The sequence below is a fragment of the Lingula anatina genome, chromosome 5, assembly GCF_051362555.1.
Source record: "Lingula anatina isolate TDL-2025a chromosome 5, LinAna3.0, whole genome shotgun sequence".
NCBI classification, from domain to species: domain Eukaryota; kingdom Metazoa; phylum Brachiopoda; class Lingulata; order Lingulida; family Lingulidae; genus Lingula; species Lingula anatina.
Window position 1 is genome coordinate 23682633 of NC_141771.1, and position 143582 is coordinate 23826214.

The window sequence follows — 143582 nt, forward strand, 5'->3', positions numbered from 1 at the left end:
CCCTGTGAATATGTTAGTCACACCGCTGTCATCTCTATCTCTATCTCGGATTTTCTACAAGGGCAATTCCAAGTGATTATCCTTTAATCTCTGAAAGGTACAGAGAAATCTTAAGCTATCTTGAAAGTCGGTGTTGGACGGTGCTACCTTAACTGAAGATGCAAAATAATGTGACCATCGAGCCTTATAAAATTATACATTCGAAGGGCCGCACATATATTATATTATATTAAGTGCCCAGTATTATGTTTATTTATCATCAATTACGGGTGAAAGTATTGCTTTAACAACATGCAAAATATAGAATAGAAGTTTAAGGCCAAGTTACAAGTATAACAAGTAACCGTTTATATAACGAGAATTATCCTGTCACTATCAGGCACGGTAAACAGTGACCTCACCCTCAAAATTCAGTATAAAAGGGCGTCCTGATTTCTACACCAAAAAGCTAACGCTAGACCGATCCCAGGGTCGTCAGAGTGACCAGCAACGCCGAGAGCACGAGAGCACGAGAGGGAGACTGAGGACTGAGGACGGCCGGGTCAATCAGAGCCTAGATCGAGGGAACGATTGGGTCACTGTCTTACCGTAGCGCTGTGCCTACCTGACCTAGATGTCCCTGTATATGTAACGGGTTAAAGTAATAAACTGTATTGATAGGGAAACCTATCCTAGACTGTTGTGTCATTCTTACTATCTGTTGTTCGAATTTCCAGGAACACACAAATGATTGTCTTTCCGACGGCGTTCTTGCTCATTTCGCCTCTAGTTTGACGGGGGTATAAAGAAAATCCATAAACAATAGTTATCATACATACCTTTTTTCTTTGACCAGCTTACAGACTCCTGTAGATGTACTAACTAATACGTATAGTGTAAACCGGTTTTATATGAACACCTTGTTTATTTAACCCGTAGAAAAGTCCAGCACAATAGCACGCTACCTATTTTGTTCGAGGACAGACACTGTGACTGCAATAATACAATATAAACTGCATTGTCTGCACTCGCTGTATAACAATGAGCAAAATCAATATGTGGATAAAGGATTAATACAGGATCAATATGTGAATGCCCCAAAACGTCCATATAAAAAGGTGGTAACCCTTATGGTGACTATAGAATAACCTTTACTGTCATTACGTCTACAGTTATGGTACTGTGGAATAAAAAGAACTGTGTTTTAAAATTCTGGGCTGACGTAAAGAGGTGATTAACTGCAGGTACTGTTTTGTTATTTTTAACATTGTTGTGGGATGGGGGGGGGGGGGGGGGGGGTGAAAGGGGTTTAGACCGGTGTGGCATGAATCGTTCGGTGTGTTAACCATCTGTTCTGCTCATGCGCACGAAGCGCAGGCAAATCAGAGAGACTTGCGGCGTGTAGTCTGTCTCGATCGAGTCATCAATACATTCTTAGACTTTAATAAACATTCACTGTTGAGAACATGCTGCTAATTCAAACAAAATCTTAAGAAGTATTCATATCTTATAGATGTTCACCTCTACCGCGATTTCCCTCTGGTGGTCATATCATGACGCCTAGCAAAATCAATACAAAATACTTGTAGTAGGCCAACAGCTGAATAACGACGGCCCGTCCACGGTAGGTTCATCCATGCGTCGAACTGTAACTTGATGCTGACTCTCTATCAAAATCATCAATTAACACATTAATTATCCTCATAATAGTAAATATATAATGAGGTAGAAAATGAACTAGCCGAATATAACACTGCAGGTGAATAACAACGGATCATTCACGGAACGGCTCATACACGCGTCTGCTGCGTGAACCATCACCATCGGTCAGGACGGATGGTTCACGCAGAACGAACCGTACACGTGACACCGGGATAGGTGCCCTGTGCATGTTAAGCCTCGGTCACAACCGTACGTACTGGCTTTTACGACCTGTTTACGACCAAATTTTGCGTAGAATCTCACGTGCCGCGCAAGTTCTTCTTGCGAAATTTGGAATTCGCAGACAGCAAGTAAGCACGTACGGAGGATGTTGGACACGTTCAAAAGATTTTACGAATAATATGCGAACAGCGAGGCCGCAAACGTAACTTGTTCCACTTGCAAGGAGTTTGCGAGAAATATGCAAGTGAGCCGTGCGTGGTCCAAGACGCACGTCGAAAACAATGAAGGAGAAAGTGTCCTTTGCGTGTTGAGTACGCCCTCACAGCTAAAAAGCAAAGTCGAAAGCACGGCGGAAGTGCGTTGTCCCCACGCCAGGAGTATAAAAGACGTGCTCACGATCACGCTCGTGTCTCGACAAATAACGTCGCTTGTGCCTCGTGTACAACATTTCAAAAAATTCGAAATTTGCTCAATCTGCTTCTAATATGCCTCCAAAAAGCAAGGGAAAGAAGCTAAGAGAACAGAAAAGAAGGAAGGGGGAAAGAAAGAAGGGGGAACAGGAGGCAAAAATGACTTACGTGGTCAGTACGTCAATACAAGCGTGTGAGGCAAGTGTGAAACAAAAGGAAATTACTTTCGTCGTGCGTAGTATTATCTTCATAAATGGTGAGTGCGTGCCACGTACGCAGGTAGCAAGACAAACTCAAGAAATGAGTACATCGTACCTTGCAAGTAGCGTCCCTGCTTCTCACGTGGACCCTGCGACTCATAAGGCAGGCTTGCGCCTTCCATTGCAAACTTTCCTCTACCTGTACGAACTCCACGACCTCCGCTGCACCCAAAATTCGCAGAGGCCATACGATCCTAAAATTCGTGCGTCCGGTTGTGACCGAGACTTTAGCATATTCTATTCGATCAGCTTCAAGAAACTACTGTACGTACTGCATAGGATTTTTATTTCATGATTAATCTAAATAAATTTATAAAGCAACATATAAATTTCCCAAGTGACTGCTGTCAGTTAAATTTTATTAGCTTAAAATGCAGTTAATGGGACTGAAAGTACAAATGACTGCAATTATCACAGCTTTGTGATGACAACCTTCGTAACATGTGTAGATCTACATCTTAAACAGTGGGTAGGGAGTATGGTCGGGGGTTTATTTTTAGGATTCCCCATAGAGGAATACTATTGTTTTTGGTATTATTATTATTATTATTATTATTATTATTATTATTATTATTATTATTATTATTTCCGCGCGTTTTTTTTCGCAAAAAATCTGAAATAATTTACATAGGTAGCCCATGGTAAGAATATGCCATAGACCAAGTTTCAGTGACCTTGACCTACTTTTCAAGGTCACAGGGGCTTTTAAAGGCAACATTTGTAAAATTTGAAATTGCCATTAGGCCTAAAGTATAAGCCATATGGCTAAGGGCCTTATGGTCAATGATACTGAGCCAAATCCACAGATAATGACCTACTTTTATGTAAGTAGGTCAAGGTCAAATTCGCTAATGGCCAAACGGGCTCAAAAAAGGTTTGTTTCCGTTATCTCAAAAAGGAAGGAAGGCCCAGAGACCCGATCATAGTGGCAAATTATGCCCTTTATATTTATCTAAGGTTAGCTGTACTTTGGTAGCGGCTGCCTAATTACTTTTTTTAATATAGATTTTTAAATATTTATGACATTGCAGAAATCTTGAGCTTGGCAATTTCTCCATGAAACACTGGTTTTTGGTCATAGCATGCTATAGTGAACTACCCCAAACATATACCCAAAACCCCCACATCAAATGTCAAATTTATATATGTCGGCGTTTATTATTCTCGTTGCAATGTATAAGCATAGGCAACTCAAATCTTTATTCGTCTATTTAACACTTTTCTATTTTGAGGTGGGATAGCAATCGGTATGGGGCGTAACTTCATCCCTGACTGACAAGATTTTATCACGAAAATTGGCAGAGTTGGCCACAAGTGAATAGGCTACAATCCCGTGCCGTCATTTTGGTTTAAATGTTTTTGTGGTGGAGTTATGAGCTCTTAGTTACAGATTTTCACTGCACAGAGGCACTGTTTTGCTCTATCAACGATATAATCTGAACTATTATTTTAAGATAAATCGCTGGCAGGATTTTGGAGTACTAATTGGTGTCATTAAATCAGCGTTGAAACGATTATCGTCGGAGCTCAGGTAAATGCAAAATTTGAGAAACGGGTTTTTCAGTTTTTACCCAAAAATCGCAATTATGACGTCACCCGTAAGATGATGTATGTCTAAATGTTAATTAACTGAGTCACTGAACACTGACGATCTATCTATTACCCAAAAGAATGTACGTAAGGCAGTAAATGAGGAGTTTTGGGCGAAGGGTGACAACATATCTTTAATATAGTTTAATGTTGAGAGCAAAAGAGAAAGAGAGAGATGACCCAACAGTGTGAACAGAAACTATGCATTACAAGAAACACTTTATTGTAATAAAACGCAATGTGTCTTCTGTTCTTCGTAAATATATACGTAAATTGTAATATCTCATTGAGTTATACTTTAACAAACATGGACGGCTTAGCATCTTTTTCCATTGTTGGCTTTACATTCTCGAGGAGAACGCATTGGGTATTTAATAACCTGTCATACGTAAGATAATATTTTAAAAAATTATAACAAAATGGATGGTATTCATACATAATATCACATCTAAAAATAAAGCTTGCTACTCAATAGCACACAAAATATACATTATTGTAAAATATAAATAAATTTAAAAAAAAAAAAAAACTTAACTGTCGCCTGTTTAGCATATGCTATACAGTATAATGCAGCGTAGTATACAGCTTGAAAAAGCAACAGAACTGCTATGACAATATTCTAACTGAGCAATGATCATTTCTGTTAAAAATATAAGGCTTCAATACAAAGATAAACCCTGTGTCAGATTACGCCTATTTACATCAGTTTTTTGGGAAAGCAGTCGAAGTCTTCTTCAAACAAAATATAAAAACAATGCAATAAAATAAAAATAGAAAATATACATAATTTAAAATTAAATAACTTACAAATAATTCACCAAGCTGCGCTCTTTGAATAAGTTGACACCATTATAACGTTAATGATAAGATACATAATGCTTACTACGCTACAGTAGAAGCCTGCAAATAAACAGCATCTTGTTCTCGAGTCGTTTCTCATAGCCTAGGTGTACAGTCTTCTCTATTTACCCCGGGGTACAGTAAAGAGTGCCAGGAATATATATACACACACATGTAGGAAAACTGGAGCCTACTTTCTCTGAGGAAATTGGATTGTATTTAAAGTCATAAAATGGTTCATTGTCAATGCTCCTTACACATATAATATAATACATGTATATGATGATGATAATCATATAAATATAATTTAGATGAAAGGAAAACTTTTTTGCCACAACTGACCATGGCCATCACAGCTGTTTTATTCCCTATAAAATCAAACTTCTTATGTTCTATTTTTGTACTTTATCGAAAAAAGCAAGCACAGCAATTATATCTTAATTCCCCCCCCCAAAAAAAAAAATCTCCCCACTGCCCCAGCATCTAAAAGACTAAGTCTGAGCATTTTCATCTGATCAGGGAATGTTCAAGTCCACTCTCCCCCCCCCCCCCCCCCCCAATTCCTTCACAACCCAGCCCAACTTCAGCTCTCACGCAGCAAACCAACAATAATATAAATAGCCTGTACAATGTTCTTTCTTAATCCGTCTCTTTCCCTGGCCTTCGTTAAAATATTTACACTGTCAAATATTTTAACAGTCGTCATTTTTTCCAGGCACCAATCGATGTCTTCATGGCGCCCACTGCTTTGGATGATCTCTCTGGAGAGACTGGAGAGCCACTACGCTTACTTAAAAATGATTTTCCTGAAAAGATTTAAAATTCAGAGTTAAAAAGAATACTTAAGCAACTGTAAATCAGTTGCAGTATCTTTATATCAACTGTTGTTTCTCTTGTTGGTTAACAACTACTGTTGCTGTTTCTCTAAATTACAAATCACAAATACAATTTAATCCCATAACCAAAAAGTGAAAATATGATAAATAAATAGTGACAAAAATAACTAAAATCAATGGTCATAAGCATTAAATTCATAACTCTACTCTGTACCCAAAATTCTAACAGACCAAACTCATTTTTACGACTTCATCAACTTTTAAACAAAATCAACAATTCTTACACACAATTTTTTTCATCACATATATTAACTAAAATCAATTATTTACTAAACATGCTAAAATACTTATGCACAAAACTAATTATCGAACTGCTCACCATCTTGCGCTGCCGAAAGGGCTGAGGTCCTGTTGCGAAGTGCGGGTGCGGATTTGGCGCGTCCTACTGATGATGGCGGGGAACTTGGGGGAGGACGACGGAAGCTGTGCGTGGTGTAAGGTCTGTTTCCTGAAATATCAAGTTACATAACATTTATCTATTTGTATAGGTGACAGCATGCAGCTGGTTCTTACCTGACCATTTTAATTGAGTTCTAACATGATGTCATTATAAATAAAGTTATGGCTTGAGTCTACCTCTTCCTTAACAATAATTACTTTTTTTTTCAATTAACTCTGATATGTACGTAATTGATCACATAACCTCGACCTGTATTAACACGTTTAAATGATCCTACAACTGGCTATGTGGGAAACTTTCACATCTTTAACTGGGAGAATGTAAACATTGTGAAGTGCATAGTGCTAAAAAGTTGTGATGGGTCAAAATGGGAGTATATATGTATGTTGACAGCAATCAACGTTTCCATCAGTGACAGCAGCAACAGTGCATAAAAAGAGTACAACATTGGAAAAATGCCCAAATTAACCAGTGGCAGATTTTCTAGCATCATACTGCAGTATTTATAGGTCAGAATTGATTTGGTTTTAACAGTGTAATATGGTAACAAGTGAAAAAAAATTCTGACATAAAGGAAAGAATGTCACTATAAGGTGATGTGACTCCGTGAGGTGTAGCAATAACAGTAACAGTGCTGCCGCATTGGTGACAACATCAACAATGTTACCCAGCATCAGCAGTAGCCATGTTAGTATGCAGCAAAGGAAAGCTGCGGCAAGTTTCGAGCTCAGCTTTTATCTCCTTTTTATTGGGCGGCCGATAGAAGTTAGTGGGCCGAAAGTTTTTCTTTAGCTTAGATCCTGTACATGTGGTAGTTTAGAGAGCGAGCGAGATAATTTAAAAGATGATGATGAAAAAATATTTTAAATAGATTCAATGCACTTCTATCAAACTTTTCACAGAGATTATTTAAGTTAAAACTTGCTCATCATTCATATAAAATAACTGTTTTTTCCTTTTCACACTATCCATATAACTGTTTCAATAGCTGAAATAAATAAATGAGTTCAAATACTTGCAAGTATGTAATTTACTTCAATAACTTACAAATGTATTGTTCAAACTGTTAAAAAAACTTCAATAATTTATAAATCTAAAATTGTAAAAAAAAAAAAAAAAAAAAATTACTCACCATCTCTCACAATGTTGTGAGGAATAATGGGAGGCCCTCCATTAATTTCCAGGCTGAAAAATTAAAAAAAAATAAATAAATGAATAAAATTAACATTAAAAAAATAAAATAAATATGTCCAATGTCAGTGTATGAAATGGCCGCCTGCCCGCCAGCCCGAGGCTGGTAACTTTCAGGCCGGGCGGGTAAGATTTGCAGATTACCCGCCCGACGGGCTGGCTGTTTTTACAGCCTATTTTCACCTTTTATTTTGTCTATGTTCACAAGCGATTTCAGCAAAATATCAAATAAACTCACTGTTTTCACCCACTTTCATAGAAGCAAAGAACTAACCATAGCTTGCAATCGAACGCTCGTATCGAAATGTAACTAACAGTCTCCCTCTCAGTGGCCTCGTTTTCGAAGTTCTGTCTGTGTGATATGAAGTTGAAAGACAATTTGAAACGAGGCACAATGTTCTTAACCAGCTTCAGTGCACAGCAGATAACGTTACGTCATTGTTTTGTGTAGAGGAGATACCGCGAGTAGCAATTTGTAGGTTGAGAGTAATAAAAATGTGAAAGTATAAAAAGTTATGATATTGATTAAATCGACTTATAGGTACATGAAGTGCTTATAATCGACAGTAATAAAGGCAATGGAGGCAAATAAAAGGAGAATTTTACAAAAAATTTGAATCCCAAAATTATGAGTGAACGTACGAGTTTACGCCGTGCGTCAGATGTAGTTCTTTTCCCACGTGCTTTCATCTTGGGCTGTCAAAAATGAAAAAATTCTATCAAGTCCGATAGAGAAGTTCACAAAAGAAAAACAATTGAGGAAAGAAATAAAACTAACAAAGATTACGACAGAACCAAACGAAAGAGAACAAATTGGGACCAATGGAAAGGTGACTTCGATTTGCAATTAGTCGAGCGGCAACATTTTTTTTTCGTAAAACCGTAACTCGAAAGTATCACGCATTGCGACCGAGCGCAAGCATCTCGATCCAATAACTCGTCCATACTCGCCCCATATAAAAATGATATTGTAGCCTCTATGTGATATATATAGCTATTCTCAATAAGCAATGCTTTCGAGATACAGGACTGTCTATGGGCCATTAGCGTGCAGGACCGTTCCCGACCGCTTTTTAAAGCTTAAAAGCGATATTCAAAGGGACCCTACGTGCTAAATTTTTTCTTCTTTATTGTTAGCACAGAGATCGATTTATTTGACAACAATATATATATATATTTTTGGTCATACTTGTTGCTATACAAAAAAGCAAAAATTATGATCAAATTATATCACGAAATCGGAATAAAAGTTATGAATAAATTATTGACGAAGAAATGAGACAGCCTGCAAGGTGAACATAAACTGAATTGACTACCCCCGCCCTCCCCCGACTGCTAAAGGGCCCTGAAAATTTTTGGTATTTTAGATGGTGAATAGTGCCATTTGGTATGGTTTAGTACTATGATTCAACTAGTGAAAATCTTATTTCAAGAGGTGAGTTATTTTTTTACAGAAATTAAAAGGGGGGCGTCAGGAGCCCCTCTATCCCTCTAAATCCAACACTGACAAGGTATCATTCAGTAGAAATTCCAAACAATTTCTAAATTTCCATGCATAAGGCATGATATTGCCCTTTCATTTCCAAATTACTCTCCCAAGAATGCATTCTAGACCCCCTCAGCATACCTCTCTTAACTCTAGGGGTTATCGTAAATAGGGCAGGTAACTACATGGCCGGGCTGGTAACTTTTCAGAGTTACCTGCCCGGCGGTCTGGCAAGTAATTTCCTTGAATTTCATACACTGCCAATGTGATAAGTTTCCGACTTTCTAGCTATCAATATATCATTTTTTTTTCAACAAAAAACATGTGAATAACTTTGTAAAGTAATAGAAGGTAAAAGCATCATTAAAATAGACATCTCGTGAACAAACTACAGTACCTCTGCGATGGCAGCCCAACCAGCTTAGCTCGCTTAAAATCATCCACAAAGTCAGCGCTGATCTTTGGATTCAGCCCAATATTGTCCATGAGCAGGTCGTAATACTTGGGGCGGTTCCTGCAGGCCACAAGTAGCGCCCTCGCTGCCGTCTTGTTGAAGGAGAGGTACCCCAGAGCACAGGCAACGGCCGAACGGACCTCCTCGCTGTCAGAGAACAGGTGCTCCAGGAGATGGTTGATGGCGCCAGAGGTGATCATGGCATCTGGGATCCCTGCGCGAGTGTGGGCAAGACTGGCCATGAAGCTGCCTGGAAGACATGGGGAAGAGAAGGTGTGAGTAAAGATGCAGGCAAGTGACAGTACTGGAACAGGATACAATGGAATTTGTCGACAAATCTGAATTATTCATTGCAATTGTCAAGTCTGGTGAAGGTTGTGAATGGGTTAGGAAGTGGACACTTGGAAAATGGTAACAAAGCTAAGACAGGAGGCTCAGTGGTCAAGTAACAGGGTCAAGGCTAAGGTCATCTAATTGAGCAGGACCAAAGTGTAGATCAACCATTTAATGAATGGGGTCAAGGCTGACATTAACCACCTGATGAAGTAACGAAAACAAAGTTGTGTGTGGCTGTGTAGTAAAGTAACTGAATCAGAATAGCATTATAGGGGGAATAAGTAACAGAGTCCAGATGTCAGAGATAGGATCAAGGTTAAGACATCAAAATAAGTAGGTCAAGGTCAAGCCATACCTGCCAGAATGACTGTATTATGTTCATGTGACCCCAGCAGTCTGACCAGTGTGGTCACTCCTCTAGCGGTCAGCGTCACCTGGTCTATGTCCACTATCACTCTGGCCAGAACCACAATCTGTGGAAGGAAAATATTCAAAATTTTATTAATGTGACATATGTACTGAATTCACTGGCTTAAATATTATTGCTTTTCCTTGGTACTCATTTCATATATGAGTTGCCATACAAAAAATGATTCATTCTGACCAATATTCCATCCCTTCAATTTCTTTGCCCTGGTCCAATTCATTAACCTTGTGCTCCCTCACCGCCACCAACTTTTCCAGGTAAAACCCATCTCTGCCAGTGTTGTCATACCTAAAAAACAGCACACACTCTATGCTGACCATTCTCGTGTTACTATCTCAACCCTTCTCGTCCCCAGACCCCCCCCTATCTACCAGTACCTGGAATGCAGCAAAGTATGCCTTAACTCCTCGCTGTACAGTCCCCACCCCTCCTTTCCCAGGTAAATCCCCCTATTTTGCCAGTGTTGTCATACCTAGAAGGCAGCAAATGCCTGCCAGTCCATCTTGTACCACCCCCCCACCCCACCCCAACCCTAGGTAACCCCTCTCCTCTCTCTGCCAGTGTTGTCATACCTGGAAAGCAGCAAATGCCTGCCAGTCCTCCTTGTACCAGCCCCTCATCTCCACCCTACCTTACCCAGACAACCATGCCTCTCTTTGCCATACCTGGAAAGCAGCAAATGCCTGCCAGTCCTCCTTGTACCCCCCCCCCCACACACATACACACACAGACACACACACAATCTCTGCCATACCTGGAAAGCAGCAAATGCCTGCCAGTCCTCCTTGTACCCCCCCCCCCCCCCCACACACACACACACACAATCTCTGCCATACCTGGAAGGCAGCAAATGCCTGCCAGTCCTCCTTGTACCCCCCCCCCCCCCCCCCCCACACACACACACACACACACACACACACACACACACTCTCTGCCAGTACCTGGAAGGCAGCAAATGCCTGCCAGTCCTCCTTGTACCCCCCCCCCCCCCCCACACACACACACACACTTAATCTCTGCCAGTACCTGGAAGGCAGCAAATGCCTGCCAGTCCTCTTTGTCACTCTCCAGCAGATCTTTAAAGCAGCTGTACTTGATGCCGCCCGCCTCTCTGATGTTATACTGCTGTGGGGTGTTGTTAAATGCAAACACAGCCAGCGCCATGCCTGCCTTCAGGCGGATATTCTGAAATATACCATACCTCATGTTAGATAATTTTCACACTGAATGTTCTTTGGTTTTCAATTTTTTGCAGAGACTAAACAACTAGTGATTAAAGAGGAGATTTTGTGTCTAAAGAATTTAATGATTCGACTTAGGGTCAGGGAGCACCTTTTGAGATATTCTCTTTTGATTTTAATTTTATAAACTGTCAAAAGTGGTAAGAACTGGTTTTTGCTGATCTTTAATTAAAAAAAAAAATAATAAAATAAAATATTACCATTTTCTTGGACACCAGCAAATCCAGCAGCAAGTTGAACTTGAAATCCGTCTCTGCCTTCAGCAGTTCCTGGTTCTCCGTGTTACACAGCACAATACATCCCAGCGTGTTGGCCACCTCCACCTGGATGTCTGGAGACGGAGGCTTCACCAGGAGCTTCACAAGGATACTGATGCCGTTTTCTTCTGCTATCTTCTTCTGCACCAGTTTGTTGTTTCTGTGGGCAACGCCTGGAGGGTGATATAAGCAATGTTTCAATGCCAATATTTTAAAAGTAAATGCTTTAAAATAGATAAATAAAATAAGTATCAATAAATGATAAGAGTGAACGAAAATGTCACCCATACTTCTTTTTTTTATAATTAAAAGAAAATATAGGTCTGTCTGCGTATGCCTGAGAGAGAGAGAGAGAGAGAGAGAGAGAGAGAGAGAGAGTGTGAATAAAAGGGAGACAGAGAGAGAGTGTGTGTGTGTGAAATAGAGAGAAAGAGAGGAAGAGAAATAGAGAGAGAGAGAGAGAAAGAAAGGGAGTAAGAAAGAGAGGAAGGGAGAAGTGAGAGAGAGAAAGACAGAGAGAGAGAGAGAGAGAGAGTGTCAGAGTGTGTGTGTGTGTGAGAGAGAGAGAAGAAAAAGAGAGAGATCAAGGTGTTTGGAGTGGACACCTTACCCACACACAGTGTTCCCAGGGTCTCAATGACCTGTCTCAGCACCCTCTCTGTGGTGTTGTTTGACCGCAGCAATCTGACCAGGGGTGAGATGCCGCCTTCATTGGTCATCTTGCTCTGGTTGTCCATGTTTTCTCTGCTCAAGGCAATCACAGCTCGGCAACCTTATAATTTATTAACATGACTTTCACTCAAGGTGTTAAATCAAATATATCTTTTCATATTTGTCATAAGTTACAACATGAAATATTTTTTGTCATATTTTACTGCCATAAAATATTTCAGACCTTGCATGTTGCTAATGTCTAGAAAGTTATAAGGAATGACTGCAAAAAAGTCACTCGTAGTTTTTTTTATTATTTTTTTTTTAATTCCACAACAAATAACTCATTCATAGCTTGTAATTAAATCCTTATAATAGAATGCAAAATAACTGTGGATTAACATACAATAGCCAAGACAAATGCCTAACGAAATACTCCCATCTACTGGTTTTAAATGTAGTAGGATTAACAAAAAGAAACTAATTCAAGCATCTCACATACCTACAAACTGTAACTTCTCAGACCCAGACAACAACATCTCAATGAGTTGATGAACACCTATCCTCTCTGCTATAAACTTCTGCTGTCTGTGGGTGTGCCCAGCTAACGCCCACAGTGCTGTGGCCCCCTGTTCCTTCACTGATACTGACCACACCTATGGATATTGTGATTAGAACAGTTATTTTACAGAAACTCAACGTCAATTTTCTGATTTTGTATTTACAATTTTATTGCACACACATTAAATGACAGCATTTTCTTTTCGTAAATCTCTAAAGGAACACAATTCATATATAACTTTGGCTTTCAAAGACAAAATTATTTATTTAATAAATTTATACTGACTTGAGTGCAAATTTAGCTTGATACACTCTATCCAAAACTGTTATGAAAAAAAAAATGTGCTTTTAAATTCTCATTTTCACTATCACAAAAACAATTAAAGGGTTTACTATTCAAGTATATATTTATAAATTTTATTAATTATATATTCAAGAGATAGACTAACCTTAAAGAACTTGGTGAGTACTTTAGGACACTCCAGCTCCAGAAAAGCATGTTGACTGGGAGGGTTGTTCTCAGCCAACGCCTCCACTGCGGCCGCGGCCTTGACCTGCACTGTGATGTTGCCACGCCCCTTAATCAGGTTGACCAATGGCCTACAGTTCATAAAAACATGGACGGAATTTAATTATGATAAAATAAACTTACTTTCCATTTCTAGACAGGTTATTTTTACATGTTCACAGGCATTTTATATTAGATGAAGATCTAATAATAAAACAAGTAAATTTTTGAATTGAATAAGTTATAACAAAAATAAACTCATTTTCAGTTTTAGATCTGTTGCTGTTATGTATAAGATAAGGGTTATTTATTTATGATTTAATTTAAAGCACCTGACTGCGCCCTCTGCCACTACTGCATCCTGGTTCTTACGATGTCCACGGCAAAGAGCTGCAATGGCGGCTGATGCCGCAGCTTGAAGAATATCTGAAAATTTCAGTTGCACACATAGTCAAAAATTTTAGCTGAATTTTAAAAGATAATAAAATATACTGCAATATGAAACGTCAAAATGCAATAGGTGAAGTCCCTTCTTTTCCCTGTTCTCTCATATGAAACATGTATCACTCTCTCTCTCTCTCTCCCAAATGTAATCTCTCTCTCTCTCTAAAGGTTTGTAGCAACACGTTTGCAGGGGTTTGAAAAAAAATTAATTGCTGCTGATTTGCAGCCATATTGCAGCACATTTGCAAGAACGAATTGCAGTTTGCTGCAATATTTCTACAAATTTGCAGCAGGCCTGACATTTTGCTAAGAGCTATCACCTGAGTTGACAGTCAGGAACTCCACCAGTGGCTCAATGCCTCCGCACTCCGCCACACACGACTGGTTGGTGTTATTATTTGTGCACATCACACGGATCGCGTTCACTGCGTTCACCAACACATCCTCAAGCACTGAGTCCAATAAATTGACCAATGGCTGAATGCCTCCTTGGTCCGTTATGGAGTCCTGGTTGTTATCGACACACGCCAAGTCTGATAATATTATCGCAGCACGGGATTGGATGTCATCCACAGGGGAGGATAAGAGCTTGATGAGGATTGGTCCAGCTTGAGCAGTTGTGAGAGCATGCCTGATTGGTTCGTGTTCTGATATGTTGCATAATGTAGCCGCAGCAACGGCCTGGATTTCTTCGTTGTCGAGTTTGAGCAATTCCACCAGGGCAGAAACACCACCTGTAATTTTTGTAAAACATTTTAAATATCACACTTGTCTGATGCTACTATTATCAATTTTTACCAAATAATTCCCTTAATTTACATAGAACCGCTTTTAAAAATTAAGCATTTTGTCTACTATACTGTCAATGAAAATGAAATATTCTTGTACAATTATTAGAAAAAAAATCACTGCAACCAGATACATGTAGATCAAAGATGGATTCAATTTTAACTTTCAAACCAATAAACTTAATGCAACAACAACAACCATCTGAAAAATTCCTGGACATTACCTTTACATTATACCTCACCTGTACCTACCTGCTTTCAAAACTGACTGCCAGCGTAAGGGATCTGAAGTAGACAAAGTCTCCATACACTTCACAACAAATGTACCTACCTGCCTTAAGTACTGACTGCCAGTGTAAAGAATCTGACGTAGACAAAGTCTCCATACACTTCACAACAAATATACCTACCTGCCTTAAGTACTGACTGCCAGTGTAAAGGATCTGAAGTAGACAAAGTCTCCATACACTTCACAACAAATGTACCTACCTGCCTTAAGTACTGACTGCCAGTGTAAGGGATCAGAGGTAGACAAAGTCTCCATACACTTCACAGCACTGTCTTTCTTCTTGATGTCCTCATTCTTCATCATTCCTAGAACAGAGAGAGAGAGAGAGAGTTCCAATACAGACCTCGGTCTGCAGTATGCAGTCTGTACTTACTTCCTATTTTCTATGGGTTAATTGATCATGAGATATCAGTTATCCCACCCATTGCTCATGCTGTCAACATTTTTAATAAGACATAAATTTCAGCATTGCAATTAAAAAAAAAAAAAAAAAATTGCAACAACAAATATAATAACTGAAAATCCTTGTAATCTGTTCATAAAACAGTCTGCTTCTCCCCTGTACCGGTACACTATTGTACAGTTACTGTTACGCCAACTACAACCATTACTGACGAAATCCTCAGCTGACTGATATACACCAGTACACCACAGTTGCCATGGTAACAAGCTGACCAACCAACCAACCAACCAACCCACCCACATACGACTGAATCCCAGACCAGTACAAAGGTTGCAGTTACACTGACTTAAATTTTCCGTTTCCAAGGAAGTCCAAAGTTGTCTGAAATACACCACAGTTGCCATGGTAACAAGCTATCAAACCAACTAATCAACATACCTACGAGTAAGTCCCATACGGGCAGTTCTTTATTGTCCCACTTGATCAGCCACTCCAGGACATGTGTGTGTAGTTTGAGGGTGGCCAGGTGAACCATGTTGTTCTTGTTGGAGTCACAGGCTGTGATCTTAGCTTGTAGGTTGATCAGACATATCACGCAGTCCAGTGCCCCAGCACCTGCCGCCAGCAGCAAGGGAGGGGATCGAAGACTGGAAGGTTGAAATTTTAGTAATGATGGTATCAATTCATATAAAAGGTAAAACCTATTCATTGATCATGATCCTGATTAGTATTCTTTTTTAAATACTATTATAAAATTCTACTTCCATAGCCATTAACATTAAAATATTATTCAATATTATATAATGTTATCATTTTTCAAATAACTTTTATAACAATAAAAAATAATTAAAAAGTACATTTGTAAATTTTAAGCATTTGCAAAAAAGTTGATCAATGTGGTGATAATTTTGCTTGACTGAAATAAGTCCCCATTTCTTAAAACTGTACATGCCAAATATAATGACACATCTGGTTGCAACCCGATGTAAAATTTCTTTGAGAAACTTTCATTAGGCTTAATAATTATACATTATCCCTCAAACAGAACTCACTCATTTTTGGTTGGTAACTCCAGCAGAGCCGGCTGCCTCCTGATCATCAGCTGTAACACAGGGGCGTTATCAAAGAACGCAGCGTGATGCACAGGCGCCCAGCCAATGCTGTCATGGATGAGAGGGTTACTGAACGGCATACTCATCAGGCATGCCGCGGCATCCAGGGAGCCGCAACGGGCTGCAAGATGGAGGGGAGTGGGACCTGAAAAGGGCAAGTATTCCAAAATAACTGATACAGGTATTCTAATAAAGTGATAGTTTGAATACTACAAAGTGATTTTTTTTTTTTTTTTTTTTTTTTTTTTTCACTTGTCAGTTTGACAGTTTTGTCCATCAATTTGCTGTAGCATGCATTATTAAGTATCTGGCATGAAATGGAATGAAATCTACAGGTTGAGAACCAAAAGTACATGCCTGGATTTGATAGAATTGAACATTGGACATACTGAGAATAGACCTTTCAACATGGACCAAAAGAATAGACCAGGTTTAACAATAGTTCTATACAAGGTACATATTCCTTGATTTTTTACACCTTGCAGAAAAAAAAAATCATACGATCAATTTGTATGTAAACCAGTAGCTTGTATTTATGCCAGGAGATGGTTTGACTAAAAGAAAAAAAAATGCCCTACAAACTTATCACTGACTCAAAATTGCACATCAAAGAAAAATGTGAATTAAATTTATTTCAATGTCACTATGTTATATAGAATTTCAATTTTGTTACAATGAACTGCAATACCTCCTTTCATCAAAAAAGAAAAATAGCATTAATTTTGTGAAACAATACCAAATAAAAACTTCACTCGGTGCAACACTCCTGTAAACAAATAAGTGCAGGGTTGATTACTTTGATTAATAAATGAAAAAAAAAAAATGAAATTAATATATTTAAAGGCTTTGGCTGGCATGCATGTTTAATTTCTATGTCTGCCATGCTAAGGTAACAGATAAGTATCATCAATACTGAATATTCTGAGCTATAGTAAATGGTTATATATATCCTAACCACAACTAAGATCAATTCACTTGGTATAACTCAATCCAATTAAAAACTTGGGATAATATTATAATAAAAAAATAATAATATCAATAATAAAATAACAGCCCATACAGGTATCAGCAAATTGGGACACTGTAAAAGAACACTGATAAAACAGCTGTGTTAAATATTAAATATAGCACCATACATGGAAGTACGCATTCTAACCAATACAACCAGCATGCAAATTAATTAAGCTACTTCAATCGTTAATCATGGTCAACAAAAGTCTTCACTGGAACTATGTGTTGTTGGGTTTCAGCATGCATACACGTTTTCGTTATACCTTCGTTGGCTCTGGAAACGCCTGGAGTTCCTTCTCCAACCTCCAGTCCTTGTGAGGAAAATAATTATTACCATGTCAGTAAACTACATTTGAACATTAATTTTAAATTCTCCAGGGCTTAATCATGACTTAGAACATTTGCAAAATGCTTAAATATGTGAATATATGAATATCATTAAGCATTTTTCTCTTCTTTACTTGCATATAAGTTGGCAATGAATGCCTCTCATGTGTAGCCGTAATATTTCTTACTTAAAATCTGATGATTGACTATTTTCATGTGTTAAAGATTCTTACATCATCTCTGAAACATTTCAGTCTTATGAATGATATCAAAGTTTATAAACAAGATGTGAATCCAAAGTGAAAGTGACGGTGCTCAGTGTTTATATTCATGTCACAGGGGCGGATTTAGGCCATCTTCTGGGTCTTCTGGAAGACGGTCAGATTTTCAAGTTTACACTGACGGGTATCCAATTTTTTTCTATCTGAAGACGGTCAAAAATGGGGGATGACGCAACAAAGATAATTTGGAAGACTGTCAGAAAATATATCTGGATCCGCCACTGTGTCAGCAGATTGTGAGATTTTTGCCAAATGTTGCCTTAAGAAAACTTTTCTGTCAAACAAATGAAATAATAAGAAAGTAAAAAAAAAATGATTTCAGTTATGATAAATAAATAAATAAATAAATAAATAAATAAATAAATAAATAAAAAAATCTTTCATTCATGGCAAAAATAATTACTGGCTTGTGGGTAAAAATCCAGCCATCATATTCTACATAAGAGCGCATCCAGTGGGCTAACAGATCTGCGGATCAAATATTATGGCTGACCATCCTGAATGCTTGTACTGTAACCGGGAATCTATTCGGTGTGTAATTGGGAATTAAGTGACAAGTTTTTATTAGCCGGTCACCATATTTGATCTGCGGTCTGTTAGACAGCTGTTCTGAAAGTGCTCTAAGGATGAATGAAACATACAACACTGTGATATGGTGATGTGATCATAATGTATTGTGAGAGTGCATCCCAGACATGTATAACTTATAATAAATTATTCATACATATACATAAATATCAGAGTGCAGTGGTAAGATATTATAAATACTTGAATCAAGCAAAATCCATCCATTTTTATATGTTTTTGATAAATAATGTCTTGTGTGTGCAATGAAGGGGGGGTGGGGTAGGGGGGTGCAGTAACAGTTGTACTGTGTATTCCCATCATGATACCACAACTGGGGTGTGTACACATGATTATGTGCATTGCGAAGAGAGGCTTGAAAAAACACAGAATTGTCAAAATAAAGCATCAATGCTGCTAAATGTTTCAGGATGCAAAGGAAGGCCAGATAGTGACAAAACTTCCCATATACAACCACACGGTTTATGTGTAACATTGTGACTTTGTCATGCATGGTACTTGTCACGAGAGCGCGCACACATGTACACATGCACATGTTCGTGCATGAGGAGTATACGACATAGAGTGATCTGTAAACCTTGCAGCTGCTGCCATGGTAAACTTGTATTGTTATCTAAAGCCTGGAGCTGTGCCAATGTATACCCAAGGTCTCTGAACTGGGAGCGGAATAAACTCTCGCCTCCATCTCCGACTGTGATCAGAACGTAGCAGCAAGAAAATATAGCATATAATGATATCTGTAAAGGTGTCAGGATGTGAACTTGTGTGTGTGTGTGTGTGTGTGTGTGTGTGTGTGTGAGCACATGCATGTGTGTGTAGGCGTGTCCTTGTGACATTCTAAGTGTTCCCTTTTGCATGTGTACAAACAAATCTATAGCAGTATATGGCTCTATTTCCATAGATTTTAGATCGATCTATCCCCGCGGGGAGTCTCACTAGATTACTTTCAGATAATCCGACTTAAATGTCTGTCCCGCCTACTACAAGCTGTAAGGGGGTAATTAACTTTCGTGTCTGCTCGGCTGACAGCTTTTTAGCGTGAACCCCCAGGGAGTTAGGTCGATCTAAAGTAGGTCGATCTAATCTATGGAAATGGGGTGTATGTCTGCATGTGTATGACTGCTATATTAAATGATGGAATTTGCACGTGTGTGTGTGTGTGTGTGTGTGAGAGAGAGTGTGGGTGCATGCACATGTGCTGATAAAGTCACCATTGTTTGATTGCAGTTCTCTTTGTTTGAATCATCTCCTACATGTCTATGATTATATAAAATAAACCCATGAAATGCCATCTTCATCAGAAAAAAAAATGATATCATTCAAAGCTTGATGACCTATGACCTTGTTGTCATATTTCATTATCTTCAAAGTGAAATTTAATGTTTTCATGCTGTTATATCCATTTTGTCATACACAATACTATCTGATGATTTCAACCACATGCTTTTTACTGGCACCCATGCAAAACTTAATGCTTTGTCAATGTTTACATCTACTAGTACTTCTACTAAATAAATATCTCTCTGTTCATCCATCATATAATATTTATATAATACTTTGTATAAATTGCCTTTCATGCTGCAACTAAATTTAGCACATGCTGAAGCTGTTAAAATTTTAATTCTACACAAAACATTCTGTAAAATATGCTTTAGAGAAACATTTGGAATCTATGATCTCAAAGCATATAAAAGAACAAGAAAATATTGGATAATGAAAAAAAAAAAACAGCATGGATAACTTTCAGAAAAATTTTTTGAAACATTCCAAATGATCATTTTATTTTTGGCTCAGACTATGAATTTAAATTCAGTATATCTTTTAGTGTTAACATATCTTCATTCCTCCAAAAAAATTAAAACTTACAGTATAAAATTTAAAAATTTTGTGTTCTCATGTATATATTCCCCAAGTTAGAGGACATAGAATTATCCAACACTTACCTACAGAGGCGAAGTTATCGAACCTTTTCTGTGTAACATCAAGCTGCTGTATGATCATCCACCCGAGGACATGAGGGTTATTAAACATGGCGGCATGGTGCGCTAGATAAAATCCCTGGTCGTCAGGTTTTGACAGCCGAGGGATGGGACAACGCCGGAGAAGACCGTGGAAGGCAGCCACCAACCCTCGTCTGGCAGCCTCTCGTAAACCAACCTGGGGGGTCTGGGTAATGGAAAAGTTGAAAATTGTCATAATAACTGAAATTTTATTTTTCAAAAATTAATCTTATCAATTTTATCTTATTTAAATAAAAGTATAATTGTGTAACAGCAAATAAAAACTATATGAATTTCAAAATATCTATATTATTATAAATAGGCATGTGTTTATATTGAAAACTTTATTAATTCCAACCAACAAAAAGTTGACTCCATCTCCTAGAAAATATCTACTCATGGAAGTATGTAAACAAAGATCAAGCTCAACTATCACCAACACATATTTTATCCCCTTTTATCTGCTTTAACACCTTGACCTACTTTTTCTGTTATTCATTTATCTTATTTCTCTCTCTCACCTTACACTTCATTGCCTTTTTATAACCAAAATACTTCTTGAAGTACTCAAACACTTGGTGCTCAGACATAGGAGGACGCTTCATTTTCAAGTCACGGATTTTCTCCGACATCACGTTGACCCATTTCGGCTTCTGAGGCGGGACAGGGTGAAAGGTCTCGAAGTCCAGAGCAAAGACGTAGTATCTGTAAAAAAATGATAAAAAACAATGTAAAATATGTAATCTTTCTCAACATTGCTGTTCACAGTAATAGTAAGGGGGAGGGTGTAAATTATCATAGTCCACACACAGATGTGGTATCTGAATTAGAACTGAAAGATGATAACAATGAAAGCTTACACATATACATGTATCTTGCCCACTTGCATAGCCATACCACTCACTTCATAAAAAAAAGGGAGGAGAAATGTTGACAGAGAACTTATGCAACTTATGCATTGTCAAATTGCATCAAATAATTATCTGAAAAGTTCTCTCATATGAAGTAAACTGTGCTATTTCATAAGTAATCATAATTTGAATGAATGAATAAAATGTGACCTTTTAAAAGTGACTTAATTTCAATGAATAACTGCCTAATGAAAAGCTAAAAATGTAACTTAAGATCATATAGGCAAAAAATATGACTTTATTAGAAATATACTAGTACCTTTTCCCATCAATCTCCTTAATAGGTATGGGATAGAAGTCTGTCACAGGAACATCTGGGTCGAGGATTTTGTTATTGTGAGCAATGGCGGCTTCCATGAGCGCCTGCGTCTCCTGCTGGATGGCTGACGGCAGCGGCTCTGGATTGGACGTCTCGTATGCAAACTGTATACCTGGTGATAATAGGATTCAGATGATGAAAAAAAATGAAAAAATAAACAGAAAGATATTTAACATAATTACTAAAAAAGAAAAAGAAAATAATAAACATAACAACCCCACTGCACCAAGGACAGGACGACTTAAGTTTTAGAACTATAAGAAATTCAGTTTAAGACTTTTCAAGCAGCAATGATGAAATTAATCCAATATAAAATGTTAATCAAAATAAATAAAGCGTTCGTTACATAGCTTACCTCCATGAAGGTGGAAATACTGATTATGGAAACCAAAGTTCTTGCACTTGTAGTCATTAGTAAGTATAAGAGGGGGGAGTTCTCTCTCTGTCCTAACCTCATCACCTGATAGGAAAAAAAATAGAAAAACTATGATCACCATCAATTTTCTACATTGGACATACATTTTGACTGTTCTTTTTGTATTAGTTTTTTTAATTATTTATTTTCTACAAATGTCATTCTCAGACTTATTTTTAACATTATATATGATTTGATTGACCCTTACATACTTTTTAGTTACCATATATTTTTATTGTTATTCTAACATGTATACATTCTTCAGGCCTACAGGCCAAATGGAAGACTGACACATTTAAAACTATACAAAACTGTTTATTTCTTTCTTCTTATGTAATTGATTTGATCAATATGAATTTATTTCTCCCCAAAAAAGAAGTTGCTTTATACTGAAACATGTTTATGGAAAAGTTTTGCAAATTTAGCTGACTTAATGTTAGAAAGTACATAGTTGTGAATATCAGGAAACCCTCATTCTTGGAGAATTGAAATACTAGTAGTACTTAGACTCCGTTCACATGGAAAGTCTATTTTCTAAAAATCTATTTTCTATTCGCGGTATCTTGTGATCACTCCGAGCGCAGCCGAGAATTACAGCTTTGGAAGTAACTGGCTCATGCTGCCAGTAATAAAGCTGCGGGGTATTCAGGGCACAGACTGTGATTACAAGATACCGCGAATAGAAAATAGATTTTTAGAAAATAGACTTTCCATGTGAACGAAGCCTTAAACAAAGTGTGGTATCTCAAAAAGTAATTACTGTACTAGTACCTGTCATGTTGGGCAGTAGTCGGGTCAGATCAGGAATCTTCATTCTCTTCCGCATTGCACACAAAAATGGCACCATGAAGCTGATAAACTTGAGCAACTTGAGCTGACGCTTAATCTCAATTTTATTCCCCAGGGACTGCTTTATCACGATCTGCTGGTTCCGCAGCCGTGATTTAAGACGCATGTAGCCATCGTGGTCCAGCACGTCTTCTGCTAGCTTAATCACACTGCTGACGGACCAGTCTGCGTCAATGAGGAAAGTGCAGCGGTCCTGATAGACCTTGTTCTGATAGCCAGTCATCTGCATCAGGATATCGTCTACATGACTCATGAAGAAACGTTTGTCCTCCATGACAGTGACGTTATTTTGGTCTTCCTCTGGCATGTCTTCGTAGGCCTTGGAGTAGTCGGGATCTTTAGTGATGTCCAACATGCCTGCGAACGTAGAGACAGAAAACATGATCCAAGCATGATTAACAGTGGATGTTAAATATCCCATGCCATTTTCTTTCACATTTTGTTAATTTTCACAGCATCAAAATTAATCTTAACGGTTTAAAAATAAGAACACAATATATATGTAAAACATTGTTTCTATATTATGGCATGTAAGGCAAAATATCCACTGAAACTTTTCACATTATGACATGAATATATATAGGGGCTTGTATGTTCATGAGCATGTATCAGTGCCAGTACCTCTGCACACACGCACATGCCATACTAGATACAAGAGGACAATTTGACCTATCACAATAATGTGAACATCAATATACTAGTAACTATAATGGCACCACTGATTTATTTTATAGAGAAATTGTATTACTAGTTCCTTCATAAAAAAAAAATGAATAAAAAAAAATAATAATAAGAGAATTATTTGCAATTGTGGACTTAAAATAAGCCAGTACTAGTACTTTAGTCTAGGTCCAAATGCTGTATATGGCTAACAAAATTTGGACCAACTGCTAGGTAAATTGATCTTAGTTTCTACAATAATCTTAATCTTATTAAGCAGCTTACTTGCAAACCTTAAACCCTTCTTGGCTGCAAGAGGTCTTGTTGCTAGGCAACATGTAAATACAACATAATCCTAGACTAAGTTTACTTTTAATTACTGTGACAATATTAATACAAGGTTGTCCAAGTCTATGTAACCCTTAAAATCTATAATACTCACTGGTTACATGTCTGTTTCATTATCAAAAACTTGAAACAAAAATTAAGACATTGAAGTCGGTTCTTATTATTATAAATTTTAATTAAAATCATTTTCTATTTTTATTTATTCATTTATTTGGCTTTAACTTTTCACCTACTAGTATTTATTTCTAATTCTATATAATAAACCATTTCTCAGTACCCGTAAACAACAGTGCTGCTTTAATTTTCAACTTAAAAATGTAAAACTGCTTGTCAGTGAATATGTTTCACAAAGAGATTAATTAGAGAAAGGAAATATTGTGGCTTTATGTTTCATGAAAGGCATGGTCAAAGTCAAATAGTTCATGTAGGTTCATTATTAAAAGGTTCAGTGATGTCAACATGTAAAATCCATCACAAAGATGCCAAGAATTTAATTAACTTTTTATAAATTATTAATCTGGCAATGATTAAGATCAATCAAAATCTCAGTTAACTCTATGTTCATATACGGGGTATGAACAAAGTTCAGACACACATGGTCTTTTTAATAAACTAAACTTAGTCTAGTGAACTTTTTTTATATCTTCATTTATTTAAGAAAATCAAACTTTGCATCACAAATGACGAAAATCACACTGGGGATGACATTTCTTAAATGAAATTATGCATTTTGCCTAGAGTCCAGATTTAAATGTGTTGCTAAAATTATTAGTAATTTTTACTTGTTTGTTTACTAGGGCTGCTATGGATTGATGTAGAACTGAAGTAGATTCAAAATCTGGTCCAAAAATTTGAACCAATTTTCAGGATACAGTTATTTTGTAAAATGGCCCCTGGCATCTGAATGGACCATTAGCCTAAACAGTTAAATAGGTGGACTGTTGTATTATTCATATTCAATTAGGAGTTTTAAATTGATCAACAGAACAGGTGTCACTGTGCCAGTGGACCTTTCCTCATAAAAATTCATTGGCTGCCGCTTAAAATGATCTTAATAAAGAAGGAAAATGACTTGTGCAAACATTAAGATGTGATATATTCCTTATGTCAACACATAAAGTTTTGTGTAAACAAACACTGCTTTGCAACTGAAAGTTAAAACTGCATTAAGTCAAGGGACAGATTTTACCCTCGTAGATCTCTGTTAAAGCTTTGCGCAAGTTTAATGCGACATGCAAACACATTTCAGGGGTTTAAGCAGCATTTACTGTATAACACTTCAGAAGAGTCCCCTTAGATTTAACAATATCAGTTGGGCATTAAACTGTTCAAAACTTAAGTGGGTTTCTGGTTATGCAAAAGTCACTAGAGATAAATAATTATAAACTACTTATAAATGCAAGTACAGTATCAATAAAAAATTTAAAAAAAAACAAAAAATAAAAAAACAATGCCCAATTATCAAAAGCTTCTTTTTTCAAGTTTAATATTTTTAATTAATTTACTTGTCTAAAAATACAACTTCCAAAATAAGCCAGGAATATTTTCAAAACTAATGAAGTAACACATTTTAAGTACATGTGAATCAACTTTCTATGAAATATCAGCGATGTGCACTTTGTCACAAACCCTACCAAACATGATTAAGAAAAGTTTTTTGAGTTCTTAATTTGAAATATTAACTCTTCCTCCAAGCAGAATTCATTGGAAATGGCTCAAAATTTACTAGTAGAAAAATCTAATTTGAAAACCAGTTTCTAGACAAAGATCTATTATTTCCATGATATTCTTTACCCTGGTGGTCAATTAAAAACGGCTGACATACAATAACAGAATTTTGTTTACCTGCACTGGTGAACTCTGTAATAAAGGGCTTCTTCGTTTCAGGTTTCCCTTGGGAATTCACATCCAAACTTTTTCTCCACTTCTCAGAAAACTTTGTCCTTTTCTCCTTGGGGAAGTAGACTCCGTGCCAGAGCGCCTTCATCATGTAGTCAATATTAATCAGCACCTGTCCAAGACGGGTGTCCACGTAAGCCTGGGGCAGCTGACACGAGGTGCTCTGGTCGAAATTTGCTTCCAGAGAAATGGACGGCAGTTGACCGAACACGTACATGCCAATGGTCATTTCACGAATAATTTGGTGAAGTTCCCGGAAATCCAGCGGGTCACAGCCCTCCATGTCATCCTCGGGGAGGAGGAACAAGCACTGGTTTTCGTTCTGGCCCAGGGGGACCATCTTCTTGACCAAACCCAGGGGCATTTCTACGCTGACCTTCAGGTCTTCACTGGACAGGAACCAGTGCGAGTGCGTGCATGCTATCAGCTCGTACGTGTCGTAGGTATCGTATTTCTCAAAGAAACTTGCTGTGTATTTATTTGTTTGCATCGCAGCTGCAATGGCGTCACCAGCCACCAAATCATCAAGGCTGGTCATCTTCTGGATGTGGAAAGATCTACAAAATAAAAAACACAAATCAATGAATAAAGTACAGGCTATTTTTAATGCAATGATGCAATGGACATACATGCATATTTAGTATGCCACTAGTTTATAGAGGCCATGATTCACTGATGAACAAACCTTAAATGCAACTACAGGAACATATACCCACTGTACTATATAAATTAAATACAGTACCTATCAGAAAAAACTTGGTTTGTCAAAGTACATGATTCAATTACAACCCTGCACTGCATAAATGCTGATAGAGGTTATCGTATTGTCCCAAATTTAAATGCGTTTATTTCCATTATTTTTAAATATAAAGTTATCTAACTACTAGTAATCAACGTCAATCTGAAGAAATAGTACCACAGATCTTTAGTTAAAACATCCCTCACTTTATGTCCCACAAAGACTGCATCAATTGTTTGCAATGATAAAAGAAAGCTAGAAATTAAAACAGCGGCACGTCAAAACCGGTTCACGAAAGTCATGTGCATGCCTAGTACCGCACGGCAAGACATAGCCATTTTCTGCTGCAGCACTCCGTCTCAAACACATGCAGCAATTTAGCATGTGCTAACATAACATAACATAACATAACATAACATAATTTTATTTCACGTCAGTTTTCCAACAAGCACAACACTAGCCATAGCAGGCTAATATCACCGACAAAATGAAATAAATTAATGTGAAGTACTATAATAGTGATATAAAATTTAAATAAATAAATAATTTATTTTTATATGCAGTTGTTTTACCTGAGAAAATATTAAAAGTATTTAAGTGTTTAACACTATTTATTGTATAAAAGTGAGATGTTGCCTTAGAGGCTACCTGAGATTTAAAACCAGAATGCCTTTTAGGCTATACATTTGCACACAATTCACATTTCCAGTTTGACTGGGGTGTCCAGTTTTGGACCATACCTTTAAAAGTGTCCAGATCTTTACAATTTTTCATTGATACTGGCAACATATTCCATAGTTTAGCACCACTATAGGCTAATGAATTTAATCCATAGCATTTTGTCCTGCAGTGCTTCTGAAGCAGCTGATTTGAGTTCCTTAAGCTGTAAGGTACTTCTTTAACACTGAACAAATCCCACATGAAAGGTGGGGAGAGCTTATTTACTGATTTAAACACTTCAATTATTACAGCTCTATTCCTAGAAAGCTCAAGAGTAGATAACCCTGCTTTCTCTAGTAATGTACTATAACTAGACTCAAAATCATCATACACAAACTTTAAGGCTCTGTACTGAATGCGTTCCATCTTTGCACAATCTACAGCACCACAAAAGTTCCAAGCTAAAGCACAATAGTTAAACTGTGATAAAATAAAACATCTAAAGACTTGTAGTCTAGACATTTCATCAAGGTACTGTGAAAGTCTCTGTAACACTTTAAGTTGAGCACCTGCCTTCTTACATAGTACACTGATATGATAATGAAAATTAAGTCTTTCATCAATATTCACACCTAATAGTTTCACATGTGGTTCTGTGGTGATATTAGCATTATCAATACTGATAGTGTTTCTATCTGTAGTTTCATTTAACATAATAGCATGAAATTTAGATGGGTTAGCCTCCATCATATTGTCTCTGAACCACTTTATGGCAGTCTCTGACTCTGTAGTTAGAGTCTCTATCACCTCCTGTCGGGTTGGGTGCATAGCGACTAGAGTGTTGTCGTCAGCATAGTTGTATAATGACGCTCTGGTGATCGTTGCGTAAATGTCATTCATGAAGACATTGAAGAGGATCGGTCCCATGATGGAACCCTGCGGGACCCCCTTTACCAGCGGTAGCCAATCACTGACATGTCCAGAGAGTTTAACCCTCTGACTGCGTGACGAAAGGTACGCCCATATCAAGGCACAACCTTTTTGCGACATGCCGTAGGCCCTGAGCTTGGCGATAATGAGCTGGTGCGGCAAACAGTCGAACGCCTTGCTCAGGTCCATTAGGATGGCTCCTGCGTGGTTGCGATTTTCCAAGGACTGCTTCCAGTCCTCGATCAAGCGAAGAAGCACATACTGGCAGTTGTATCCTCTCCTATAAGCGGCCATCCTGGGATCCAGGATCCGTTGAAGGAAAGGCGCCAGCTGATGATGAAGTATCTTCTCCAGTACTTTGGACATAGCAGGCAAGATACTAACAGGCCTGTAGTTTTTCATGATAAGATTGTCATCCTTCTTGAAGAGTGGCACCACTTCAGCAAGTTTGGCACCATCCGGAAATACACAAGTATCAACACACTGATTGTAGATTGACGTGATGTGGTGACTAAGGCATGTAGCTACAGGTTTCAGTAATCTCGGTGGTACACTGTCCCAACCTGTTGCCTTAGTAGTGTCCATGTCATTAATGATTTTCATTACATCATCTGGTGTGGTATGTTCAAAAGTGAAATCACAATTGTTCATACTAGATTTGATATTTTGCACACTTGGATGATCAGTGAAGTAAGTTTCACACTGTTGTACAAAGTCTGTATTGGAGGTCATCCCTTGATCTAGATCAAGGTTACCCCCAATCTGCGATGCAATATTCACATAAAAATTGTTCATCACATTGGCTACTTCCTGCGGCTTAGTCTCAATGGCATTTTCTGTTCGTATCATGATGGAGTTTCCATCGCTGGACCCTTTGTTTGTGAGGAAGGGCTTTATCGTAGACCAGAAATCACAGTTTTTAGGTCCATTTCTGCACTTGGCATTGAAATAGTCCTTTATGGCCTGTTTCCTTATGCGAGTTGTACGGTTTCTTTGAGATCTGTACTTTTCCCAGTTAGCATCTGTAGGGAATCTCCTGAACTTATTTTGCAGTCGTTTTTTGTCTCGCACAGCCTTTCGTAAGGTTTTGTTCATAAAAGGAGCCTCTTTGGCTCGCACTTTGACAGTTTTCAGGGGTGCATGTTCATCCATAATCTCCCTGAGCATAGTTTGAAGAGCCCAGTAATTATCAGATGGGTCTTCAAAGATTTCACATACAGTATAGGGAATGTAGTTCACTTCCTGAATGTATAAATCCATGTTAAATTGCTTATAATTGCGATAAGTCACTGTTTTTGCTGGCAGCCTGGCAGCAAACAGTTTGAACACAACATATATCATGTCATGCGAATCACTTAATCCTGTATTCATGGTTGCTGATTTAACACATTTGTCAGCTCTGCTCACAAGTATCACATCTATAAGAGTAGATCCATGAATAGTGTGATTTGTAGGTTGTTTGATCAGCTGCTCTAAATCATACTGATCACACAAGTCTCTTAATGGCTCACCTTTGGCGTCATGTAGCAAATCGAAGTTGAGATCACCTAACACACATATGTCGGTGTAGTTACTGTGAGCTTTGTCCAAAATGTTAGCCATTTCTTCAGTAAAGGTTGCATTTTGTAGACTAGGTGGCTTATAAGCGCACATGAGGAGATACTTTGACTTTTTATTAGGCACTACCTCCACGGTTATCATTTCCACAGCTTCGGTCTCATGGCATTTCATCCGACGACAGGGTATATCCGACCTGATGTAGACCATGACACCGCCACCTTTTTCATCACGGTCTCGTCGAAACAGCCGGTAACCATCAATTCTGAACTGCTCATCTGGGAATGAGTCGTCCACCTTGGTTTCTGCTATGCCTAGTAGATCCACTGGTACTCGTCTCAGTGATTCACGGATGTGAATTACTTTGTGGCGAAAACTGTTAATGTTTATGTAGGCAGCAATAAACCCTTTGGGATGGTCCTTTTTGATGTTATCAAAGAAATCAGTATTTTCACACTCACCATCACTACTGCTGGAGTACTGTGTACCACTCGAAATTCTTTTACACCATCGCCAACTTACCTAATACAGCTTGGGTCAGTACAGTGGATGTGTCTGTAAGCTAAGAGTGAGCATACACTCACGCTTGGTTTGATTTAGAGCCATTTGGACCTCATTTTTTACGGAAAATTCTCAACTTGACAGCCTAGTAACCGACATTATTTACACGTTCCTTGGGCATTGACATTTACAGGTAAAATGTAAGCAGGATTATGATTGGCCAATTTTTCCTTGACTTTCGTCTGCGAATTTTTGATTGGCTCTAAACCTTTTAACTAGAGCCTTATCAAAACGAGACTGTGTCAACAATGTCAAGGTCACGTCAACAGGTGGTTGGTGTTCACACGCCGGCTCTGCTATCGTGGTAATAAATATGAGATAACAGAAAATTCAAGACCATTTAAAGCAGGAGAAGTATCTTTTAAACAAGATAACTAGAAGGTACCTACCTTTTCAGTAATCAAGAGTGACTTAATTCTCAGGCTGTCGATCCCTACAGTACTGTGTGGCGTACACATACGCCTTAGTCTAAAAATCTTGGGTCAATCAGTAGTGGAACTCGTGCACTCATTGGGGCGATTTTAAACAATAGAGTCTATGTGCAACGTTTGTCGTTTCTTTTATCTCCAGTGCTGTGTAAAAATGGGACATGCTACAATAGAAACAGGTTGAAGTGAATGTTTTCTGAAGTGTGCTCACAACAAAACAAAATGTTTAAATTTAATTTCATGATGTGAAGAGTTTTAAAGAAATAACCATGTCTTTCCAATATGATCTATTTATTTATGTATTCCTTTATTTCTCAGATGAAAGCAGTGATCCTGGCAGCAGGGTATGGAACAAGACTAGAGAGAGATCTCAGAGATGACCGCTCAGGGCAGTACAGTCATCTGATAGGGGTGCCCAAACCACTGCTGCCCATCGGACACTGTCCACTGATATCACACTGGACGAAGGTGCTGACCACACTGCCCAGCTTGGATGGTGTTTATGTCGTGGTGAGTATGGAGTTAGTGAGGATGTCTTTGCTAACTGTGGTACTCAGTGGTGCAGATCCAGGGATATTTTTGAAAGTCTTCCAAATTATCTTTGTTGATCCGTCCTTCATATTTGACCATATTCTGAAAAAAATACGTGCCCATCAATATAAATTTTAAAAAAAATTCTAACCATCTTCTGGAAAACCCAGAGGACAGCTTCTGTCTGCTCCTGGTACATGTTTGGTTTACTTACAAGTTCATGTTGGTTTGTATCAGCTAGGGGTATTGGGGGGGTCATTTCCTAGAAATTTCTTTGCTATTTGGGGTTGTACAGGGGAGTTCAAAGTTTCTTTATCCTGAAATTTAATGTCAACTTGAGTTAAACACACTTGAAAAATGAGACAGGACATCATTTAATTATATTCTGATCAAGACATTATATGGCCAAAGAGACAGTTGCCCTGAACCCCATCACCCCCAGAATAAGACATGTGACAAATAATTATTTACTGGTAAAATATAAAATTTATAAAAGGTAAATGACACACTTTAATTGTTACACAATGGAAACATATTGTTTGTGATAATGTTGCATCATATTTTTATAAAGATATGATCATCAACCTTTCATTAAAGCAGCAGCAAGTAAATTGTAACATTAATTGTGCATAAAATTACACCTCACTCCCCAGACCAATGGTGCCAACCATGAGAAGTTTGTGACGTGGGCCAAGGACTGGAGCTGTGTACAGCTGGTGTGTGATGGAAGCATGTCGAATGAGGTAAGTCATGCACAGCACATGCATGCATGATGTATGCACCAAGAAACACACTCTGACTCATGTCTTTATTGTGATATCTTCTTTATTTGCTTGAATTTTATTTTGAAAATTTGTTCATAATAAGATTTTTTTTTCAAGTGCCAAAATAATAAAACAAAAATTAGAAAGTCAAAAGACAATTAACTATCAAATAAGTATGTATTGAAAGATGATGTTATTTTCTCTCTTGGTATCACAAGGGCAGGACAGGAGCAGTGGGATGTTTAGAACTGTGTGTCCGACAATATAATGTCCAAGATGATCTACTAGTCATAGCAGGGTAAGTGGTGTGTCCAGTTTTTCCTTTAGTATTAAACCCCCTTTACTCTAGACAACATCCTTTTCTGCCTCCTTTATGCAAGCATGAAACTGGCTGTGGTCGCAGAAAGGAGCACAAGCATCAGTTTGGTGTCAAAATGAATGCTCAGTGATCGGCCAGTTGCCGGCATGTATTTTCCTTTTTTTTACTCTCAAACAGAGCTGTGCCACGGGACACAGAGAGGACACTGTCCAATGTTAAGGAGGCTTTAGTATAGAGCCTACTAGTGTCTTATCATTTGGCAAGAAGCACCTGCAGGGGTGTTGCAAGCAGCATGTATTGTTTGAAATATAGCCTGGAAATTTTTTGGGTTAAATAGAAAATTGACACATTTAAATTTAAAGCTTTAGAAAATTTTTTGCTACAGTACCTGTAATAAACTGTCTAGTGACATTGAGCAGTCAATTTGGTATTTATTTTATACATTTTATTTCAACCAGTATCAATTTTAATTAAGTAAATGTAATGTTTATTTTTACAGTGACACCCTATTTTTTGATGACTTCGACTTGAGTCAGCTTGTCCAGAAATTTGAGTCATTTAAAACCAAAGACCCAGATGCCAGTATGCTGGTCTATGTGACATGCACAGATGAAGGTAAGTAAGGGAAAATAATTAGGTGTGTAATTGAAATAAACAAAAATATCAAAAATAAATAGATAATAAATCAAAAAGGAACAAGCAGAACAGAGAGAGCTTATATTCTGATAATGATATAATTTGAATTCCAGAATTAACCACTACTTGTACATGTTACCAGTATGTTATATATTTATACAAGGACAAGACATAAAACTTAAATTTTAGCATTTGTTAATTTATATGACTACTTTCCGTTTCCTCCTAATTTCAGAATAATTTAATGGAACATTTTATCAGCCATTCCTGTAAACAATATCTGCCATTTGCAGGGGCGGATCCAGAGATATTTTTTGATAGTCTTCCAAATTTTCCTTGTTGATCCATCTCCCATTTTTGACCGTCTTCCGACAAAAAAATGGATGCTCGTCAATGTGTACATGAAAATCTGAGCATCTTCCGAAAGACCCAGAAGATGGCCTCAATCCGCACCTGATTTGATAATCACAATGTTAAATTCAATGACATCTAAATTGCTGTTCTTTGATCCACTTACAGAAGTTCACAAGTACGGGATTCTTGAACTGAATGAAGAGAAAAAGGTGGTTGGATTCCTTGAAAAACCTCAACCCGAGGAGACTTCATCTAGGAAAGAGGTAGTGCATCCTGATTTAACTCAAAAATTGACCTTTTACTTTTTATCAATAAATCATATTAAACACTGCCACATATGATAAATTGGAACACAGTTGGTTTTCTGTCACTTTGGTAACGTTAACTCTCCAGTTCATTGATTGAGAAAACTGGTATGTCTGTGGTAATTGATGGAATTAATAGAATTGTTGTGTATTAATTTTGTTTTGCTTTGAAGAATTATGAATATATACATGTGTATGATTTTGCAATGTCCAATATATGTGATGCCTTCATCTAATTGTGTACTTAATGACACTGGAAATTATTATTATTATTATTATTATTATTATTATTTTATTATTTTTTTATTGGAGTAAATGTTGTCTAATAAAGATAATTAAAAGGGTACATAATTAGCTTTTTTCTTGTTTAATTTATCAGTTTCTATCCATTATTTTTAGTGCCCATGTTTTTATTTCTTGTCATCCAAGTGTCTTCCACTGCTGTCTCAGTTCTTAGAGGAGAAGAAGGTGAGTATGGTGACCTGAGGAAAATATCTGTGACCTGAGGAAAATATCTGTGTGGAAAACAGAATCAGTGTGATTTCTTTAGACTCAGTTTATTTCAGTTATGTGAATGAAGAGTTCTCTTGTTGGATAGCATAAAGATTTTTCCTGATTTTAGTTTCTGTTTTATGGGTGTTGTCAGTTTTCCTAACAAAAATGTATATATGCTAGCATTATTAAAACAGCATAGATCTATAAATTAAGAAAAAAAAAAACATGAAATAAATTTCAATTTATTTTAAGGAAAACCCATTGTCTAATTTAGTATAAATCATACTTAGCAATATTTAGAAGATTTTAAAAGACTAGTCTAAGAAAAGTATGTCAAAACTGAAAGTTATTTATTAAATATTGTATTTCTTTCACTCTAGGATTTGCCATTGAAGGCCAGAGATGCAACTGGAAACTTTATTGCTTATTTATACCAAAGGTAAAATATGGTGTTTTTGTGTCTTATGATGTTTTTGTGTCTTATATGCATAGTCATGTACAATTTCTACTAGGGAATTGAATCAGCAACTAGGACATTGGCTTCATTATATTTAAAAGACAATAAAAAGGAAGTGAGTGGATTTCAAAATTTAACATTTGTAGCTTAAATGTATCTGTACGGTCAATTTTGTGAATCAGCAGCATTTGCGTGCAGATATTTCAAGAAAATGGAGCACCACCAGATGTCAGCACCTGACTGGCTCCTAAAATAGCTCCACTCTTAGGGGCCATTGAGAACAGGGGACTAACTAGTCCAAGGGTCAAATACGGTGACCCACTAACAAAGCTTACTGTCTTATCTGCTAATAGAGACTGAATAGACATCCCATGGGGAAGTATTCAAGTGGGTCGGCCATATTGACCCTCAGACTAGTTAGTCCCCTATTCTGAATGGGGCCTTACAGCTGGTCTTCTATTCCAGACAGGGCTTTCCCCAGTTTTCTTGAGCCCCATTTACAGATTTTTTTGGTTTCTTTTCCAGAGCTCCAGTATATGCCACGGAGATTTCTGGGCGTTTTGATGTCGGTGGACTCCAATCCTACGTCATCTGTCATGAGCATTTCAAGAAAAAAGCTGAGACTGAATTTTTAGGATGATGCAGATTGTAGATCCACGTGTAGTGTAGTAGATAAAAAAAATAATTTGAAAGCACTCATAGATTGGGTCTTTGAGGGTCTCATAGTTGTAGCTTATGTCTCTTTATACATCACAGTACTTCAGAATAGTACTTAGAGACACATATAGGTGGCGCCTGCAGCTGAGCTCCCGGTAAATGGTGTCGCCCTCTATTGACATGCAGAATTCTCAAGAATGTCTGCTTGACTGTACAGCTTCCCGCGGAGCTGAAAATAGCTTGGATAATGGACAGCTAAGAAGAGCGATTGGGTTGGCTGGTGGATGTTGCAATATTATTTTATAGATACGAGCATTTATTTATTTTCTGTAAAAATTTAACTTGAAGACTGTAAAACTTGAGCCCAACTTCAGTGGCTGCCATGGTAAAAATAAAGATATGTCATTTTAAACCACCCTGTGTGAACGTGATTGCCTTTTACTTTGGAAGAATTGCTCAATAATGGTTAAAATATTTATTGTTATTATTATTATCATTATAGTACAAAACCAATAATTTAATAGGGCGATGATCAGTATTTCATGTTTTCCATGGCCAGAAACTGCATCTATTTGAAAAGTTAATGATATAATAAAAAAAAAGAAAATAATATTTTCAAACTTTTTTATGCGTCCTCGCACCCAAATGTGTAGTCCTGGACGCACTCCCGGAAGGAGCTGATGACGTCACAGGGGTCAACACCCTGCATGAGGTCAATGACCATGAGGTCACCACAGTGGCAGATACTGGCCTAGAGTAGCTGCAGCGTGCGATGGTAGAGCTGTTGTCCGATCCTGCAAATATATAAAATAATAATAATAATATTTATTTATAGTCTAAAATCCAACATGTGTTCAGTAGACTTTACAAAAATTATTAAATTCAAATTAAAAGAAAAATATTGCTAATGGTTATAAGATGAAAAAAAAGAAGGAAAATGATTATAGAAAAATATTAAAGATGAAATATTAGGATATATAAAATGGATAAAAAAGGGGAAAATTAAAACTATGACTAAGAACAGATTTTCTTAAGAAGTGTTTTTTCAAGAATTTAAACAGCCATTCCACGAAAAGGGGTACAATTCCAAAACAAGAAATGCAGCGATATGAACTTTGCAAAACTGGAAAACTTTTCATATTATTTTGATGAAGAGGTATTCAGAGAGAAGTAGAATAATTTTAACCCACACCATTACTGTATTTAAAGAAATATGCACGTGTAAACATGGTACAGTATTTTTTTTGTTACGGAGGTTAGGCAACATCTAAATTAGGTTATATTTCAATCATGCCACAGGTCACAGGCTCCCACCCTGAGCTTCAGAGCTAACTTGACACTAACCTTTTCACTGTAGCCTATCCCCATCGTGTCAAGTAACCTCTGACCAGATTCGAGTGCCCCCGCCGCCCGCCAATCAAATTTAAAGCCCGCACTCAATGACTCATTGAACGATCTAGCCAATGAACGCGAACGAGGCAAATCCGGACCAATCAAAGATAAGGCTGAATATCAGGGACTTGCCGTAACCTGTGGGCAGCACGCAAAATACATCATCCCTCAGTAGATAATGATGCAGGGCATCATACTGCTCTGGGGCGGTATTCTCGAAGCTATCGAAAACGAAATTTTCATCGAATCCTAATCGAATCCGAAAAATCGGTATTCTGGAAGCTATCGAAAATTTTTTCATCGAAATCGTTAACGAATTTTTCGATGAAAATTTCGACAGCCTCAGCGTTGTCGAAAGCTCATCGAAAGCTCGTCGAAACTAAATGCGCATGCGTGGTAGGTCATACTATGGGTACTATTCAGCACCGATGATATCATAACAAAGATAGCGATGGCTGCGTATCTTCTGCTACTCGGACGAGGAAGAAATGGAAGGAGAGTGGTGGCGCAGCGCCCTAGCGATCCTTTGGACTCATTGACTGACGAGGAGGTTGTATCCAGGTATCGCCTGAACAAACGGGGGATCCAGAAACTGGTGCAGTTGATTGGAGGTGGCCTAGAGAGACCAACCAAGAGGTCAAAGGCACTGACACCGTTGCAGCAGGTTCTGACTGCCTTAAGGTTTTTTGCCACTGGGACCTTTCAGTCAGCAATCGGTGACCTGCACGGTATCAGTCAGCCGGCGGCTTCAAGGGCAATCTCTGCTGTGGCAGCTGCAATCGCTGCATCAGACGACCCTGAACTTGCTGTGTCTTTCCCACATGACCCAGTGGATGTGAGAAGAACACAGCAAGAGTTCTTCAGGGTCGCTGGGTTTCCCAGAGTTCTGGGATGCCTGGATGGAACCATGGTCCCTATACTGGCTCCCCATGATGATGAATACTTGTACGTGTGTAGGAAGGGGTATCATGCCATTAATGTTCAGGCAGTGTGTGATGCCCGTCTCTTGTAAGTAGAACCTTTTTTATTCATATTTACATAGATCTACATTTAGAAAAAAACTGACAAAGTATTTTATTATAAGAAGTATTTAGGGAAAAAAACTAAGAAATGATTGTATTGTTTACCAGTCAGATATTAAAACAAAATAACAATTTATTGTTAAAAGCCCAAACAATTTGATTTGTGATTTTTTGTGTATATGCTAAATATAGTAGAAAAAACTGTAAATTTTTGCCTATGTATGAAAGTTACTTGACATAGAAACCCCCAAAAATTAATTTCATAGGAAAATCACTAAGTGTTGCCTTGTTTTTCAGGTTTACTAATGTTGTGTGCCAGTTTCCAGGCAGCACACATGATTCATTTATATGGAGGCAGTCTGGCCTGGGGACTGCATTTGAGTCAGGGGATATGCCCTCTGGGTTTATCCTCGGTGATTCAGCCTATGTGTTGAGGCCTTGGCTGATGACTACCCACCAACAAACCTTCTCAGAAAAGCTATGCCAAAATTATTGAAATTTAACAATTTCTCACAATGAAACGTGTTGGTGATGAAAGCAGATACATATTTGACATCTGTTGTTTAAACTGAGTGAAGGAGTGACATTTCAAACTTTCACATTACTTGATTTTATAAGTTTATTTCATTTTCTTTGAGTAGCCTCATTTTTATCTTGTTGTATTATAAATTCTACTGAACAAATTTGGATTTAAGATTCAAATTGTTTATCATTATTATGATCTCTAAAATTCCTATTTCTCTTTTACCTATTTATATTATAAACGCCAACATTTCATATTTCCAAGAATTTTTTTTTAATCAGTAAAATGGTCACTGGGATTTTTTATTTAATTTCAAAACCCCTTCATTTTGCAAGTTATTGCATAAAACAACTAGGAGCCATGCACAGGTAAATAAATATTTATTAACATTCATTCTAGCATTGTTTGCAAATTCATTTGGGCCACCTTTGCCTCCCATTTCATTTTCTTAAATTGAAACACTTCCTTCTTCAACTGTAACTTTTCTTCTTCCAACTCCACCAACCTCTTCAAACACAATAGTTTCTCTGATTCAACATCTACCACTTTGTCCAGTCTGCAGTCCTCTGAAAAATGTAATACAAATCATATTTTTTTAAATCACCATTTGCTTATAGAACACATTTCAATTAATGTGTGCTCCTCTGGTTATTATTGAAGTTATATTTAAAAATTCTTACTTGTCTTCCTTGATGTTTTTCTTTGTGGTACTGTAGCTGGGATTTCTGAAAAAAATTAACAAAAACATAACATTTATTTTGGTAACAAAAATAACTTATGTTAAAAAATTAGTAATAACATTGTTCTATGCATATAAAAAATAAGTCTTAAGATTACTGATATTAATAGAATACCTTCTGGCTCTTCTCTTACATGGCTTGCCTCATGTGTCCCTGGCACTATCATGTCATATTCCCCTGAGTTGATGTCTGAAAAATGTAGTTTATCTCCAGAATAGACTTTTATTCAACTTCAGCATCTTACTTTGCCATTTAGAAACACTGCCAACATGCATAGTGATGGTATTAGTGTATAAAGGTACTGTACATATGTCTATAAAGGAGGAAAGAGTAGCTCAAATATTATTTTTAAAGATTACAGAATGTATAATAATAAAACTTACTTTCATTCAAAAATTCCATTCTCCAATGTCTGTTGAGGGCATCATCCTCATCATCATTTGTAGTGATTGTTTGAGCTGTAAACATAAAATTGATATTTTTTTCACGCTTATTAATTATTATATGTGAATTTTTCATAAAAATGGTTGAATATAATGTAATACTAAAATAATAAAAATTAAAGATGAATGATAACTTTGGTATACTTGCCATTTTGACTCTGCTCGAAAGTGTCGATTCCTCCCTGAAAGCCACTAATCGCTGTCTCTCCTATAATTGACACAACCTAAAACAAAAGTACAAATAATAGTCATCAATCATTTTATATGTAATAAATGAAAACAATTTATATATGTATGCATGTAATATATATATATATATATATATATATATAAATTTTCGAACATTATTTTACCTTTTCTTGTATTGGAGTTAGGGTGATTTGACACCCCCCACCACCAGTCTTGTTGATTTCCCTCCTCCTCTCTGCTTCCTTCTTCTTGGTGCAGCTCGCAAAATCAGACCATTTTTTTCTGATATCTTTTACCTCTTTCCTCTCTATCCCTACACCATTGACTCTGAAAATCAAACAGATATTACAATTTTTTTCTGCTATAACAAAACAAACATTTAATGTTTCCAATTCTCTTCAGTATGCTGCTGGTATGCATAATGATGTAATTCCCCGTGTGTAAAAAAAAAAAAAATTAAGCATAGAATTAAAAAATAAATATATATATATATCAATATTCAAGTCACCTTTGTGATAATTAAGAGTTTAATGAGGAAACTGCTCGCTCCAATCCTTTATTTTGATGTATTTTCTCGCCTCATGAGAGAGGAGAGTTCCGAGTCTGGAATTAGGTCACGATTTCGACAAGGATTCGATTCGTTTTCGAATCGTATTCGTTTCGATAGCTTCCAGAATACCACGAATCGTTCACGAATTTTTTAACGAATCGAAGACGAAAAAATTTCGACGTCGAAAACGTTCGAGAATACCGCCCCTGGTTTCAATTCCGATATACGCCATGCTTTCTTTGTGTACTGTTATGCACTCGGAACCACTCGGAACTACTCGGATGTCTCCGTACTCGACAATAACTATGTTGTTAGTATGGAGCTTGCGGAATCAGCCGAGGATTGCCGATTGACGATCAACCAATCAGCGTTTTCACCAAACTTTGGTGAAAAATTTTGAAACATGGATTCGATTGGCTTATATAATAATAATAATAATAATTTTATTGAGCATTAAAATGTGTACATTTACATTTTACAAGCTCTCTAAACTACAGTATATAAACTAGGTCAAACTATTTTCGTCAGAGGTTACTTGACACGATGGAGATAGGCTACAGTGAAAAGGTTAGTGTCAAGTTAGCTCTGAAGCTCAGGGTGCAGGCTCCATATTTGATTCAATTATTAAGATTTTGTATGTATTCAAAATATTATTGCCCATTTAAGATTTCTCTTCAATTATAGAAAATGCGATGCAAACACATTGGTAATAAGTGGCTCGTTTTCTATAAATACAAAGGCTGAGATATTCCAATTTAAACATTTTATTAATTGTTGGGGACAGACTTGCTTTTTTATCATAATATTAGTTTACGAACAAAGTTCTATCAATCTATTATGATATGAGCATCAATCAATGAGCACACACATATCCAGTGTTCAAATGAAAAATGAGTAATTTCGTAACGGAGGTTAGGTCATTCTACATAGGTCAGCGATCATATATTTGTTTAGATATTTTTAGCTTAAGGTAGACTTTAGAAGATGAATTTGGAATTTATAGTATTACAGATACGACAAATTTACATAATAACATAGAAAAATTGATAAAACATGTTTATTCAAACCATTAAATGGCAAATGGTTACAACGGGTTGTTTTGCTTACTTCCAAGGACTACATAAATACATTTACCACTACTGGATACATTTCACCGCTAATATGTTGATCTATGTATCTGTAGAATTCACATTCCATATTTCACCAGAGTAAGAGTTTAGTTTATAATCTTAGTAACAGAGGTAAGGTAAAACTCTAGTCTAAATTATGTCATACATTTAAACCGTTCAAAATCTTTCACAAGAAAAGCTTCGCGGTCATTAGATTTTTTTCTCTGTAGTGTTTTTGTCGCTCTGTATTTGTAAGTGGCATATTGGTGTCTGTATAACAAAACATTAAACCTACATGCACATGATCGCAGTTATAGGCAATAAAAAACAACAAAATACCCGAGAAAGTTAATGCATACAATCAAGTAGGCCGACGTGTGCCAATAACTGTCCATTTAAAGTTACTGGAAGCATCTAGAAGATGGTAAAAACTATTATGTGCTACTGAAATAGTAAAATAGGACCTAATAATCCCGCAGTTCTACCTGATAAATGTAACTGTTGCTTCAATGCTTAATATATTTCGCCATATGTCTCCCGCGAAAATAATGTCTGCTACATGCACGTTAGTACTGATGTCAGCTAGTACCATTTTTCTTGCCAAGACAGTCCTGAAAACTACTCATTTCGCTTAAAATCAGAATGATAAGTTAAAAAAGGCATCGTCAAGTGACAAATGGAAATCAATTCGATAAAACGAATCACGATTTACCCTCGATTTTATAGCAAACTGAAGTAAAAACTTAAATTATTAGCCTTTCTTGATAGAATTATCAACTATATATGTATATTTTATATCTATATTAATGCGGGGTAGGGGGCCTAATGTCTTTAACAGCAAGCTGTATAAATGCAAACTACATCAGAACATAGAAGTAGAACTACTTATATGATCAGAATTAACTCACAAATCCACAGAAATAACGTTTTAAAGTATTAACAGTCATTTTTATAACAATGAACTTATTTCGTAACGGAGGTTAGCATAACGGACGTAAGGTGACACGCATTCTTTTTCAGTTTTTATCCTCGGGATAACTTTGCATAACTATTGAATAAATTTTTTAGGAAGAAGTTGGTCTTTGCTTAACAAAAATGATATTTTTAACTTTCTAAAGCAACATTTTCTTCAAATTTGGTCCGTTACTGAGGTTAGGCTCTTAAATGCGACACCCCGACTTTTGTGAGTTAACATTCTCTATGATGGAACGCATCATTCAAAATTAACAAATAGTACTGTTTTATTAAACTTCATGTATTATGAGTTTGAAAAATGCACAGGAAGGCCATTTAAGAGCATTTTCTTTTAATCTTACATTGACTTAAAAAAGCGTTACGGAGGTTAGGGGTTACTGAGCGACATTGATTAAACTATGACAGTGACGTAACTAACCAACAAATTCGACAGAGAACACCATGTATGATAAAAAGAAACATGAATTCAAATTAGTTGAGGACTAAAAACACTAAAACACGGGGAAATATTAACTTTTTCTTGTGGCAAATCAGCTATAATACCAAAGCGACACGTCGAAATCGTGCTTTTTGCGGCATATAGACCCCCGGGGTTCCCGTCAAAGCAAGTGGTACTATATTAATTGTTGTTTTTTAAGTAGAACACATCGGGTCCTGCTAAAAAAGGCTAAAAAAAGCAAAATTGCAGATGCTTTTACTACCGAAAATAAGCTGCGACAGGTATTATTCAGAATTGTACCCTTTTTCGTGGAATGGCTGTAAAGATAATATTGTTTAAAAAGGTGGGTTTTTAGTTCCTTTTTAAAATGTCCAGGGTCCACAATTTGTCTAAGACTGATGGGTAAAATATTCCATTCTTTTGGTGCTTCAAATTTAAAAGCTTTATCACCGTATGATACTAATCTTGCCTTATAAGCCTTAAGAAGAAGGTGATCACCTGATCTGAGATTTCTTGATGGCACGTAGTGTAAAACAAGCTCATTTAAATAAGAAGGTGCAAGTTTATAAAATGCTGCATGTGCAAATGTTAAAAGTTTGAATAAAATGCGTGCTCGGACAGGGAGCCAGTGCAACATCATTAAAACAGGAGTAATGTGGTTGTCTTTTGGAGTGCGGGTCAGTAGGCGAGCAGATATATTCTGCACACGCTGTAGCCGTTTGATTTGTTCCTCTGAAGATCCATAAAGAAGGGAGTTGCAGAAATCAAGTCTTGATGTAACCAGGGCATGTATAACTGTTGCTGTAGTAGAGTCGGTTAAATGTTTTCGTAAGGAACCAATGTTTCTAATATTGAACATACATGTTTTAGATACGTTAGAAATTTGCCTGTTCATGGACAATGTACTGTCAAAATAAACTCCCAGATTTTTGGCGTGAGATGAGACTTGTACCACGCTGGCACCTATTGACATGCTAAGACTGCGGGCAATGTTCTTGTTGTGTGGTTGAGATATTACTAGGAATTCAGTTTTCTCGTCGTTGATCTTGAGTTTGTTTCTGATCATCCACCCCCTTATATCAGAAATACAGTTGGCTATTTTAGTAATTCATGATTCAGGGTTTCTAATATTGCAGGATGTGTAAAGCTGAGTGTCATCAGCATAAATGTGATAACCAATCTCATGAAAACGAAGGATTGCACCAAGCGGTAAAGTATAAATACAAAATATGAGTGGTCCTAACACACTGCCTTGTGGAACACCAAAGACAAGTTGAGCTAATTCAGAGAGAACTCCGTCCACGCATACTTGTTGTGATCTGCCTGTGAGGTAAGGACGGAAAAGATCTAGTGCTGTATCTTTTATCCCAACAGTTTCTTCCAAAAATGACAGCAGTACCTGATGATCAACAGTGTCAAATGCGGCCGATAGGTCCAAGAGAACAAGTAACACAGCAGAGTGACTGTCGACCGCACGTAGCAAATAATTTTTAATTCTAAGGAGTGCTGACTCGGTGCTATGATTCACCTTGTATGCCGACTGCATTTTCTCAACCAAGTTATTTGCATCTAAGTGATTGAACAATCTTGTGGCGATCACACGCTCTACCACTTTAGACAGAAATGACAAGTTAGATACAGGTCGATAATTTTGCAAGAGTTCTGCATTTAGGTTAGGCTTTTTCAGTAGTGGACGGATAATTGCAGACTTAAACAATTCAGGAAAATTCCCGGTTTTAAAGCAAATGTTTACAATGTGAGTTATGAGACCAATGATTGCAGGGAGAATCTGGGAGAGCAGTGTTGTCGGCATAGGGTCAAGGAGGCATGCTGTCTTCTTAGATCTAGAAATGATTTTTGTCACCTCGTCTTCCGTTGCTTCCTCAAAGGCAGTAAGTAAGAGTGAAGGCTTCGGGAGAAGATAAGAGATCGGGGGATGTAATGGTGTTGCAACTGTCTGTTCTAATGATTCAAGTTCGCCATATATATTTACTGATTTTTGCGATGTAGAAAGATATCCCATGCTGTCAGCTAGGTCTTTCAAAGACGTTGAGGGTGGGTGCGCTACGCGTTTGTTCTTACCCATAAGACTATTAACAGACCCATTTAAAAAAGGCAGGATTTTCAATTTGATATATATATATATATATATAAACCGAATAAATGATAGGAATACCAACAGAAAGGGGAAAATTGGAGAATGATAAGACAAAAATCGAAAAAGGTAAAAAAAAGTTTTTAAAATAGCAAAAAAGTATATACCTACAGTTAATCACCTAGCTCTATACGTCATCCCCAGAATTTTAAAAGACATTTCCTTTTATTCCACAGTTCAATAACTGTAGACGTATTAACAGCAAAGGTAATTCTTCCATCACCACTAGGGTTACATCCTTTTTTATGGACGTTTTGTAGCATTCAGGCCATGTGCCTGTCGGTAATATTGCGCATTGTTATACAGCGAATGCAGAAAGTGCATTTTCTATATATATATATATATATATATATAACTAGTGGGTCACACTTTCTGTCCTCGAACAAAATAGGTATATAGCGTGCTAAGGCACAAATAAACAAGCTGTTCATACAAAACCGGTTTACACGATACATATTAGCTAGTACATTTACAGGAGTCTGTGACCTGGTCAAAGGAAAAAAGGTATGTGTGATAAATATTGTTTATGGATTTTCTTTAGGCCTATACTTCTGTTCATGATTATTCCTGACAATTGAACTGTGACGTATTATTTAGACTAAGGAACTATTCCCAGACCCTATAGTACTAACCGTGGATCTAACTGGGAATAGTACTTACTGGGATTCTCGCTAAATTGCAATCAACTTGAGCGGCTTAGATCACTGTCACGCCTAGTGAAGCTTCTATCGTTTAGCAGCTTCAGAAGGCATACCAGACATCTAAGCCGCTTAAGTTGACTGCAATTTAGCGAGAAACCCCTTGGATATGGATCGATCTTGTTAGATCGATCTAGGGTATGGGGGGCCCAGTCTTAATTTCCATTTACATCTACCGAAAGATTTGCTGCACAAAGCAAGCACAAGGCGGATAGTAAGATAGTATAAACTACAACATTGGTTAAAAAGGTTGTCCCACTCCCATTTCCATGTACTTTTATTTAAAATTGATCACCTCACACTGTAAATTGTTAGAAATAGTGCTTTTTATTCCAGATACCGTGTCTAACATGATTAATGGTTCAAAAAATACAAAATAGGCCCTAGTGGTTAAAATATACAAATTTTATACCATTAAGTAAAATTTATAACAGGTACCCCCTCTGTAATTTCTATGGATGTAAAGAAATGTCTATTAAATTGAAAGGAGGCCATCAAATGTAACCAAATCTACACACAATTAGCATTAAGGTGTGCTCGTTAAAGATCACGTGCCTTAGGCTTCGTTCACATGGAAAGTCTATTTCCTAAAAATCTATTTTCTATTCGCAGTATCTTATGATCACGGTCTGTGCTCTGAATACCTCGCGGCGTTATTGCTGCAGCGCGAGCCAGTTACTTCCAAAGCTGTAATTAATTCTCGGCTGTGCTCGGAGTGATCACAAGATACCGCAAATAGAAAATAGATTTTTAGAAAATAGACTTTCCATGTGAACAAAGCCTTAGGCTATTTTCTATTCGCTGTATATCTTATGATCACGGTCTGTGCCCTGAATACCCCGCGGCGTAATTACTGGCAGCGCGAGCCAGTTACTTCCAAAGCTGTAATTCTCGGCTGTGCTCGGAGGAGAGTCTGATACCTTGACGCATGCGCAGTAGGAAGTTAGATAGTTAATGGCGTTCGCGGTTGCTTTGAAAAATGTGTTTGTCGATTTTGTGCAAGAACAAGACGAAGAAGATGAAGAAGCTATACACACGACAGATACGAGTGCAACCGCCATGACCCGATGGCAAGCGATGCGGCAACGGAGTATAAGATTTTATAGAATGCGAGCACAGCCGAGAATTAATTACAGCTTTGTATAAGTAACTGGCTCGCGCTGCCAGTAATTACGCCGCGGGATATTCAGGGCACAGACTGTGATCATAAGATACCGCGAATAGAAAATAGATCTTTAGAAAATAGACTTTCCATGTGAACGAAGCCTAAAAGCGTGTGCTACTACCGCTTACTACAATTATCTCCTGTAGATGGCGCGACAAGCCTTCAGCACGGGTAACAATTCTGTTTTGTAGGATATTGTCCCATTCTTCTTAAACAGCTTGGGGGAGTTGTTCCACGTTTTTATGGGATATGTTCTCCTCTGCATTGCACACTCCAATTTATGTCGCAGTCGATTAGTAAGGTTAATATCATCAATCAAAGTTGGTGGTTCCCTCCTTAGAGCATTGTGTTTCTACAACAAATCACTCGCCAGGCGAGAGGTGTGAGCAAGTGTGCTGTCTTGATGAAGCCTTTTAGTCAACCCCAAAGTCAGTTCTTGAAGATGGAGTGAGATATCAGCTGAGAATGCAACGTTCAGTGATCCCACAGGCATCTGAACCTGGACATCCATCACTGGAATGAAGTCTGTTTTGATGCAAAATCAATTTATTTCTCGTATTCCATCGATAGTCAAATGAGGGTCAGTAGACATGTTGAAAATGCCTCTTGGAAGGGTGTGTGCAGGATAATATTGCCTGAGGTGTTAGATCAGTCCGCATCTGGAGAACATTCCAAGCCCATGGTATTAGTACATTGTTCCTTTTGGAACAAAACGTAACTGGGGTATATTTTAATGTAACATTCTCAACAGACAGCTCACTTCATTTGCAAGAAGTTACTTCAGGGATGCTACTGCCTTCATTGTGACAACGCACTTGCTCATAGTTCTCATCTGGCAAGCGATTTGTTGCAGAAACACGGTTCTCTGAGGATGGGACAACCGTCTTTGAGTCATAATATTAATCCTACTGAGCACCTGTGGCACTAATTGGAATGTGCATTGCATAGGAGGACCAATCCCCAAATGATCTGGACCAATTCCGCCACGCTCTTTAGGATGAATAGGACAATATCCCACAAAACAGAATTGTAACCCGTGCTGAAGGCTTGTCGCGCCATCTACAGGAGATAATTGCAGTACGCGGTTGCAATCTGTCTCTTTGGCATCCTGGCAGCACAATGGCTTCCTATTATTTGCCATCTGATTACCTCTTTGAGTCCTCCTTTAACCATTGGTTGGTGCAATATAACAAATTGTGCCCATGAAACTAGCCAAACTGGAAGCTCCACGTGCCATGGCCAAACTGTGTTTTTCGCAAATGGCATCCACATTCCATATTCTACAGTGTCCAACAGTAAATAGTACTCAAATGTCACGGTCTATAAGTCAAAATAAAGACAAGAGAAATATCTAGCTACATAAAAAGCTTGGTTGCTGAGAAATTTGAGAAATAAGCAAGTGTTGCTTAACTTATGAGCATCAGTATATATATATATATATATATATATATATATATATATATATATATATATATATATATAAGCACAACGCTTTTTATATGTAGCCTCAATATATGCAGTTCTTATGTAGTAAATGTTCTTAAAGAGAAGAATGATATTCTTGGACATTCAGACATTGGATATTTCTCTGACAACTTCTTTGTTGGTCTCAGTACATGATAATGATTGATTCCCCGGCTTCTTATTGGCAGAACAAAAATATTCCATCCATTTCTTTTTAATAATTTAAAGACATTCACCCTTTGGTTGCTTGAGGTCAGGATAACTCTGATTCTTCCTCATAATTCAAATTCAGCAGAACGTATAGATATCTTATCATTACTCGTTTTGACTGACTGAGATCTGGCTCTTCTGTCAAGCTTGACAGTAAACTGTCAACAAACAAGGTAGCCAAACTGAATTTAAAAAGTAACAATGGCAGTGTTAACATAAGAACAAATATTTTAAAACCTTTAAAACATAAGAAAAGGCATATTATAAACTATGGGTTCTTTAATTGTCGATCTTGAAACTCTTGTTAGGGCGTTTTGTCCGCCATTTTGAAAATTGTCATTTTGGCAACCTAAATGGCTGTTGTGAAAAAAAAAAAATAGTTGCGCGTGTATGTTTAGCATCATTTTTGGCCATAGAAAACACTCACTTAAGAAAAATTTGTGCTTCACTCAACACTTTTCAATACAATTATTTACACATAATTACTACAGTTACTGTATATGCTTTGTATGCATTTCCAAAAATAGTAAAATAACCGACCTAAAGAATGCTCCTAGCTCAAATTTCTAATCAGAAATGAACTTTTTGGCCCATTTTGCCTTTATAATCATCTGTTCCTTGAGAGATTTCCTAAAAAGAGTTATTATTTACCCAACCCTATAATTATAGCCTTAGGCAAAATCGGTAATGGAACTCGTGAACTCAATGCGGTCGATTTTAAAGAATAGAGTCTTTGTTCGTTGTCTGCCGTATCTCTTATCTCTAGTGCTGTGTAAAATGGGACATGCTACGATATATAAACATGTTGAAGTGAACGTTTTCTAAGGTGTGGTACGTCACAAAACAAAATGTTCATGTTGATTCACCGTATAGATCTTGGTAATAAAAGAAGTATATTCATACATGTTATTCCCCGAAGAAGACCCATGGGCCGAAAGCTCGGACTGTATTCAACAACTATAATGTAGATCTTTCTAGATGCATCAAAATATTTATACTTCTAAAACAAAATGTTAAAATGGAATTTCATGATGTGAAAAAAGTTTTAAATAAATAACACACGCAATGTACCATGTCCTGCCAATATGATGTATTTAGTTTTAAAGAAATAACACATGCAATGTATCTTTCCTTGAAAATGTGATTTATTTATTTATTCATTCCTTTTATTTCTCAGATGAAGGCAGTAATCCTGGCAGGAGGCTATGGGACCAGACTGGAAAGAGATCTGAAAGCTGACACCTCAGGGAAGTACAGTCATCTGATAGGGGTGCCCAAACCACTGCTGCCCATCGGACACTGTCCACTGATATCACACTGGACAAAGGTGCTGACCACTCTGCCCAGCTTGGATGGTGTTTATGTGGTGGTGAGTATGGAGTTAGTGGGGATGTCTTTGCTTACATGTTCAGTATACTTACTCAATACTGACAATACTGGGTTTAAACTAGGGGTTTACAGGGGGGGGTCTCTTTCTGAAAATTTAATGCAGACCTTCATACCCCAATTAGTTGAACAAACTTTAAAAAAATGACACGACACATCATTTATATTTTGACATTAAATGGCCAAAGGGGCAGTTTTTCTGAACACCTTTACCTCCAGAGTAAGACATTTGACAAATGATAATTTAACATTTGCAGTTTGATCATTAAAAGAAAACGAAGTAGATACATGCACTTATATTGTTATGCAATGAAAACATTTTGTTTGTAATTGCAACATACTTATTTGAAGATATGATCATCAACCTTTCATGAAAAGCAGCAACAAATAAGTTGTGAAACAATAACTGTACATTATAATGTTTTAAAATAAAATTACACCTCACTCTCCAGACCAATGGTGCCAACCATGAGAAGTTTGTGACGTGGGCCAAGGACTGGAGCTGCGTGCAGCTGGTGTGTGATGGGAGCACGTCGAATGAGGTAAGTCATGCAGAGCACATGAACGCATGATGTGTACAAACACACACACATGCACGCTAACACACACACACACACACATTCCATGCATTGTGATATCTTCTCATACTTTATTTGTTTAAATTTTGTTTTGAAAATGTGTTTATTGTATAATAAGACTTACTTTTTCAATTGCCAAAATAATAAAACAAAATATAGAAAGTAAAAGACAACATGTCAAACAGTTATATTTTGAAAGATGATGTTATTTTCTCTCATAATGTCACCAGTGCAGGCCAGGGGCAGTGGGATGTTTAGAACTGTATGTCCGACAACATAATGTCCAAGATGATATATTGGTCATAGCAGGGTGAGCGGTGTGTCCAGTTTGTCCTTTAGTATTAAACCCCCTTTACTCTAGACAACATCCTTTCTGTGTCCTTTATACAAGCATGAAACTGGCTGTGATCGTAAGAAAGAGACACAGGCTTCAGTTTGGTCGCAAATGAATGCTCAATGATCGGTCAGTTGTCGGCACGTAAAGTATTTTCCTTTTTACTCTCCAACGGGACCATACTACAGGACACAGAGAGGACGCCCTCCAGTGTAAAGGAGGCTTCAATACAATGTCTACTATCTGTCTTATCATTTGGCAAGAAGTACCTGCATGGGTGTTGCAAGCAGCATGTAGTGTTTGAAATATAGCCTGGATAATTTTTCTGTTAAATAGAAAAGTGTTATCATTTAAATTCAAAGGTTTACACATTTTTTTGCTACAGTGACTATCTAATGAGTCAGACATTGAGCAGTCAATTTATCTTATACATTTTAGCCAGTAGCAATAATTAGTGTAATTTAATAAATGTTATGTTTAATTTTACAGTGACACCCTATTTTTTGATGACTTCGACTTGACTCAGCTAGTCCAGAAATTTGAGTCATTTAAAACCAAAGACCCTGATGCCAGTATGCTGGTCTATGTGACATGCACAGATGAAGGTAAGTAAGGGAAAATAATTAGGTGTGTAATTGAAATAAACAAAAATAAAATAAAGCAAGGAGAACAAGCATATACCAGTAATAAATGTTAAGGAAACCAAGCAGAACAAAGAGTGCGGATACAAATTAACAAGCACCATAAGGCATATTTTTTTCATTTTAACATGGTGCAAATAGCAGGATTTATTTATTTATTTATTTATTTATTTTGTTTCCTTCTTCTCTCAGAGTAATTTAATAACACATTTTTACCAACCCCCTCAGTAGCAATATATCTGTCATTAAAATAATTTATTTTCATCCACTTACAGAGGTTCATAAGTATGGGATTCTTGAACTGAATGAAGAGAATCAGGTGGTTGGATTCCTTGAAAAACCCCAGCCTACAGAGACCTTGTCTAGGAAAGAGGTAGTAGACGCTGATTTAGCTCAAAAGTTGACTGCAATTTAAAATGTATTTTTTACTTATAAATCAAATCATAAGTACTGCCAGGCGTGAGGGTTTTTCTGTCACTGTTTGATTATTTTAAAACCACTTCATTGAGTGACAATATGTATATGGTAGTCCAATGATTCAGAATAATTATCTTTCTCTATTAATTTCCTTTTTGAAGCATATGTACATATATATATATATATATATATATATATATATATATATATATATATATATATGATTTAGGAATATCCAAATTATATGACGGCTTCACTGGAATCTGTACTATATGGTGCTTGAAATCGATTCCTTTTTTCAAATTGGAGTAAAAGTGAATGTTGTGTAATAAGATAATAAATTATATATGTGTAAATTTTTTTTTCATTTACCAGTTTCTATCCTTTATTTTTAGTGCCCATGTTTTTATTTCTTGTCATCCAAGTGTCTTCCACTGCTGTCTCAGTTCTTAGAGGAGAAGAAGGTGAGCATGGTGACCTGAGGAAAATATCTGTGACCTGAGGAAAATATCTGTGTGGAAAACAGAGTGTGATTTCTCTTGACTTGTTTTAGTTATGCAAATGAAGAGCTCTCTTGTTAGATAGCATGAAGGTTTTTTTTCGTGATTTTAGTTTCAATTTTATGAGCAGTGTTAATCTTTAAAATATTCAATATCAACACTTTCAAAACAGTATAATTAAAAAAAAAAAAAAAAAAAAAACAGACTTCTGAAATAAATTTCAATATCTTTTAAAGAAAGTGATTGTTTGATTTAGTATAAAACATTATTAACAGAATACAGAAGAATTTGAAAGACTAGAAAATTTTGAAAAGTGATTATTTAGAAACTTTTTTTTCACTGTAGGATATGCCATTGAAGGCAAGAGATGCAACTGGAAACTTTATTGCTTATTTATACCAAAGGTAAAATATGGTGTTTTGTGTCTTTATGCTTAATAAAGCATTATACTACCGGTATTTCAATAAGGGAATTGAATCATCAACATTGTATGCATTCAAAGATGTAAAAGTCAGGAAAAATGAATTGTGTGGTTCATGCAAGTATTTCAAGAGACTGGAGCACCACCAGATGTCAGCACCTGACTGTCTCCTGCCTTCTGAATGGGGCCTTACAGCTCGTCTACTGCTCCAGGCAGGTCTTTCTTTTCTTGAGCCACATTTACAGATAAATAATTTTTTTTCTTTCTCAGAGCTCCAGTATACGCCACCGAGATTTCTGGACGTTTTGATGTTGGCGGACTCCAGTCCTTCCTCATTTGTCATGAGCATTTCAAGAAGAAAAGCTGAGACTGAATTTTTAGGATGACGCAGATTGTAGATACATGTGTAGAGACAAATATAAGTGCCACCTACTGCCGGGGCTTCGGGAGATGGTGTTGCCCTCTATTGTCATGCAGGATTCTCAAAAACGTCTGTACGGCTTTACACGGAGCTGAAATATCAGCTTGAATAAATATAATGGACAGATAAGAAGAGTGATTGGGTCGGCTGGCGGACGTTGCAATATAGTTACGAGTATTTATTTATATTCTGTAAAATTTTAACTTGAAGACTGTAACATTTGAGCCCAACTTCAGTGGCTGCCATGGTAAAAATAAAGATATGTCATTTTAAACTACATGATTGTGTGAACATGATTGTCTTTTGCTTTGCAAGAATTGCTCAATAATGGTTTAAATTATTATTATTATTATTATTATTATTATTATTATTATAAACTAATAATTTAATTTGGTGATCAGTAGTTAAAAACCATGTTTTCCATGGCCGGAAACTGCATTTAAGTGATAATTTAATGATATAATAATAAAAAACAAACAAATTAATATTTTCAAGCTTTTTTATTCATCGTCTATTTTCAGAATGAAAACCAGCTATAAACGGCTGCTAAATACATGAAGAATTTACCAAATCAGAATCGCATCCAGTCAACATAATATTAATTTGTCATGCCACTATTTCTACAATTTAAAATCCATAACAGCTATGAAGTAACATCCTATTAATTAAAAATACCAAGCATCCTGTAACCTTTTGTAGTTATATATCAGAGGTCAAGGTTGTGTGAAAGGTCAATGTCAAGGTCAGATGGTCACGCCCCTACACAGACCCATCTGGGAGTACACCTGCACCATGGCCTCGGCCCCTGAACGAGCATGGTAAGACAGCGCGTCCTCGCACCCAAATGTGTAGTCCTGGACGCACTCCCGGAAGGAGCTGATGACGTCACAGGGGTCAACGCCCTGTTTGAGGTCAATGACCATGAGGTCTCCACAATGGCAGATGCTGGTCTGGCTGCAGCGAGCGATGGTAGAGGTATTGTCTGATCCTACAAAATATATAGAATACAAAAGACCCATTTTAAAAAGGATTTTCAAATAGAATATATATATATATATATATATATATATATATATATATATATATATATATAAAACAATAAATAATAGAAATACCAATAAAAAGGGGAAAATTGGAGAATGAGAAGACAAAAATGGGAAAAAATACTCAAAATTAGCCAATTTATAATGACAGGTTCAGTGGTTGCTTAAAGGTACATACGAACCGAGCATCGGTGGAGTGTGGATTCCCAGTTACACATGTAAACCACTTCTACTAGATTCTTATATGACTCAAATAAATTCGACATGCCAAGGGATAAACTGAATAGATCACTCGATCAGCCATAAAAGCCCTTTAGACTGCTCCTTTCTTTAAATTTTTGGTTGTAAATTTAACCTACTTTCGTGACCTACTTTCCTGCCCCATTGACATACAGCTTAGAATGCCAGCAGAAAAATCCGTCCAAACATCATTTTCGGGTAAAATTAAACAATGCCGTTTGGTAATTCTCTTAGTTATACTACTTGAAACTATATGCTGGCATTTGGTTGGATTTTGTGACAAAAATTGACTTTGCATGCATCTTTAAGGAAAATAGTAAAAAAAGGTCAACCAAGTTAATTAAGTTTCCAACTGCTATTTTATACAGGTATTTTTATTAACGTAATAGAAACAATACCTTAGAGTGAGATTTTGACAAAGATAGGAAATTACGCAATTATTTCCAAACACGTTTCACTGCTGGTTAACAAGTTTCAAAACGACGTAATTATATTACTTCCTACCTAGATGTCCGCAAAATTCCCCACTGTTAGAAAGATCATCAATGAAACGTTTCACGACGAAACTGTACGCTTGCAAATCAGACTCGTGGCACTCGGGAGCCGCCAGGCAAGTGGTGTATTCCTGAAACAAGAAAACATTCAGGTAATTGTGACCAAGAATACGTTTGTCTCAACTAACGCAATCTACTCGTCATTTATTCAAGAAGGGTCAAAATATCAGCAAATGTAAACTGATACTATAAATCTTCCCTCTGAAGGAAGAGGAGAGCTTCATTTGGATAATTATTAAATAGCAGCTCAATAAATACGAAAGAAAAAACTTATTAAAGTTCTTATAAAGTCATAACGCGTGAGGTCCCTCGGCCAATGGAAAACAGAACCCAGATTAGATGTAAAAAAAAAAAAGGCAGCCCTAACGTCAATGGCAACAGTGAAAACACAACCAAAGCGACGTCAATACGATGGACAGCTGAGATGTGCACAGTGACCTTAAATAACGTTGTACCATGTTGAAAGTCAATTTTAAGTTATATTTAAGAAAATAGATAAAAATATGTCGTAGACTCCTGCAATCTCGTCGTGTACTAGTGGACCGGTCGACTAGTCAAAAGTGGAATTGGCGCACGCGCAAGGACCTTAAGTGTGACCATAAATAAATGAATAAGAATGTTTCAATAAATCACAGCCAAGGCAATGATAACAGACGGCACACGTGCTCCTACCTGAGAAGCGTTATAAATGTTCAGGGTGGCTCTCAACGTGAGCAGCGCCTGCAGTGTACACCGCTTTATCGTCGTCTTGTAGCAGTCTGCGCCGCCTGCGAAAGAAAGATGTGCTAATTATGCCATTTAGTAAACTGTTTTATGACCATTCAATTGCTTTTATTTTAATATGAAAAACTGAACTATCATAAAAGTATAAATTGTACTAATATAAGCGTGGATTTTTTTTCAAGGAAGTGAAAAATAAAGCATTTAGAGCTCTTAATATATTGGTGTATTTCTTACACAAGTTTGAAGATCAGTGTTTAGCTTATATGTATCTACCGGTAAGTGGAACATGGGTCAATATAAATTGGGAAAAATAATTCATTATTGACCATCCATGTGTAACTTACCTGTCAGAATGATTTTCAATGAGGTAGCCTCCGCCTCCCCCAACTTCCCGTCACCTTGAGAGTAAATCAGAGCATGTGATTATCACAATATTTTTTTCAGTTAAAAGCGAGATGTCTATGCCTACATAATATCCATGACTTCTTAAATTTTAAATAGATTTTAAAAAGTGACGTTTCATTTTTGACACTTTTTTCTTTCTTTTTAACTATGATGACCTCTTTATTTCCAGGGAGTTCTTTCGAGTAATTTTTAAAGTCATCAAATCTAAATGAAGACAAGACACAACAACTTGGCTAGAGAGGCAATTCTCCCTCGATACTCACTGTTTTTATCAAACTCTTTAAAAGTTTGCTCGGACATATAGGCGGGGACGGTAAAGCAGGTGCGGTACTCTATTTCCTCAAGGAAATTGTCGCCATTCCCGTCACAGAGTCGCGAGATCTCGTTGGAAGGAATCACGAGGGGCCCTATGACGTCAGTGGTGGTTGATCGTCTGGCACGCCTGTGTAGAAAGCATGTTGATAAAACATAAATGTGAATGTGAAGAAAAATATAATTATGCACTTGTAATCAGAGAAAATAAATGTATGAAATTACCCGCATTGATTAAATTAGAGATACATAAATCTGACGCAATGGCGTCACGCTTCACCAAAGAGAAAATTTTGTCGAAATTTGAACATTCAGTACTGTGCAAAAAATAATATCGAGGTGAAGCGTTAACATTTTTCCGTGAACAAAAGATGTTCCTAGAGTTAAAAATGATAAAAAATTAAGTCCATTAAGTCCATTGGCCCGTATCATAAAATTCTGTCTTGAACTCTTAGCTAAACCGCAGTGTTATCAAACTGATAGAGCCTAGGAAAGGACGCTAGCTGATAGTTTACGGAAGTGTCAAAATGGCAACCATGACTGGATATGGAGGGATGTTTACATTGCATTGTCAATACAATGTGCCGTATCTGGCAGTGTTTACATTACAGCGACCTGCCGCTTAGGGACCATTCAGAGTAGAAAATCCGGGTATCAACTGGCCCAAGGCTCAAATATGGCGGAGCCTACACGAAAGGAAGACTGATTAATCTTATAATGGTCTCTCCATCTCTCATACACCTCCTCATGCGTCGCCCCTGCAAGGGCACAGTAATTAAATCTCGGCTCAATTCTCTTTCATGTAGGGTCCGACATATTTGAGCCTTGGACCAGCTGATACTCTGATCTGCTACTCTGAATGGCCCCTTTGACTCAGAGGGAACGCGCTACAGCTTAACTGTCAGCTGAATGATACATTTCTTACTCGAAACAAACTTTACTATCATTTTCGGCATTTTAATGTTTAATTCAGAATACAAATACACATGCATCTCAATATTAACAGATATCATATCCAGTTTAACTAACTGAAGCTTACATAATATCTTATCTCCATCTTATATGATACTAACTACTTTGTTTCATTCATTAATATATGGGTAAAATTGATAAGTTATTACCATCAATATTCACTGTTTTTTTTTTTTTTTTTTTTTTTTTTTTTTTTTTTTTTTTTTTTTTTTTTTTAGCTTTCAGCTATCACCTACTACCCACTTCACAGTCAGTTATAAATTGAAAGAAAAATAATAAAAATTAACAACACCTTACCATTTCATGCCCATCTCCACATAACACCCTCTCAGCGTTTCACAGCGGACCTTGTGGTACATTTTCCGGTCAGTTGTCTGCTTGACCCGTACACAACCCTCGGTCAGGTTCAGGAACGCTAGGATCAGCAGGGCGGTCCACAGGTAAGACATAGTGCTGATAATAATAATAATAATAATAATAATAATAATAATAATAATAATAATAATAATAATAATGTCCTACTGCGTTTTAAATTAAATCTTAAAGCACCTTACACAATGTCTAAAATTATTAAAAGGACTAAATGACGATGAATATAATATAATATAATATAATATAATATAATATAATATAATATAATATAATATAATATAATATAATATAATATTTTCTAGAATAATTTTTTATCAAATTTTCGATCAGATTATTATTGTCCGGATAATCTGGCGTTTGTCACCTCTTCCTTATAGATGGTTGCGCTCAAGTTAATGATCGAGGAAACGACATGTATCAAACAGACAGATTGATTTAGATTTTAAAAATATCTTTCTCTGAAGAAGGTGAAAAAGAGGTGTTGAAAAGACGTCAGAATGATAACTTTGAATTTAGCTGAACATTTGAAAACCCAAACACGTAAAAGAGTGGTTGATTCTTGTAGAATCTTATTTGAAATTACATAATCTAATTCTGTCTCTTATGAAAATGATTTTTCTTTCTAATTATTATTAAACTATATCATTAGTTGCAATGCATTTATGTTCAAACGAGACGAACTCCAATAACACAAACCAAAACAAGGAAATAAGTTTACACTCTCAGGTTACCATACTACCCGAGTAAGTAAAACATGCCCTTCACAAAAATCATGCAGCAGCATACAAAGTTTTAAGCAACCCCCAAAACAGTTCTAAAATCCCTCAAATATGTCTCTTACCTTGTCAGTGTTTCCTTAAGAAAGGCAAGACAGCTCTTCCTCGGTTCTTCAGAAAATAAGGATGCGTCCGGCTTTGGGGATACAGACTTATTTATAGTCGCTGTATCCCAGTGTAACAAGAGATTGCCTCCTCAGGTCACGAGTTCGTTGCCAAGTGAGATAATTGACTTCTCTGCAAATGTCAACTACATCATGTGGCATGTTTCTGTCGGGTCATGACCAATTGTGGAGATGAGTGGGTGTGTGTAAGGGGGGGGGGGGGGGCGTTTTCGATATCGAAAGAAAACATTTTTTTACGTTTTATATACAGATGTTTTTAAGCAGACGAAGATCTGCGTCAACGAACGAACGTCATTATTAACATTATTTCCTTTTTTAATTTCTTTTAACTCATTCGAGGCTAGTTGATACGAAAATTAAATTTGCTTTTTCTAGTACTAACCTGTCATGGTATATAAGAATATTGTCACCTTTCGCACAAAACTCATTATTCACTGTCTTGAATGCATTATTATTATTATTATTATTATTATTATTATTATTATTATTATTTTGGACAATAAATAAGTGTTCAGTAGGTTAAAATCTTCAGTGTTCAGTGACTAAATTAATTATCGTTTACACTTATGTCATCTTACGGGTGACGTCATGATTGCGATTTTGGGGTAAGAACTGAAAAATCGGTTCCTCAACTTTCTCTTTTACCTGAGCACCCACGATCAAAGTTTCAACGCTGATGTAATGACAATATTTAGTACTGCAAAACCCTGCCGGCAATTTTTCTTAAAAGTCGTAATTCAGATTTTATCGTTGATAAAACAAAATAATTTCTTTGTTTTATGAAAATATATAATTGGGGGTCATGACTCCACGACAAAAAACATTTTTGCCAAAATGACGGCAAGGGATTGGTCATATCTGCCATTTTTCGCGATAAAGTCATATTCTTGGAGGAACCTACGCCCCATACGGATTGCTATCTCACCTAAAAATAGAAAGGTTTTAACTTGACGATGAAACCATATGCCTATGTATTGCAACGAAAAATATAAACATCAATATTTCATACTTCCGAGGATTTTTCTATTATTGTAAATAAGCACCACTATAGATGCGCTATTGAACTCCTTTTTGGCTCTGGGTGATAATAAGGGGTTACAATATCCTTAAACTTGGGGATGAGCGTACAGAAATCATGAAAATCTGAGCGTTTTTCTAGTAGTTGATGGTAGATTTTGATTTAACTCCAGGTTTGCATAGTAACAATGTGAATGTGATTAAATCATTTGTATTTTAGTAAATAATTAAACACAATTACCTGCATTCAAAACCGTTCACACCAGAGGCGGATCCAGGATTATTTGAAGAGGGGGGGGGGGAGGTTCGAAGCCGACCCTCCTCCCCTTTTGAGTGGGGATCGGGGGCCGCTGAAGTGCCCAACTTTTTTTTTTGTTATTTCAAAGGGGTCACCGTGCCAGTTGGGCCGTTTTAGAAGTATGATTCACCTAGACAAAATTTCAAGCAGTTTCAATTTCAAGAGGGGACCATTGATGATTTTTTTTCAGAAATCGAAGGGGGCGGTGGAACCCCGTGACAACCCCGCCCCCCCCCCCAAATCTGCCACTGCACACAACATTCAAAGTGTTAATTCTGTAAAACGTTTGGCATTGTCAAATGCTCCCCGTGACATTAAAGACAAAAGTTTCAGAAGTTTAAACGAAATAGAGAAATCAATTGATTGCTACCTGTATAAACATAATTTGACAAAGCTACAAGTTTCTCAGAATTATTTTCAAACAAAAATAAAATATTTAAGACAAAATAGAAAATTAAATTAGTGTATATTAGACAGAAGTAATGAATCAGATGATACAAATGATGTTTTAATGATGTGTGTGTGTGTGTGTGTTGGGGGGGGGGGGATAAAGCCCAGATAGGTTAGATTTTACTGGGGAAAATTTCACTTCCCCTCACCCTCGATGAAAGTCATCTTGGTCTAAAATAAACGCAGACAATAAAATGACTAATTCCAGCAAATTCCCCAGTGCTAGTGTATATTCTCTAGCCACTCGGCGACGTCTGACCTTTCTGTCCGTCATTACCTTTATTTTCCCGGGCTCACGAGACTGATGAATCATGGGATTTCCCTGTTGTGGACTTTGACCCCGTCTGGCCAGACGGCAAGCTCCGCCTGGAAACGCGCTTTTTTTATGCAGATCATTTTAAAACATTTAGAAAAAACAGATTGATAATCTAGATAGCTTTCAAGCCATCCCTCACGAGATTTCAGTGCATTATTAGTGCATGATTACTTTGTTATTATATTTCTGGCAGTGAATAGATTACAGACTTATTGTACGAATGATTATACGAATACGTTGGAAACAATAGTAGGCGTGTTAATCTGCAAATGTGAATTCATTCAGCAATCGGAATCGGGTAGATCTACGTTAACTGATATTTTAATGGGAAAGGCACTAACAAAATAGTTCTTTTTGAATTCAATAATACCAAGGATTTTGCTATTTCCATTAAAACAAAGATAGTTTGTTGGAAACGTTTGATGTCTATATCTATGTCACTCTTCTATAATATATTACCCATAAACACCATGGGTCTTCGCGGGGTCGACCCAACTCGGGACTCTCGCTGACTGCTGAATATCCCCCCCCCCCCCATCACCACCACTTGACGTAGAGTAGAATACAGGAAAGCTGCTGATTGTGAGAGTGCGTTTCTAGAGACACAGAAAGGACGCCGTCGAGAGTAAACTTAAAATCCCTTTTCACTGGACGGTGCAAGAGAGTCCCCCATAACAGAGTCCGCTTCCTCTTTATTTGTACAGGTGAGCCTAGCCCTGATTTTGACCCAAGATTTTGACGCAGTTCGGCAACGTAAGGAGCGATTCAGAATTATGGTCACAGATCATGAAAATGGTTTAAGTGTACCCCCAGTGATGTCATGGTTTCTAAGGAAGCATTCAGATTCGGCCTTCGCACCAGCTGGATCGATCCAACTCTGCAAGAGTTCTTGCTAAAGGTGCAGTAAATATAATCAGATTAATTGTCTGACAAGTCCCCTATATCGCGAGCAGATAGGGGGTAATTAACCTCGTGAGCGCTCCGCTTAATTAGCTGGTCTAGGATCTAGCTGGTGCTATTTCTGAATGTGAATGCTCCCTAGGACAAAATTTCACAGAACCCTTCGAAAGATAGATCGTGTAAAAGATAGAAAATGAATGACTGAATTCGGAAATGCTACCGATTTCGGACAAAAACTACTTTCCTGTGATATATTTCCATTTTGAATTCATCTCCCATACATTTTTTTATTTGCACAAGATAATACCTACGCCGTGCTTGTGTAACTACGATATCGACCGTTTGAGCCAGTGTCTCCTTTTCCAAAACCTTTCCGTTTTGCTGAATAACCCCTGGAGTTATCAAACGTACATTTGATAAATTGCTACGTGATCTCCCATAGTTTGCCCAATGAAAAATTCACCAGCTCCCCTTAACACATGAGACGAACATAAAAGTTTTCACCTGTTTTGGACTGTTCACATGGTCGCACACCCGCTCAGTCGCATTTGATAAATTAAGGAAATACATTTTGAAATGAGAATGATATTGGGTATTTCTTCACGCCTCCAAGCATTCATGAGTCATTGAACAAATAAGCGAAAGCCCCAAAAGGAAAAAACGTAATTAAGCTCTCCAAGTTAACGTACGTTTGCTATGGCGTAGCTGTCTGATGCGTCATATAAACACACTTTTTGATACCTGGTTCAAGATGATGATGACAAGGAATCATCCCAGCGGGCAAATTTTGTTGTTTTAATGTTGAAACGACGTTGAACCATAACGTTGATAAGACGTTTGATAAACTTTGGATTTGTACGTTGGATCAACGTCAGATAACAACGTTGTATCAGCGTCAGATAACAACATCCCAGCGGGCAAATTAACATTGAATCAATGTTGAATCAACGTTGATGGTCAAAGTTGAAACTATGTTGATATGACGTTGACTATGAAAGTTGAATCAACGTTGAACCATCAAGGTTGAATCAACCTTGAGGTATTAATGTTGAATCAACGTTGACAGTCAACGTTGAAACTATGTTGATATGACGTTGACTATTTAAGTTGAATCAAACTTGAGGTTTCAATGTTGAATCAACGTTGACAGTCAACATTGAAACTATGTTGATATGACATTGACTATGAAAGTTGACTCAACGTTGAACCATCAAGGTTGAATCAATGTTGAGTCAACATTGATACCTCAATGTTGAATCAATGTTGAAATAAAGTAAAATTTTGTCAATTTGCCATAAAGCAAGGCTGGTGACCCTATGTTTTTTTCTTTTTCTTAAAGATAACCTGAACATCAAATGTGGAAAGTTTAAAAAACCTGACGACCGCTTTTTTCACAAAATTAATTTGAATGAAAAAGGGGTAAAACAAGCGTTTTATGAGGGGCAATTACCCCTATGCATACCTCTCTAGTGAGATAATTATTTAAAACTGTTATCAAGGTAATGATTAAGGTTATAAAGTTAAGGTTGACCCAATGTTGAGATCCAGTTGATATGTCAACATTGACAAAGAGTTTACAAACACAGGTTGATTCAATGTTGAAATCCTGTTGATCTATCAACATTGAAAACTGATTGACAAAGAAAGGTAAAATCAATGTTGAGACCCTGTTGATCTATCAACATTGACAATTGGTTGACAAGAAAAGGTTGATTCAATGTCGAGATCTTGTTGATCTATCAATATTGATGGATCAACATCATCTCAACCTATCCTCAATGTTGAATCAACGTTGAGTGCCCACTGGGATTATATATGTCGTTAGACAACATTTTTGCATGAAAATACATATATATATGACCTGAAATGTTTTTTTTTTCAATTTTGGTACCAAACACAGATATAAAATTATAACGTACACTGTAATAACATCCAAGCACCTGCAATATATATATATATATATATATATATATATATATATATATATATATATATATATAAGAACGTCACGGTCACCTCAACCTGCCTATCTATAACATGGTACCGTGAACATTTTTTACTTCATCCATCACATTTACAGCGACTTATTCATCCCAGTGTTAGCTGACCTTGCAAGGAAGTTAATTGGAATGTATATCTGAATAACCAAGTTCAGAAAATTCACTTGTTCACTATAGACACAAAACAACGTCACTTTTACTGTAAAACACCATTTTTAATGTTTTGATAAAGTTACAGTATTGATTAACAAAGTATCATGTTTTCCATAACTAATATTTTAAATTTCAAGCCATGTCTTGCATCACGACGACCAAACAACAATGTTGAGTCGATGACTAAAATACAACGTTGAGTCAACGTCACATTATGATGGTGTTTTGACGTGGTTGGATCAACGTTGATTTTACGTTGAATTTAGGTAGATCAACGGCAATTCAACGCCCCAACCTGTTTTCAACATTGATCCAACGTCATTATGCCTGCTGGGATCACTGTTTACCCCAGTTTCTTACATGGCACCTTCTAGAAAGTCGTTTTTCACAAGCAGTTGTTTTAAATGCACTGGGTATTTTCATTGAGCTGTATAACGCGTATTATTTCACATTCATTCTCAAAAACAACAATTATGCTTGCATCCCTAAAATAATTAAAATCAATAAAGTGTTGTCTTAGACGGAAGGAAACATCACATACATTCAAAACTTGTCTTTCTAAAATCCATATAAGGCCTTTAACATTGAAAAAATAATAATTTTTAAAAAATCAGAGTAGATGGATGAAAATTTTGTCAACTAATGAAGTACCTGTATCATCAATTCAGCAGTTATCGGTGTCCGCATATTCTTGACCATAATACCGCAGTAATATGTAGCGAATGGTTATCTTTAGTTAGCACTGTGTGATCGCCTACCTAAGTCCAGTACGGCAAGGAAATGCCGTAAAGGAAGGTCCATATTGGGGGGGGGGGGGATCACAGTTCAGGAATAAAAACCATTAATTCAAATCAAACAAAACAGCTTACAAAAAAAAAAAAAAAAAAAAAAAAGAAAAAATGAGGTCCTCACAAAGTGGAAAAAAGAGCTTCACTTGCTTCGCAAGAAATCAGACGCCATTTGCGGAAACGAACCATATCGCACATTAAGAATGACAGTTGAACACACAAGATATGTGTAGTGTGCCATTTTTTTTTTGTCAAAACTCATCAAAAGGTAACATAAAACAGTCAAGAAAGCTCATGTTAAATTTACTATTCCATTTATTGTGATTGATCACAGCGAATTGCAATTTATCTCACTTTCACGCTTGTTTGTACTTTTTATTCATTACCTTTCACGGGGAATTTTATCGTTTTTGGTGCTCTATCATAGATTACCAATCGGCGTAAGCAAATTACAACCTGATTTTGTGAAAACATTTTACGTTATAATTATCATTTTATTATTAGCATTATTTTTAATTTTTTTTTTTTTTTTTTGTTGTTGTTGAATTCTGACCTGTGGATACCGATAGGGTGACCAAGGTTTATTAGTGTCAAGTGAAAGATAATTAAGTCAGAGGTCAGATATGTGTCGGTAGGGGTTTTCACTATGTGAATGGTCATCGTAAACTCCCTGTTGCTTAACTTAAAATCTAGTGGACAACAAGTGTGCATACGCTTGGGAATTTCAGAAATTCCAAGATAGCCGTCATTTGACTTAAGAATATTGGTAAACGTTCACATGTGTACAATGTTCTATGCATGTTGCCTCCTTTACTTTAAAGTTTTCCATACACTTGGCTATGAAATATGCCACATCGCCTTTACCAACTACACCGCCCTTGTCCTATGGCTGGCATTCGTCCCCGTGTATGTAGCCACGCCCACATGGTGAAGACTACATCTGGGTCTTCACCATGTGCATGGCGGTAGCACTGAGCGGGACAGTTCAACTGGTCTGCCTCTTTATGCCTAAGCTGTTCACAGTTCCGTTCTATAGCCAATGGTAGTGTCCGTTTGATTAGCAAATAATCAGCAATAGAGTAGTTGCACACGTTCACTCTTCCACGCACAGTTACATGTATATTAAGGGGTTGACGTAACTTGTAACTTAAAGCTCCGTTTTAATCAGTATAACATTATTGCCGTTTCTCTGTCTGCAATGGCAGACACACTGGACTATTAAAATGTTTGAAAACCCATCTGTAGATAAACATTTTATGATTATAGCATTTTTTTTTTTTTTACAAAATATCACTTTGTTTACTCGAATTGAATAATCAGAAAAGCTAATAATGTTATTTAGATAAGTAATAACACACCAAAAACGTCATCAAACAGCATCTTGAAAATGCTCCTTTTTCGCTAAAGACAACAAAACAAACAAACAAACAGAAAAATTAATAAAAAACATGGATCGGCAATAAGGAATAAAAATGCAATCATTGAGATTATACGGTGTATCGCCTTTTGTGTGATTTTTTAAAAAAAGGCAAAATCAATAACTAAATACGTAATGATAGATTTCAACCAAGTGTCATCAGTCATAAAAAGGCCTCAGAAAATGAGACTTTTCATTGATCTGCTCTACAAAAGTGGACGTGAATGAAAAAAAATTGCCGCTTCGTGTGGGTTCAACAAACAGGTTCTGCCATGCGGACAATTATGGGGACAATACCTAAGGGAGCAGCGAGGATGCAAAGCTTCGCTTAACGAGCGCTGGCTAGATAGATACAGACGCTCTTTCATACCGCGTATGAGTAACGGTATAAGTGGACGTTTTAAAGCGGCGACTGTGTTTTACCAGCTGTGATATCAGGCGTCGATGTTAAAGCAACCAGAGTCAATATTATTCAAAAATAACAAAATTATGTAGCCGATTATTAAAACGCTGATTTTCTTTATTTGAAAGTGATAGCACCGTGTAAAAGAAGCCCACAGAAAGTGCTACCTATGCACAATCGGTGAAGAACTTACCCAAAGAAGACCATGGTGTTAATGACAAAACTCGGACACCTCTTCGTGTTGTTTACAATTATAGGACAATCCAACCACGTAAAGCAGTGCGACATATGTGTAACCTTCACAAGACAACCTAAGAAAATATGTCCACGAAATCAGGATACTTATGATCACGAGCCTTCTGTGCACTTTGCCGACATTGAGGCAGGTTGCATATTGTGCTGCGTTAAAGATTGCATTAATCTCCCCGCCTGCGTCTCTGTTGCGTTTGACAAGATAACAGGGACATGTGAGATGTCGTCCCAGATTCTTGATAAAAGCTCAGCAACAGTGGGAGAAAACTGCGTCTACTACACATCGGTAAGAAAATATGTGTCTTTTCTATTATTTTCATTACACTATAGTTTGAAAGAGAGTGTGAGAGAGATAATTGATACAAATCGTTAAAAATACACGTCTAAGTTGCAAAGAAGGGATAGCGATACCACAAACGAAATGATATAGACAGAAAAAATAATTGTTGATTTAATTTTGTTTGGTTTGGCATGCTGGGTAAGTCAAAGGTCCATTTAATTCTAGCATCTAACTTTTTTATTGCAAATCATCAAAATTATTTCAAATCATCAACTTTATTTCAAATACAAATAGTGCTATATAAATAGTCAAATAATCGGCGTCTCATACATGGGAGGACGGGCGTGCATGTATATGTAAATAAAAAGAAAGGTTTTCCGTATAAAACAAGTCTTTTTAAGATCTTAGATGAAAATGAAATGTTATAGTTTTAACTTTTTTATTCCCCATGGACAGGAAATCAAGTTATTTAAGTGATTATTTAACTATTAAAATTTAATATTTTTTTCCTAATAATATTTTGGAAGTATAAAATGAAGAAAATACTTAGAATGTCATTTTTACTAAATAAAAGTGATATTAAACGACACGGGAGGTTAATGAAAAAATAAAAACTCAAATAAAAAATGCAAGTTAATTACCGCTGTGATCGTAGAAAGGAGGCATAAGCACTGTATTCTTTAAAGAAACAATTCTCAATGAGTTGGCCAGTTTTCGGCACGTGAAGTATTTTTTTTTTACTCTGAAACGGGAGCGTATTACGAGGGTGCAGAAAGGACCCATGCAGTGTAAAGGGGGTTTTAGCCTTGTTTTATTTTTGTTTGATGTAGAGACCTATGCCACATGCCCAGTCCTAATCTAGTCTACTTCCTAGTTGCCCAGGCCACATCCAAATTAGGACCTGGTCCAGACAACATCCATGCATTTATTTATTATTATTATTATTATTTATATTATATTTATTCATCTAATGGGCAGACTTTTTTTCAATAATCTGTACAATAACCTAGTTAATTTAAATAACACACTAATAAATGGCATCTCGCCTAATTAATTTAACGTTTCTTTAGTAAATTTTTCTAAATCAATCTACATGCATTTTCTTTAAACATTAAACACCTTTAAAAGTATCATCCTCAGATATACTGTATTTTACAATTCATAGATAATAAAATACAACTATATCTCATTTACCACACATCCAAGAATTTAGCAATATTTTGCGGTATTTTGGCATGAGTGGGATAAAAAAATGTTGGTTACCCCAGATTTGTATCAGGGGAAAGAGCTTCTTAGAGTTTAGGCTTGACGGTCCCGAACTGTGCGATAAAATGTGTTTTTTTTTTTTGTTTTTTTGTTTTTTTTTTTTTTTTGCATTTAAGGACCGCACTGAGTCAAATTATATAGCAGTAACACGTCCGACTACTACGCCATCAACCGTCACCACGGCGCCAACAACAACCACTACGATAGCAAAAACAATTGACGTGATGCCCATCACAACTGACGTGATGCCCAGCACAACTGACGTGATGCCCAGCACAACTGACGAGATGCCCATCACAAATGACGTGATGCCCATCACAACTGACGAGATGTCCATCACAACTGACGTGATGCCCATCACAACTGACGAGATGTCCATCACAACTGACGTGATGCCCATCACAACTGACGAGATGCCCATCACAACTGACGTGAAGCCTAACATAACAACCATGAAGCTCTCACGTAAGTTTTAACCAGTATACATAGGCGTCTTTCTCGAATAAAGTTTTCAAACCCCACATTATGTAAATCATCTTTAATTTCATGGTAAACGCTTTCCATTTCTGAGTGTTTTTCTTTTTCTTCTTATTATATTCTGTTGTTTTTGTTGTTAACGTTGTTGTCGTTGTTGTTGTTGCTGTTGGCTACATGTCCAACACAGATTCTACTGGTAATTACACTGGTATTTGACAGTAACACTGAATTTAGATGGACAGCAGCTTTCGCAAAATGGCCGCCGATCCAAGTAAAGTCGTTTGTTTAATGTTATCTCTTGAAGTTAAAAGTAAATAAAAACTTGCTCTGGTTCAATTTTTTTTTATTTTACAGTTTTACATTACATTCAAACCACGTGTGACCAACAAACATGTCACAACATCACACCGCATGGAGTCCACACTCCCTCCAACATGGAAAAACTACTCACTTCACTCCTTGTTTACCACTAGAGGGACCCACTGCATAGTCACCTCTAACATAATTTAACACAATTGGTTACAACCATACAACAATATTTGACATTATCTATCATCTTATGGTCAGCAAGAAGTAATGCCAGCCAATTATTTAACCTATAGGCAGCGTCAATTTCACCAATTGCTCTTGTGTTCTGTATACCATCGAATTATCCATTTCTTTCTCTTTTAGTCTAAAATGACCAGTAACATTACATTTGTCTCATATTTCTTCTTGTCAGCAACAACCATGTCATTTCGTCTGATTTTTATCACTCAGTCAAAAAATATGTCAACTTCCAACAGTGTCTCCTCAGCAACATTTTCCACAATCTGGCTCAACCCTGTAATGTACCACCTCTTGTAATACTTGAAATCATAGAATAAGCATACACGATGTAATGGGGAATACCCGCTTTAAGGGTCTGCCGCTAGATGGCGTGGGGGTGAAAGCAGTCCTTCTCAAATCTCGCAGAATCTCGCTCACGGCTTTACACCAGAGTTTAACATGGAGCGTGTGCATGCGTCGCTGACAGTGAACCAACTCAAACGCAATTTACTTGAATGTGGTGCCATAACATCTGGATGAAAATGTGAATTGACTGAAAGGTATGTGTTTTCTTTTCATTTAGTGCTTGAAAAACACGAATGCTAACTATTTTCCTTGAAAAAAATCGAACATTAGTCGAGGTGTGTGTGTCAAATCTGACATGTTATGTACATGTAGACTACTGTAGGTACGAGTAGGCCTACGCTCATATTTTGTTTTAGTAGCACGAAAGACGAAGATTGTGTATACTTAGTGAATGTACTTATTTATTTTCTTTATAAGGTTACCCAAAGAAGGTCCATATATTGGGGGCAAAGCCTGAAACTGTCGATTTCAGGACCCCAGGACAGCCAGCTTCAAGAGCAGGATAAAATGATTACTTCAGGAATCTTACCCGTCACTTCACATCAGCGGCAAAGATTGATGTAGCCACCAGTTATGCCTACCCTAAAGCTGACTCACAGGCGGCTGTGATGGACAACAACTATTGCCAAGTGCCATGAAAACAATAATGCATGGATAGAGGGAATGATGTAAGTGAAAACAGATGTCTAATATTAAGAATCAGGCCCAAATATGAGAAAGAATTATCAAACTAGGTGATGTCTGACTTCATAGAAATATAATATTGTATGTTAACTATTTTTATGCTGTAACCATCTACCATGCTTTAATGGGATATGAATATTTCAGGTTGAGGAACAAACAGCAAAGGACACTGAGCATAGCAAGTTATAACAAGGAAAGAGCACAATCTGACACAAGGAGAGACAATGGCAGATCACTGCTTCCAGGTTTGGAGAGATAATTGCAGCTACAGAGAAGAAGTATATAAACAAACTGTATGAATCATTGTTGTGTCCAAAACCATTGCAGACACATGACAGTTGGACCCGGACCCAATTTTCCCTTTTTGGAATGTGTATCTCGTGCACGAATCTGGGCCTAAAGAAAACCTGCGAATACTATACTAAGTTAGAAGGCCAGATGTTCATTACAAATCGCCCATTCTGCTATTTTGTTGTGTTTACATTCAAAGATCTGTTTGTGGGGTTGATTCATTCTGACGCTGGATATTTTTCTACATGTATTTTGTTCAGGATAACTTTTTTAAATGAAAAACACTATAGGAAGTATGTGTCAACTAGTTAATAGAAAGTACCCCTGTATGAGATGGTTTTAGCTGCAATCATAATTTTGAAGTGCAATTTTAAAAAATGTTTTAACTAAAATGAAATAATTTGGTGGTACTATATTCTTTTCAAAAAGTACTTATGTGTTTATGCTGTTTTTAATAATATTTAACTGTAATGAAAAAAAAAAACCTATGATGCTATTTTGTAAAGTATTTTTAGTGGGATGAAATAAATTGCTAGTTGTATTTACAGCAAATAATTTGGTTTTTCTGCTTTTTAAAGAATTTTCAAAGTGATGACATAATGTGGTGGTTCTATTCAAGTAAAATAATTCATAAGTACTATTTTGTGAAAAGGAACAAAACTGTTAATTTGTAAAATGTTTGCTTTCTTTAATTTTTATTTCTTAAACTGTTACAAAAAGTTTTCCATACCTACAGTAATCCATTGGCTGAGAAATTGCAGCTATATATTCAGGAAAGTTATAGCACAAATAAATTATCCAAGTATTACATGGTTTCATGGTTTTTACTATGGACTGAATAATTATTTTAAATAAAATATTTGGTTTTGCTGCTTTTTAATGAATTTTCAGAGCAATGAAATAATATGGTGTTTCTACTCAAGTAAAACAATCCAGAAGTGCTATTTTGTAAAAAAAAAGAACAAAAACTGTTCATTTATAAAATGTTTTCTTTCTTTAAATTTTATTTCTTAAACTGTTACAAAAAGATTTCCAAACATGCATTATTCCATTGGCTGAGAAATTGCATCTATACATGAACAAATAAATTATCTAACTATACCTAGTTTTATGATTCTTACGAGGTACTGAATAATGGTTTTAAATAAAAATAATTATTTAATTAACATTACCGGTCATGCTAAATACATCAATAAAAAAGGATATTACTTAATAACACAACCTTATGCGGGTAGTAGGCTACCAACACTTCTATACATTTACTGACAACTCTTCTGAAATTACGGACATAAGAAAACGCACTTTGATAAATCATACTTCCTAGGGGCACTTTCTTGCTATGGAGCTCTCTTTCCAAAACTTTATAAGTTTTGCCAAGATCAATTAACCTTTTTACGTGTATTCTTTTTGAGGCAACTCGTCTATCTTTAGGGGCCTAATTACTGTGCCTGGGTCAAGTTGTAACTGTCCCTTTAACATGGAAGGTGTGTTGACATGGGCAACCCTTCACTTCAAACGAAGCCCTGAATCCTCAAGAAAATTATGCCCACCTTGCCGACTTTGACATTCAGGTACACAACAATACTGAGGCATGTTTATTAAGGCCAGTACCACAGTCCAACGTATACAATATCCAACATGGCGACTGTGGAAGGACTGAATTCACACTAGCGACACCTGGCGCCAAGCGGGCTGGTATTCCTCATTCCCAGAGAGCAAAGTGAACAATTTTGTCATGTTTTTTCTAACACCCACTTTGTGTTAGTTTTTAAAGCCTCGGTCACAAACGGACGCACGAATTTCAGGATCGTACGTCCCTTGCGATTTTTGGGTGTTGCGGAGGCCGTGGAGTTCGTAGAGGTAGAGAAAAGTCTGCCTTGTGAGTCGCAAAGGCCACATGAGATGTCCTTTCAAGCAGGGACGCTAATTGCAAGGAGCGATGACCGTGGAAATTGTACTCATATCCTGAGTTTGTCTTGCTTCCTATGAACGTGGCACATGAACACTCACCAATTACGAAGAGAATGCAACGCACGGCGAAAGTAGTGCCCTTTGCGTCAGTTTTGCTTCACACTCGCCTCACACGTTTGTGGTGTCGTACTGACGGCGTACTAAATTGAACAAAAAATTAAAAATCTTGAAAAATTGTACACGTTACACAGTCGACGTTCATTGTAAAGACACCATGCTGCATACACCAGGAGTGGCAGTGGCGCACGTGTGACTCGACTTTGTTCGTTAGTTCTGAGGGCGTGCGCCTTACTCAACACACAAAGGGCACCTGGTCCTTCATTGCTTGCGACGTGCTTCTTCCACAACGCGGAACTCCGTGCGAGGGGAGCAAGTTACGCTTGCGGCCTCGCTGTTAGCAGGCTATTCGTAGAATCTTTTGGACACGTCCAACATCCTCAGTTCGTCCTTACGGGCTGTCTGCGAACTCGCAATTACGTAAGAAGTACTTGCGTGGGACGTGAGATTCTGCTCAAAATTTGGACGCAAATAGCCCGTAAGAGCCCGTTAGGCCGGTTGTGACCGAGGCTTTATCATTCGCCAAGTAAATTCATTAATTTTTTAACCTGCCTCTATGTCTCTACACCTTGTGTACCTTTATGCCTCATTTGCATACACGACCTTGACCTCGACGTTCCTTTTAGGAAATGTCTGTTTTTAAGCTGTCAGGAGCAAGCCTTCTGTTTTTTTTTATCCACCTTTTCTCCAACCAGCGTCAGGAACTGGCCTCGGTTTCAGTTGCCTTGACAGGATTTTGTCGACGGAGACGTGTCATTGTTCATTTCTTTTTTCTTTCTTTCTTCATGTTCTGCTAATCTATTTGTTTATATTTGGAAGTTTAATTAATTAATGTAATAATTTAATATTTAATATAATTAATTAATTAATTAATTGATTAATTAATTAAGACAGCCTTGTGAAACCTGGCCAATATTTATGCAGAACTAGGAAAACGTTGCTAGTCTAATCTAGAACAATCAATTTCTATTGGATAAAAACCAACTTTGAAATATACGCCAATTGCAATTTGGTATTTTTAACAAGTGTGAGGGGTTTAATAAAGATTTCTTTCAACTCTGATCCATTCACTTTATGTAGATGTAAACGGTTGTCTTTCTGTTTTTTTTTTTTTTTTTTTTTGTCATTTACAGATTTATAAATATCTATATAGTGTTTTATTATTGTCTTTAAATTATGGAGCCATTTCAAATAAGATACCATATAAGAAACAATAATTCAAATCAATTGCCAAATACATTACAAAGTAATTATATTCGTCTTTTTGCGTGTCTAAAGGTTTCAATCAATTAATGCTTTAATGCTCATTTTGTAGCATGTTCTTCGTACGCGGTGTTGGACCAGTGGTGGAGAAACGTGAACTTCCCTTTAGCTGTAGATGATCCGGCCCACTGTGAAAGGGACGGATGGGTTACTCAGTGGTATCGGTTCTCGGGGGCAGCTGCGACCAAAATGCCAAACAGGGTAAGAATATCAGCAGGTTGTGTGAGTGTGTGTGTGTGTGATGGGGGGGGGGGGGGGGGGGGGGTGGTGTAACAATAAAATTGCTCATAAGAAGGAATATGCGGACTACAAGTATTATTCAATAGATTTCAGTAAAATTTAGTTTATTACCGGATGCATGATAATGCATTGCCAGGCTTAAAATACAACCGGCAAACTTTAATTCCTAAACGCATATGAGGTTTGGCTGTCAACAGTATTGTTTATTAAGAGACGCATTAGAGTAATTCGAGACCACCCCCTCTCTTGTCTATCCACAGCCCAGGACCCACAATGGGATTTTCCGCTGTTTTGATTCACAAAATTCAATTTGGCAATTTGATGACAAAAAATAACTATATGTACCTACAAAATTCTGAAATAGACAATTAAAAGATGGAATTACTCATCAACCAAGTCGAACTTCGTTTATTATCCTCTCTGCTTTATCTTTATGTAGTGCTTGCGTGCATTTCAATGTGGAACCCACGCCCCAGTGTGGATAAACGGCACTGACCCCTCACCAGAAGATGGCGGTGTCGACCGTCAAGCATGCGCAAGCTGGTCTGGTGATTGCTGCGAGTGGTCTATGAAGGTTCGAGTGCGCAACTGCGGGGGATTTTTCCTGTATTATCTACCACCAACTTATACATGTTTTCTTGCCTACTGTGGCGAATATTGATATAAAACATATGCAGACATATGAGGACATTTCCATGTAAAACTGGCTCAAGACATTCCTATTAAATTTACTGGGTCTGCTTATCTGTATACAGTGAGTGCCTACTCGTCACTGTGGAAACCACGCCCCTGTTTGGATAGACGGCAGCACAGGATTTAAACTACTGCGCATGCCCGAAAAGTACGCTGTTTGAAATAAACAATGGTGAAATTGACAAAGCTTCATGGGTGTTTACCGTCTGGTTGATTTTATTCAATTTGATTTCTGGTGTTGTTTTGAAAAATTATATTGGAAATGTTCTGTTGATTGTATGTATTTAAAGTAAATTCATCGGGCTTTCCTTTGAGTAACATGTGTATTTTGCCTTTATCAGGGGCGGATTTATATACTCAAGAAAAAAATAAACGCAACACTCAGTTTTGGGAGTTTTTTGGGAGAAAAAAAAAAAAAAAAAAAATATATATATATATATATATATATATATATATATATATATATATATATATATATATATATATATAAACCTTGAAAATTTTAACTTAAATGCCATACATTTATACCCTACATATATTTAGCCATGAAACATGTCCTACTGCTACACACATCCAGGCAAAAAGGGTGTAACATGCTTAGGTGCAAAACATGCTAAAGAGCTAAATGCGTTGAAAAAATCAGACAAAGCAGGCACTTGGATGTTTTTACAGTGTAAAATTCGTACCTTTGTTTTGTTCCAAAAAATAAAAACATTTCAGGTCATTTTAATGTCTTTTCATGCAAGTATATTGTCCAACAACTGGGGTTGATACATTGTTTTCTGACGTTGATCTAATTTTCAAATCCAATGTTAATCCAACGTCTTGTCAACGTTGAAACAACATAATTTCCCGCTGGGTTGGGTTGATATAACATTGTTTTCTGACGTTGATACAACGTTGTTATCTAAGGGTGACACAACTTTCAAACCCAAAGTTTATCCAATGTCTTCTCAACGTTATGGTTCAACGTTGTTTCAACGTTAAAACAACATAATTTGCCCGCTGGGGTCTAGTGTCCCCATTATACATTATTGAGAAAGGTCTGACCTGCACTTGTGTTGATTACTAAAAGTTTTTATATGTTATGCAATTTCATGCAATTAGAACTCATTAGTTTTTTAATTAGTTATTATAATTAGTTGACCGAAGAAAAAATCACATCATTCTTAATTAGATCTCATATTTTTAACGGAATCCAGGCTCTGAAAGTGGGTACACTGATTTCTGATACTGTAGTACGCCGCAGGGTTGTGTACTGTCACCATGTTTGTACAGCTTGTCCACGTTTGAATGTGTTTCGTCCCATGGAAGCAATTGCATTGTGAAGTTTGTTGATGGCACCACTTTAATTGGTTTATCTAGCGATAATGACAAGATGTGGTATAAAAACAACGTTAACTCAGTTGTGCAATGGTGTAAAGATAACGATCTGCATGTAGAAAAGACTACGGGAATGTTTGTTGACTTCAAAAACAATAGAAATGTAAAAGAGCCCATTCACATCAGTGGCACTGCATTAAAGCAAGTAACTGATTTTAGAATGCTGGGTGTCGAATTCAACAGCTTATTTACATGGAAGGACCACATAGACAAACAGTTAAAAAAAAGGCAAGACAACATAAACGGGATATACATTTTAAGAAAGTGGAAGGATTTTTCAAGTTTTACAGGTGCGTTAATGAGAGTATTTTTACATTCGCGATTTCATTTTAACAACAACGAAAAAATTAGCATTTATATTGTAACCTTGAAACAATTTACCTCAATAGAAACAATAGCCATCCAATTTCTGTTATATGTTAATCTTTATATATATATATATATATATATATATATATATATATATATATATATATATATATATATAGAAAGACAAGGAATCGAACAAATTAGTCTTTTCTCTCCATTTAATTTAAAATTTAACAAAGTCACAGTCACCTCAATCTGTCTATCTATAACAGGGTACCGAGAACTGTTAACTTTATTACGTTCATCCCATCACATTTACAGCAAAGTATTCATCCTAGTGTTAGCTGACCTTGCAAGGAATTCAGTTTATTGGAATGTATTTCTGAGTAACAAGTTAGGAAAATTCAGTAGTTCACTAAAGACACAAAACAACTGTCACTTTTACTTTTAAACCCTATTGTTATTGTGATAAATTTAGCTACAGTATTGATAAACAAAGTATCACGTTTTCAATGATTAATATTTTAAATTACAATCAATAACTGCAAGGTTGTGTCAATGACCAAAATACAACGTTGAGTCAACGTCACATAATGACAGTGTTTTGACTTGGCTGGATCAACGTTGATTTTACGTTGAATTTAGGTAGATCAACGGCAATTCAACGCATCAACCTGTTTTCAACGTTGATCCAACGCGACTATGCTTGCTGGGACGGTACTGCAAAAAAATGACATTTTTTATAAAGTTTACCAAAATATGTGTCTTTGTTTCCATTTGATAATGTGTCTCACTGTTGAAATGTTTTTCTTTGTAATAAACATGCTCACGCTTTCTGTTTATAACAGTTTATGAAAAAATGTCAAATTGTCGAAAATACTCCACTTCATTTTCACCACAATGTCGTCCTTCAGACACAGTGCTTCTCAGCCGCCTGCGCCGTTGCAGTCACGGTATGGGTAAAGTGGACTTAGCAGAGGAATAACACCCTACATACTGTATATCTTTGACGTGAAAGCAACTTCTGTAATTGGGTCTCATATCTTCAACCCATCGTGTACCATCGTAAGATACCATTTCTGCCATCGAATGTTCATGTTTTCCAATGCTCAGTAAAAATGCTTATTAAAAACGGAGCCAGCGACTGATTACATTGCGATGTGTTTTATCACAGATAAGGCGTACGTGTAACAATAATGACACACTCAGAGTATATAAAATAGCATCACGATTATTTGTACATTAACTATCAAAGTTATGCAAATCAAGCTTTACAATTCCCGTCCAGACATTTAATTAGTTCACATTTTAACATTTTAACGTAAACCAAATTGTGAAGCCGTGTATACAATTCTTAGACTAGTTTTAACCACCTGTCAGTAACCGTGTACTATACTGTCTCTGAAACAGTTGCAATCCTCTGCCCAACTTTCATATGAAACAGTGCCATGAATGACGAGGTGTGTATATTAGCTTTAACATGTATCATTCTCTATATAATAAAAGGTGCCAAAATTTGGCGTTGTAAATATGGCATTGCTCCTCGAAAGCTGCTCCAAGTACACGAATGTGTTAGCGGTGATTTAAACGAATTTATTAAAAAACGCAATTCTAGCCTAGGTGTGCGAAAAATATATAACATACAGAACAATTTCATGGGTGCGAGCATTCTCAATAATTAAATACAATTGAATTAGAATAGTCTGTTTTAAAAGTCTTTTAATTTTGAGAACCAAGTGATTTTTTAACAATAATTACCCACCCGGATAAATTTGCTTATTCAAACTGCCGCATACTTTAATAGAACATCGCGGTATCGGAGGCAAGAACAACGCAGAGTTGGCGTGGCGGTGCGAATTAACGCTGAACCTGTTCACCCTTTCTTCCAGGTACGAGAGAATCTTATGGCTGGTTTCCCCACTTGCAACAGGTCATAAGCGATCGTCATGAAAAAGTCGTCATGAAAAAACTCCTTCCTTCCTTCATTGAACTTTGAACATTAGTCTCCCACTGAGGTGTAACATGCACCACGTGAGAATATTCTATAAACAAGAGCTCTTGTAAACTTCACACTGTGCAAAACATCATTATCTACAATTTGTGAAATATGAAATCTTTTTTCCAAACGGATCTATGTTGACATTTTATTCGGTGTGATTTTGTTTGACTAATCAGTCGTCCATGGGTAGTTATTCTATGCACGGTTGTAGCCGGCAAATCCGTTTAAATACGGAAACACTTGCAGCATATCTAGAGACTCCCTGAATTGCCTGCCCACAGCCCAGGCCCTTAAATAAGATTTTTCATTGTGTTTATTGGTCATTGTTTCAAGCAACTACAAAATAATAATAAAAAAACAATTACCTGATCTTGTTGAAACTGAGCAAGTTGGAGGAAGCCGTGACTTCGTAATAGCTCACAAAATTCGATAAGATAACATCAAATAATTAAGAAATAAAAGAACATACTTTTCCAAAAAGAAGAGCAATTCCCTTACAAATGTTCACTAGACTATAAAAAAATATATAAGAATTTAAAAAAAGTTGCCCATATCACAAAACATTTGAGTTTTATACATAAAGACACTTAACATGATCCTAATGAAATCCATATGGTTCGTTCTAGACCAATAGTCCATCTGAAGATTCCGTCCAGTTTTGTGGTAATTAGTTGTGGGTACTGAATAAACTAAAAACATATAATATATAATATAATACATTTTATAATTTAGCTTAAAGGGTCACCCAATGATGTTTTTCAACCCAAATGAATGGTCTTGACCCAGACAGCCTCAGTGATTTGGCCCACGTCTGGCCCAGATCTTGCAACGTCTGGCAATGTCTGGCAAAAGGTATGGCCCACGTATGGCATGCCACATGTGGGCCAGATGTGGCAATGTTTGGGCCAGATCTGGCCCAGACATTGCCACATCTGGCCCAGTCCACATTTGCTCATGTGGCCAGATGTCGGCCCAGATCTGGCAATATCTGGCAAAGGTATGGCATGCCAGATGTGGACCAGATGTGGGCCAGATCATATTCAAATGGGCCAGATTAGGGCCAGACATGGACCACATATGGCCCAGATTGTTTTTTTTTAAATTATTTCACATTTGCTCATGTGGCCAGATGTCGGCCCAGATCTGGCAATATCTGGCAAAGGTATGGCATGCCGGATGTGGACCAGAAGTGGGCCAGATTAGGGCCGGACATGGACCACATATGGCCCAGATTGTTTTTTTTTTTCTTTTTTTTAATTATTTTTAATTATTCAATAAGATTACTATAAAAAAGACATACAAGATTCAAGATTCAAGTATTTATTCTGTGCTAAAACCCTAAACAAAATTATTACACATTATATAACCTTGCTGGCAACTAACATGTAACAAATTAAGGGCCACTCCTTGTCTTTTTGTACAAAACAATGTATGTTTGAAAAAAAAAAAACTACACTGCATAAAGGCAAATATACAGACACTTAACAGGAGGAAATGTCACTTACATACATGTAAAGAAAACAGTTATAACAACATTTTTTTTTTCAACACAAAGCTGCTCATCGAATCTGAATTAACACAAATTACAAAAATTGTAATTAATTATGCATGTACATGGGGGGGGGGGGGGAGGGGTCTGAGGGGGAAATATTTTTGCACACCTCAACCTAAATAATATTATACATTGTCATTTTTAAACTAATTCAAACATATCATTAATAATAATAATCACTAATGAATATAGTTTTGTAATGAATAAATCTTGAATAATGAATGAAAAAACATTGTATTTTAGATGATGGAGAGTTATAACAAAATTATAAATAACCATGCAGTAACTGTTTCAATTCAACTTGCATGCTGGCTACAGTACTGTACATACATGTAAATTCTGAAAAAAAATGTATACTCCAGCACAGATATAGATGTACAATTAAAAGAGAATTACATGTGCACAAAAACAAACCCCAGTATCAATGCTTTTGAATTAAATCACATCACGAATCAAATCACTCAATGAATTGAACAATGCTTGCGCTTTTTTCAAATCCATAAGACTTAGAAATGATACATCCGGCTCCTTGACAAGCTTATAATTATTAAAGGAATCAACAATGGAACAAGTATCTCTACCAAGTTAACAACAGTTCATTCAAATGTCAAGTCAAAACACAACATCCCTTCCTTTCTTGGAGAGAAACGGTCCTTTCAAAACATGTTAATTGATAGTTCAGTCTTTAAAATGTCTTTTCAAACATTTGCAGAATAGCATATGAACTCCAACTTTTATTCCTTAAACCATACTGAAAATTCTCAAAACTAATCAACTCATATCAAAGCCCATGTCCTTTCACTACTACTGGTCTCTTCCTTTGCTTGCCTTTACGTCACATTCAAATGTTCCCTTCACTTTTAAAGGTTTCTCAGACGTTCAAAGCTGTCATTTACATGAATAATAGATTCAGTTTTGCAGACTTTTGCAAAGTGATCCAACGTTCCATGTTTTCTCAGTCAGGGAGTTTCTACTTCGTTTTTCATGTCTAAACTCGTAATGTTTAGACTGGCTTGGTTTGTCAAATGACTTCGGTTTCATCATACTCACAGTTTCTGGTGTTCCAATTTCATTCAAAGCGTTAACTGTCTTATGTATATTCATGTTTCTAACCTGTGTTTGGGAGAGTCTTGAAAATATCTTGTACACCTGTCCCTGCTGAATACAACATAAGCGCGCGTCTCCTCTGTCATGTATTTTTAATTTTCTATCTTTGTTCATTATTCATGCCGTCCGTTGGTTTTGAAAAGATCAATCTTTTCCGTCAGCGAAGAGGTTAAAACTGTCTAACCATCGTGTCGAGCGTGACCCTAATGTCTCCGGAATTCTGTACGGTTCGAATTCCGTAATTTCACATTTTTCCTCCATTTTTTCAAAGAAAGTTGGCTCACAGTTTTGCACTAGTGTTAATCCTCGTCGCCAGTGTTGATGCCTTTGAAATAAATCGCATCACGAATCAAATCACTCAACGAATTGTATCAGTTTGATACGCTTGTGCTTTTTTCATATCCATAACTCTAAGAAACGCTACATCCGGGTCCTTGACCGGCTTAGCATAAAAAGCGGAATCTTACAACAACGGAACGAGTAGTTCAAAAAAGTTTTAGAACAGTGAATTCATTCAAATGTCAAGTCAAATTAAACAAATAGCACACTTATGAGGGGACTTTGACGAAAAGAGAGAGAGATAAATTAAATCAAAATTTATCAAATGACGTCAGTTCAATGCATTCGGCTCACTGGTCAATAAAAAATAAATAAATAGAAAATAAAAATTGAAAATGAAAGTACCATATCTGGCCCAAGTCTGGGCAGCATCTGGCAAAATGTGGCATAAATTCCAGACTTTGCCAGACTTGGCCCAGATCTGGCAAGTGTCTGGCAAAATGTGGCATAAATGCCAGACTTTACCAGACTTGGCCCAGATCTGGCAAGTGTCTGGCAAAATCTGGCCCAGACATTGCCAGACGTTGCCAGATCTGGGCCAGACGTGGGCCAGATTATGAGGCTGTCTGGGGAGGTAAAGACCAATATTTTTCCAACTTCTTAATTATATAACTCGAGCTCTGCCTTCAATTGTATTTGATGTTTTATTCCATTTTGAAATTAATACTCTAGTTTAAAATGATTGACTGGTCTAAGTAACGACATCTGTCGCCCCGTGCATTGCCTCGTTTTCGCAAAACAAAATGGCTGGGTGTTATGCAACTTGGCCCTCTAATACAGACGCATAAGCTGGCGATGGGTACCCGATAAGGCTGAGTAGATATTAACGACGCTAGATACGCTTCAGATAAACATTTATCTAAATAGGTTTTATAGTGTTATGAGTCTGAATACGTAAATATAATAAGCTTTGTAGGATATAAATATGACTGTGGGGGTACCTAAAATTCATTTTGGCGGGAAACCCCCATGGCTTGGTCTTCTGAAGTGAACATTCACGGGATTTTGGTGTATAGACATGTCATTATTCCGTTTATACTAACCAATTTTATAACAATCGTCAGTTGAGTAATAAGATAATTGACTTCTCCGCAAATGTCAAGTATATCATTTGACATATATCTGTCGGGTTAGTTGTGGAGATGTGTGTGTGTGTGGGAGGGGGGGGGGTCGTTTGTGATATCGAAATAAACCATTCTGTCTTTTTTTTTCATCTTATATACAGATTTTTTAAGCAGACGGAGATCTGTGTCAACGAACGAACCTTGTTTTCATCATTATTTCCTTTTTTAATATATTTTAACCTTTTCGAGACTAGTTGATACGAAAATTAAATTTGCTTTTTCTAGTACTAACCTGTGATGGTATATAAGGATATTGTCACATTTCGCACAAAACTCTTTATTTACTGCCTTTACTACATTTTTGGATAATTAATAAATCTTCAGTGCTTAGTGAGTAAATTAATTACCATTTCGCATATGTTACCTCACGATTTTGCGATTTTGTGGTCAAAAACTGAAAAATCTTTTTCTAAAATTTCTCTGTCAACGCCGATTTAATAACAATATTTAGCACTAGAAAACCCTGGCAGCAGTTTTTCTTAAAAGTCGTAGTTCAGATTTTATCGTTGATAAAGCAAAACAATGTCTTTGTTTAATGAAAATCTGTAATTAGGGCTCATAACTCCACAACAAAAACAATCTTTTATACCTGCCAATTGTCGTGATAAAATCGTGTTCAGGGAGACAATTACGCCCCATACCGATTTCTATCTCACCTCAAAATAAAAATGTTTTAACTTGACGATTAAAGCTTATGCTTATAGGCATTGCAACGAAAAAATATATATGAAGTTGCAAAAGCTACCGATTTCGGACAAAAACTGCTTTCCTGTGATATATTTCCATTTTGAATGCATTTCCCATACATTTTTTATTTGCACAAGACTATACCTACAGATTGCTTTTGTATTTGCTGAATAACCCTAACAGTTATTCGAGGTACATTTGATAAATTGCTGTGTGCTCTCCCACAGTCTGCTTTATGAAATATTCACAAGTTCCCCTCAAACGAAAAGACGAACACTTAACTTTTCCCTTGTTTTTGAACTGTTTACATGGTCGCTCACCCACTCAATTGCATTTGTTATGGAAACACATTTTAACATGAATATATTATATGAATATGCTATCGAGCATTTCTTCACGCCTCTCAGCACGAGTCATTATACCAAGAGACGAAAGCAACGTATTGGAAAGCGTTCTTATGGTTTCCAAGTTAATGTACGTTTGTTATGGGGTTTATGTATGTTACATCATAAAAAACACACTTTTTGTTGCCTCGTTGATGACGATGATGAAAAAGAATCATCACTGTATACCCCAGTATCTAACATGGCACCTTCCAGTAAGGTTTCGTTCACATGAAAAATCTATTTTCTAAAAATCTATTTTCTATTCGCGTATCATGTGATCACTGTCTGTGCCCTGAATACCCCGCGGCGTAATTACTGGCAGCGCGAGCCAGTTACTTCCAAAGCTGTAATTAATTCTCGGCTGCGCTCGGAGTGATCACAAGATACCAAGGATAGAAAATAGATTTTTAGAAAATAGATTTTTCATGTGAACGGAGTCTAAGTCGTTTTTCTCAGCCAGCTGTTTCAGATGCATTCGATGTTTTCAATGAGATGTTTAACGTCATTATTTCAAATTCATGCTCAAAAGCAAATATCAAGATTGCATCCCCAAATGGGGAAGACTCATATAGGGTGTTGTTTTGAACGGAAGGACAACATGACCTCAATTCGAAACTTACCTTTCTAAAAACCATTTTTGATCTTGAACATTGATAAAAAAATCATAGTAGTTTAATGGAATCTTTGCCAACTAATAAAGTATGAAAAACTTATCAGTAATCGTTGTTGGCCTATTCTCAACTATAAAACCGAAGTTAAAAGTAGCGAGTGGTTACCGTCCAAGGCCGTAAAGGAGGATCCCATGGGGGGGGGTGATCACAGTTTGAGAAATAAAAATAATCAATTCACAAATCACAGTAAATAAAACTTTTATTTATATCTCACTGATCATGCAAGTCGAAAATCCTGAAAATCACGAATCACCGGTTTCACAAAGGCGGGAATGGGCTGTCTCACCAATCAAGCTAAATAATATAAATGTTTCACTCATCTTGGAAAATAAAAAAGTGTCTATCAAGTGTAACAAAAAAGAAAAAATGGGACCCGTGTAAAGAGGAAAATAGAGCTTCATTTTCTTCGTAAGAAAGCAGAGGCCATTCGTAGAAACGAACAAAGTCACACAATAAGAGAGACTGTTGACATGATTTGTGTGTTAATTTAATAATTGTGCCACTTTTTGTCAAAACTCATTTCAAGGTAAAATAAAACAGTCACGAAAGCTCATGTTATATTTACTATTCCATTTATTGTGATTGATCACTAGGAACTGCAATTTATCTCACTTTCACTTATCAAGTATGGGCCTCTGTTATTCTTATTATTGTTGGCAATCAATTATAGATTAAACTTGGCACAGTCAATTTACAACATGATTTGTTTATAAGGAATCAATATCACAGTGACGTGTTTGTGAATACGTTTTACGTCTTTTATTAAATTCTGACCCGTTGGTACCAATAGGGTGACCAAGGTTCATTGATATCTTGTGAAAGCTTAATTAATCAGTATAATATCAGTGGTGGACTTAGAGGGGTGTCAGGGGGGTCCTGACCCCTTCGATTTCTGAAAAAAAGTCACACCAATGGTCCCCTCTTGGAATTAGAATTTTGACTAGCTGAACCATAGTTCTAAATAGTACCAAATGACATCGTTCACCTTCTAAAAAAAAAAAAAAAAAAAAAAAAAAAAAAAAATAGGGGCACTTCAGCGGGCTCCGAAACCCACGTCAAATAATCCCGAATATTGCTGCCATTCGCTGTCTGTACTGACAGACATTGGACTATTAAGTTATTTACCGACACTAGGAATACCCTTCAGCTAGACATGCAAGTCGTGAATACCCATTTGTAAATTAACATTTTATGATTATTTAGGTTTTTCACAAAATATCACTTTGCTTACTCGAATTGATTTACCAACTAAAAAGCTAATAATGTTATTTAGATGAGTAATGACATACCAAAAACGTCATCAAACAGTATCTTGAAAATGCTCCTTTTTTATAAAGACCACAAAACAAACAAAAATAATAAAACACGGATCGATAATAGTAAATAAAACTGCAATCATTGAGATAATACAGTGTTACGCCGTTTTCTGTAAAGTTTTAAAAGGCAAAATCAATAATTTTAAAAATACATAATGATAGTTTTCAAAGAAGCTTCATCAGTCTTTAAAGTTCTCATAAAACGAGATTTTTCATCGATCTGCTCTACAAACGGGGACGTGAAAAGAGACGCGTCGTGCGGAACCAACAGACAGGCTCAGTAATGCTGACAATTCTGGGAACAATTAATACTTCAGATACCAGAAAAGGGTGCAAAGATTTGCTTAGCGAGCACATGATTTATCGGCAGCCCTGAGAGAGAGTGGAAAGTCTCAGTTATCTACTCAGCTCATGCTGACAAGGTAGATACGGACGCTCTTTCAAACCGCGCATGAGTAACTCTGTAGGTGGATGTTTTAAAGCGGCGACTGTCTCCTACCAGCTGTGATATCAGGCGTCGATGCTAAAGCAACCAGAGTCAATATTATTCAGAATTAGCAAAAGCATCTAGCCGATTGTTAAAACGTTGATTGTCTTTGCTTTAAAACTGACGTCACAGTGTAAAAGAAGTCCACAGAAAGTGCTACCTTTGCAAAATCCATGAAGAACTTACACAAAGAAGACCATGAAGTTAATGACTAAACTCGGACACCTCTTCGTGTTGTTTACAATTATAGGACAATCCAACCAAGAAAAGCGGTGCAACAAATGTGTCACCTTCACAAAACAACCCAAGAAAATATGTCCACGAAATCAGGGTACTTATGATCACGAGCCTTCTGTGCACTTTGCCGACATTGAGGCAGGTTGCATATTATGCTGCGTTAAAGAGTGCATTAATTTCCCCGACTGCGTCTCTGTAGCCTTTGACGAGACAACAGGCAAGTGTGAGATGTCGTCTCAGATGCTCGATAAAAACTCAGCAACGATGGGAGAAACCTGCGTCTACTACACATCGGTAAGAACATATTTCTCTTTTCTATTATTTTCATTACACTGTGTTTTAAAAAAAGAGTGAGAGAGGGAGATAATTTTTATCTACAAATCGTTTAAAAAACACGTCTTAGTTACAAAGAAGGGATAGCGATACCACAAACGAAATGATATAGACAGAAAAAAAGAGTTGTTAATTAAATATTGTTTGGGTTGGCATGCTGGATAGTTCAGTGGTCCATTTAATTCCAGCATCTAACTTTTTTTATTGCAAAGATGGTTTTAGCTGGGATCTAGGCTGGGATCATCAAACTTTATTTCAAATACAAATAAATAGTCAAATAATAGGCGTCCCATACATGGGAGGACGGGCAGACATGTACATGTAGGTAAAAAGAAACGTTTTCCGTATAAAGCAAGTCTTTCCAATTTACATTTTAAAAGAAAATGAAATGTTATAAATTGATTTTTTTCTTTTCCCCATGGACAGGAAATCAAGTTATTTAAGTGATAACTATTATAATTTCCTAAAATATTTATGGAAGTATAAGAATGAAGAAAATGCTTAGAATGCCTTTTTTTACTGAATAAAAGTGATATGAAAGAGCAAGGGAGGTTAATTAAAAAACACAAACTCAAATAAAAATTGAAAGTTTATTGGTCTCTATCTGATTACAGTTTATCACATGTATAAAACTTAAAAAGAACACAGAGACACTCTATGTCTATAAGCATAGTCTATAAGCAATATCATTCTGGTATATACTCCTTGAACTACTGAACACTGTGCTCCAGAATTATTTTTTCTTTTGACTAAAGTTATGAAGGACGTAAGATATGGCGGTATCGGCCACATGTCAAATTTCCGTTGTAGTCATCTCAGTGAAGTAAATCAGGTTGATTCATTACACAGACAATCATGCAGACATGACATTAAGTATGGAATATTTTTTTCCAAATCATTTTTTATCAGGTTTTTCTTTTTTGCTGACTGATAAATGGAAAAATAAGGGTTAAAATCGTGGTTTAATAGCGGTTAATCATCTCTTTGATGTCATTGTGACATCAGTTCATTGATTGAATTCGCCAGCGATGCACACACAAAATACATTGCCTATTCCATGCCATACGACAACCATTTAAAACTATTTGGATAACCATATTTTCCTAATTATCTGCTGTAAAAGAGTTACACGCCTCACAAAGGAGTCTCATGTCAGTGTCTATAGTCACAGCAACGGTTGCTGTTACGCCGGACCTCTTCTGGCTGCTACCTAAAATTGTTCCTAAGGTGCCCCCTATCAAATGATAGTCAAGTGGTTACAATATTATTTATTTGTTTGATCTGGTTCAGGTTTTCGTCGACGACTACAATTGATGTTTTGTCACATGTGGTATTCACTCCAAATACTGACGCTGTCAATGACCCTTGTTACTTTAGACACGGCACACGCTTCGTCGTAGGCCTCTTCTTGATGTCTGTTAACTCTGTTTTGACTAGTTGGACGGTACAGGTGAAATCTAACCCAGGTAAAGAAACCCACGCGGTTTCCGTTTTCTACCCAGAAACGGTCATGATCCCCATTTCATTAGGAAAACATACGACGATGTTTTGCTGTTTACAGTGGGTTCCTTGGAGGTCGTGCGGTATTTTAATCCGCTAACAGGGCCGTAGCCTGAGCAAAATGCAAGGGGGGGGGGAGTCAGCGGACCCGAGGGGGCGAAGCCCCCAAGGGGGGGGGGGGGGTGTCCCCCTACCAGTGTGGAAAATTCTAAATCCCTGCCCCCCCCCCCCCCATATTCCGTAGCCACGTGTTCTTTAACGAGCACACCCTAATGCTAAATGTGTGTGAATTTGGTGTCATTTGATGGCTTCTTTTCAATTTTATAGACATTTCTTTACATCTGTAGAAGTCACAGTGAAACAGTCGATTTGAGGGGGTACCTCTTATAAATTTTACTAAATGGTATAAAATATGTATATTTTCACCACTTTTTTGTAATTTTTTTATCCATTAATCATGTTAGACACGGTATCCGTAATAAAAAGCACTATTTCTAACAATTTACAGCTGTAAGGTGATCATTTTTAAATAAAAGTACAGGGAAATGGGGGTGGGACAACCTTTTTGACCAATGTTGTAGATAATTTAAATGACACACTAATAAATGGCATCTTTTAATTTAATATTTCTTAAGTAAATGTTTCTAAATCAATCTTCATGCCTTTTCTTTAAACATCAAACACCTTTAAAAGTATCATCCTCAGATATACTGTATTTCACAAAATATAGATAATAAAATACAACTATATCTCATTTACCACACGTCCAAGAATTGAGCAATATTTTGCGGTATTTTGCCAAGAGTGGGATCAAAATAATGTTGATTAGCCCAGATTTTATCAGGGGAAAGAGCTTCTTAAAGTTTAGGCTCGACGGTCCCGGTAAAATGAGCTTCTTTTTGCATTTAAGGACCGCGCTGAGTCAAACTATATAGCAGTCGCACGTCCGACTACTACGCCATCAACTGCCACCACGGCGCCAACAACAACCACAACGCCTACTACAACCACTACGATAGCTAAAACAACTGACGTGATGCCCATCACAACTGACGAGATGCCCATCACAACTGACGAAATGCCCATCACAACTGACGTGATTCACAGCACAAGTGACGAGATGCCCATCACAACTGACGTGATGCCCATCACAACTGACGAGATGCCCATCACAACTGACGAGATGCCCATCACAACTGACGTGATGCAGAGCACAACTGACGTGATGCAGAGCACAACTGATGAGATGCCCAGCACAACCATGAAGCTCTCGCGTAAGTTACATAAACGTCTTTCTCAAATAATGTTTTAAACCCCACATTATGTAAATCATCTTAAATTTCATGGTAAACGCTTTCCATCTCTGAGTCTTTTCTTCTTCTTCTTCTTTTTCTTCTTCTTCTTATATTCTGTTGTTGTTGTTGTCGTTGTTGTTGTTGTTTGCTGCATGTCACACACAGCTTCTACTGGTAATTACACTGGTATCTGACAAGTCACTACCACTGAACTTAGATGGACAGCACCTTCCGCAAAATGGCCGCCGATCCAAGTAAAGTCATTTGTTTAATGTTATCTGTAGAAGTTAAAAGTAAATAAAAACTTGCGCTGGTTCAATTTTTTTTTATTTTATTTTACAGTTTTACATTACATTCAAACCACGTGTGACCAACAAACATGTCACAACTTCACACCGCATGGAGTCCACACTCCCCCCAACATGGAAAAACTACTCACTTCACTCCTTTTTTTATTATTTAACCTATAGGCAGCGTCAATTTCACCAATCATATGCTCTTGTGTTCTGTATACCATCCAATTATCCATTTCTTTCTCTTTTAGTCTAAAATGACCAGGAATATTACATTTGTCTCATTATTCCTGTTGTCAGCAACAACCATGTCATTTCGTCTGATTTTTATCACTCAGTCAAAAAATATGTCAACTTCCAACAGTGTCTCCTCAGCAACATTTTCCACAATCTGGCTCAACCCTGTAATGTACCACCTCTTGTAATACTTGAAATCATAGAATAAGCATACACGATGTAATTCCCAGAGGGCAAAGTGAACAATTTTGTCATGTCTTTTCTTACACCCACTTTGTGTTAGTTTTTAAAGCCTCGGTCACAAACGGGCGCACGAATTTCAGGATCGTACGTCCTCCGCGATTTTTGGGTGTTGCGGAGGCCGTGGAGTTCGTAGAGGTAGAGAAAAGTCTGCCTTGCGAGTCGCAAAGGCCACATGAGATATCCTTTCAAGCAGGGACGCTAATTGCAAGGAGCGATGACCGTGGAAATTGTACTCAACACACAAAGGGCACTTAGTCCTTCATTGCTTGCGACGTGCTTCTTCCACAACGCGGAACTTCGTGCGAGGGGAGCAAGTTACGCTTGTGGCCTCGCTGTTAGCAGGCTATTCGTAGAATCTTTTGGACATGTCCAACATCCTCAGTTCGTGCTTACGGGCTGTCTGCGAACTCGAAATTACGTAAGAGGTACTTGCGTGGGACGTGAGATTCTGCTCAAAATTTGGACGCAAACAGCCCGTAAGAGCCCGTTAGGCCGGTTGTGACCGAGGCTTTATCATTCGCCAAGTAAATTCATTAATTTTTTAACCTGCCTCTATATCTCTACACCTTGTGTACCTTTATGCCGCATTTGCATACACGACCTTGACCTCGACGTTCCTTTTAGGAAATGTCTGTTTTTAAGCTGTCACGAGCAAGCCTTCTGTTTTTTTATCCACCTTTCTCCAACCAGCGTCAGGAACTGGCCTCGGTTTCAGTTGCCTTGACAGGATTTTGTCGACGGAGACGTGTCATTGTTCATTTCTCTTTTCTTTCTTTCTTCATGTTCTGCTAATCTATTTGTTTACATTTGGAACTTTAATTAATTCATGTAATAATTTAATATAATTAATTAATTAATTAATTAATTAATTAATTAATTAATTAATTAATTAATTAATTAAGACAGCCTTGTGAAACCTGGCCAATATTTATGCAGAACTAGGAAAACGTTGCTAGTCTAATCTAGAACAATCAATTTCTATTGGATAAAAACCAACTTTGATATATACGCCAATTGCAATTTGGTATTTTTAACAAGTGTGAGGGTTTTTATAAAGATTTCTTTCAACACTGATTCATTCACTTTATGTAGATGTAAACGGTCGTCTTTCTGTTTTTTTTTTTTATTTACAGATTTATAAATATCTATATAGTGTTTTATTATTGTCTTTAAATTATGGAGCCATTTCAAATAATATAAGAAACAATAATTCAAATCAATTGCCCAATACATTACAAAGTAATTATATTCGTCTTTTTGCGTGTCTAAAGGTTTCAATCAATTAATGCTTTAATGCTCATTTTGTAGCATGTTCTTCGTACGCGGTGTTGGACCAGTGGTGGAGAAACGTGAACTTCCCTTCAGCTGTAGATTATCCGGCCCACTGTGAAAGGGACGGGTGGGTTACTCAGTGGTATCGGTTCTCGGGGGCAGCTGGGACCAAAATGCCAAACAGGGTAAGAATATCAGCAGGTTGTGTGTGTGTGTGTGTGTGTGTGTGTGTGTGTGTGTGATGGGGGGGGGGGGGGTGTAACAATAAAATTGCTCATAAGAAGGAAATATGCGGACTACATGTATTATTCAATAGATTTCAGTAATATTTAGTTCATTACCGGATGCATGATAATGCATTGCCAGGCTTAAAATACAACCGGCAAACTTTAATTCCTAAACGCATATGAGGTTTGGCTGTCAACACTATTGTTTATTAAGAGACGCATTAGAGTAATTCCAGACCACCCCCTCTGTTGTCTATCCACAGCCCAGGGCCCACAATGGGATTTTCCGCTGTTTTGATTGGTTGATATTTCACATCTTCACAAAATTCAATTTGGCAATTTGATGACAAAAATAACTATATGTACCTGCAAAATTCTGAAATAGACAATTAAAAGAATTACTCATCAACCAAGTCGATCTTCGTTCATTATCCTCTCTGCTTTATCTTTATGTAGTGCTTGCGTGCATTTCAATGTGGAACCCACGCCCCAGTGTGGATAAACGGCACTGACCCCTCACCAGAAGATGGCGCTGTCGACCGTCAAGCATGCGCAAGCTGGTCTGGTGATTGCTGCGAGTGGTCTATGAAGGTTCGAGTGCGCAACTGCGGGGGATTTTTCCTGTATTATCTACCACCAACTTATACATGTTTTCTTGCCTACTGTGGCGAATATTGATATAAGACATATGCAGACATATGAGGACATTTCCATGTAAAACTGGCTCAAGACATTCCTATTAAATTTACTGGGTCTGCTTATCTTTATACAGTGACTGCCTACTCGTCACTGTGGAACCCACGCCCCTGTTTGGATAGACGGCAGCACAGGATTTAAACTACTCTGCATGCCCGATAAGTACGCTGTTTGAAATAAACAATGGTGAAATTGACAAAGCTTCATGGGTGTTTACCGTCTGGTTGATTTTATTCAATTTGCTTTCTGGTGTTGTTTTGAAAAATTATATTGGAAATGTTCTGTTGATTATATGTATTTAAAGGTAAATTCATCGGGCTTTCCTTTGAGTAACATGTGTATTTTGCCTTTATCAGGGGCGGATTTATATACTCAAGAAAAAAATAAACGCAACACTCAGTTTTGGGAGTTTTTTGGCAGAATATATATATATATATATATATATATATATATATATATATATATATATATATATATATATATATATATATAAACCTTGAAAATTTTAACTTAAATGCCATACATTTATACCCTACATATATTTAGCCATCAAACATGTCCTACTGCTAAACACACACACATGACCAAAATACAACGTTTAGTCAACGTCACATTATGACAGTGTTTGGACGTGGCTGGATCAACGTTGATTTACGTTGAATTTAGGTAGATCAACGGCAATTCAACGTATCAACCTGTTTTCAACGTTGATCCAACGCGACTATGCCTGCTGGGACGGTACTGCAAAAAAATGACATTTTTTTTACCAAAATATGTGTCTTTGTTTCCATTTGATAATGTGCCTCACTGTTGAAATGTTTTTCTTTGTAATAAACATGCTCACGCTTTCTGTTTATAACAGTTTATGAAAAAAAGTCAAATTGTCGAAAAGACTCCACTTCATTTCCACCACAATGTCGTCCTTCAGACACAGTGCTTCTCAGCCGCCTGCGCCGTTGCAGTAACGGTATGGGTAAAGTGGACTTAGCAGAGGAATAACACCCTACATACTGTATATCTTTGACGTGAAAGCAACTTCTGTAATTGGGTCTCATATCTTCAACCCATCGTGTACCATCGTAAGATACCATTTCTGCCATCGAATGTTCATGTTTTCCAATGCTCAGTAAAAATGCTTATTAAAAATGGAGCCAGCGACTGATTACATTGCGATGTGTTTTATCACAGATAAGGCGTACGAGTAACAATAATGACACACTCAGAGTAAATAAAATAGCACCACAATTATTTGTACATTAACTATCAAAGTTATGCATATCAACCTTTACAATTCCCGTCCAGACATTTAATTAGTTCACATTTTAACATTTTAACGTAAACCAAATTGTGAAGCCGTGTATACAATTATTAGAGTAGTTTTAACCACCTGTCAGTAGTTAGTTAGTTAATTTTATTCCCATATAAGCAAAACGAATTACATTGCGCGGGCAAAGCTTTTGTTGTATACGGGTTTGACCTTTCTTTCGTTTTTCTTTAATATTTAGTTAAACACATTCTTATACATCTGCATACGTCATTAACAGGGCCATTGAAAACCCTTTCTAAGTTTGTAAAGTCTATTGTAGGGAATTTGTTGCGGCAATCAGCCGTATAAATACAATCACATATTGCGTGTTTCTCCGTTTGTATGTTGCCGCACTCACAGAGTCTTTGTTCGCGTGGCTTTTTCGCCCATCTGCCTGTCTCGATAGCCAGACTGTGTGCAGATAATCTTAATCTAGAGGCTGGGATTCTGTCCTCCTCCCGAACCGCCCCTTCGTACATGGCGTGTACGCTCACACTGGGGTTTATCTCGGTATAAAACACACTTTTACTACTTCGGGAGTTCTTAATAGCTAACTGTCTCTTAGTGATGTCAGAGATACAAATGTCATCAACCTCGTTTAGCACGTTGGTCAAGTAATTGGCGCCCTTCGTCCGGGCATTTTTACAGAGTGTCCACACAGTCATCAGGGGGTCGTCTGGTAGATCTGATCTTTCAGAAAGTACTTTGGACATAAATGTTTTCTGCGTTTTCTTAACTCTGGCTGACAACGAAGGAACACCGAGTTCTGCTAATACGAGGTCGTTAGGCGTCGATGTCCTAACTCCCAGTAGGATTTTTAATGCTGCCAGGTATATAACATTGGCTGGCATAGCGCCGCCGCACAGCCATGCCTCGCAGCCGTACAAAATGGAGCTCATAAGAGCGGCGTCAAGCACTTTACGTTTTATCCAAAAAGGGAAGTCCTGGTTTTTTTTGTATAAATGCGGCAAATTTGAATAAATGTGATTGTTTGTGTAATACCTGTTCTTTTACGGAGGTGGAGACTCTGCCGTCCTGGCTAAACACGGCGCCTAAGTATGTATATAATTCGCAATTTTCCACATTGTAGCCTGGCACATAAATTGTCTCCCGGTCGCTAGCGTCACCGTTGATAACCATAAACTGTGTCTTTGTTTCATTAATTACCATCCCAGACTGCAAACAAAAGTTTTTTAAGATGTTAAATTTGTGCGTGATCCCTTCTCTGGTTGTGGAAAGTAAAATAGTATCGTCCATAAGTAGTAGGGCGTGCAGTCGGCCGAGGTAGCCGTCCGGCTGACAGTGATCACGCAGGTCGCGCACTAATTGGTCGATGTACATAGTGAATAGAAAACAGCTCGACGGTGATCCTTGGAGTACTCCTATTTTAGTTGAAATCATCGCGGTCCCGAGTGCTAGTTTTGTATTCGAGTACATAGCTGCGATGGCGGCGGTCATCGCGTGACCGCACCCCCGGCTGCACAAGGCTTTAATGAGGGAGTCCCTTGGAAGTTTGTCATAAGCTTTAGTAAAGTCCACGTAGATAATGTACAGTTTTTGACGTTTGCACATTGCGTAATCGATCAATAAACGGAGAGTGAGAATATGTTCGGAGCAGCTTCTGCCTTTTTGGGCCCCTGCTTGTTCTCTGTGAGGTTTAAACCATTTTTCGAGCCGTTTACACAATACAAGGTCGTACAACTTGGCAAACGTGTCCATAATCGAGATCCCCCTATAATTTCCGCAGACGTCCCGTGCGCCTTTCTTGAATAAAACTACTAGTCTCGACACAGTCCATGTAGTTGGCACAACTGTGTTAACAAATATTAGGTTAAATATAATGGTGATAAAAATTAACCACTTGGCGGAGAATGCTTTCAGTACCCCGTGGGGATTCCTGATGGACCACCGCTCTTGTCACTTTTTACGCACCTTATAGCATCCACTATCTCCCCTGGATTTATAGGATCGTCGGTGATTGGGACGTAGGGGCACGCGATCTCGTTGGGAGCCGGTTCCGCTCCGGCTGGGGCTAGTAGATTCTCGAAGTGCACTTTAAAATCTGATTCGCTGGGGGTTATGTTCTCAGGTTCGCTCCGCGACTTAACGGTTCCGTTCCAATTTATTCTCTGCCACAAGGCTCTTGAGTCATGAATCATTGCGATGTTCTTCCATGGACTAGAAGTTCTGTCTGTCGCATTATTGGTTTGACAGGTCGATGCTGCGGTTAATGCCTCGCGCATCTTTAGATCTAATTCGTTACAGATTTTGTTCACATCGAAATTTTCTGTATCAATATCAGGTGGGTCGGTCCGTTCGATTGATTCATAGAATGTTTTGTGGTCTACACTCGACCATGTGAAGTGCTTGTGAACTTTCGCGTTTCTGGCGGCTTCACCGCTTGTGGTGTGATCACATAACAACTGAGCGCGTTCTAGCGTAGCGTTTAAAAGCGTTCCCCTTCTCGATGACCATCCGCGCGTGTCAAATTTGATGAAAATTGGTGCGTGGTTGGATGGTAAGGTGAGGTTACGCATGATATCCAACTCTAAAACACAATGTATTAGGTCGGGTGATATGAAGCAATGGTCTAACTCAGATATCCATCTATCTCTCATTCTAAAAGTAAGATCGCACGGATAGTTTTTTCTGTTGCACTGTAGGCCGTTCACCAGCACTAACGGTTTCAATGCTCCCGCGATAAGTACTGCGTTTTCGTTTGGAGTTTTCACCTTATCGTTTGGCATCCTATATGAGTAGCCCCTGCCTAGAGAATTTGAAAACGATTTTCGCAGATGTGAGAAACGAGAGTTTGTGTCTCCCAGTAATACAAGGGACTTGTTGTTTTGGACTACGTCGTTGTTCACGAGACTGCTTAGCTCAGAGATTGTGTCTACATTAAAATAAGGTGGCCCTTTGGGGGATATGTAACATGACACAAAGATAACGTCAGGATAAGGCTTTAAACTGAAAGTTATCATGTCTGTTTTAGAACAGTTCATTTGCGCAATCTGAGAGTCAAGGCTATTCCGCAAAAGCACTGCGCAACCTCCTCGGTGACGATTTTCCCCGCCACTAAGATACGTTTTATAGCCGGGGATATAAAACATCATGCCTGTTTTTGTTTCATTCAATAAAATTATATCCGCTTGGTTTAATAATGTTTTTACATCAGTGTTTTCTAATTTGTTTTTTACGGAATTTATATTCCAATGCGCTACCCTAAGTATATAACAATCACTTTGCCCTTTTATTAAAAATTTCCCAAGTCCAACCACAGTAACCAACCACAGTAAACATGTATCATACTGTCTCTGAAACAGTTGCAATCCTCTGCCCAACTTTCATATGAAACAGTGCCATGAATGACGAGGTGTGTATATTAGCTTTAACATGTATCATTCTCTTTATAATTAAAGGTTCCAAAGTTTGGCGTTGTAAATATGGCATTGCTCCTCGAAAGCTGCTCCAAGTACACGAATGTGTTAGCGGTGATTTAAACTAATTTATTAAAAAACGCAATTCTAGCCTAGGTGTGCGAAAAATATATAACATACAGAACAATTTCATGGGTGCGAGCATTCTCAATAATTAAATACAATTGAATTAGAATAGTCTGTTTTAAAAGTCTTTTAATTTTGAGAACCAAGCGATTTTTTAACAATAATTACCCACCCGGATAAATTTGCTTATTCAAACTGCCGCATACTTTGAAAGAACATCGCGGTATCGGAGGCAAAATCAACGCAGAGTTGGCGTGGCGGTGCGAATTAACGCTGAACCTGTTCACCCTTTCTTCCAGGTACGAGAGAATCTTATGGCTGGTTTCCCCACTTGCAACAGGTCATAAGCGATCGTCATGAAAAAACTCCCTTCCTTCATTAGTCTCCCACTGAGGTGTAACATGCACCACGTGAGAATATTCTATAAACAAGAGCTCTTGTAAACTTCACACTGTGTAAAACATCATTATCTACAATTTGTGAAATATGAAATCTTTTTTCCAAACGGATCTATGTTGACATTTTATTCGGTGTGATTTTGTTTGACTTATCAGTCGTCCATGGGTAGTTATTCTATGCAAGGTTGTAGCCGGCAAACCCGTTTAAATACAGAAAACTTGCAGTATATCTAGAGACTCCCTGAATTGCCTACCCACAGCCCAGGCCCTTAAATAAGATTTTTCATTGTGTTTATTGGTTATTGTTTCAAGCACCTACAAAATAATAATAAAAAACAATTACCTGATCTTGTTGAAACTGAGCAAGTTGGAGGAAGCCGTGACTTCGTAATAGCTCACAAAATTCGATAAGATAACATCAAATAATTAAGAAATAAAAGAACATACTTTTCCAAAAAGAAGAGCAATTCCCTTACAAATATTTACTAGACTATAAAAAAATATATAAAATTTTTTAAAAAGTTGCCCATATCACAAAACATTTGAGTTTTATACATAAAGACACTTGACATGATCCTAATGAAATCCATATGGTTCGTTCTAGACCAATAGTCCATCTGAAGATTCCGTCCAGTTTTGTGGTAATTAGTTGTGGGTACTGAATAAACTAAAAACATATAATGTATAATATAATAAATTTTATAATTTAGCTTAAAGGGTCACCCAATGATGTTTTTCAACCCAAATGGATTGTCCTGAGGTAAAGACCAATATTTCTCCAACTTCTTAATTATATAACTCGAGCTCTGCCTTCAATTGTATTTGATGTTTTATTCCATTTTAAATTTGATACTCTAGTTTAAAATGATTGACTGGTCTAAGTAACGACATCTGTCGCCCCGTGCATTGCCTCGTTTTTGCAAAACAAAATGGCTGGGTGTTATGCAACTTGGCCCTCTAATACAGACGCGTAAGCTGGCGATGGCTACCCGATAAGGCTGAGTAGATATTAACGACGCTAGATACGCTTCAGATAAACATTTATCTAAATAGGTTTTATAGCGTTATGAGTCTGAATACTTAAATTTATGTCTCCTCCATCCCAGTGTACCACAAACTTGCATAGTCCCATTCGTAACAAAAGAGAAGGCAACAAAGTCTATCGGTTGTTCGTGATTTGGCCAAACAAGGCCGCTTTTATTATATAAACTCACTATCCTAATAATTTTAACAATAATAACAACGTAGCAAATTGTTGCCTGCATTAAATGTTATGGCCTTAGGGATAAAAATTAAATATGAAATATTAAATAAGACTCATCATCCTAATAATTATGATGTGACGAGTCAGCAAAAATTATTATTTTCAAATAATTTTGCACAAATTTCGTTTGTGGGGTTGCAAAGAGGCCCCCACTATGCGACGGTTATCGTAAGCTGTGATCCACGATAAGCAATTATTTGACAACAGTAGTGCATCTAATTTAGCTTGTCTGATGGCAAAGGCAAGGTCAATGCATTGCAGGACTCACAATACAATTCTACATAAATACCGGCATGACAATGCTGTTAGCGGGTGACCTAACCCCTACTCCCTTTTTAAGGAAGGGGGGAGGTTCAGTTTTTCCCATATGCTGAAAACAGCTGGAAGAGTGAATTCACTCTCTATAATTGCCATGCTATCCTAGCTTGCGCCGTACTTGTTGATTAGTATAAAAGTTAACAGTTTCAAGTGATATTATGCAGAAGAGCAATTTCTTTCTAGTTTATAGTTTTCAACAGCAGAATAAAACATAAACAAAGAATATAATCTCGGGGATAACGTAGATAGGTATGTTCTTAAACGAATGTTCCCATTACAATCCTGACTTCAACCAATGTTCAGATGGACCCGCAAAGCTTGCTGGGCCATAATATGAGAAAAGCATGAATGGGTCTTTAAAATAGAGTCAAAATTTCCATACAACATGAGGCAGCAGGTAGGCAAGTCGGATTTTTTGCAACACTCCTGTCACAACATGCTGGAATGAATAAAAGTTTTGTAAGCAAAAACCGGGAATGGGGCCCACGTGGCCCCTTAAACCGTGTATGTCAGATATTTTTATACTGCTGTTCCAATGACCTCTGCAGTGAGTACAGATCAAGAATGGAACCGCAAGGCTTGCTGGGCCCCTGTTTGGTTTATGCAGAAGTAATCCTTTAAATGGAGTCCAAATATTTCTTGGGACATTGTCGGACATTCATAAAAGTTGACCCAATATCCTCTGACTTCAGGAGAATATAAGGATGAACAGTCGCTTCTTGATCAGCAGCAGATGATCGGTATTTCATGGCTACAGATGAAAAATCGAAACTCTTCACACCTTATGTCTGTAATAATGTATGATTAACCCGCAAGGCTTGCTGGGCTGATGACTGGCCAGTATAGAGGTAGCCTTTAAAACCTGTTAAGTCATGCGCACTGTAAACCCTCATCCGATTGCACCTTTTCCTCTGGACTAGGAAGATCTTGCAGATGCGGCAGGGCGTTGTGGGCCACAGATTGACGCAAGCGGAGTCCGTCCTTCAGTTGAAGGTGTTTAAGTTTAACATATAGAAGGTAAGTCTCCGACCGGAAGAACACATAGGAAGATTTCGCTGGGGCATGACCGGTAAAGGACTGTGTACCGGCACTTTCACGGGACAGTGGTGTTCCTGACAGGTATACAAAACTGAAAAATCAAAGAAAAACGCACGCAGTATGATGGTCAAATATAATGCAAGCAAAGTTTTGTCGGCAGAGGAAACAATTGTGGTATGATGGAGGAGACGGGGAAGGCGGTGGGTGAAATTTTCTTAACTGAAGGTTTAAGTTGAAGGTTGGAGATAACTTGCAGCTTAAATGTATCGTGCGCGTCAACAGAATGAATCGAGCGCAAAATGGGTCAGGCAGTGACACCCCATGGTATAAGTAGCAACATGTGCCTCAATTGGGACCACCCCTCTAGGTAGAATTGAGCATGTGCAGAATGCGCATGTGCGTAAATAAGCTCTGAAGATTGTTGTCGCCATAAAATCTCGTTTGACTACGCCAAACTTTCCTATAATAAGCTTTGTAGGATATGAATATGACTGTGGGGGATTTATTTTCAAACGCACAGAGGGAACCTTTAAAATTCATTTTGGCGGGAAACTCCCATGGCTTGGCCTTCTGAAGTGAACATTCACGAGATTTTGGTATATAGACATGTCATTATTCCGTTTATACTAACCAATATTATAACAACCGTCAGTTGTGTAATAAGATAATTTACTTCTCTGCAAATGTCAAGCACATCATGTGGTATGTATCTGTCGGGTTAGTTGTGGAGATGTGTGTGTGCGGGGGGGGGGGGGGGGGGGGGGGGGTCGTTTGTCATATCGAAATAAACCATTCAGTCTTTTTTCTGTTTATTTTATATACATATTCTTTAAGCAGACGAAAATCTGCGTCAGCGAACGAACGTTATTTTTATCATTATTTTCTTTTGTTTTTTAAATTAAATTTTCTTTTGAATGTTTCGAGACTAGTTGATACGAAAATTAAATTTGCTTTTTCTAGTTCTAACCTGTCATGGCATATAAGGGTATGTAACCCTTTGCAATCTTCAGTGTTCAGTGAATAAATTAATTACTATTTACACATATGTTTCCTCACGGGTGACGTCATAATTGCAATTTGGGGGTAAAAAAACTGAAAAATCTTTTTTTTTCAAATTTCTCTGTTAACGCCGATTTTATGACAATATTTAGTACTACAAAACCATGCCAGCAATTTTTATTAAAAGTCGTAGTTCAGATTTTATCGTTGATAAAGCAAAATAATGTATTTGATAAATGAAAATCTGTAATCAGGGGCTAATAACTCAACAACAAAAACATTTATACCAAAATTTCTGCTTGGGATTGTTGCCTATACACTTGTGGTCAAATTAGTCAGTTTTCGTGATAAATTAATGTTCAGGGAGAAATTTACGCCCCATACCGATGGCTATCTCACCTAAAAATAGAAAGGTTTTAACCTGACGATTAAAGCATATGCTTAGGCATTGCAACGAAAAATATAAACACCGACATTTTATAATTCAAAGGGTTTTTCATTGTTGTAAAAAAAGCACCACTATAGATGCGTTATTGAATAATTAGATGCAGGAACAACTCATTTTCGGTTTCTGGATGATAATAAAGGGTTGCAATATCCTTAAACTTGGGGATGAGCGTACAGAAATAATGAAAATCTGATCGTTTTTCAAGTAGTTGATGGTCGATTTGGATTTAACTCCAGTTTTACTCAGCAACAATGTGAATATGATTATCCTTGTCCCGTTGTACAGCCCCGTTTGAGAGTTTAAAAAATAATACTTTATGTGCCGACAACCGGCCTATAATTAAGCATTCATTTTGCAACCAAAGCGAAGGTTGTGCCTTTTTTCTACGACCACAGCTATGCCACTTTCATTGTCTCACAAAGGACGCAGAAAGGACGTCGTCCAGTGTAAAGGGGCATTTAGATTTAGACATAATACCAGCTGGATCGATCCAACTCAGCGAGAATTCTCTCTGAGAGTGCAACCAATATCATCAGCTTAATTGTCTGGCACGCCCCCCTAGATTGTGGGCAAAAGGGGGTAACTAACTTTAGCGTGCGCTCGGCTTAATTAGTTGCTCCATAACGCAGAATCAAGCTGGTGCTATGCCTGGATCTGAATGCTCCTTAGGACAAACTGAAGTTGTAAAAGCTACCGATTTCGGACAAAAACTACTTTCCTATGATATATTTCAATTTCAATTTGCATTTCACATACATTTTTTATTTGCACAAGAGAATACCTACACCGAGCTTGCGTAACTACGATATCGACCGTTTCAGCCAGCGGCTCCCTTTCCAAAAGCTTTCTGTTCTGCTGAATAACCCCCAGAGTTATTAAACGTACATTTGATTAATTGCTGTGTGCTCTCCAGCAGTCTGCTTTATGATATATTCACAAGTTCCCCTCAACCGAAAAGACGAACACTTAATTTTTCCCCTGTTTTTGGACTGTTTACATGGTTGCACACCCACTCATTTGCACTTGATATGGAAACACATTTTAACATCAGTCATTCTTTGCTAGTGGTGCACTGCGGGGGGACCATAACAAAAATGTTATTTAAATTTAGATAGCCGACATAATTCTCATGACATCGTTGTGTATGTTTCATTAACAAATCAAAGAAGCTGCATGAGCAAGGAGGATATTGTTATAAAAGCAAAAGAAGAGAAAAAGCAGAAAATATATCGAAATTACCCTCAAAATGGCGTCTTTTTTTGTGGAATTTCGACCCTACCTCTATTTAGGAACAGTTTGTTTAGGGTTTGAATGAATTATTGAAGCAGGGAATACACCTACTGCAAGAAGATATAATAAACAGAATGTGCAAATGGTTATTTAAATAAAAATTTATTTGAAGTCACTGAAAAATGATCACAAAATTAGCTTAACTTACGATACATGCGGTGTCCCACCCCGATGAAAATTTCATCTAATCCTATCTTTCCGTATTAAAACTGTTCAATCGTCCAAAGTAGTATTTCGGTTAGTTTGTGTCACGAAATCCATGATAATATCAGTTTTCTTAAGAATTTCACATTTATTGCTCAGCAAGGTCGATATTTCTTCACCGCGTCCCAATATTACGTTCGCAACGCTGAAACTTCAGAGATCGATTCTTATCAGACGACTTTAAAATGCCGCGTGAAAATTATACATCGATAGCGATCTTCTTCCATACTCACTAACTGATGACGTCTACACACGAATGGCTTCTTTTACACACTAAAAAAACCAGCTCAAACTGGCGGGTGGCCCATTCTGATAACATGTCACGCAATGACGCTGACGAGATAGGATGCAGGGCACAGGTGTAATTCCCTCGATTTAACCGTCACAGGATTGTTTATCTTCTTTGTATGAAGGTGAGAAATAATGAGTTTCGTTTCATTTTTCTTCAATTGTTTCAACATATTTGTGTACCGATTGATTTTTACCATTCTATAGGGTGACTTCGTCTGAACTTTCGTTTTGCGTCTGTGTCACATGGGGGACTAAAGGTCGGGGTCCGCCATATAGATAAACGTCCCAATAAAATATTCGCCCCGATAGATACGTCTCTATACATACACGTCTCAATAGATTTACGTCTCGTTAAATTTACGTTCCGATAGATCCACCAACAGATTCCTATAAACCCACGTATCTTTAGATCCAGGTACCGCTAGATCCATCTATCTGACATCGTAATCGGCTAAAAGGCCCATATCAACTTGCGTTGTGAACTTTAGAACACATTTTTATGTTCTTTTTTGTTTTGTTTTGTTTAGAACACATTTACATGTAAATTCAGAACACTTTTTACGTGTTCGAATGTTGCATTTTGAGAACGCTTTAAACAGTGTTCTGACGCTGTGAAATATAGAACACACTTTTGTTCTTTTTATGTTCTTTCACTGAGTATTGTGTGAAAACGATCTAGTAGAATAATATATTGCTGACTGCGTACTGCCGTTTTAAAGAAGTGCATTTTATGTACTGAGTAGTATACCAACTATTTCGAGCAATAGTGTACCTGTAATGGATCTATCGGTATTTGGATCTAAAAATACGTGGATCTATAGGTATGCGGATTTAAAGGACGTGGGTTTATGAGGACGTCATATCTATAGGAACGCAAATATATAGGACAGCAGAAAAAAATCGGATCTATCGGTATTTAAATCTAAAAAGACGTTTTTTCCGTTTTTCCTTTATGTATCTATCGGTAACGGGAGTATAGGGACGTGTAATATTTTGGGACTAAATTTTATCCGTACGTACCCTAAAGGTCATATTGAACATGGTGACGCGGTGATACCGTATTCATGTTCTCTTGTTCTCGAAAACTAAATCATCGAAATTGAATTACTTTTTTTTAGTTTTGTCTTAAATTAAGCTGCTACACTGTATTCCGTGCGTTTAAAATTTAACCGTCTGTAAAAACAGCAATAATGGATTACTAGCAACACTTACGTTACGCAATGAAGCACCGAAAATGGGTGAAGAAAATGTGTCTCAGTAATGCGTGTTTGCCACTCATAATGCACTGTACTTTCTTTGAATAAGCAATAAACTATTTGTGATCTTAGGTTATCCATTGTTCGTTATCATAGTTAACAGATTCTTTGTGTGATTTTTTTTTCAGAATCCCAAGAGTGGATGCCTTAGTGAGCACAGAACAGATATCACCATTGGTCCACATATGTCAGGAAGAATGTTATAATTATGAACTTTGTGTTACACTGAACTTCATTTTGTTAAATTTTGTATTTAACTGAACTTTATTGGGTTAAAATAATAATAAAAAAATAATAATTCAGATAAAAAACTACAATCTGGAACATTCTTTAGATCAACTTTGTTCAGTGTGTGTCCCATGTGACAGAGTTACAGTAAATAAAATATGTGCATTATTCCTCTGTGTTTGTCAATTCCATTTTAAAAGCATGTGAAAGTGGTGTGCCCCTCATGATTGAAGTGTGTATGGATAATAGCAAAAATATTGTTATTATTTACATGATTATAAAAAGTTTTTGTACCCGCGTCAATAACGTTACCGTGACCCACATATTCACCATTTTTATTAATTATGAAATGTGGATTAAATTCTTCAAACCCAGTTTTGAAGCATTGAGACAACACCCCCTTATGATTTAAACTAAAACTGAAAACATTCCATTAGACTTTCATTAGTTTGTGCAAAATATATTGCCCAGGGTAACGCGTCTTGGATTTGGTGGGTATAGCTGTTCAACTCTCCTGTGTGCCCTAAAAAGGGCAGCTGCTGTTTCCCTTTTTATGAAATGATAAACTGTGATGGTGTAGCTATCACATCGCAAAATTACAGCTTCCCAGAGAAAGTTTGAAATTTTCGGTCAAATTCAACATTTTGTAACCACTAGCAAAGAATGACAGACATGGATATGGATCTGAATATGCTATCGAGCATTTCTTCACGCCTCTCAGCACCAGTCATTATACCAAGAGACGAAAGCAACGTATTGGAAAGCGTTCTTATGGTTTCCAAGTTAATGTACGTTTGTTATGGGGTTGATGTATGTTGCATCATAAAAAACACACTTTTTGATGCCTGGTCAATGACGATGACGGAAAGGAATTATCACTGTATACCCCAGTATATAGCATGACACCTTCCAGTAAGTCGCTTTTCTCTGCCATCTGTTTCAAATGCATTCGATGTTTTCACTGAGATGTTCAATCTTATTATTTCAAATTCATGCTCAAAAGCAAAAATCAAGATTGCATCCCCAAATGGGTAAGAATCCACTGGATGTTGTTTTGAACTGAAGGACAACATGACCTTAATTCAAAACTTACCTTTCTAAATTCCATTTTTGATCTTGAACATTGATTAAAAATCAGAGTAGTTTAATGGAATCTTTGCCAACTAATAAAGTATAAACAATTCAATAGTAACCGTTGTTCCCTATTCTCGACTATAAAACCGAAGTCAGAAGTAACGAATGGTTATCGTTAGATAGCACTTTGTGACTCTCTGCCGTCCAATGGGACACGGAAATGCCGTAAAGGAGGATCCCATGGGGGAAGAAGTGATCACAGTTCAGGAAGTAAAATCATCAATGCACAAATCACAGAAAATAAAACTTAATTTATATCTCACTGATCATGCAAGTCGAAAATCCTGAAAATTACGAAACACCGGTTTCACAAAGGCGGAAATGGGCTGTCTCACCAAACAATCTAAATAATATAAATGTTTCACTTATCTTGGGAAATGAAAAGTGTCTAGCGCGGGTAACAAAAAGAAAACTAGAAAAGCACTCCGAGAGCGCAGACCTCTGCTAAGGAAGCGATTTTTTATTATTATTGATCCGGATCACCACCAAAAACTAATCATCTCTTCCCTGGCCCACTTCAGACAGTTCCTGAAAATTTCATCAAAATCGGTCCATAACTTTCTGAGTTATGTTGATGACAAACAAACAAACAGACAGACAGACAGACAGACAGACAGGGGTGAAAACATAACCTCCTTCTCGGAGGTAAAAATGGGACGTGCAAAAAGAGGAAAAAAGAGCTTCATTTTCTTCTTTACGAAACAAGACGCCATTCGTAGAAACAAACCACACAATAAGAATTTCAGTGGAACACACGTGATTTGTGTGTTGTGCCACTTTTTGTCAAAACTCATTTAGGGGTAAAAAAAAAACAGTCACGAAAGCTTATGTTATATTTACTATTCCATTCATTGTGATTGATCACTAGGAATCGCAATTTATCTCACTTCCACGGATTTTTTCCCTATCAAGTATCTTCCATGGACCCCCGTTATTCTTATCATTGTTGGTAATCAATTATAGATTAAACTTGGCACAGTCAATTTACAACATGATTTATTTATAAGGAATCGATATCACAGTTCTGACCAGTCGGTAACAATAGGGTGAAAAACGTTCATTGGTATCATGTGAAAGCTTAATTAATCAGTATACTATCAGTGGTGGACTTAGGGGGTGTCAGGGGTGGGGTGGTTGTGACCCCCCTCTTCGATTTTTGAAATAAATCACACCAATGGTTCCCTTTTGAAATTAGAATTTTGACTAGCTTAATCATAGTTCTAAACCGTATCAAATGGCATCGTTCGCCCTCTAAAATACCCCCCAAAAAGCGGGCTCCGAAACCAACGTCAAAGGGGTGGGGAGTTGGCTTCGCATCCGCGACCCCCCCCCCCCCTTCAAATAATCCTGTATATTGTTGCCATTCGCTGTTTGTACTGACAGACATTGGACTATTAAGATATTTACCGACACAGGAATACCCTTCAGCAAGACAATAGTAAATAAAAATGCAATCATTGAGACGATACAGTGTATCGCCGTTTTCTGTAAAATTTAAATAGGGAAAATCAATAATTTAAAAAAAAAACGTAATAATAGTTTTCAAATAAAGCTTCATCAGTCTTAAAGGTTCTCATAAAAATGATAATTTTCATCTATCTATTCTACAAACGGGGACATGAAAAGAGACGCGTCGTGCGGAACCAACAAACATGTTCTGTCAGGCTGACAATTCTGGGAGCAATTAATACTTCAGATAGCAGCAAAGGGTGCAAAGATTTGCTTAGCGAGCACATGATTTATCGGCAGCCCTGAGAGAGAGAGTGGAAAGTCTCAGTTATCTACTCAGCTCATGATGACAAGGTAGATACAGACGCTCTTTCAAACCGCTCCTGAGTAACTCTGTAGGTGGATGTTTTAAAGCGGCGACTGTCTCCTACCTGCTGTGATATCAGGCGTCGATGCTAAAGCAACCAGAGTCAATATTATTCAGAATTAGCAAAAGTATCTAGCCGATTATTAAAACGTTGATTTTCGTTATTTAAAAGTGACGTCACAGTAAAAGAAGTCCACAGAAAGTGCTACCTTTGCAAGAACTTACATAGAGAAGATCATGGTGTTAATGTCAAACCTCGGACACCTCTTCGTGTTGTTTACAATTATAGGACAATCCAACCATGTAAAGCGGTGCAACAGATGTGTCACCTTCACAAAACAATCCAAGAAAATATGTCCACGAAATCAGGGTACTTATGATCACGAGCCTTCTGTGCACTTTGCCGACATTGAGGCAGGTTGCATATTGTGCTGCGTTAAAGAGTGCATTAATCTCCCCGCCTGCGTCTCTGTAGCGTTTGACAAGATAACAGGGAAATGTGAGATGTCGTCCCAGATTCTTGATAAAAGCTCAGCAACGATGGGAGAAAACTGCGTCTATTACACATCGGTAAGAAAATATATTTTTCTTTTCTCTTGTTTTCATTATACTGTAGAGAGAGAGAGAGAGAGAGAGAGAGAGAGAGAGAGAGAATTTTAATTAAAAAATCGTTTAAAAACACGGAATCTACTGCAAAAAGGAATAGCAATACGAAAAGCGAAAATAGAAATGATATAGTGAAAATAAGTTGCTAATTTAATTTTGTTTACGTTGGCATGCTGGGTGGTTCGGTATTCCATTAAATCCATGGCAGCATCTAACTTTTTATTCAAAAGATGGTTTTGGCTTTGGTCTAGGCTGAGAATATCAACCTTTATTCCAGATACAAATAGTGCTATATAAAAAAGTAAAATAAAAGGCGTCCCATACATGTATATGTAGGTAAAAAGAAATGTTTTCCGTTTAAAGCCGTATAAAGTCTTTTCAATTAACATCTTAAATGAAAATGAAATGTTATATTCAAAACTTTTCTATTCCCCATGGACAGGAAATCAAGGTATTTAAGTGGTAATTTTGATATTTTTTCTTTAAAATGTTTTTGAAAGTATACGAATGAGGAAAATACTTACAATGTCATTTTCTGCTGAATAAAATTTGATAAGAAAGGGCAAGGAAGGTAAATGAAACAATAAAAAAATCATATTAAATAAACATCATCATCTGCCTCTATCTGATTACAATTTATTACATAAAAAAAATAAAAAAAAACAGAGACACTCTATGATACATATTATATAAGCAATATCATTTTGTTCTGTAGTCCTTGAACTACTGGACACTGTGTTCCAGAATTACTGTAACTTTTGACTAAAGTTATGAAGGACATAAGATATGGCGGTATCGGTCACATGTCAAATTTTCGTTGTAGTCATCTCAGTGAAGTGAATCAGGTTGATTTATTTACACAGACAATAGTATTTTATCTGTAGCTTATTAAACTCAGCTTTTTGTTGCCAATTTTTCTTTCGACAAAAAGAAAAAAAAAAAGATAACAAATAACAATAATAAAACGTCTGCTGAAAATGTACCCAATTCAAGACAAATGATTTCCATAGAAATTGGTTCTATTTGATTTCCTATTGTGAAAGTACTGTTTGGACGATTTGATCATCGTTCCATGTGTAGGCCAGGGGGATTAAATTGGTTAAATATATTTTCTTAAAACCCCTATACACTGGGGGGGGGGAGGCGTCCTTTCTGCGTCCTTTGTGCGACCATGAAACTGTCATTGCTGAGGTCGTAGAAAGGAGGCAAAAGCAGCGCGCTTTGGTTGCAGAATGAATGCTCAAAGGCCCGCCAGTTGTCGTCACGTTATATATTATTTAATTACTTTTTACACTCAAACGGGGCTGCACTACGAGTCACAGAAAGGACGCCGTCCAGTGTAAAGGGGGCTTTGTTCGTGTTTAATTTTTGTTTGATGATTCAGATGTGGTCATGATCGTAGTTCGCACTACCAGAGATACCTACACTGATGCTCATAAGTTAAGCAACACTTTCTTATTTCTCGAATTTCTCAGCAACCAAAAAATTTATTGAGGCAAAATTTGTACAGTAGCTAGATATTTCTCTTGTTTTTACTTTGACTTACTGGACCGTGACATTAGAGTACTATTTACTGTTGGACACGATAGAATATGCAATGGGGGTGCCACTTGCGAAAACCACAGTTTGGCCATGCCATGAGGGGCTTCCAGTTTGGCTAGTTTCATGGGCACAATTTGTTATTTTGGACTAACCAATGGTTAGAAGAGGACTCAACGAGGTAATCAGATGGCAAATAATGGGAAGGCATCGTGCTGGGGTGCCAAAGAGACAGATTGCAAGGCAACAAAAAAGCAGCACCAAGTCAAGTGTTCAAGCTGGTAGCAAAATGGTGCCAAACTCATCATGTATTGGACAAGCCTCTTTCTGGTAGACCAATATTAACCGACGCAAGAGATGAAGATATCTGGTTCGATTATGCCACCAGGACCAGTTCATATCAGCAAAACAATGAAAAATTGCCACCGTAAGTCATTCAAGGGAGGTGCCCTGGTCAACAATACAGAGAAGAAATACCATTGGGGTGCATGCAATCACACATTTAAGCAAATCCAGAAAGAAAAATCATTTTGGTGCAGGACAATGCGCCCATCCAGAAAGCATGGTCCGTGCAAGACCATCCCACATTTGGATTGGCCTGCATATTTATCAATTCTCAATGTAATAGAACATGCTTAGGATATGATTGACAGGGCAGTAAATGAGAGGTATAACGTCCAGTTAGAAACATTAGAGAGGTCCAGCAGGCAGTAAATGAAGAATGGAACCGGCTCTCAAAGCAAGATTGGCAGAATTTGATGGCAAGTTGCAGGAGACAATGTGAAGCTGTTGTTCAAAACCAGGGAAAGCACACTCGATATTTATTGCATAATAGACGATTAATCATCTATTATCTACAGTCTTCTTTTATTAAAACTAATTCTTAAATGATCGAACTTTATTTTTTCATAATAAGCTGTTTTAATCAGCACGTACTTTTTGCTGTGTGAGCATACTTTTTTGGTGTTGCTTAACTTATGAGCATCAGTGTAAACTCTCGTAAAATACCATTAAGTTTGCTAGCTCGCAAAAGTTACCGTCAGTCAAGGGATGTACGGGGTGACAGAACGATCGGGGTGAGTTACGATGACATGAATAGACCGTGCACCGATATGTGAGCCTGTTTTTGACAACTGTGTAACAAAAGTGCTTTTTTGGCGGCTTTCGTATATATAACATTCCAAGTGCAGATTGGACTAAGCATGAGTACTATTCATAAACAAAGGTAAATGTACAGTAAGCGAAATATTGCGTAACACTATAAGTGCCCTGATCAGAGAACATCAGTGAATTGCTGCCTCATTATCTATTCTACCTGCACTATTAATGTGTACAGTGTATGGTTCATCGCCCCATGATGAATGGAACTAAAGAATCAAACGAGCGTAATGACTCGAAAACATCTCAGTCAACGAAAAGACTTCACTCGGAACTCTCAAACTCCAGTGGCGATGAATCTCAACTCATTATGCAAGAAATGCTAGAAATTAAAACTGAATTAAAACAAATAATAAAAGATGAGGTGGGCGAAATTAAAACTATGGTTGGCGTGATGGTCAAGGACTTAAAAGAAGCCATGGAAAATCGGTTTTTAGAAATGGAAATGAAATTCGACGTGAGATTCGGAAGACTGAAAGAGGGATACGATCACCTGTCAACTGAAAACGAACTATTGAAAGAGCAGATTATGGACAATAAAAGAGAAATTACAAGGTTAGCAAAAATAGCAGAGGAAGCTGGCAACATGTCCAAAGAAGCTCAAATCAATGCCAACTACAATGAGCAATACTCTCGAAAAAATAACATCAAGATCTACGGAGTGAAAGAGGAGAAAAATGAAGACATGGTCGGCTTGGTGTCCAAACTGCTACTGACGGAAACGGGTGTACGGGTGACCAGTGAAGAGATCGTTGCCGTTCACAGGATACCTGGAAAGCGAGGACAGGAAAGACCAATATTACTGAAAGTAAAGAACACTGATGTGAAAGCACGGATTATGAAAAAGCGTGCAGTACTCAGAAAATCGGGAAAGAATATGAAACTTTCAGACGATGTAACCAAACGTAACATTGAGCTTTTACACAGACTAAATGAGAGTCAGCTAATAGAACAAGCGTGGTATTTTAACGGGAGCGTCTATGGCAAACCAAAAAACACTGATGACAAAATAAAATTCGACATATTTGACATCATTGACGAAAAAATAAAAAAGAAAAACTATAAATAAAATGCAAAAGACTTATTATAAACTGTACAGGTACATCTTTCTGTCTGACGATGGTATATAATCAGGACTAAACTGATTATGACGACTTATGTGTGTAATGTTGTAAGCGAAGCGTTGCATGTGTTTCTGTATATTTATTCATTTTGTTTCTTATCCACTCTACCAAGCCAGTTCTCATTCGACTGCTTGGTTGTTGCTATATACTATGCACATCCGCTTCCTTTTCCCCCCTTTTTTCCTCTGACTATGAACTCTAGTTTTCCAAAATATAACCTAAGAGGACTGAGGGGAGGGCATGGCTGGGGACGGGGGTACTTGATGATCATTCACATGAATGGGGATTAGTTTAGGTCAGTGGAGGGTCGCAATTGGCCATTTTTATTGTGTTATACATAAGCTATCGTCTGGATCATGCAAACTGACACCCGTCACACTTCACCTGACATCAAAGGTGACTCTGTTCCTAGTAACTATCATCATGCTTGAGATCATTCTACTATCCGGAGATATCCACCCCAACCCAGGGCCGTACTCGATCCCCCTTACCATACTTTTCTCAAACATAAGGAGTCTTAGCGCGGACGCTGATGAACGCTTCGAGAGCCTTAAAATAAGAATTAAAAATGCTAAAGCTGACGTAGTTGGGCTTTGCGAAGCAGGAAATATCTGTAGGATAGATCGGATTGAAGAGTATAATATTGAAGGCTTTCAAGTACCCGTATTTTCAAATAATGGCCGAGGGCTTATCTTGTATATGTGCGATGATATAATGTATAAAGAACGAACTGATCTTCAATTAGATGGGTTGGACTGCCTATGGGTGGAGCTGCGAGTGAAGCATAAAACTCTTCTTTACGGTGTATTCTACAGATCTCCTAATCAATCAGCCCAACAGAGGAACATTTTCATGTCCCTTCTATCCGAATGCCTTGAGAAAACAAGACGCTCTCGGCATGACGGAATCATAATAAATGGCGATTTTAATGCTCATAACAGACAATGGTTTCTGGAGGGAGGTGATGACGTGCCAGGTCGAATGTTAAGCGACATATTTTGCGAACATGGCCTTGACCAGTTAATAAATGAGCCAACCCGAATTCAAGGAAGCTCTGTCTCATGCATTGACCTGACTGTGACTGACATTCCCGGCCTGGTACTAAGATCTTCTGTGGAAGCACCGATTGGACGCACAGACCATGCTACATTAATGACCTCCATAGATATAACTCTCTGTAAGCATTCGCCTTACTATAGAACTATATGGAAGTACGACCATGCAAACCCTGAAGGACTAAAAACCGAAATAACCCAGTTCGACTGGGACGGCATGTTTAAACTCGAGTCCGATGTCCACCTGCTGACTAAAAAAATTATCGATACGCTTATGTCCATATTTGAAAAACATATCCCAAGAAAACATAGTAAAGTACGTGGAAATGAGAACCCATGGTACAATGACAAAATTACACATGAATTAAATAGAAAGAGAAAATTGTACCAACGTGTAAAACTGAACCCGTCGCAAGTAAACATCGCCAGCTATGTTGCCCAAAGTAACCTGGTGAAGCAGTTAATATCTGAAACTAAAGACTCTTATTATAAAAGCCTAATCGAAGCACTTGAAGCTAAAACAGATAGTAAGAAACACTATTGGCCAACATTGAAAAAACTTCTGGGTAATAAATTCAATCGGTCAATTCCGGTGATTGGAAATGTAAATACCGGTAATGTTGCTAATTCTGACGAAGAAAAAGCTGAGGTCTTCCTAAATCACTTTGGCAAAAGCTACCATTCTGATAATCAAAACTGTGATACAAATATCACTTTCCCACAAAGAACAGATGTTATTTTAACCGATCTCGACACAACACCCGAAGAAATAAGCTGTATAATAAATAGCCTGGACTCATCCAAGGCTAACGGACCAGACGGTATAACAGTAAGAATGTTAAAATTATGCAGTGTATCCATTGCTTATCCGCTATGCACCCTCTTTAACTTGATACTACAAACCGGCGTCTTTCCAGACATATGGAAAGAGGCATATATATGCCCAGTGCACAAGAAAGGCAGCAAAACTGACGTAGAAAACTATAGACCTATCTCATTGTTAAGCGTTATATCTAAGGTCCTAGAGCGATCATATATACGAGAATGATTAGGCATGTTATGGACAATAAACTTCTCTATGACAGACAATCGGGTTTCCTGAGTGGACACAGCACAGAATATCAATTGCTTTCGATTGATAATCTGATTAGGGACAATTTCAGAAATGGTCTTGATACTAGAGGTATTTTCCTCGATTTTGCTGCTGCATTTGACAGCGTACCTCACAGTCTCTTATTGCTGAAACTTATATCCTATGGTTTTAGAGGTAAACTGCACTCTCTCTTGGCCTCTTATCTGAACAATAGGAAAATCAGAGTGCGCATAAACGGTACCCTTTCAAAGGTCTCCGAGACAAACTACATCAATACCAGTGTTCCGCAAGGAAGTATACTCGGCCCGCTTCTATTTCTTCTGTATATAAACGACCTACCTGATGGTCTTATCTCGCACTGCTTCATATATGCTGATGATACTTCGATTTTTCTCCCGTCTACCCCGGACAACAGGAGAGCTCATGACATTCTCCAGTCTGATATCTCATACCTTGAAGCATGGTCAGTGAAGTGGAAATTATTTTTTAAACCAAAAAAGTGCAATGAAGTGATTTTTACTACGAAAAAAGAAAATGTAGAAAAGTACAGTCCACTTATTCTATGCAACACGGCTATAACACAGAAAAAATACCACAAACACCTTGGGTTTATTCTTGATCATAAACTTGACTGTTCCGAGCATATTACATATACTTTAAGCAAGGCCCAAAGTGCACTAAATCCTTTAAAATCGCTTTCTAAAACTTTACGATCTAAGCATCTTAACATACTTTACAATGCGTACATTTCTCCTTTGCTTGATTATTGCGATGTTCTCTATAGCACCGCGTCTCTACATAACCTATCAAAGCTATCCTCCCTCCAGTATCAAGCTGGCCTTAATATACTGGGGGCCCTTCCTGGCTCAAATCGCTGCAAAGTACTGAAACAGCTGAACTGGGTTTCACTAGAGGAACGTCGAAGAAACCACGCGAAAAAAATCATGTTCAATATCCACAATCAACTAGCACCTTCCTTATGTCTCTACCTATTTCATTCCGTTTAGAAATAAATACATGCTACCTCTACGGACAACATCTAAACGAGACTACATAATTCCCTCTAAATTCACATACAAAGGTCCCGAACACTTTTTGATGACAAGCTGGGATGAACTAAACACCACTCAAAAAAATCTTCCTTCTGCATCCTCCCTTAAGTATAACCTTAGAAATGAAACCTTCCCAGCAACAATGTCCACTACCCATCTGAAGCTTCCGAGACAAAATGAAAAAATCCTAAATAAGGCCCGAGTCGATTTGTTATTTAGAGCCCAACTATATGACCACAACTGGACAGCTATGGCTTCTCCCAACTGTTTATGTGGGAAACCCGAAACTATCCGACATTTTTTCTTTCAATGCCCACTGAAACAGAGGAAATATCGTGATCTCTACGAATCTGTTGAAGATATACTTGGTGTAACTTATGCATATTTCAGAACCCAACTAGATAAGATATCCCTCTTCCTACATGGCCATAAAACACTAACATCTGGACAAAACGACAAGATTTTCGAAATAGTGTCAGATTTCTTAATCAAAAATGTCTGAATCTTCTTCCATTTCTGTTCTGGCGCCTACCACTCTCTCCTGATGGCCCATTGCCCCCCCCCATAATTACCTTTCCCCCATGCCCTGTCCCTCACTCCCCTCTAATGCCATTCATGTCCTCGTCACCGTCTTTTTCTTGAATATTATTATTATTATTATTATTATTATTATTATTATTATTAAATTTCAAAGGTGAGCATATAATGCCTAGGCGAATTGCCACCTTTATTTATACTGTATCAATATGTAACCCTCTTGAGAATAAAGATGTTTAAAAAAAAAAAATTAAGTTTCGTCCATGAATTGAACAAGATTTTGCAGCATTTTGCGATGAGTGGGATCAAAATAACAACGGTCAGCCCAGATTTTGATCAGTGGAAAATGATCAACTTGTTAGAGCTAAGGCTATTTCGACAGCCCTGAAATATGCAATAGAATGAGCTTTTTCATATTTTAGGGCCGCACTGAGTCGCAGTACATAACAGCCACACGTCCGACTACTACGCCATCAACTACTACGACGGCACCCGTCACAACCGCCCCGGCGCCTAACACAACTGAAACACAACGTAAGTGTAAAACAGTGTACATCGATGTCTTTCTTGAAAAAGTTTTGTCAATTGTCTTTAATTTCTTGGTTAAAGCTTGTCCTCCCTGAGTGTTTTACTTCTTTTTTTTTTTTTTTTTGACTACAAGTTCCTCACAGCTTGTACTGGTATCTGTGTGCTTGGATAGTTAAAACTCTTTTTAATTGGGCTTTTAGTCTCAGTTTATTTTTAAAATTGCTATATTGTTGAATAATCCATATCCGATTACATGTAGCCGATTAGCCGGTCACTTAAAAAAATCAATATACATAAAAAAAAACAAATACATTTTAAACAATAATATCCATAAATTCATAAAATAAAAACAAACTTACAGAACTGTAAAGTGTATAGAGTTATAGCAGGAGAGGTATCTCTCTTTCTGAGTTAAGTAGGTGATCTACAGTAGGTGTGGTCATGAGTATCACATGAGTGAATACATTTCCTTCACACTTGACTGATACAGTGATCACTTATCGACATTCAGTTTCATGTCCAGTCGGTACCACGGCATGTAGACGGAGAGTACCTTTGGCAAAATGGTCGCCGATCCAAGTAAAGTCGTTTGTTTGATGTTAACTATCCTCTTATGATCAGCAAGAAGAAATACCAGCCAATTATTTAAACTATATATAGATTCAATATCACCAATCACATGCTTTTGCTTTGCTCCATATACTATTAACTTATCCATTTCTTTCTTTTTTTTACTCTAAAATGACCAGGAATAGAATTTTATATTACTTTTGTATCGTTATTCCTCATGTCAACAACAAGCATGTCATGTCTTCTGCCTTTCATCACTCAGTCATATTTTCACTTCCAAGAGTATCTCCTCAACATCATTTTCCACATTCTGGCTCAACCCTGAGATGTACCAACTCTTGTTATGCTTGAAATCATAGAAATAGCATAATTCCCAGAAAGTAATGTGAGCAATTTGGTCATGTTTTTTCTCACGCTCACTTTGTGCTCGTTTTTAACATTCGCCAAGTAAATTCCTTGAAGTTGCATCTCTTTTTCCACACATTGTGCTTCTTTATGCCCCTTTTCCTTCACGACCTTAACCCTGTAGTTCCTTTTGATTCTCTTTTTATTTCTCTTTTCTTTCTTCATGTTCTGCTCATCTATTTGCTCACATTTGGAACTTTCATTTATTATTATTATTATTATTATTATTATTATTATTATTATTATTATTATTACTTCCGACAGCCAATATTTATGCAGAACTAAGAAAACGTTGCTAGTCTAATCTAGAACCATCAGTTTCTCTTGGATAAGAACCAAGTTTGAAATATATGCCTATGACAAGGGTGAGGGTTTTAATACAGATTTTTTTCAACACTGATTCATTCACTTGTTTTTTTTTTTCTCCTTTACAGATTTTTAAATCAATATCGTGTTTTATTATTGATTCTAAATAATGGAGTCATTTTGAGTAATATGCCATATAATTAACAATAATTTAAAATACAATGCATAAGGAAAATTCTCTTCTTGTGTCCAAAAGGTTCCAATCAATTGATGTTTTAATGCTCATTTTGTAGCATGTTCTTCGTACGCCGTGTTGAACCAATGGTGGAGAAACGTGAACTTCTCTTTAGCTGTAGATGATCCGGCCCACTGTGACAGGGACGGTTGGGTTACTCAGTGGTATCGGTTCTCGGGGGCAGCCGGGTCCAAAATGCCAAACTGGGTAAGAATATCAGCAGGTTGGGTGTGTGTGTGTTTGGGGGGTAATGTTACAATGAAATCGCTCATAGAGAAGGAATGTGCGGACTACATGTATCATACAATAGATTTCAGTAATATTTAGTTCACTACCGAGAACATGACAAGGTACTGTCAGACTTTGAATACAACTGGCAAAAATTAAATCTTAAGCGCAGATGAGGTTTGTCAGAGTAATTCCAGAACCTCCCTCATTTGTCTATCCAGAGCCCGGGCCCGCCAATGGTATTTTCCACTGTGTTATAATAGTTATAATAGTTATATATACATAGTTATAATAATAATAATAGCATAATCAAATGAATAAATAAAACAGAACTTTCTTTACAAAACATATGCACTAAATATGCCCGCAAAATTTTGAAATAGACAATTCAAAGACGTAACTTTCTATTGGCCGTGACGAGCATCGTTCTTTTTTCTGTTTTATATTTTTGTAGTGCGTGCCTAGCTATTCTTGCGGAACCTACGTCACATTGTGGATAAACGGCACCTACCCCATACCAGAAGATGACGCTGTCGACCGTCAGGCATGCGCAAACAGGTCTGGTGATTGCTGCAGGTGGTCTTTGAATGTTCAAGTGCTCAACTGCGGGGAATACTTCCTGTATTATCTACCAGCGCCTCCTGTGTGTTCGGTTGCCTATTGTGGTACAGATTAAGGACCTTGTCACGTAGAACTGACTCACGACAAATAGACACGCTGTCGGTTAAATGTGTTCCAAGTTTGTAGCACAGTTTTGTGTGTTGTCTTCTTTTGGGCATTCTCTGCATGATGTAAAGTGACTACAAGTAGATACTTCTTACATCCTGGAGCCGTGTACTAACAAATGACAATGCTGCGCGTCATACATTTTTATTTTCCCAACGGACTTTTCTCCTATATGATCACACCTGAAACATTTGAACTGTAATTCAACTACAAAAGCGTTATCGGATCCAAGTTGGCTTGAACCGTCGTTTTACATATTAAAGCGCCATATTCCAATAGAAATGTATATTTGTTTATATTTGGACAAGGCCACAGATTATTTGAAAATGTTATGATTTACAGAATCTTAATTCCTGCTTGCCATTTTTTTTTTTTTTTGAATTAAACGTTCAGCATGATAAGATTTAATAAAGTTTTCGTGACCGAAAAACATATCTTTCCTTGATAAAGAAGTCCTTTGCACAGGAGAAAGTAAAATGATTAAAGTCAAGAGAGTAATAAATAAATAAATAAATAAATAAATAAATAAATAAATAAATAAATAACAAAGCAAAAACAAGCATCCAGCGGTCTATAACATTGCAATATGTTCATATGCAACGATAATGACATACTTAAAGTGTTAAAATATAACACCAATTTTGGTACATTACCTATTAAAATTATGCTTATCTGCCATTGAGATTCCCGTCCTGACATCACGTAAGTTCGCATTTCAACCTTTATAAGATAAACCTAATTGTGAAGTAATACTGCCTCTGGAACAGTTACAATCCTCTGCCCAACTTTCATATGAAACAGTGCCATGAATGACGAGGCGTGTATATTAGCTTACACATGTATCATTCTCTATATTTTGAAGGTGCCAAAGTTTGGCACTGTAAATATGCCATTGCTTCTCGAGAGCTGCTCCATGTACACGGATGCGATAGCGGAGATATAAACAAATATATATATAAAAAAAACGCAATTCTAGCCTAGAAGTGCGAAAAAAAACAAAAACATACGCAACTATTTCATAGGTGCGAGCACTCCCAATAATTATAATACAATTGAATTGCAATATTCTGTTTTAAAGTCTTTAACTTTTGAGAACTAAGTTATTTTTTACAATAATTACCCACTCGGAATAATATGCTTAATTCAAACTACCGCAGACTTGGCGTGGAGGAGGGAATTAATTAACGCTGAACCTGTTCACCAGGGACCAATTTCATAAAAGCATTCTAAGCCCTAGTTGGTTGCTAACTCTATTCCATACATCCATTCTAAGCCTTCTATAGTTCTAAGTTTCATGCTAAAGTTAGAGTAAGACCCCATTCCCATAGATTTTAGATCGATCTATTCCTGTGGGGAGTCTCACTAGATTACTGTCAGCTAAGCCGGCTTAAGCGTCTGTCCCGCCTACTGAAAGCTGTAAGGGGGTAATTAACTATGGTGCGCGCTCGGCTGACTGCAATTTAGCATGAACCCCCAGGGAGTTGGGTCGATCTAAATCTTAATCTCTGGATCGATCTAAATCTCTGGGAATGCACCCTAAGTCTGGGTATCTTCTACTCACTAGTATCATTCTAACTCATTTCTACTCATGCCTCCGAGGTGTAAGGATGGCCAGGAGAATTTTCGAAATTGTGGAACTCCGCAGAGCAATGCAGCGGGAACGAGTGTTTCGGGATAGAAGGAATCCGTTGGACATTTTTGATGATGTGGAACTTGTATATAGATGCAGATTCTCCAGAGAAAGCATTTTGCTGATAACTGACGTTGTCAAAATGGCTTTACCCACCATACCAGGAGAAAATCATTCCTTATTACCGTATTACAGTTGAATGGACACAGAGCACGTGCATTACTTACACAGAATAGATGCTAAACTTTATTCTTTTTGAGAGAATGAAATGACAAAGAACATTGGATGTAATGTTTTGACAGGAGATTGAATGTTTTAGGCAAATGTCCAACAACTTACATTTAGAATTATTTTACAGGTATTGTATAAATAGTATTGCTTACAAACTGAAATACACTGGTGATGATCGGTCAGTGTCATCTTTATGTGTGCTTGGATTGAGTTTATGTTCCAAAAGTTCAATTTGCAATTTCAATTTTTTTTTGTTTTAACTTCAGATTCTCTTGCTTAATTAATTTACACGACATTCTATTTTTAGTTTGGAGAGTTTTATCTTCAAGTCTTCCAAAGATCTCGATACATTAGGAAACCTAGCCTTGTGCTGATTCAGTATGCTTTCCCAAGCTTTATTTTTCCTAGCATTGGTGTTGGCATCCTTGTGTTGACTATCTAATGTGTCCTTAAATTCTTCATAGCGTTCGGCTATGAAGAATTATTCTTGTGTAGAATAATTCGGCTTTCGTTGTCTCTTCCCTGAAGCTGAAGTTGCCATTTTGACAACTTTCTGTATAGGGCATTTATAGAATACATGGGAATGCCTTGACCAGTACTTGCCTCAGCCTGCACTCAGTTCAACTTTCACCCTGTCACTGCCTATTGTTTGGCAAAACTGACCCCGTGGTTTTGCGGTTTTCCTAAGAAGACACCATTCTAGCCAAATCTTAGCAAACTACTGGTAAGAATGATTCTTAGTATGGTTTTATGGAATAGAAATTAGTTGATTGCTAACAAGTATACAACTAGGGATTTAGAATCATTCTAAGGCCTAGAATCATGCTAAGTTAGAATGCTTTTATGGAATTGGCCCCAGTTTTTCAAGGTATGAGAGAATCTTATCGCTGTTTTCCCACTTGCAAAAGGTCATAAGCAGTATTCATGAAAAAATAAAAAAAAATTACAAAAATGTTTCCATTTGATAATGTGCCCGTGTTGAGATGTTTTTCACAAAAGGCAGAGCAATACATTTGCAAAATATTTAATGGACTGATATCAAAAATTTAAAAAGTTGTCCTTATTACTAACAAAACTTTAGACTTTTATACATAAAGACACTAGAAATGTTTCTAATGAAAATCAATATGGCTTGTTCTAGACCAATTTTCATCTGCACGTTCCGTCCAGTTTTCTAGTAATTAGCGGTGGGTATTGAATAAACTCTTGTTTTACAAATGAATGTTATTAATTCATGTTTGACTTTGGCAAATACTTAACCCAAAGACTTCTTTTCACAATAGTTGACACAATAGGCCCATATCAACATTTGGCCCGCTCTCTCATATCAACATATTGATTTGAAAAATGTTTGGCTTTTTCAGATGTTTTCTTTGATACTAAAGTAAAAAAGTTCAAGACAAAGGGGAATCAATTAATTGCAAAAAAGCAGGAAATTAAGAAAGATATTTTAGACCTGCAGTCTAAAGAGGCATAGCTGTTTTAATTCTTTTTTTTTTTTTTGTTATACTAAATTCTTTCGAGTTCAATTTATGCAGTATGAATTTATTTTGAAAATACTCACCTGTGATGGCAGAAAAAAAAAAAAAACTTTTGAGAGAGCTTCCACCAAATTATGACCATCTAAACACCTGACCGATCTACCAGTAGGACTTATATGTGCTGGATGTGGCGTAAACTTCTAAACACATTCAGAACAGCGGACGAAAAGATCCGCGGATCAAATATGGCGTACCCACTTGAATGCTTGTTGCGTAATCCCCGTCAGGAATTTATTCAGTGTCTTATCGGGAATTAAGTGGCAAGCTTTTTGGGGTGTCGCCATATTTGATTCACGAATCTGTAAGTTTGCTGTTCTGAATGCGGTCTAGGTTATACAATGGCGGTATTAACATGATAAACGAACACATTTTCGGTAAGGGGTTTGTCAAATGTTTGTCAGAAATTGTCTTTTACTTATTTAGATCAACTTTCCAGATGTTGCCAGTTACGTCAGTCAGGATTAAGAGGTTTCAGAGAAATGATTAATTGAAAATAACTAGAAATTGAAAGAAGCCTGCTTGATATTGTTACATTGTCCTGCTATTCGCTCTATTATCTACAAACATAATTTGACAAAGCTGCACGCAGTTTCTCTCACATATTTCTGACAGTCGTTCTCCATTTCATGAATCATGGGGTATCCCTCTTGAGGACTATGAACCCATCTCGTCTGCCTGCCCGCACGAAAATGCAGTAGTATCGAAGTAGCAAAGAAGCATTAACGCAGTAGTGGTGTGGAGCATATTTGCAGTAGAAATGCAGCATAGCCTACTGCAATTCTACTTCAAAAATTACATAGGGTCGTACAGAGGAGGAGCATTAATGCAGAGATTTGCAGCATGATAGAAGCATGTTTCAAATATGCTAATTAGCTCCCCAGTCGAAGCAGATTTGAAGCATGTTTGCAGTAGAATTGCAGTAGTCTACTGCGCTGGAGTATCTACTTCGTTTGCGTGCGGGCATGGATACACACTTTTAATGTAGACCATTAAAAGCTTTCAGAACAAAAAATATACTCTGTATAAAATGATAACTAATTTTTAAAGCAGCATTGATGTAGCTTAAAGGAACACTTCTTGGTGTTTTCCAGTCCAAATCATTTCCCCTGCGGAAAAGAGCACTTTTTGTTACTCCCTAATTATACAACTTGACCCGTCCCTTCATTTGGATTGGATGTTTTATTCCATTTTAAATTTAATACTCTAGTTTAAAATGACTGACCGGTCTAAGTAACGACATCTGTCGTCACGTGCATTGCCTCGTTTTCACATATAACAAGTTCCAGCACGTGAATAATACAGATGCCGCAAGCTGGCGATGGCTACCCAAGGTCCTTGAAGGAGGCTTAAAATATAATAACGCCACAAAGTACGCTTCAGATAAACTTATATTCAAAGGGTTTAAGTGTATAATGAGACTGAATTGGGAAATATCAGAAGCTCAAAAGGACGTCAATATGACTGAGTGGGATTCATTTTCAACGCGAGGAGAGATTGTCTTTAATTCACCTTGGCGGGAAAATTACCATGGAGTGAACATTTAAAGTGAACATTTACGAGATTCTGGTGCATTTTATTCCCTTATTCTGTCCACACTAAATTGATCATTTTTTAAACCAAAATTGGAGATAAAGTTAATTGGCACCAATTCTATGGTAGGAGGTGCAGCAGTTGTGTTAAACTTTGACCATAACATGTTAAAACACTACATTTTATAGACTACAGTTTGGTAAAGCGGATAATCGGTTTGTCCTCGAGAAATTCTTGAAAGTGTAAGTGGGATCTTATTTTCTGTCTGCATGACATTGCAGTATACCTAATTGATTTTTCACTCAAAACCCACACTTAACAAAACTATGGATTAACGTATACAGTAACTCAATCAAACACCTAAACGAGCTTGTCAGTTCATTGACGCATGAAAAAGTATAAAGCCTTGTTTGTATAAAATGTTTAATTCATGTGCCACGCGAGACTTCCCGCACCTGTTGAAGGCTTCTCTTTCTATGTGTCATTAACAGGGTGTGTGGTTAGTCTTTGATCGCATTCACAACGAGTTGAGCCAGGCTTTACAAATCCTGGGGACTAAATATGGCGGACGTAAACGCCTCCCCATGTGTCGTCCCAATGGATCCGAGATCAAATGACTGTCCCCCCGCAGGGACGACGTGTGGGGAGGCGTGTGAGAGGCGGAGAGACTATTAAAAGATTAGGCGGTTTTTCTTTCATGTACGTCCGCCATATTTAGTCCCCAGGATTTGTAAAGCCTGGCTCAACTCGTTGTGAATGCGATCTTTGACTCCGGCTGGAATGGATTTATCTTCATTTTGTTTCGGTTTAATGAAGTCTATAATCGACAAAAGGAAATGGAATACGGTGGGGTCTATGCACAAACCAAGCTGCAGGTGGTAGAATAAATCTATCGGCAAAAAATATGGACTGTAATATATAATATAAAAATCAATACAAGATTAATATTTAGCACCTCACGGTTCGAAAATCATCGGAAATTACCCTTCAATGACAGTGTACCCCGTATTAAAAGAGGAACACACTGGGGTATGCTAACATAGAGATGAGCTTTCAAATAATCTCGGAAACACAGGGTGCTTAAAATATGACATATCGCGTCAATGTCATGATTCTCACCTTGCGCGTGAATTCTTCTAAAATTCCTATGGCGGATGTTAGAGCCTGCGGGTGTAGCATATTGGGTAGGGATGGGGTTTGCCCTGCCTTGGTTGGTGGAAGCACAAATAAAAGCCTCTGTAAACAAACCTGGGAGTCGATAAGCTCCTTCGTCTCTTTTTTTAATTTTTTTTTTAGCAAGCCGTGCTCAACACGAGGTTATTTCCACGAATTCGCAAAAATAAAATAAATACATAAATAAATAATAAATCAAAGGTAGACTAAATATTACTAGTAACAGTTATCCAAAACAACAGCTTCATTGCACAACAAATAACGCAACTATCTCTGCTAGGAGAGGAGAAAGAATAAAGGGACAGACTTTCTGTTTGGTATTTTCCCTTCTAAGGTTGGTGGTGCTCAAAATTGGAGCTCACACTCGCATGTTTACACATTCGCTTGTTTACTCGCTTGTTTGCCTCGAAGGCGGCTTCCGGACAAATACATTGCGGTAAAAAATGTAAATACACAGAATGCACGAATACGGCGGGAAGTGATCACCTGAAACAATTTACTACATTGATTTGTTATTTACTCTGAGTTGTTCAAACCTGTCAGCATCATCACCCAAGGATTAAATGGGGGCAACAGATTTCAGTGCCGTTTAACTAGACATAGAGAACAGTTCATGCTTGGGCGTTAAATTTAGGTTTACAGACGCTTCCCTGAACTGCGTATGAGAAAGGCTTCATGTGGATGTATTAAAACAGTGAACATTTAATACCAGCTGTTAAACTACACGTCCATGTAAAAGCAATCCTAGTAAATGTCATTAGGAAATAGCCAAATCATCTAGCCGATTGTAAAAACGTGGGTTTTCCTCTTTAAAAGGCGAGGACACAGTGTAAGAGAAAATTTTAAAAACATATTGCCTTCGGTGAAGAATTTACACAAAGAACACGATGACAAGAATCGGATACATCTTCGTGGTGTTTACGGTTATAGGACATTTCAACCAGGTTAAGACATGCGACAAGTGTGTCACCTTCAAAAAACAACCTAAGAAAATTTGTCCACGGAATCTGGATTATTACGACCTTTCTGTGCAGTATGCCGATGTTGATGCAGGGTGCAAATTGTGCTGCGTTAAAGAGTGCATTAATCTCCCCGCCTGCGTCTCTGTAGCCTTTGACGAGACAACAGGAAAGTGTGAGATGTCGTCTCAGATGCTTGATAAAAGCTCATCAACGATGGGAGAAAACTGCGTCTACTACACATCGGTAAGAAAATAGTTATCTTTTCTGTTTTTGCCATTTTAGTTTGAACGAGAGAGAGAAAGAGAAAGAAAAAGAGAAAGAAATTGCAACATATAGTTTTTTAAAAGATATGTGTTATCTACTTTTTATTGTATAAAGGAGGGATTGCAATAACGTGAACGGGAATATAATATTATTAATGGGATAGACGAAATAGATGTATGAATGCAATTTTTTTGGGGCAAGGACTGAGCAAACAATAAGACTGGGTTCCCATGCGAATCAGCTAGGGTAAAGATAATTCCCCCTAACAGCTTTACTAGGAGTGACAGACACTTAAACCGGTCAAGTTAACAGTAATAAATTGAGTCTCCCCAGGGAGATCTCAGGGAGATCGATCCAAATATCTGTGGGAATGGTCCGTTAAATATTTTTCTGCTGTTTTGATCGCAATATACTGCAGCCGAGAAAACCTAAACCCTCGCAAAATGCCGCGATATATCGTCCAAGAATCAAGAGATATATTTTTGCGGCATTTCTCCCCTGGGATCAAAACAATGACGGCCAGCCAGATATTTATCACTAGGAAATGAGTTAAGGCTATCTCAAAGGTCCAGATATATTCAATAAAACTAACTTTTTTGCATTTTAGGGCCGCACTGAGTCAAATTACATAGCAGCAGCAATTCTAACTACAAGCTCCAACACAGTGCCCACCACTACTACCATGACGCCCACCACAACCACTTCAACGCCTTCCACAACCACCACGCCCATAACAACTAACACGCCTACCACAACCACCAACCCCATAACAACCAACACGCCCATTACAACCGACACGCCCATAACAACCGATACACCTACCAGAACCACCACGCCCATAACAACCAACACGCCTACCGCAACTACCGCGCCCATAACAACCGACACACCTACCACAACCAACACGCCCATAACAACCAACACGCCCATAACAACTGACACACCTACCACAACCAACACGCCCATAACAACCAACACGCCCATAACGACTGACACACCTACCACAACCAACACGCCCATAACAACCAACACGCCCATAACGACTGACACACCTACCACAACCAACACGCCCATAACAACCAACACGCCCACCACAACCACCACAACGCCCACCACAACCACCACCACGCCCACCACAACCACCACGCCCACCACAACCACTACCACCACGGCACCAGCAACTTTACGTAAGTATTAACAAATGTTTAATTTACACCCTTTTACACTGGACGGGGTCCCTTGTGCGTCTGTTGACGACCATGAAACTGGCCAGTTCGCTGTTGGACGCTCAAAGAAGGCACGGTGACCTCAATGATCGCACAGAGAACGGTCATGCATCGCCGGTAACGCCATGGTCGCCACAAAGTCTTGAACATGTTTAAAACAATCGCACAAAGAATGCGGTGGATGTTAGTCGCTTCAAGATCGCTCAGTGGAAGAAGAAAGGACGAGGACCGCCTAAGTCGCTGGTAGTTTTACAGGAAAAATTTAGATTTGGTCGTTCAAAAACACAAAATGATCACGGAAAAATATATACTGAAACAAGATTTTCTTGCTTTGGCGACCATTGAGCGTTCTGGCCACATTTGGGGTCGTAGAGGAGACGAACAGAGGTCGTATTCCAGTGTAAAATGGGCCTCAATATCCATTACGTAGACGTCACGTGATAATGTTATGTGTATATTGTGTGTGCTGAAATGTGGTTCTTTGATAAAAAGACATTCAGTTTTTTTAACCCATAGAGCCAACACCTTTTTTATTTTAATTATAATTTCCCGCCCTTTCACAAAATTATCAGATTTATTTCGCTTTGGCATGAGTTTCATTTGAAAGTAAATGTGATTTATCTAGATTCATAACCATTCCAATATAGTTGTGACCACTTATCAACCAGAATTGTCTTAATGTTTTTTTCTAGACATCGTATTGATTTTACTCCACATTTCAATTTTGATGATGATGATGATTATGATTATTATTATTATTATTATTATTATTATTATTATTATTATTATTATTATTATTATTAATTTTTTTCTTGCTGTTGTTATTATCATTATTATTATTATTATCCCACCCACAGGTCCCCCGTGCTCCCAGCAGACCTGTTCCTATCACGGCCAGTATCTACGGGGGCCCACAGTGGACACGTACTGCCTGTGTAACGGCAACACGCCGGTCCAGAATTCCTGTTCGTCTGGAGGGATCTGGTGTCACACTAGGACAATGTGTGTGCCCCCGGACTTCAACTGCTGATCTGTTTAAGTCGTACACTGGACGTTATCCTGAACTTAAGCTGAAGATGTGTTTAAGTCGTACACTGTACGTTATTCTGACCTTCACCTGATGATATGCTATTGTCGTTTATTGGAAGTTACTCTGACACTGCTGATGTGTTAATGCCGTTTATTGGCCGCTACATTGGATTTTATATCTTTATACTGCAAAGTTGGAATTTATTGGCGCTTTCACCAATTATTCCTTTATTACCATAAAAAGTCGGTTGGATAATTAGGACCATCAAAACTGAATAAATGACGCACTTACGCTCAATAAGGGAACTTAGAATTTACTAATACTATAAAAAAAACATTACTTAGACCGCATTCACAACGATTTGAGCCAGGCTTTACAAATCCTGGGACTAAATATGGCGGACGTACATGAAAGGAAAACCGCCTAATCTTTTAATAGTCTCTCCGCCTCTCACACGCTTCCCCACACGTCGTCCCTGCGGGGTGGGCTACAGTCATTAAATCTCGGCTCCGTTCGCCATGTGGAAGCTACCTGAGAAAAAGAAATGAATTGGCTCGTAGAGCAGCTATGAATCGGGATCAAAATCGTGAACACCCCCCTTCCAGTTCGATCAGGCGTAGGAAACAAGGCAAACATCAGCATCAGAACGAACTGCGCCCTCTGACGAGACTGCATACGCAAACATTCCGTCCTCCTCCTCCGCCGTCTACTGGGGCTGGGTATCTCCGTGAATATCTCCGTGAATATCTCTGGTGACATTATCTCCGTAGATAGCCGATTCATTGCTGCTCTACGGGCCAATTCATTTCTTTTTCGTCTCCTTTTTGAAAGATAATAGAACAGTAGAGCTTTTTTCCTTCGATCGCCTCCATCCGCCATGCTTTCTTCACCTCGAGTTTAATTGATGAGCATGCGCACTTACAAAACCAAACTGCACACAAAGGCCCGGTTTCATCAAGGCTGGATAGCGATATCCTATGGATTAAAAATGGCAGCCATCCTCTGGATAGAGCTATCCAGAGGATAGTGCGTTCCATCAACAATGGATAGCGTTATCCAGCGGATAAATAAGCTTATCCAGAGGATAAAATTGTCCGCTCGAAATAGGTGGGATAAATGTGCTACCATGCTGTTAAATCATCAAAAATTTGAGAACCTGCCTGGTTTGGCAGTAAATCTTATGAGGTTTCACAGGCCTAGAATGATTAGAGAGAGAATTTTAGAAGCTCTAGGTGTGTTTGCTTTTGATGCCCTGAGTGCTACTTAATCAATTGTTTAAATAACAGATTTATCAAAGTTGACATCACGCCCGCTACAAACAGAACCCATGCACTCTCCGTGAGAGACAAATTATCTTTTATTTTACTAAAACATACCTTTTAAATAGACGAAAAAAATCTACATTGCTGTTGACAATATCTGCTAAACGTATCTAGTCAGCCATTTTATTAGGAACTATCTCACGACCTTGCCCTTCCACTGCAAATTGTAAACATTGCATGAGGCACAACTAATGCAATGTAGTCTGTTTTGACACTGACTCTAAAATATCCTGTAGATATTATTCTATTTTATTTATATGTAGATTTAACTGCACCCGATTGTGATGATTTATCTATGTACCCCCCCCCCCCCCCCCCCTTTATGGAGTTATTTTCATTCACTATTTAAATACTTATTAAAGGGATAAAATCTGTGGCCAAAAATGAATATTTTGGGAGTGAAAGGCAAATTTTCCATACTTACCAATGCTTAATGAATCCATTCCCACATTCAAAGTAAGCTCCTGTTTTTTTTTTTTTTTTTTAAGTTTGGTTTTCTGTAATATTGTCTTAAAAGATTACAGAGTGTAGCCATCTATGGAGGTCACGTGATGTGATAGCGAGCACAAATTCCGGAATAATTGACTTAAGCACTGGTTTTGGTGGTAAAATGGAATTTATTATATTTTAATGGGCTGTTGACAATGCATTAATTGTGAAATATGGTTAACTTAAGCACAGCTGTTATCCCTTTCACTATTACATTGTACATTATATCCATTCTGTCTTTGTTAAATTTGACCTGGCCTTGATATGGTGGCTGACATCAATGATTTTCCTTGATATTGTAGTCTTTTGTAATTTTTATCACAAGAATTAGTCAACACATGGATTAGTTGGTTATATAAGTGAACCATGTCAGAAAAAAACAAACAAACAAACAAACAAATAATCTCAGTCAAAAACATATATTTGTGACATTGGTGTAAACGTTTATTTTTAACGAGTTCCCCATTAAGTATTAAGGGTTTAGTCTCTCTATCAGGGGCGGATCTAGGATTATTTGAAGGCGGGTCTGCAGATGCGATGCCGACTCCCCCCCCCCCCCCCCCCCGCCCCCCCCCCCCCCCCCCCCCCAATTTGGCGTGGTGTTCGGGTCCCGCTGAAGGGCCCAGAAAATTTTTTGGTATTTTAGAAGACTATTTGGTGCTGTTAAAACTATGATTCAACTAGTCGAAATTGTAATTACAAGAGGGAACCAAAAATCGAAGAGGGGATCAGGATCCCCCTTGACCCCCCTCTAAATCCACCACTCTATATTATATATGTACTTATATACTGACGCGGGTTACCCCAAAGAAAAAAAGGAGAAATAGGTAAAGCGCCCATATTCTGTTGAAGTCTCTGTATCAGTTATAAAATTTTCAGTTATTCTTAGCTTAGTACACTGTACATGTATAAATTGGTTCAATTCCTTTCTAATGTTATATACATGTATTTTAAGATTTATTTATTATTATTTTAAGTAACCCAGTAATTTGTAATGATGTATATTTTTATTTCTAGAATAAAATTATAGGTTGACGCATTGACAAACACGTTTTTTTTCAAATCGGAATTGATGGGCATGGTGCTTATGAGCCTGTATTTTATGCGCTATTTCATAAAATTAGGACACCTAGAGGGCCACAGTGACGAGTGACAGGAAAGAATTAATTTGGACCCAAATAAAATGCAGTGATTATTGGATAACAAAGTCTGAATTCAGAGTTTTGAATGAACATCAGAAGGAGAGGTGGCCCTTAAAAGTAAGATAAATGCATCACATATGTGATTAGTATCGGTTTTATTTGAATGTTTCACACAGCCGTCTCCAAAGTCATCATGTTGAAGCCAAAAATAATGTTAAAATCATAATAAAGCTCAATGCATGTATCAATAGAAATTATAAATCGACCAACTCAATCCTTCTTCATACCTATGTACTTTTGCTATATGCTCTCTCAATTGTCTATACTGTATGTGTCTAATAGAGAGGTGAATTCAACTTAAACTCTAACAATATCCTTGTGGTCAGATTCCTTTGTTTTTCAACATAGTATCAGAGCCAAAACCCCGTAAAATCAAACACTTGGACGCTGCAATTGAGCTCGAAAAGGTCACGTATTATTTATTCATTGGAATTATACAGTAGTGTATTTTTGTTTCATATGACAAACATTATCGACAAACGTCGGGAAATTCCGTATGCCATCGACATCGCTGTGCTGCGTGTACGGAAACAGCCGAGCTGACATGGGTTGTTCAGTTTTGATACCCCTGCCATCAAAAACAGGTTTGGTCATCCCATTTAACTTGATCTGCACTTTCAAAACAAAAGTAAACAAATTAAAGTTATGCAATATGGATATAATATCGTCTATATACGTTTGTCCTCCAATTCAGCGTTTAACCTCTGAATTAGCCTTGATAGGGATGGCTGTTCTGGAGGGGATTATAGCTGTTGCCTTGGTAACCACCATGCACGTTGCCATAGCCACTGTTACCATGACGCACGTTCCCAGGACCAGAGACACAAACACGGGCGTAGCGGTCAAAGCGCTGTCCGTAGGGACAAGGCTTGGCGAACGCTTGACCGTACTCGTCGCACTGCCAGAAGCAAGATGGGTCGTCGTGGTTCTCGTAGTAGTCCCCGTCTGTGTACACGTTGACTTTGTAGCCGTAGCCGTAGCCCTGGCGGCCGTGAGGGCTGTGTACGTTCACGTCATAAGGGTCGTAGGTGAAGTGGGATTTACGGCTACGACACACGTCTAAAATGAAAAACAATCTATTATAGGTGGTGTGAAACACTGGTAAAAGCAATTAGTTCTTTATTTGCCTGTTCCATGAATTGAATTATCTGTACGTGGTTAAAGGCACTGTTCAAAAAAAAAAAAAAAAAAAAAAAAAAGAACGAAAACAGTCACAGTCAAGCATTCATACATCAATGGTAAAATCATGCTCGTTTACCGTTGTATATTTCCCTGTCCTGCCCCCTCCCCTACTCCACCCCACCCCCAGCATCAACCTTGGTCTCTTATGTAGTCCATGTGTATAAACATCAATGGAGTAGATGTGTGTAATTTTTATTTCAGGTGATCGATATCATAAATGAATATTATATTATGTTGGCAGATTCAATACCTTGCCTCAGGTAGCACGAAATAACCGTCTGCCTCCTTGTCTCGAAATTCTTGGATACAGTATAAATACAGTTAAAGTTGAAAGAGGGAGGATGGATCTAAACCTAAGGGGGTCACACTCCCAATGTGATTCACAAAAATTGTTTACAGGGGTTGGAAGATGATAATGAAATCAGTATGAACAAAGCATTTCAAGTAATTTGATGAAATGTAATAAAATTTTTGAATAGTTTATACAGACAACTCCTCCTTCTCGTCATCTTTGCAAAACCATCTTAGGGGTATCTGTATAAAGTAGTAATTTTTCATTGCTTCAAATTCGTTAGAAGTCTCTATCCCAACAGTACAGTAGAGTGTACCACAGGCAATATGTACACGTATATATAAACATTCTGTTTACATGGATTGTACTGTGCCCTAGACCTACTTTACCCTCTACCATGGCGACAAATACCTTTTCCACAGATATTCACAGATATGTCTATAGATAAATAGAAAGTCATTTTGGCTCTCAATCAGCAAAAAATGTCCACAATAATATCTGCGGCCATGGCAGAGGGCATAGACCTACTTCAGCTGGCCCATAATACTTTTTTCGTCTTATACACCCCAGATATACACGTATATACGTATTTTGTACTTACATTGGTCTCTGTATGTTTCTGCACAGTACTGACATTTGCTATACATGTACTGATCGTGGTACTGGTTACAATGGTTGTACGACGCGGTGGTGGACGCGATGGACAGTGCAGCCAAGACAAGGAGGAACTTCATGGCGCGCGTTTGATGCTGTCTGCTGCTGCTGCTTCTGCTGTGAACGGCCCTGGTTCTCCGTGGAGTATAAAATTTGGAGGTAGAGCTGGGTTTTTATCTCCCATTTTCACCTCACACAACGATTAAGTTTTATGATGAGTAAAAATAAAGCTGCTTCCGCAAGGCTAAAGTGAAAAAATGTCTGTGTCTTCTTTTTCTTCTTCTCATTTTATATGCCACGGAAGAAGTTACACAATCACATGCAGTCCTTCTCTAAAAAAGACTTTACATTCGTAGTCAGGAAAAGCTTCTAAATGTTTAATTGTCCAATCTTTTCATTTCAAAACCACCAAGTTTTTAGCTAATAAACCAAGAATGTTTTGGTGTGTCCTCATCAAAACGATCTCAATACAATTAATTCTGCGTTCTATTTTATGGCAATATGTTCTCTTTTATCTCATTGAGGTATTGTTTCGGTTTATGCCAAATTCTCGCGTTCACCTGAGGCGAATTTGTGTGTATACACGCACTCCGATTTGGCAGACGACACCAAGGCGAGAGGGGCATGGGAAGATCGCCTTAAGCTAATATTGCTTGATTTCCCTTCGCAATTCTGCACCGGCTTGCTTGTCAAATTGAATCAAAGAGAGAGGGACAAATTATGATCAATTGTAGCTCACACGCTTCGCACAAGTCGACCAATCACTAGCATGTTGATTAGTCATGTAGGTAGTCTAGCAAACTGTAAACAAGTGGGGAAGACTGAACCCCGAGTTTTTAAACTTCTGCTCACATATAAGTGGTGGGTCCAGGGCGGGGCACACGCCCCCTCCTCTTCTTAGGTGCATCTGTCCCCCCTTTCTCTAGCTCAAAAATAAAGAAATAAAGAAAAACAGTATAACGATCAAACGAGAGAAAACCTAACATCTATATCACCGTGCCCTACGTGTACACATGCATGTAATAGTAAAATTGTCCACGTCCTACACAAATTGAACTGTCAAAATTCTGGTGCACCCCCCCCCCAACATAATTTTGGATCCATTAGAGCGAATGATGTTCACTAATAACACGTATTCATATCGTGATTGTTGGTATTTGTTGTTGTCAGTTTCATATATTTTATTGGCGTGGGACATTTTCTTGAGTATAGGAACCCCTATCTTCTGCTCACAAGATGAAGCTTAACACCAAGTGGACAGCAAAGGGCATATGTCGCCGTCTACTTAACTCGGGTCACCTGATAAAGTAGCAATATTAAGATTTAAGGTATGACAACTTGGGTAAGATGCAGGAAGAGTGCTGCTTTATAAGACAGCGAAATGCCACTGTGGCCTGAAATATTGGGTTTCTTTTATTATGGGGGTACGTACCGTCTATGCTGAAGAAAGAGTCAATTAAAAATGAGTGTTGTATTCCTTGTACTGATTAAGTTAAGAAAAAAATTACCAAAAGGTCAATAAGAAATTCTAGTTTAAGCTTGACTAACTCTAGTTGTAATGGAAAAAGCTTCCGCTTCCGTTTATGAATGGAAGACTGAACGGTGTGAAATCAAAATGAATTGTTAATGTCAGAAATTTCAATGGTACCCCGTTCTCTGCTGCTGGCTGGCGAAGTACAGTGTGTTACCGATGTAAACGAAGTCACCCTTTGGCGACATCGCGTTGTTGGGGGACATTTTCATTGGTAACTACAGTGGAATTCAGTGAGAGCTTACTCGGATGGAAGGTAGAATCGTTTGATTTCTCGGACGAGATATAGATTTCCTGACCTTTTCTTTTCAAAACTAAAATACCCCCATTTAAGTTCCACAAGAGACTGGTGCGTGTAATTCTAAATTTGACACCATCACAGCGGTGGTAGCAACGGAAATATAAAACTACAGTAGTTCTTAATAGAGCTTGCCAAGTCCCGTATTAAAATATGAATAAAATCGCAATAAGTAACATGTTTCTTTTTAATGGGAACATATGAGATTAAAGACATATTTTCCTTAAGAGACCATCGAGCGAATGGACAATAAGGAAAATTAGTGTTTTAACATTAAAATGTTCAAGAGAAGATTAAAATGAAGAGGTACAAGGCAAAGATAGAAGCTGTATGCTCATGCGAAGTGTATTTTTAAGAACAAAAAACGTACCCCAGCTATAGTATTAATCAACAACACTCCGGAAAAGGTACCGATCCATTGAAATAAGAAAATGATTCCTAAGGCAATGGTTTGTACAATTCCACTACATTGAAAGTGATCACACAGTCACCCAGATTGAGATGTGACAGTATTGAAGGCCGCTTAGTGTCCCTTTTATAGCTTAATATGCTGGAGGTACTTGTAAATGTGCGTCTATCAATAGATCCATAGTTTGCAGGGGTATAACCCAAGACCCTAACACACAGCAAAATGCCATTAACTAAGTCCACAGAAAGTCCAATGAAACAATGTTACAAATTTGACTCTCATCAGAGTACCCACCAAATGACACCATACAAGTTTCATAAGGCGGTGTCAAATAGGTTAAACAACAGTTCATTTTCAGCAGTAAATCCCCTAGCGTGAAGAAACCGTTAATGACTGACTTTAACGACTATAACCAACATGTGTTGCTGGTCAAAGCTTAAGACCCTGACGTACAAAACGTTCAACTCGGCCTTCGTGAACATCAGTTATTGTTAATTTGTTATTGTTAATTTATTATTTTTAATGTGTTATTTTTAATTTGTGAGCAACGAGGTAGGAGTGATGAACCGTGGTATCTTTAACTAGTACCAAGGATGACCCATATCGTTTTATGGACACGTCATTCACGACCCTGATCGATGTGCAGAGACTGTAGTTGACTACAAAAGGGCTTTTTTCTCCTTGCAGGCTATAATATTCTGCTTTGTGCACCTAACTTTGGCACCTGAACTCGTCGTTTTGTAAAGTTCTGGAAGACACGCGTGTGACCATGTAACGCTGGTAATTACGATCTTAGCTAGGGAACCCGACTTAAGTTTTTTTTCTAAAACCGGGGTCTAATCTCATCATTTTTATTATTAAAGCTCAACATCAAGATATCATCTTCTAAATGAGACCTTTTCTGACCTATCTGAATTCTTTTAAATAAAAATCCGCCCATGGTTTTTTGAGTTAAGTTGTTAACTAATAAACAAACACCGGCGAAGGCGTAGTCTCATTGGAGGAGGCACTGTAGTAAATACCTCTATATACTATCTTTGTACGTGATGCGCCAATAGTCTATTACAGAAAAATCGAATGGCTTACACAGTCATTGTGTATACTAGTTAAGTAGCCCCTGGTGTCACAGAGGGCCATAAATCCCTTACTTTGAAATTTCCACCACCGCCGGCTAGGGGTGTTGTCGTAAACGCGGCCCTGGTGTCCCAGCTAGCTCGGAATTCCCCTGAAGGGAGATTTTGGAAAATATGTGACATAACATTCGAGTAAAAGGTTGTGAACGTCTTGAAGAAACATCCATTTGAAAAAAAAAAACTATTTTCTCCCAAGGCATTAAAAATCTAGATACAAAAACATGTTTTCTTGTCTCGGAACCTCTTTTGCTATTGTTAATGCCATGGTAATTCATTGGTTGACAACAATCTTTCTTTCCTTAGAGAATCTCTTGATGTATCATAACTTGATATCTGAGGAAAAACAATAGCCTGTACTTTTAATAGTTACTGAGCAATTAATTTTTTTTACGGAATTTCTACAACGCGACTAAACACTCCCATACGTCAGTGTTGCTTATTATTATTTCATCTTTTCAATTTTATTGCTATTTCAAAGCGCCGCCATTCATAAAAGAAGCATCACATTAAAGTATTTATAAAGTTATAAAAACTTACACTCAGGCGCAGGTCATCGGGTGCGTTATGACAGTCGTCTGCGTTCCAATGACATTAAATCATTGATATTGACCTGTGTGTATCTTCTCTTCCGTCTGAACGCTACCTAAGAGCTAAATATATGTAGGGGTTTGTTTTATGGCTTATTATTAACAACGCGTTAAAACTCGCCACTTAATGATTTGCTTTACATAATGTTAATGGGATTGAAGACACGGTCACCGTGTTTTTGTACGTTTCTGCAGACGTTAAGCCCCGTGGCTGGTACTTTCTCCATAAGATGCGAGTTTTACGTTCGGCTTCGGGGGTGGAAGGGGGTGGCGTAGGGTTGTTGGAGGGGAGGGGAATATTCCCCTCAAATACGAAGATTAGAAGAACTGATATTTATCTTCACTTTTAAATGGTAACAATTAACTACAAACGCTTGCATTATTGAAGTAGATTCTCAAACAGATATTTAATGTAAAAATGACTTGATCTAATTCGAACTACGATAAATTGTCACACACCTATGTGTGTGAGTGAGCGTTTGCGTGTTTGTGCGTATGCGTGCGTGTGTGTGCGTGCGTGTTTGCTTGTGCTTGTGTATGTAAGTACGTGTGCATGGAGGTGCGTTTGTGTATTTGTACGTATGTCCGCATGCGTTTGTGCATGTGCGTGTGCATTTGTGTGTGTGTGTGCGCGTGTGCGCGTGTGTTTGTGTGAGGGGAGGTGTGAGAGTGGGAAAGTACAGAGTATAATAGGAAATCCCACAAACACAAGTAGTAACCATGACATATGAATGGTTCTTGTCTTCTTTTATGTAAAAGTGAGATTTGATCAATCCCATAACCGAGGGAAATGTGGCACGTGTCCTCTGAACCTTGATGCCCCTGCCAGTAGCTCTTTTCTTGTAACACACGATATCGTTTGAGGAGGAACAACGTTTTCTCTTGTCGTTTCCTTAACCTTAAGGCACAATGGCAACTTAACGTATGTTCTCAGCGTCTGTGGAACAATCAGGGGAGCATTTAACAAGAAGCGCCATCCAGATAACTCAACAGTAACATGTTTGAAAGCGTTCAGCGTCACCCCCCAGAACCTAAAACCTGAAGAAAAATACCTGAAAACAAATGTCACCCACACTTTAGTTGTATTTGATGATTTGACCCGTCATCATTTTTCTAAAAGTCCTCTGATCTACATCTTTAAGTTATATTTAATAGTGTGAAAAATGCCCTTGAGTCACTCTTGGACAATAAATATGGTATTCTCTTAACGCGTAGCTTCAAGATACGTATTATGTAGACATTGGGAATATCTTCAAGACAACGCGTGCTCAGGCACGCTGCAACGTTGCCAGGCTAGTGCCTATAAAAGAACCAGCGCTCCACGGTGAAGTTACTCCGCCTTTCAGGGACCGTAGAACGTCGTGAGTGCTTCCTTGCAAGACAAATCAGAGTCAAGATGTTGAAGATCGCTTTGTTGCTGTGTGTGGTGGGCCTGGCCGTCTGCAGTCAGTGAGTTGCTTCTTGTTTATTACAAGTATAACATTACGTTCGTCAGTAGATTAAGCTTTATGTAAACAATAGTAAATAATAATATAAAGGTTCCCAAATAAGATATAAAACATCTGAGTTCTTACCACTTCATTATTTCGCTGTCTAAGGTACCACTAGGCGTAGGGCAAATGACAGCATTTACTAGTATGCATTTTCGCGGCAGTTTATTTTGTATTGTTTTAAGATGACGAACTCAGCTGCAAAGGAAAAATGCATATTCTTTATCACAACTCTCTCTACATTTATTAGGTGCGCGGTTAAGGTTAAATATGCATTCTAAGTGTAGATTCTCTGCGCCAATCGAGTCTCTTCGTTGTTACGTACTATATTGCCATATGATACAATTTTTCTTACTGTCCAACTGAACGTGAAAAGGTATTTGTGAAGGTATTCATGCAAATACTTAAAAAGGTAAATAAATAAATAAATAAATTAATTAATTAATCATATTGAGAATGTATACATCCAGTGATGTGTGTTTCTTGTTGTTTAAGGATGTACCAGGATTGTGTCAGCTATGATCCACATATGAGCAGAAGATGTGGTCAATGCGTCCAAAGTTATCACCAGTCCTGTACGTCTCTCTCTCTCTCTCTCGATCTCTCTCTCTCTCTCTCTCTCTCCATTTCCCCCTCTCTCCCTCTCTTTTTCTCTTGTTACACCCAAGCTCATTTTGATACAAACAAGTAAGTCAAATACTACTTGTTTTCGTAAAGCATTGTATAGGCCCCCCTATTGGCACATCAACGTGATCGCATGTGTTCTTAAGAATTCACAGTATCAGTACACTTAAGGAAGCTGGGCCCCGTAACTCGAAAGCATCACATATTGTGAATAGCGATATCACATAGAGGCTACAATGTATTATATGGCGCGAGTATAGGCGAGTTATGGAATCGAGGCGTTTGCGCTCGGTCGCAATGCGCGATGCTTTCGAGTTACGGGACCCTGCAGTTTCTTCTCGAAATTGATAAACGATGAATATAAAGAAATAATACGCAGTTCTTGCCTGGTATATTCCAGTTTACTGCCCCAACGAGTACAACCCAGGCGGCTCTTACCACCAGAAGGTGCCCACTCATGTCAAAGACGGATATGGATACAAAGTCAGGTAAATTTGTCACACCTTAGGACATATCCTTCGAAACCTCCGGATACAGATATAAAACCAGCTACAGTTGACATTATTTTAAAGACATTGCTAGCGAGGTGTACTTCAGATTAATGCATACTTGCAAATTGTCACTGTCAGTGATGATGCATAATGTTTTTATTATTATTATTATTATTATTATTATTATTATTATTGTTATGAACAAGTTATTCCGGTGACACAGAGTTGAAACGATTTCGGTACAAAAACATGAAAATCAAAAGTGAACATACTTGAGATTGAAAAACGCAGAGTTGGGCGGGGGGGATTTCTCGTTATCGCTGAAAGTAAACTGGCTGCTCTTCACTTCCTAGTAACTTATCATAATGTTCTTCCGTGATTTGTAAATATATCATCTAAGCTTCATTACTAAGTAGGCCCGGGGTGTAAATCCTCTTCAACAAACTTTATAACACTTTTTGAATCTTCGCCAATATTGTTTTCATTCTAATGAATCCTTCTTTTTCTGCACACAGCTACAGATACGAAACCGTCTACTACGGTCCCTCCAAGAAACTCTACTTCAGGTACGCTGACGACCCTGCTTGTTACTGGCAGTGCGATACTGAAGGCAACGCCAGCCTGAGAGCCTGTCCATACGGTACCACCTTTAACGAGTACAACGGCGTTTGCCAGTAAATAGAACTAGGATTTGGTAAGTTACGACGATCAGAATAAAATTATTTATTCATCTGTTTATTTATTAAACATTATTAAAGATAAAACAAGGTAAATTAAAATTTGATCTTACTCATCGCCCTCAAAATGTTTACAGTAATGTTCGAGTACTGGTGTTTAAAGACATGATTGATGCAGATCCTTTCGAGACCTGTTTGCTAAAGGTGTATTCCATACCAAAACTTTTCAAGCAAGTGGAAACCGATTTAATTTACGACTGAAACAGTATATTTAATGCAAGTTTTACCAGTAGACCTCGTTTATTGTCTCAAAGTTGGGCTTCCCGTGTAGGTTAGTGGTCCAGAATAAAATGCCACTTCTTTAGCAAGGACAATGTGCACATGTTTGTCTATCTATGTATACGGCTTACTTGTACATAGTCGGTTTTGTCAGCAACCAGACAAATCTAGTAGCATGTCAGAAACGCTGAGATCAGTCCAGTGTTTCATACATATTTCACCGCCAGTAAGCTGTTAATGTAAAAGCTATTCACCAAGCGGCACAGATTAGTCAGCAGATACTTATTGTAGTCGTCGCGGTGTGCAAACAGCGAAAAAACCAAGCGTCCTAACTAGAGGAAACCTTTTGTCAAATGTCTCAGTGTATTCCACCATGTATTTTATCCCTGCCTTATGCTTTATGATCCTTTTCACTTAGTATTCTGAACCAAACCAAAGGGACATCTCCAAATGTTTTACAACACTGTCATCAATGGTGTGCGGCTCTTTGTTGCTCTGTTGCAATTCATACCACGTTTGACCTACATCTAATCTAATATCGCAGCGAGCCAAAGGAAGTCGTTTGGTTGGCAATAAAAGGCAGCTTTACGAGCATATAGTTTTGGAAGCACGGCGTTTTAATAGCCCCCTCTGGCCTTGCACGAGCTTTAAGGTTGGTCTCGACTGGCGCGGGGGTCTAATCGTTGTGTTACTTCCGAGTGAACACAATGTTTTCGTGTGAGAATATTTTTAACGATCGCGGAGCGTGGATGACTCCCACCATTGTTGTGAAATACACTATGTATTTCTACAGTATCGTTTCCTTCATAAACTGGTCTTAACGTGTGTCATGTTGATGGTGATGCATTTGACTCTTTGTATCTGGTTTGGCAATGCATATATAGACATGAAGAAAGCATTGTCTTGCACATTTGCCTCGACATCACTTTAAACACCAGAAATTTCCAGTTTCACGATTTATCTTATTAGCTATTCCCCTTTACTCATATAAGTATACACGTTTTATAGAGTCGTCTAGTAAAAAGAAAAAAAAAAAAAAAACGCTCGTTTTTGGACAGAAGAAGTCATTACAAATTCTTACTCCACCAGGATTTACCACACTTTATTTAACATTCCATTTAAACTTTCAATATTTCATTATTTCAGTGCAACCGGTCCGCGGCCTAGCAGAGGACGGATGGTGAAACGAACACATTTAAATCTAGAGACGCTAATGCTTACGCAACAACTCAAGCTTACAACACAAGATCTCGCGCCAGAATGGAGAACGGATGAGACCAGCCAACAAACTCGACGACATAGAAGAGGAGACGAATCTAACTGAAGACACTTGACTTTATTTATTTAAATTATTTGCTCTCTTGGCTCGTTTCATTTCGTTGTATACCTTTTTACTATTGGGCCAATAAACAAAGCATTCAGATTTTACTCGCGGGTTTATCTGCAGGTCAAATTATATTGTAACTAAATTATATGCGTACCAATAATGTGTTTTCGCTAAGCACGCAATATAAAGCTATACAAATAAAGCATTTAATATGAAATATCTTCATTTTTGTTGGTCCTTTGCTCTAGTAAGAAATGTATTACATGGGTATCAATCGATGCATGCTTTCCAGCGCACTTCACTTTACATCACGGAGCTTGTGTAAGCTAGCTGTGACCCCCTAACGGGATGTGTGTGTGTGTGTGGGGGGGGGGGGGGGGGGGTGAAGGTAGATTGTGGCGACCACTCCCTTAACTGACATCTGAAAGCTGTCATTTATAATTCCCGTGACCCCGCCTTTTTATCATAAGGTTTTCATGAATACAATGTAGTTCATCTTACCTTGCTGCGGGGTCTCTCATTCATGTCCACCCCTGCCTCCCCCCCCCCCCCCGACCACACCCACCGCTGTGTTCATGGCTGATTCCGTTTCCATATATGGACAATTACGACAGGCAAATGAAAAAATGGTTAGAAAAAATTGTTTAACCTGATTAAGATGCACCACACTCGTTAAAGGCTGAATGTAAATATAGTAAGCTGAATCAAAACAACTAATTATGCTTGAAACACAGCTCCAAGTTCATTGTGTGACGTAATATTTGAATTTTTGGGGCAAAAACATCATTTTCGGTTTCTTGATTATCTCAGGCACCTGACAAGCTGTAAACACGATTTAATGGTATAATAGC

General features: G+C 37.6%; 12 protein-coding genes and 2 long non-coding RNA genes across 14 annotated transcripts; 9 read left to right on the forward strand and 5 right to left on the reverse strand.

Annotated features, from left to right (window-relative positions):
- Positions 1-5524: 5524 nt before the first annotated feature.
- Positions 5525-30600, reverse strand: LOC106167283 (ankyrin and armadillo repeat-containing protein). Its single transcript, XM_087013263.1, has 23 exons — positions 30421-30600; positions 25959-26569; positions 23028-23462; positions 22197-22301; positions 21782-21953; positions 21133-21316; positions 20555-20777; positions 17682-17729; positions 16348-16552; positions 15734-15942; positions 15093-15197; positions 14136-14549; positions 13704-13797; positions 13313-13463; positions 12805-12958; positions 12262-12423; positions 11595-11824; positions 11180-11338; positions 10082-10199; positions 9334-9640; positions 7392-7444; positions 6179-6307; positions 5525-5769 (listed from the first exon to the last, which is right to left on the reverse strand). The coding sequence occupies exons 2-23, from the start codon at positions 26548-26550 to the stop codon at positions 5666-5668; spliced, it is 4353 nt and encodes a 1450-aa protein (XP_086869389.1). The 5' UTR covers positions 26551-26569; positions 30421-30600; the 3' UTR covers positions 5525-5665.
- LOC147761944 (uncharacterized) lies at positions 27062-30917 on the reverse strand. Its single transcript, XM_087014098.1, has 3 exons — positions 30849-30917; positions 27492-30318; positions 27062-27138 (listed from the first exon to the last, which is right to left on the reverse strand). The coding sequence occupies exons 1-3, from the start codon at positions 30915-30917 to the stop codon at positions 27062-27064; spliced, it is 2973 nt and encodes a 990-aa protein (XP_086870224.1).
- On the forward strand, positions 30684-35820 carry LOC106167287 (mannose-1-phosphate guanylyltransferase catalytic subunit beta-like). Its single transcript, XM_087013262.1, has 9 exons — positions 30684-30840; positions 31206-31397; positions 32072-32161; positions 32401-32480; positions 33001-33116; positions 33657-33754; positions 34196-34264; positions 34672-34730; positions 35274-35820. Exons 2-9 carry the CDS (start codon positions 31206-31208, stop codon positions 35386-35388), a joined length of 819 nt encoding a protein of 272 aa, XP_086869388.1. The 5' UTR covers positions 30684-30840; the 3' UTR covers positions 35389-35820.
- A 1183-nt stretch (positions 35821-37003) lies between these two features.
- LOC106177106 (putative nuclease HARBI1) lies at positions 37004-38315 on the forward strand. Its single transcript, XM_087014100.1, has 2 exons — positions 37004-37805; positions 38117-38315. Exons 1-2 carry the CDS (start codon positions 37249-37251, stop codon positions 38313-38315), a joined length of 756 nt encoding a protein of 251 aa, XP_086870226.1. The 5' UTR covers positions 37004-37248.
- Positions 38316-38707: 392 nt separating this feature from the next.
- Positions 38708-40496, reverse strand: LOC147761945 (uncharacterized). Its single transcript, XM_087014101.1, has 7 exons — positions 40492-40496; positions 39879-40041; positions 39674-39749; positions 39466-39540; positions 39197-39271; positions 39023-39067; positions 38708-38908 (listed from the first exon to the last, which is right to left on the reverse strand). The coding sequence occupies exons 1-7, from the start codon at positions 40494-40496 to the stop codon at positions 38733-38735; spliced, it is 615 nt and encodes a 204-aa protein (XP_086870227.1). The 3' UTR covers positions 38708-38732.
- A 3650-nt stretch (positions 40497-44146) lies between these two features.
- LOC106167282 (uncharacterized) lies at positions 44147-53546 on the forward strand. The gene is made up of 9 exons (XM_087013261.1): positions 44147-44679; positions 49657-49848; positions 50318-50407; positions 50674-50753; positions 51267-51382; positions 51694-51791; positions 52231-52299; positions 52681-52739; positions 53027-53546. The coding sequence occupies exons 1-9, from the start codon at positions 44551-44553 to the stop codon at positions 53121-53123; spliced, it is 930 nt and encodes a 309-aa protein (XP_086869387.1). The 5' UTR covers positions 44147-44550; the 3' UTR covers positions 53124-53546.
- Positions 53547-53736: 190 nt separating this feature from the next.
- On the reverse strand, positions 53737-57875 carry LOC147761946 (uncharacterized). Its single transcript, XM_087014102.1, has 6 exons — positions 57724-57875; positions 56406-56584; positions 56082-56135; positions 55687-55781; positions 54965-55085; positions 53737-54165 (listed from the first exon to the last, which is right to left on the reverse strand). The coding sequence occupies exons 1-6, from the start codon at positions 57873-57875 to the stop codon at positions 53921-53923; spliced, it is 846 nt and encodes a 281-aa protein (XP_086870228.1). The 3' UTR covers positions 53737-53920.
- An 8102-nt stretch (positions 57876-65977) lies between these two features.
- Positions 65978-75208, forward strand: LOC147761947 (uncharacterized). The gene is made up of 4 exons (XM_087013786.1): positions 65978-66979; positions 68356-68704; positions 73929-74077; positions 74556-75208. The coding sequence occupies exons 1-4, from the start codon at positions 66647-66649 to the stop codon at positions 74775-74777; spliced, it is 1053 nt and encodes a 350-aa protein (XP_086869912.1). The 5' UTR covers positions 65978-66646; the 3' UTR covers positions 74778-75208.
- Positions 69601-71393, forward strand: LOC147761948 (uncharacterized). The gene is made up of 3 exons (XR_015334826.1): positions 69601-69804; positions 70028-70278; positions 70439-71393. It is a non-coding gene; the product is annotated as an uncharacterized LOC147761948 (long non-coding RNA).
- A 10748-nt stretch (positions 75209-85956) lies between the features above and the next one.
- LOC147761949 (uncharacterized) lies at positions 85957-92936 on the forward strand. The gene is made up of 4 exons (XM_087013873.1): positions 85957-86700; positions 89150-89513; positions 91616-91764; positions 92263-92936. Exons 1-4 carry the CDS (start codon positions 86368-86370, stop codon positions 92482-92484), a joined length of 1068 nt encoding a protein of 355 aa, XP_086869999.1. The 5' UTR covers positions 85957-86367; the 3' UTR covers positions 92485-92936.
- Positions 92937-117925: 24989 nt separating this feature from the next.
- LOC147761950 (uncharacterized) lies at positions 117926-119511 on the forward strand. Its single transcript, XR_015334830.1, has 3 exons — positions 117926-118027; positions 118262-118410; positions 118886-119511. It is a non-coding gene; the product is annotated as an uncharacterized LOC147761950 (long non-coding RNA).
- Positions 119512-127023: 7512 nt separating this feature from the next.
- LOC106167281 (uncharacterized) lies at positions 127024-129995 on the forward strand. Its single transcript, XM_013546012.3, has 2 exons — positions 127024-127675; positions 128572-129995. Exons 1-2 carry the CDS (start codon positions 127171-127173, stop codon positions 128742-128744), a joined length of 678 nt encoding a protein of 225 aa, XP_013401466.3. The 5' UTR covers positions 127024-127170; the 3' UTR covers positions 128745-129995.
- A 2157-nt stretch (positions 129996-132152) lies between these two features.
- Positions 132153-134051, reverse strand: LOC106168877 (uncharacterized). The gene is made up of 2 exons (XM_013548094.3): positions 133833-134051; positions 132153-132816 (listed from the first exon to the last, which is right to left on the reverse strand). Exons 1-2 carry the CDS (start codon positions 133963-133965, stop codon positions 132467-132469), a joined length of 483 nt encoding a protein of 160 aa, XP_013403548.2. The 5' UTR covers positions 133966-134051; the 3' UTR covers positions 132153-132466.
- Positions 134052-139133: 5082 nt separating this feature from the next.
- On the forward strand, positions 139134-142952 carry LOC106168879 (uncharacterized). Its single transcript, XM_013548125.2, has 5 exons — positions 139134-139292; positions 139829-139908; positions 140358-140445; positions 140964-141142; positions 142551-142952. Exons 1-4 carry the CDS (start codon positions 139240-139242, stop codon positions 141124-141126), a joined length of 384 nt encoding a protein of 127 aa, XP_013403579.1. The 5' UTR covers positions 139134-139239; the 3' UTR covers positions 141127-141142; positions 142551-142952.
- The last annotated feature ends 630 nt before the right edge of the window (positions 142953-143582 follow it).

What these genes read in the sequence shown, in the direction of transcription:
- LOC106167282 (XM_087013261.1), top strand. Translation starts at nt 44,551, where the DNA reads ATGAGACCAATGATTGCAGGGAGAATCTGGGAGAGCAGTGTTGTCGGC. An exon ending in ATGGGAGCACGTCGAATGAG is followed by an intron (nt 50,408 to 50,673) that starts GTAAGTCATGCA and finishes TAATGTCACCAG; the next exon opens with TGCAGGCCAGGGGCAGTGGG. An exon ending in ATTGCTTATTTATACCAAAG is followed by an intron (nt 52,740 to 53,026) that starts GTAAAATATGGT and finishes TTTCTTTCTCAG; the next exon opens with AGCTCCAGTATACGCCACCG.
- LOC106168879 (XM_013548125.2), top strand. Translation starts at nt 139,240, where the DNA reads ATGTTGAAGATCGCTTTGTTGCTGTGTGTGGTGGGCCTGGCCGTCTGC. An exon ending in CCAAAGTTATCACCAGTCCT is followed by an intron (nt 139,909 to 140,357) that starts GTACGTCTCTCT and finishes GGTATATTCCAG; the next exon opens with TTTACTGCCCCAACGAGTAC. An exon ending in GGATATGGATACAAAGTCAG is followed by an intron (nt 140,446 to 140,963) that starts GTAAATTTGTCA and finishes TTCTGCACACAG; the next exon opens with CTACAGATACGAAACCGTCT.
- LOC106167281 (XM_013546012.3), top strand. Translation starts at nt 127,171, where the DNA reads ATGACGCCCACCACAACCACTTCAACGCCTTCCACAACCACCACGCCC. An exon ending in CACGGCACCAGCAACTTTAC is followed by an intron (nt 127,676 to 128,571) that starts GTAAGTATTAAC and finishes TCCCACCCACAG; the next exon opens with GTCCCCCGTGCTCCCAGCAG.
- LOC106167283 (XM_087013263.1), bottom strand. Translation starts at nt 26,550, where the DNA reads ATGACCAGCCTTGATGATTTGGTGGCTGGTGACGCCATTGCAGCTGCG. An exon ending in TAATACAGTCATTCTGGCAG is followed by an intron (nt 9,641 to 10,081) that starts GTATGGCTTGAC and finishes CATGTCTTCCAG; the next exon opens with GCAGCTTCATGGCCAGTCTT. An exon ending in GTTGGGCTGCCATCGCAGAG is followed by an intron (nt 7,445 to 9,333) that starts GTACTGTAGTTT and finishes TTAATTTTTCAG; the next exon opens with CCTGGAAATTAATGGAGGGC.
- LOC106168877 (XM_013548094.3), bottom strand. Translation starts at nt 133,965, where the DNA reads ATGAAGTTCCTCCTTGTCTTGGCTGCACTGTCCATCGCGTCCACCACC. An exon ending in AGAAACATACAGAGACCAAT is followed by an intron (nt 132,817 to 133,832) that starts GTAAGTACAAAA and finishes TTTTCATTTTAG; the next exon opens with ACGTGTGTCGTAGCCGTAAA.
- LOC147761944 (XM_087014098.1), bottom strand. Translation starts at nt 30,917, where the DNA reads ATGTGTACGCCACACAGTACTGTAGGGATCGACAGCCTGAGAATTAAG. An exon ending in CACTCTTGATTACTGAAAAG is followed by an intron (nt 30,319 to 30,848) that starts GTAGGTACCTTC and finishes AACATCAAAAAG; the next exon opens with GACCATCCCAAAGGGTTTAT. An exon ending in AGATCTGGACACTTTTAAAG is followed by an intron (nt 27,139 to 27,491) that starts GTATGGTCCAAA and finishes ATGTTATGTTAG; the next exon opens with CACATGCTAAATTGCTGCAT.
- LOC147761947 (XM_087013786.1), top strand. Translation starts at nt 66,647, where the DNA reads ATGGTGTTAATGACAAAACTCGGACACCTCTTCGTGTTGTTTACAATT. An exon ending in ACTGCGTCTACTACACATCG is followed by an intron (nt 66,980 to 68,355) that starts GTAAGAAAATAT and finishes TTTGCATTTAAG; the next exon opens with GACCGCACTGAGTCAAATTA. An exon ending in AACAACCATGAAGCTCTCAC is followed by an intron (nt 68,705 to 73,928) that starts GTAAGTTTTAAC and finishes CTCATTTTGTAG; the next exon opens with CATGTTCTTCGTACGCGGTG.
- LOC147761945 (XM_087014101.1), bottom strand. An exon ending in TTTCGAGCAGAGTCAAAATG is followed by an intron (nt 39,541 to 39,673) that starts GCAAGTATACCA and finishes TTATGTTTACAG; the next exon opens with CTCAAACAATCACTACAAAT. An exon ending in AATGGAATTTTTGAATGAAA is followed by an intron (nt 39,272 to 39,465) that starts GTAAGTTTTATT and finishes TACATTTTTCAG; the next exon opens with ACATCAACTCAGGGGAATAT.
- LOC147761946 (XM_087014102.1), bottom strand. Translation starts at nt 57,875, where the DNA reads ATGTCTTACCTGTGGACCGCCCTGCTGATCCTAGCGTTCCTGAACCTG. An exon ending in TAAAGAGTTTGATAAAAACA is followed by an intron (nt 56,136 to 56,405) that starts GTGAGTATCGAG and finishes TTTACTCTCAAG; the next exon opens with GTGACGGGAAGTTGGGGGAG. An exon ending in GGAATTTTGCGGACATCTAG is followed by an intron (nt 54,166 to 54,964) that starts GTAGGAAGTAAT and finishes TATATTTTGTAG; the next exon opens with GATCAGACAATACCTCTACC.
- LOC106167287 (XM_087013262.1), top strand. Translation starts at nt 31,206, where the DNA reads ATGAAAGCAGTGATCCTGGCAGCAGGGTATGGAACAAGACTAGAGAGA. An exon ending in ATGGAAGCATGTCGAATGAG is followed by an intron (nt 32,162 to 32,400) that starts GTAAGTCATGCA and finishes TGGTATCACAAG; the next exon opens with GGCAGGACAGGAGCAGTGGG. An exon ending in AGACTTCATCTAGGAAAGAG is followed by an intron (nt 33,755 to 34,195) that starts GTAGTGCATCCT and finishes CATTATTTTTAG; the next exon opens with TGCCCATGTTTTTATTTCTT.
- LOC147761949 (XM_087013873.1), top strand. Translation starts at nt 86,368, where the DNA reads ATGAAGTTAATGACTAAACTCGGACACCTCTTCGTGTTGTTTACAATT. An exon ending in CACAACCATGAAGCTCTCGC is followed by an intron (nt 89,514 to 91,615) that starts GTAAGTTACATA and finishes CTCATTTTGTAG; the next exon opens with CATGTTCTTCGTACGCGGTG. An exon ending in GGACCAAAATGCCAAACAGG is followed by an intron (nt 91,765 to 92,262) that starts GTAAGAATATCA and finishes ATCTTTATGTAG; the next exon opens with TGCTTGCGTGCATTTCAATG.
- LOC106177106 (XM_087014100.1), top strand. Translation starts at nt 37,249, where the DNA reads ATGGCTGCGTATCTTCTGCTACTCGGACGAGGAAGAAATGGAAGGAGA. An exon ending in GTGTGTGATGCCCGTCTCTT is followed by an intron (nt 37,806 to 38,116) that starts GTAAGTAGAACC and finishes CTTGTTTTTCAG; the next exon opens with GTTTACTAATGTTGTGTGCC.